We start from the raw sequence: 144,179 nt of genomic DNA on the forward strand, positions 1-144,179 counted from the left end.
TAAACACATGAGCTTTTGTTTATGCTTCAGGAGATAAGAGCAGCTTAGCAGAGAGCTGTGCTTAGGGCATTCTACCCTGCAGCCTCCACAGCCTTCCTTAATGGCATGCTATGAAAGGAATTGTGTCTGGGATATCACTCAGTTAGTCTGCTTGTTCATGCAAGCAGTACAGATTATAATCAACCTACATGTAAGGAGAAAGAGAGGAACACAAATGGGAAGTGAAACCCCCTAAATGTATCTTACAAGCGTGGATGACTGGGATGGCATCCATCAGGACACAGTTGTAGTCCGCTCAGCTATGTGTTGTGTTCTTAAGTGCCTGAGGATACTTTCTAAATCAACTATCCCCTTGACTCTCCAAGCTTTGATGCCATATAAAGACAATTTTATCAGGATACACAGGAGTTGGCATTGTCCTCATCAAAACATCAGTTCACTTTAAACCTCAACTCCTGTCACAAGACTAACAGCAGTGTGTCTCTCTTTCTCTCTAGCTCTGTTTCTAGTTTATTGATATAGTTCTGTTTGACAGCAATCTAAGGACTGACTCTGTGCTCCTTAGACAACATTGTGAGTGTGATATATGTCGGTTCATTGTGTTCTCTCAGTCCGACGCCTCTCTGTATCCCTGCAGAGAGCAGTGTCAAGGTGAGAGTGATGAGAAACTATAACAGCTCTATGGCAGCTCCTCATAGCCTGCAGCCACCAGAGGAAAATGGCCTTTTATTTTTAGCCCCTTGCCTTGTTAGGATTCAGATGCCGGGTCCACTAATGATGCTTAATATTCAACCGTGGATGCTTTCCTAATAGCACCATATTCCCTTTACAGTGCACTGCTTTTGACCAGAGCAGTGCACTATGAAGGAAATAGGGTGCATCAGGTGTCTGACGTTGTTATGCATGGGCAACTGACCACTCACATTCAAGAACTAGACGGTGGAAGAAAGGGTTTAAACTGGCGGTGGCATTATGTCAACAAAATGATTCATATGTGAACACTCTGTACACACTCATGAAACTAGTTTGCTTAGGAAAATATGTACTTTTTTATGTTTTGAAGTCATTAGTATAGGCAAGTAGTAATTCTGACACCAAAAGAATTGCAGAGGATCGAAAGCATTTCTTAGAGGTAATCTATTATTTTCCTGATGGTTGCACAACAGTGTTGTCAGTGCAATGCCATTCCCAAAGGTCAAATCACACTGAAGCTGACAACCGGGTGATTGAGTTTTTTTCCACAGCCGATATTCTGCTTGTTTTGAATCAATGCGTGCTATTCTGGGAGAGGAAGGAACTAGGGGAAATGAGATATCTGATGAACGAATGCAACCCATCTCAGTATTCTATACAAGGTTACAACATACTCCCTAAGCGATGCTGAAGGCAAAATATGGTGAAAAATAGTTTCCTCCTCTAGAGACTATCTTCATTCCTCTGACCCATTCAGACTCATAGTGTACATGCCAAATGGCACCCTGTTCTCTATATAGAGAATAGGATGCCATTTGGGACAAAAACCAAAAACATCATCATACATCCACATCCTGTTAGACCTGACTGGAGGTTAGCTACGACACAGCAGGTCCCAGCGAGGGACACTTAGTATTTATTCAGTATTTTAGTATTTATTAGGATCCCTATTAGCCTTGAGGTGATTGGCCTGATTGGCCCCGATTTGCCTGATTGGCACAGAGGGAAACAGGCCAACAGACAAATGACAATACAGCTAATCAATAAACACAACATATGATTACGTAAAGCATTTTGTGACAATTGCTGATTTAAAAAAAGTTTTATTGATTGAATTTGATTGATAATCAGCTGGGACTGAAAAGAGCAAGGATCAGTTCCAGCAACATCATCATGGAGAATGACAAAGGAAGGGTTCATTAATTCAGGACACCAATTTACATAAGTGGCTCATCAGAGTTGTCCCAAAATTGCCCAATTCTGGACTGCTTCAATGTGATTTCATTGTGGGATATCCATAACCTGGTATTCCAAATGTCAAACAAATTATTATTTGCTTATGGATGGGTCATTTATCTCATGTGAAAAGATGAGTTCTTAATGGTCTCTGTAATCTCTTGATTTGCCTGCGCTTACTGTATTTCCTGTACTGGAATTACGTTTATTATGTTGTATGAAATGTATTGTGACAAGTAACTTAATTTTCCTGATGTCTGCGGATGTCTATTTGTGTTGGATGAGTGTATGTGGGAAGAGAAGGGGGGTTATGGACGGGACATTACAGCCTTAAATCCATGGTCTCCTGGAATCCATTAGAAGGTTGCACCTCTTAGATCCCCATTGTAAATAATCCCTGTTGGTCTGACGACACAGATAGCCGGGAGTCCCACAAGCACATTGTGTGTTTGTTGATTATTTTTAATAGGGAAACAGCACATATTAAATTAAAGCATCGCTGTAGACCTTCAAGCATTTTCACTGCCACCACATTCCACTTAATATACTATCTTTCTCTCTCTCTCTCTCTCTCTCTCTCTCTCTCTCTCTCTCTCTCTCTCTCTCTCTCTCTGCTATCATTTAACACAGGGGAACAGAGTGACTTATGTGAAAAGAGGCATCAATAGTGACTGTTATTCTCCACCTGACCCCTTCCCCTCAGACAGAATACCATAACTACTGTACTGGTTATAGGGATAGACAATGGAGTAAGAGATGAAAGTGGTCTATGAATAAATGTTATATAGAATAGAATGTTACGAATGGATTCCAGAACACATCTAAGCGAGGCCAAAGGGCAAAGGATATGGTGTTCAGAGTACAAAGAGAATATGTTGTTTTGGGCCAGCATTACAATGACACATGACACTGTCTCTCTGTTCCAGCAACTGTTAGTAGAAGGCATCTTATGTGTGGAATAATTAATTTAGGCCAAATGTATTTAACAGTGCCCTATTTGTTAGGTAGGCATTCCTGTGAATAATATTGATGTGATGTTGACAGTACCTTCTCCAAGGAGAGAGATTGCTTTGATGCTTTGATGCAAATCATGTACACCTTTCATACAGATGTAGGATCTTAATTTGAGTTAGTTTGCTACAGCAGGAAAATAATCCTACAGCAACAGGAAATGTGAATGATTATGTGGATTATAATTCATGGATGTTTTTGTAGGGGTTGATACATTTTTCGTAAGGGTAAATCAAATCTGAAATGTAAAAGTTGAAATACACTAAAAGTAAAAAAAAAAATCCTGCTTTGCAGGAAAGTTCTCCTGCAACAGGATGATCAAATTAAGATCCTATGAGGTGGTAGAGTTACTGAAATGGTTTTGTTACTATGGTGCTGGAGGTTCCCACCCAGGACCTTTACCTTAACCAGATCTTACATGATTATTAATACAGGTTTAACAATTACAAAAATGGATTAAGAACAGACACAAACAATGGCTCCCTGACAATGGTGCTTTTGAAAGGTGCAGTTACAAATCGGGATGAATTCTTGGTCTATTTCACAGCTCACTATGAAGGTAGGGTAAAATGGTTTGTTTTCATACTATGAGAGCTACCATTAAGATGGTTGTTCACATAAATATCAGGTCTCTCGCACCTGGCATTCGATGTGACATCTAACCCAGAGGACTATTTCTCATGATCAGAAATGATGAACAGCAGCCCAGTGTTCTGGGGTAATGGTCATATGGAATACATGTTTACTGTTCTAAAGGTATTCAATGACAGATGAGGTGCCCTTTCTCTTTCTCATAGCGAGACAAAGAGGAATTTGCATGCTGTATGTAGAGAGCTACACCATAGCTGTAGCCTTAGATTTCCCCTGAGACCCTTGTTTAGGATAAAAGCAGAGCTGGGTTGTTGATGGGGACCTCTCTATGAATGCTAATATTAATGGGATATAAAATCATACATATAATTTTTTTGTTTTGCTTTCAAGGCCTTATTTGTATTGTGTTTGAGCGGAATATGCACAGTGGAAAATTTGTAAAACATTATGCCATAGAAGTAGAGTGTGAATGTGCCTTCCAAGTGTCTTCCATGTAAAATACGATCATGAAATCATTACATCTTTTATACACTGCTCAAAAAAATAAACACAATGTAACTCCAAGTCAATCACACTTCTGTGAAATCAAACTGTCCACTTAGGAAGCAACACTGATTGACAATACATTTCACATGCTGTTGTGCAAATGGAATAGACAACAGGTGGAAATTATAGGCAATTAGCAAGACACCCCCAATAAAGGAGTGGTTCTGCAGGTGGGGACCACAGACCACTTCTCAGTTCCTATGCTTCCTGGCTGATGTTTTGGTCACTTTTGAATGCTGGCGGTGCTTTCACTCTAGTGATAGCATGAGACGGAGTCTACAACCCACACAAGTGGCTCAGGTAGTGCAGCTCATCCAGGATGGCACATCAATGCGAGCTGTGGCAAGAAGGTTTGCTGTGTCTGTCAGCGTAGTGTCCAGAGCATGGAGGCACTACCAGGAGACAGGCCAGTACATCAGGAGACGTGGAGGAGGCCGTAGGAGGGCAACAACCCAGCAGCAGGACCGCTACCTCCGCCTTTGTGCAAGGAGGAGCAGGAGGAGCACTGCCAGAGCCCTGCAAAATGACCTCCAGCAGGCCACAAATGTGCATGTGTCTGCTCAAACAGTCAGAAACAGACTCCATGAGGGTGGTATGAGGGCCCGACGTCCACAGGTGGGGGTTGTGCTTACAGCCCAACACCGTGCAGGACGTTTGGCATTTGCCAGAGAACACCAAGATTGGCAAATTCGCCACTGGCGCCCTGTGCTCTTCACAGATGAAAGCAGGTTCACACTGAGCACATGTGACAGACGTGACAGTCTGGAGACGCCGTGGAGAACGTTCTGCTGCCTGCAACATCCTCCAGCATGACCGGTTTGGCGGTGGGTCAGTCATGGTGTGGGGTGGCATTTCTTTGGGGGCCGCACAGCCCTCCATGTGCTCGCCAGAGGTAGCCTGACTGCCATTAGGTACTGAGATGAGATCCTCAGACCCCTTGTGAGACCATATGTTGGTGCGGTTGGCCCTGGGTTCCTCCTAATGCAAGACAATGCTAGACCTCATGTGGCTGGAGTGTGTCAGCAGTTCCTGCAAGAGGAAGGCATTGATGCTATGGACTGGCCCGCCCGTTCCCCAGACCTGAATACAATTGAGCACATCTGGGACATCATGTCTAGCTCCATCCACCAACGCCACGTTGCACCACAGACTGTCCAGGAGTTGGCGGATGCTTTAGTCCAGGTTTGGGAGGAGATCCCTCAGGAGACCATCCGCCACCTCATCAGGAGCATGCCCAGGCGTTGTAGAGAGGTCATACAGGCACGTGGAGGCCACACACACTACTGAGCCTCATTTTGACTTGTTTTAAGGACATTACATCAAAGTTGGATCAGCCTGTAGTGTGGTTTTCCACTTTAATTTTGAGTGTGACTCCAAATCCAGACCTCCATGGGTTGATAAATTGGATTTCCATTGATTATTTTTGTGTGATTTTTGTTGTCAGCACATTCAACTATGTAAAGAAAAAAGTATTTAATAAGATTATTTCATTCATTCAGATCTAGGATGTGTTATTTTAGTGTTCCCTTTATTTTTTTGAGCAGTATATTTAAAAATAATATGTGTATTCTGGATTACTGAAATTTGTATATTGTCTTTCATTTTACATCGCAAGCAGCAGAACATTTTGCCAACACATCGCATGTCTACGAAAAGAAGAAAAAAAAAGAAAAGCAGTATTTACAGTGCATTCGGAAAGTATTCAGACCCCTTCACTTTATCCACATTTTGTTACGTTACAGCCTTATTCTAAAATGGATTAAATAAAAAAATGTCCTCAATCTATACTCAATATCCCATAATGACAAAGCAAAAACAGGTTTTTAGAAATGTTTGCAAATGCATAATTTTTTTCAAACAGAAATACATTATTTAAACAAGTATTCAGACCTTTGCGATGAGAATCGAAATTGAGCTCAGGTGCATCCTGTTTCCAACGATCATCCTTGAGATGTTTCCACCACCTGAATGGAGTCCACCTGTGGTAAATTCAATTGATTGGAGATGATTTGGAAAGGCACACACCTGTCTATATAAGTTCCCACAGTTAACAGCATATGGCAGAGCAAAAAACAAGCCATGAGATCGAAGGAATTGTCCCTAGAGCTCTGAGAGAGGATTGAGTTGAGGCACAGATCTGGGGAAGGGTACCAACAAATGTCTACAGCATTGAAGGTCCCCAAGAACACAGTGGCCTCCATCATTTTTAAATGGAAGAAGTTTGGAACCACCAAGACTCTTCCTAGAGCCTGCCTCCCGGCCAAACCGAGCAATCAGGGGGAGAAGGGCCTTGGTCATTGAGGTGACCAAGAACACGATGGTCACTCTGACAAAGCTCCGGAGAAGCTTCCAAAAGGACAACCATCTCTGCAGCACTCCACCAATCAGACATTTATGGAAGATTGGCCAGACGGAAGCCACTCCTCAGTAAAAGGCACATAACAGCCTGCTTGGAGTTTGCCAAAAGGCACCTAAAGGACTCTCAGACCATGAGAAACAAGATTCTCTGGACTGATGAAACCAAGATTGAACTCTTTGGCCTGAATGCCAAGCGTCACATCTGGAGGAAACCTGGCACCATCCCTACGGCGAATCGTGGTGGCAGCATCATGCTTTGGGGATGTTTTCCAGTGGCAGGGACTGGGAAACTAGTCAGGATCGAGGGAAAGATGAACCTGCTCCAGAGCGCTCAGGAGCTCAGACTGGGGCCAAGGTTCACCTTCCAACAGGACAATGACCCTAAGCACACAGCCAAGACATTGGAGGAGTGGCTTCGGGACAAGTCTCTGAATGTCCTTGAGTGGCCCAGCCAGAGCTCAGACTTGAACCCGATCGAACATCTCGGGAGAGACCTGAATATAGCTGTGCAGCGACGCTCCCCATCCAACCTGAAATAGCTTGAGAGGATCTGCAGAAAAGAATAGGAGAAACTCCCCAAATACAGGTGTGCCAAGTTTGTAGCGTCATACCCTAGAAGACTCGAGGCTGTAGTCCCATTATTGGTTACACAGATTTTTGGCCTTCCATCCTATTCTAACCACCTCTCACCGGCTTTGTATTCATGTTACCTGATGAAATTGCTGTACAATATGATCTTGTTGCCATCTGATGCACATTCAGATGCCATAAATCAGAGCTCTCCCTGTACTATGCCGTGCATTGATTGATTGATGATATCTGGAAATGTGCATGTACACCCTGGCCCATCTACAGTTGCTAGCCCCACTTCTAACTTGTGCTCTGATATCTGCTTCACTGATTTCTGCTCTCGTAAAAGCCTGGGTTTTCTGCACTTTAACACTAGAAGCTTATTACCTAAAATGTATCAATTTAAAGTGTGGGTTCACAGCTCCAAATCCAGATGTGTTGGTCATTACTGAGACATGGCTAAGAAAGAGTGTTTTGAATACTGATATTAACCTTTATGGTTATAACCTTTTTCGGCAAGACAGATCTGCCAAAGGTGGGGGAGTGGCAATCTTTACCAAGGATCACCTTCAGTGCTCAGTTGTCTCCACCAAGTCTGTCCCCAAACAATTTGATTTGCAGGTTTTAAGCATTAAACTTTCAAATAGCTCTTTGTTGACTGTTGCTGAGTGCTATCGTCCTCCATCAGCACCGGCCTGTACCCTACCAGCCCTAAGCACTCTCCTGGCCCCTTACACCAAGTCTGATTTTGTCCTGCTAGGTGACCTAAACTGGGACATGCTTAAACCACATGACCAAGTCCTAAAACAATGGGACTCCCTACATCTTTCTCAGATTATTACCAATCCCACAAGGTATGACTCTAAACACCCAGAAAAAGCTACTCTCCTTGATGTTATCCTCACAAATAATCCTGATAGTTATCAGTCTGGTGTTTTCTGTAATGACCTTAGTGATCACTGTTTTACAGCCTGTGTTCGTAATGGCTGCTCAGTGAAACGACCTGTCCTGATTTGTCATAGACGCTTGCTAAAAAACTTTAATGATCAAGCCTTCCTTCATGAACAGTAAAATGGTATGGAATCAGCTTGATCCCCTCTTTCGAAGACGCTTGGACCTTCTTTTTTTATATTTTCAGTGGTATTGTTAACAAACACGCCCCCATAAAGAAAATGACAATTAAGCACAGGTTCAGCCCCTGGTTTGACCGTGATCTTGCAGAGTTACTCCACCTCAAGAAATGCATTTGGCGAAAGGCTCGGCACACGCATACTCAGGCTGACTGGCTATCGTTCAGGCAAATGAGAAATAAGTGCACTCTGGCTATCCGGAAGGCCAAAGTTAGTTACTTTAAGGAGCAGTTCTCTCTCTGTGGGTCTAACCCCAAGAAGTTCTGGAAAACGGTTAAAGACCTGGAGAATAAACCCTCCTCCTCACAGCTGCCCATGTCCCTTAATGTTGATGATGTGGTTGTTACTGACAAGAAGCACATGGCTGAGCTCTTTAATCACCACTTTATTAAGTCAGGATTCCTATTTGACTATCTCCTCATCTCCCACCCTTTCTAATGTGACTATCCCCGATGCTTCTCCCTCTTTTCCCCTGCCCCGCTATAAAGTTCCTCCCTGCAGGCAGTTACTGAGTCCGGTGTGCTAAAGGAGCTCCTTAAACTTGACCCCCAAAAAACATCTGGGTCAGATGGTTTAGACCCTTTCTTCTCTAAGGTTGCTGCCCCTATCATCACCAAGCCTATCTCCAACTATTTTAACCTGTCTCTCCTTTCTGGGGGAGTTCCCATTGCTTGGAAGGCAGCCACAGTTCGTCCTTTATTTAAAGGGGTAGATCAAGATGATCCAAACTGTTATAGGCCTATTTCTATTTTGCCCTGCTTATCAAAAGTGTTTGAAAAACTTGTCAATAATCAACTGACTGGCTTTCTTGATGTCTATAGTATTCTCTCGGGTATGCAATCTGGTTTCCGCTCAGGTTATGGATGTGTCACTGCAACCTTAAAGGTCCTTAATGATGTCACCATTGCCCTTCTAAGTAATATTGTGCTGCTATTTTTATTTACTTGGCCAAAGCTTTTGATACGGTAGACCATTCCATTCTTGTGGGCCGGCTAAGGAGTATTGGTGTCTCTGAGGGGTCTTTGACATGGTTTGCTAACTACCTCTCTCAAAGAGTGCAGTGTATAAAGTCTGAAAATCTGCTGTCTCAGCCACTGCCTGTCACCAAAGGAGTACCCCAAGGCTCAATCCTAGGCCACACGCTCTTCTCAATTTACATCAACAACATAGCTCAGGCAGTAGGAAGCTCTCTCATCCATTTATACGCAGATGATAGTCTTATACTCATTTGCCCCTCCTCGGATTTTGTGTTAAATGCTCTACAACAAAGCTTTCTTAGTGTCAAACAAGCTTTCTCTACTCTTAATCTTGATCTGAACACCTCCAAAACAAAGGTCATCTGGTTTGGTAAGAAGAATGCCCCTCTTCCCACATATGTTATTACTACCTCTGAGGGTTTAGAGCTTGAGGTAGTCAGCTCATACAAGTACTTGGGAGTATGGCTAGATGGTGCTGTGTCCTTCTCTCAGCACATATCAAAGCTGCAGGCTAAAGTTAAATCTAGACTTGGCTTCCTCTATCGTAATCGCTCCTCTTTCACCCTAGCTGCCAAACTCACCCTGATTCAGATGACCATCCTACCCATGCTAGATTACAGAGACATAATTTATAGATCGGCAGGTAAGGGTGCTCTCGAGCGGCTAGATGTTCTTTACCATTCGGCCACTAGGTTTGCCACCAATGCTACTTATAGGACACATCACTGCACTCTATTCTCCTCTGTAAACTGGTCATCTCTGTATACCCGTCGCAAGACCCACTGGTTTATGCTTATTTATAAAAACCCTCTTAGGCCTCACTCCCCCCTATCTGAGATATCTACTGCAGCACTCATTCTCCACATACAACACCCGTTCTGCCAGTCACATTCTGTTAAAGGTCCCCAAAGCACACACATCCCTGGGTCGCTCCTCTTTTCAGTTCGCTGCAGTTAGAGACTGGAACGAGCTGCAACAAACACTCAAACTGGACAGTTTTATCTCAAACTCTTCATTCAAAGACTCAATCATGGACACTCTTACTGACAGTTGTGGCTGCTTTGTGTGATGTATTGTTGTCTATACCTTCTTGACCTTTGTGCTGTTGACTGTGCTCAATATTGTTTGCACCATATTCTGTGCTGCTACCATGTTGTGTTGCTACCATGTTGTTGTTATGTTGTGTTGCTACCATGTTGTGTTGTCATGTGTTGCTGCCTTGCTATGTTGTTGTTTTAGGTCTCCATCTTTATGTAGTGTTGTCTCTCTTGTTGTGATGTGTGTTTTGTCCTATATTTATATTGTATTTTTTATTTTTATCCCAGGCCGTCATTGTAAATGAGAATTTGTTCATAACTGTCACAACTTCCGCCGAAGTCGGTCCCTCTCCTTGTTCGGGCGGTGTTCGGCGGTCGACGTCAACGACCTTCTAGCCATCACTGATCCATTTTTCATTTTCCATTGGTTTTGTCTTGTCTTCCTTCACACCTGGTCCCAATCCCATCAATTACATGTTGTGTATTTAACCCTCTGTTTCCCCTCATGTCCTTGTCGGAGATTGTTTGATTGTATGTTTGTGTATTCTGTGTTGGTGCGCGACGGGTTTTGTACCCACTTTTTATTAATTTGTAATTTTGGTTTTGGAGTTTTGTGAAGCACTGATTAAACAACTCCGTTTATACCAAGTTCGATTCTCCTGCGCCTGACTTCCCTGCCACCAACACGCACCCATTACAGAATCTCCGACCACCTATGGAGTCAGCAGGAGAAGGTACCCCGGCCATGGAGGTGGAGGAGTGCGTCCAGGAGCATGCGGTTATGCTTCACCATCTGGGCGCCGACATGGATTGCGTTGTCCAGAATATGTACCGCTGGGAGAGACAGGGAGTTCTTCCTGCGCCTCCACCAGCACAACCGGGGTCTCTCCTGAGCGCCCCTTTCCCGCCTGAGCCCAGTGGGATCCGTCTCTCCTTGCCACAGGAGTACGACGGGAGTGCTGCCAACTGCCAGGGGTTCCTCCTTCAACTAAACCTCTATCTGGCCACGGTCCACCCAGCTCCATCGGACCATGAGAGGGTGTCCGCCATCATCTCGTGCCTCACCGGGAAAGCCCTGGAGTGGGCCAACGCCGTGTGGAGCGAGGGAGATGCGGCGTTGGACCATTTTAAGGAGTTCACCCGCCTCGACCACCCGCCCGAGGGCAGAGCGGCGGGTGAGCGCCTCTACCATCTGAGGCAGGAGACGAGGAGCGCCCAGGAGTTTGCCCTGGAGTTTAGAACCCTGGCTGCCGGCGCGGGATGGAACAACAGGGCCCTGATCGACCACTACCACTGTAGTCTGCACGAGGACGTCCGTCGGGAGCTGGCCTGCAGAGACACCACCCTCACTTTCGACCAGCTGGTGGACCTGTCCATCCGGCTGGACAACCTGCTGGCTACTCGCGGACATCCAGATCGGGGTCTGGTGGTTCCATCCTCCCGCACCCCCTCTCCGATACCCATGTAGCTGGGAGAGGCGGTGCGCAGGGAGACTGGAGGGGGTTTCCGCTTGTGCACCATCTGTGGCCGCAGAGGTCACACTGCTGGTCGGTGCTGGATTGGTTCCTCTGGGAATCGAGGCAGCAGGCAGGGCGCTCTGGCGTCACCCCAGGTGAGCTGGCACCATTCTCACCCAGAGTCCTCTGTTGCACATATGGTTGTGTCTGTCACTTTTCCTGAGTTTTCCCAGCATTCCCAGCATAAGACGCTCGTAGATTCAGGCGCGGCTGGGAATTTAATTGATAGAGCATTAGCTCATAGTTTAGAGACCCCCATTGTTCCCGTGGATGTGTCCTTCCCCATTCACGACTTAGATAGTCGACCATTAGGGTCAGGTTTAATTAGGGAGGTCACCGCTCCTTTGGGCATGGTGACGCGGGGGGTCACACAGAGAAAATGTGTCTTTTCCTTATTGACTCTCCTGTGTTTCCAGTGGTGCTGGGCCTACCCTGGTTAGCTTGTCATAACCCCACTGTTTCTTGGCGGGGTGGTCGCGAGAGTGCTCAGGTAGATGTTTAGGGGTTTCCGTTGGTGCTACTATGGTGGAGAGTCCAGATGAGGTCTACACCATGTGCATTCCCCCTGAATATGCCAATTTGGCTCTCGCCTTCTCTGAAAAGAAGGCGACACAATACCACCCCATCGACGGGGCGATTGTGCGATAGATCTCCTAATGGATTCTGCACTTCCCAGGAGTCACGTGTATCCCCTCTCACAGACGGAGACGGAGGCTATGGAAATATATGTCTCTGAATTCCTGCGTCAGGGGTACATTCGGTCCTCCACTTCACCCGTCTCCTCAAGTTTCTTTTTTGTGAAGAAGAAGGAGGGAGGTCTGCGTCCGTGTATTGACTACCGGGATTTAAATCAGATCACGGTGAGGTATAGTTACCCGCTACCGCTCATAACTACAGCGATAGAGTCAATGCACGGGGCGCGATTCTTCACCAAACTAGATCTCAGGAGAGCTTACAATCTGGTGTGTATCCGAGACGTAGACGAGTGGAAGACGGCTTTCAGTACCACCTCTGGGCACTATGAGTACCTCGTCATGCCGTACGGGTTGATGAATGCGCCATCAGTCTTCCAAGCTTTTGTAGAAGAGATTTTCAGGGACCTGCACGGGCAGGGTGTAGTGGTGTATATTGATGACATTTTGATATACTCCGCTACACGCGCCGAGCATGTGTTCCTGGTGCGCAAAGTGCTTGGTCGCCTATTGGAGCATGACCTGTACGTCAAGGCTGAAAAATGCCTGTTCTTCCAACAGTCTGTCTCCTTCCCAGGTTATTGCATTTCCACGTCAGGGGTGGAGATGGAGAGTGACCGCATTGCAGCCGTGCGTAATTGCCCGACTCCCACCACGGTAAAGGAGGTGCAGCAATTCTTAGGGTTTCCCAACTACTACCAGAGGTTTATCTGGGGTTTTGGTCAGGTAGCAGCTCCCATTACTTCACTGCTGAAGGGGGGCCCGGTGCGCTTGCAGTGAACAGCTGAGGAGGACAGGGCTTTCAGTCACCTGAGGGCTTTGTTTACCTCGGCTCCCGTGCTGGCTCATCCGGATCCCTCTTTGGTGTTCATAGTGGAGGTGGACGCGTCCGAGGCTGGGATAGGAGCTGTCTCTCACAGCGCTCGGGTACGCCACCGAAGCTCCGCCCTTGTGCCTTCTTCTCGAAGAAGCTCAGCCCGGCGGAGCGAAACTATGATTTTTCATTTTCCATTGGTTTTGTCTTGTCCTCCTTCGCACCTGGTTCCAATCCCATCAATTACATGTTGTGTATTTAACCCTCTGTTTCCCCTCATGTCCTTGTCGGAGATTGTTTGATTGTATGTTTGTGTATTATGTGTTGGTGCGCGACGGGTTTTGTACCCACTTTTTATTATTTTGTCATTTTGATTTTGGCTCCTGCCCAGAGACACCTGCCCAGAGGTAAGTTACAACCCTTACCCATTCCACAATGGCCGTGGTCGCACCTGTTGGTGGATTTCCTAACCGATCTTCCACCTTCACAGGGTAACACCACGATCCTGGTCGTTGTGGATCGTTTCTCTAAGTCCTGTCGTCTCCTCCCTTTGCCCGGTCTCCCTACGGCCCTACAAACTGCGGAGGCCCTGTTTACATACGTCTTCCGGCACTACGGGGTGCCTGAGGATATAGTGTCTGATCGGGGTCCCCAGTTCACGTCAAGGGTCTGGAAGGCGTTCATGGAACGTCTGGGGTTCTCGGTCAGCCTTACCTCGGGTTTTCACCCCGAGAGTAACGGGCAGGCGGAGAGAGTTAACCAGGATGTGGATAGGTTTCTGAGGTCTTATTGCCAGGACCGGCCGGGGGAGTGGGCGGCGTTCGTGCCCTGGCAGAGATGGCCCAGAACTCACTCCGCCACTCCTCCACTAACCTTTCTCCCTTCCAGTGTGTATTGGGGTATCAGCCGGTTCTGGCTCCTTGGCATCAGAGCCAGACCAAGGCTCCTGCGGTGAACAACTGGTTATTACAGGTTACAGCTTCCCCCCAGATTACCGCATTAACCCCTCGTTCCATGTGTCTCAGGCCGGTGGTGGCTGGCCCACTCCAGGAGTCTGAGGTGCGGGAGGTTCCTCCACCCCCTCTGGACATCGAGGGGGCCCCGGCGTACTCCGTTCGTTCTATACTGGATTCGAGACGTCGGGCGAGGGGCCTTCAGTACCTCGTGGACTGGGAGGGGTATGGTCCGGAGGAGAGATGCTGGGTTACGGTGGAGGACGTACTGGATCCTTCCATGCTGCGAGATTTCCACGGTCTCCATCCGGATCGCCCTGCGCCTCGCCCTCCGGGTCGTCCCCAAGGTCGGTGCCGACGCGCAGGGATGTACTTTCACGACTTCCGCCGAAGTCGGTCCCTCTCCTTGTTCAGGCTGTGTTCGGCGGTCGACATCACCGACCTTCTAGCCATCACTGATCCATTTTTCATTTTCCATTGGTTTTGTCTTGTCTTCCTTCACACCTGGTTCCAATCCCATCAATTACATGTTGTGTATTTAACCCTCTGTTTCCCCTCATGTCCTTGTCGGAGATTGTTTGATTGTATGTTTGTGTATTATGTGTTGGTGCACAACGGGTTTTGTACCCACTTTTTATTATTTTGTAATTTTGATTTTGGAGTTTTGTGAAGCACTGATTAAACAACTCTGTTTATACCAAGTTCGATTCTCCTGTGCCTGACTTCCCTGCCACCAACACGCACACATTACAATAACTGACTTGCCTAGTTAAATAAAAAATATATTTTAAAAATGCTGCCAAACGTGCTTCAACAAAGTACTGAGTAAAGGGTCTGAATACTTAAAAAAATAAAATAATTTGCAACCATTTCTAAAAACCTGTTTTTGCTTTGTCATTATTATTGTGTGTAGATTGATGACGGAAAGAATACGGCTGTAACATAACAAAATGTGGAAAAAGTGAAGGGGTCTGAATACTTTCCGAATGCACTGTATGACTCAACCTTTGGAAATCATGTGATCCAATGGAAATGCCATGAACTGTTGAACAAGTTTTCTTGTAAATCCCTGATTATATCATTGTGTTCTGGGTATGTGCCCCCTCGTGTATAATACAAATATATTATTCCACATGTGTGGATCTTGATTCATATCCTGTTGAACAATAAAAAGTTTGGTGTATATCTCCACAATTTCAGAACAAAGTACTGTAAAGAATAGCATAGAACACACCAATACACAGCATATGTTATGATTTCTCCTGTCCTGACCATTTGTATCCCAATTCTCAGGCTGGACATAGGAACAGACATAACCGTGAATGAATCAAGGGGGAAGTAATGGCCTCTGAACAATATGATCGATTGCATCAGACAAAAGAGTGAGCAGGAAAAATCTTTCCAACCCTGCCTTTCCACCAATCCCATTTTAGAGTGAACAGATTTCTAAACAATGGATTCTTTATCGTTTTCCTCTATGTATCGGAGGGGCAGACAAATTGTGGGTCACACACAATCAGCAGACTGACTGAATGCTTTGACTGCTGACTTATGAGGTACCACCTGACCATCCATGGGTGGGCCATTGGGGCCTGACCTCTGACCTGACCTGGCTCCTTATCTCTGGCTAGAGGGCCCTCTCCCAATGGCTCTATGGCCTCATCCATTAAGAAGAGGGGTTCTGGGAGAGGAGGACAGACACAGCCCTTTACTCCATTCTGGGTCTGCATCCCAAATGGAACTATTTCCTATATAGTGCACTACTTTGGTTAGGGCCCATAGGGCTCCGGTCAAAAGTAGTGCTCTATAGGGAATAGGGTGCAATTTGGGATGCACCTTGGGTCATCTCCTGTAAAGGTATTAAACTAACAGTATGACATTTCACAACCTCTTGCAGATCAACCCAGGTTTACAGTATGTGACCTGTGCTGTTGATGGACAAAACATTTACAGAATGAAAGCTTACCTTTGGCATATCAAACAAGCATGCACATAAACGCAAGACGCTGTCTGGTCCTTTTACTCCAGAGTCCCAGAGGCTTTTGACATACATTAGATGAGACAGAGGCATGACCCTGTCTGCTTCAGCATGAGTAATCTGACTGGGACTCAGTGGACAGGTCAAGGTCTTCCTGTATGTTAACCACAGTCTTCCCGGTCACCGCAGAGCTAGGTGATGTTAATGGGTGGTGACAGTACCAGGGGCCATAGTGCAGAGAGAAACCATCGTCCCCCTGCATACCCTTAGATGATGATGCTGCTGCTTGGAATGTGCACTGTCATGTCTGTTATGTCGTGTCAGCAGACTGACTGCTCCTTGTAGATGGGTGAACAAGTCGGTATAAAAGAAATAGCGACCGCACACTCATGAGCTCCACCACGTACCTCAGCCTGGTCTCATAGACTAGATGCAACATAGTAAATCCGGGATACTCAAATTAGTATGATATGTTATGTTTGGTATGGTTACATAAGACAGATGTTTACTTAACAAAAAACAAAAGTAGGGTGGTTGGTCGTGGTGGGTGGGTGGGTGTATAACACAAACTTCTAGCAACCCAAAGTTTGAGAGTTTGAATCTCATCATGGATAACTTTAGTATTTTAGCTAATTAGCAACTTTTCAACTACTTACTACTTTTTAGCTACTTTACGTTAGGCACCTAGCCACCTAGCTCGAATTTGTAACGTATCATGCATTTTGCAAATTCGTAACATATAGTACGTTTGCAAATTTGTAACAAATTGTATGTTTTGCAAATTTGTAACATATAATTCGTAGCATATCCTTAGCCACTGGAAGTAGGGGTGCTGAGGGTGCTGCAACACCCCCTGAAAAATCTGTATAAAAATATATATTAATAATAAATAAAAATGAAAAAAAAAAAATATTCACAAAAGTAGTGCACTGGCCTTTAACCTGTTGGGTCTAGGGGGCAGCATTTGCACGTCTGGATAAAAAAAATGTACCCGATTTAATCTGGTTACTAATCCTACCCAGTAACTAGAATATGCATATACTTATTATATATGGATAGAAAACACTCTAAAGTTTCCAAAACTGTTTGAATGGTGTCTGTGAGTATAACAGAACTCATTTGGCAGGCAAAACCCTGAGACATTTTCTGACAGGAAGTGGATACCTGATGTGTTGTATTGACTTTAAACCTATCCCATTGAAAAACACAGGGGTTTAGGAATATTTTGGCACTTCCTATTGCTTCCACTAGATGTCACCAGCCTTTACAAAGTGTTTTGAGTCTTCTGGAGGGAGATCTGACCGAACAAGAGCCATGGAACGGTGATGTCCCATTAGACACCTGGCGCGCTACTTCATGTTGGGTACCCTCGTTCCAATACGTTATAAAAGAGTATGCATTCGTCCACCTTGAATATTATTCATGTTCTGGTTAAAAAAGGCCCTAATGATTTATGCTATACAACGTTTGACATGTTTGAACGAACGGAAATATATTTTTTCCCCTCGTTCATGACGAGAAGTCCGGCTGGCTTACATCATGTGCTAACGAGACGGAGATTTTTGGACATAAATGATGAGCTTTTTTGAACAAAACTACATTCGTTATGGACCTGTGATACCTGGAAGTGACATCTGATGAAGAGAATCAAAGGTAATGGATTATTTACATAGTATTTTCGATTTTAGATCTCCCCAACATGACGTCTAGTCTGTATCGCAACGCGTATTTTTCTGGGCGCAGTGCTCAGATTATTGCAAAGTGTGATTTCCCAGTAAGGTTATTTTTAAATCTGGCAAGTTGATTGCGTTCAAGAGATGTAAATCTATAATTCTTTAAATGACAATATAATATTTTAACAATGTTTTCTAATTTTAATTATTTAATTTCTGACGCTGACTTGACTGCCGGTTATTGGAGGGAAACGATTTCCTCAACATCAATGCCATAGTAAAACGCTGTTTTTGGATATAAAAATGAACTTGATAGAACTAAAAATGCATGCATTGTCTAACATAATGTCCTAGGAGTGTCATCTGATGGAGATTGTAAAAGGTTAGTGCATCATTTTAGCTGGTTTTATGGTTTTGGTGACCCTGTCTTTGACTTGACAAAACATTACACACAACTCTTGTAAATGTACTGTCCTAACATACTCTAAATTTATGCTTTCGCCGTAAAACCTTTTTGAAATCGTAAAACGTGGTTAGATTAAGGAGATGTTTATCTTTCAAATGGTGTAACATAGTTGTATTTTTGAAAAATTTGAATTTTGACATTTATTTGGATTCAAATTTGCCGCTCTTGAAATGCACCTGCTGTTGATGGAGTGCACCACGGGTGGCACGCTAGCGTCCCACCTAGCCCCAAGAGGTTTTAATAGTCCTGTACTAGCGGCCCGATATAGCCGTCTGCAGTGCCCCCCTTGGTGACGAAAAAAATCACAACACCCCCAAACTACTTCCCGCTGCTATGAAGTTATCATACGAAATGGGTGATAGACATCCACAAATTAATATATACGAAACATAACATATCTTACTAAATGGAGTGTGTCGGATTTAAGTACAGAATAATTTTGAATTCTCTGAGACTAGATTGCGTACCTTTATCAATAAACAAACAGCATTACGATCCTACAAGGATTTTCCTTAGGTCATTTTACCGGAAGTTCACCACACCCACATTTATAAACACAAGACAACTACCAATTAGCGCGGTCTATACATAATTAAGTTGAAAGGGGCAAAGGGCGGTAAAGGATGGAAACTGTTTACCCGCAGTAGTGAGTTTCTGTCAGACGGATGGTTGTCAGGTCAGATTTGCCCCCCCCCCCAAAAAAAACGGACACCTTCCTTGACCATGTCCAAGAGGGCAATTACAGGTGCACACGTTGCACACAGTTTAATTTCACAAGCAGATGCCACACATTCAACCATCCTATGACAGGAAAACATTTTAAACTGAAGGTATTATAACATCCGCTACAAAGAATGTATTCTACCTACTGAAATTCCCTTGTAGGCTGGCCTATCTGGGCAAGACGCGCCGGGCACTCCAGACACGCATATCTGAACATAGAAGTAGCATCAGAAACCAAGACCTCAAATGTCTAGTCGCTATGCGCTTTGACTGCCAGACACAATGTTGCCTCATTAAAGTACATGGGTATCGAACATGTCAAAGTCCCGAGGCGAGGGGAGGACATCGATAGACTTCTATTGCAAAGAGAATCCTACTGGATATTCCAATTGGAAAATATGTATCCAAAAGAAATGAATGAGGATTTTCCCATTGGCCATTTCCTGTGAACGCCATCTGATTCATTCATTATTATGACAACCATATTTGAGTATTGGAGCATACGCTTTGTCTACCTGATATGAATGGTTATACAGTCATAATATTTGAGAAGTGCTGCCCATTTCATCTGAAATATGTATAGACTACCCTAATAGGTGCTTGTCTTATGTCTATAAATATGGGTGTGATACACTTCTAGTGAAATGACCTGAGGAAGATCCCTGTTTGATTCGAAACGTTATTTGAAAATTAAATCATCCTTAAGAGTCATTTGACGCACCTGTGCACACATCTGTGCGTCGGTCTAAGTAGCATAATAAAAAAATCCCCATAAAAATCGGTCAATTTAAACTAGAGATCTAAGGTTTTTTGCGTGGTCTGCGTCTCAATCTATCACATCTGGCTATGGCGGTGTTTGTCAGACCACGGGACATTCTGAAAATCGGTCTTCTCACGAAAACGTCTGTAGCGCCCAAACGGTTTGGCCTACAAATGAATATGACCACTCTAGGAAAAGGGCAGACTCACATGAACACGATGATGTTCACAGTAAAAAAAATAAGAGGTTAAATATGTGTCAAAAAAACCTTCAAAACCTTATTCCTTACAATTCATGTTTTGACTGTATTTTTTGCCATCTATGAATGTGTTTGTTATTCAATGCATTTCTATGGGCTATAGTAGTAAAGGCCAAACTCAATATTTTATAAAATAATTGTTTTATATTTTTGGGGATACCAAAAGGGGTCCGAAAATTCAAAATCAAATATCTAAATGATTCATGGTTTGACCATCTTAAAACAATTCCATATGTAAGTGTGCAGGCTCTATTTCTTTTATATCTACTTTGTTCAGCCCTGCACCCCACTAAATGATGTGCATTTGATCACACTTGACTACTGAACAATAACAAGTGCAATGTGTTGACTGTTGACGTGCTGTGAAGTGGAATTCTCTTTAAGCTCAATTTCATGGAAAACGTGTCATATTTCTAATAGAGAAGTGTGATTTTTGATGTCTAATCCAAGTGAAAATGTTTTGAGATATTTTTAGAGCATAGAATATTCATACTTTGCATTACTCAGCTCAGCTCTGATTAACAAACATGTTTGCTTACACAAGCTATTTGTTTTCATTTCCATGTATTGTGGATGACTCATGTGCATGGAGTGCCTGAGTTTCTGCTTACCTGGTCTTATTGGCTCAGGGGGTATTTCATTGGACTTATGTTCTGGTTCTGTGAGTGTCTGTGTCTGTTTTTCATTATGTGTGTGTGGGTGTGTGTGTGTGTGTGGGGGGGGGGAGTGGGTGCATGCTGGCCTTTAAAAGCCTGCTTAATGCTGTTTCTGTGCTATTGATTCCAATGTCGTCATTTGCAGTGGGAGACTGATCAAACTTTGATCAGCGAGAGTATTTTACACTCGAGGAAGATTTGTTTCTGAGCAGAGCATATGATAGCTCTAGCCACTAAGTTAAGAGATCCTTGTGTGTGCCGGTTAAGCATGCTGGTGGACTTGGATTTGAGAAGGCTGAGGCAAGGATTGTGTGGTGCTCTGTATAGGCTTCTTCAAATGAGATGAACAGCAGTGAAGGTATCAGCTCTATCCAATACATCCAATTTATAGTCAGGACCATATGGCTGAAATTGTAGTTATGGAGACAGATGAGAGTGGGTGAAAAATACTCAATTCAAGAGAAGTAAAAATGTGAACATTGTGGTTCAAGGCAGCAACACCCCTCAATATGTAAGTAGATGAAGAGAGAGAGAAAGATGGAGAGAGAGAAATAAATAAAGGAGAGGGAAAGAAAGAGGGAGAGAGAAAGAGAGTGAGAGCGAGCGAGAGACTTTCATTAGGCTAGTATGATTCTCAAGCCAACTGCTGTAAACTGTAGAGGTTCCATGTTGGAGAACTTAATCCTGTTTTCATGAAAACATAATTAGAGGTAGAATATTTTGGTGCATTGTTGTGACATTACATAGTAGAAGCTGATCTGTCATCTTGTCAAGGTGACCATGCTTTGACCCACCCCTGCCCCATATAAATAATTCAAGACGTGAACGTACATAAATAGCTCAAACTGTAGGATAAATGTACCATGATTCGTTTGACGTGCAGGGTGGCCTATATGGTTTATAATGTTTCATATATGGAATAGAAAACCGCGCAGTGTGGCACTGCGCCCTTGGTTGCGCGTCTTTTATGCTGTGTCTCTTTAAATACAGTAGGCAGTGCTGTCGGCCTGTGTGGAGCGCAGAGCGCAGTTACCACTGTGGTGTGCACGATCCGCAGGGCTGTTTGACAGGCACTCTGGACACGGAGAGACAAGTCGCCTCGCCGTGACACGCTGGCTGCATCATACCGACTTTGACCTAACAGCAGATTACGAGGTACGGAAATGATCGTCTCCTGCGTACCGTCATCAACATAATTGAGTTTGCTTCAAGGACCATATGCTATTCTGCCTTATTCTGTCCTTGTAAATAAGCGTGTGGCAGCATCCACAGAATGCTGTATTGAACTAGACAGAGATTGGTTTGTAACGGGATTGAGAATCGCAGTGACAGAGGACAGACGCACGGACGTTATGGTGAATACATAAATGAGATACCCTATCGCAACATTTAGACTACCACTGGATCTATACTCTTAATTTTGTGAGGAATTTTCACGGAGCACGGACCAAGATTGTGAATGAGAGCTGTATCAGACCGATTCTTATTTCAGAGTTCTGTCTTTCCATTAGGTTCAGCCAAATATTTCCGTATATGCGGTAACGGATTGTATTCGACTCTCCCTTGGATTACTCTCTTATGACTCCTATTTGAGGTAGGTTATGCACCTTATCATATTTTATATATTGAAATTAAAGTTGTCAAACAATTATTATTATTTGCCAGATATGAAATTGTAGGCTATTATGGGCGTTTTCTTTAAGCAGATGCACATTTACATGTAAATGTATTGTACGTTATAACATCTATCAGCAGATTTCTAATGTATAAAATCTGGTTCTATCAGCTGGTTTCTTCAGTATAATATCTGAGAAATGTGCCCCATCACAATTGTTGACTTTCAGACAGTGTAGTGTAATTTCAGCAAACCCCATGCAGTGTTACAACTTGTTCACTACTCATCATTGGTCCTCTTCTCTCCCCTGGGATCTTTATGTATGCTGCAGTGGGCTCTGACATAAATGTAAGTAATACAAACATCTGAATGTATTCTACAGCCTATAGCTTATTAAAAGTAGACCATTATTTTTGCAGCCTGCTGAAGGTTGTGGTGAGAGACCTACTTGTTGTGTTTACTGTATGTACTGACATGTACGTGTAACTGATAGATGCACACACACACACACACACACACACACACACACACACACACACACACACCTACACACCTACACACCTACACACCTACACACCTACACACACACACACACACACACACACACACACACACACTACATGTTAATGTATGTCAATTGTAAAGTATTTTGTGTGCAATGTCTTTTCCGTTACATGTCGGACCCCAGTATAACTAGCTGCCGCCATTGGCGTCAGCTAATGGGAAACAAAATCCAAATCAAAAACCAAAGGATCACTGGTAGCTAATGGTGGAAAGAGTCATTATCACTGAGCTGACATGGAAAACATAACAGATGGTGTCAAGATTTCCTTGAGGGCCTACCATTACCGGACCAGGATGCCTGCTTTATTTCTTCTAACAGACTCTAAAAGCAAGAATAGTTTTATTTAATTCATTTTCTTGCATATGTTCTACATATATTACAAAGAAAGAGGTCAGAAAAGAGGGTACAACAATAGTCTCATTAGCAAGTTATTTGATTTTGGACTGGGTATGTGATGCTATCTATATCTATCTGATTCACCTCAACCCCAAATAAGATCAATTTGTTTAATTTGTTACTGCCAGCACTGAACACAGTGTGGATCTCACAACAACACCTTGTGATACATGCAGGGTTTATTTGGATTAGTTAAGTGCTAATGGAAATGTGAGAGCGCCCTAGTTTCCACCAGTAGCCAACTCATCCCAGCGTGTGCCATCATGCCAAGTCAGTGGCTCAGCTAGGCTGCATGTCATTATTCCCCTGCCTGTTCTGGAGGGCTGGCTTTATGTAAATATCATGTGGCCTTGAATCAACACATCGCCACTCTCACTTTACCCAAAGTGTGAAGTAGCTGGACTTTCTTTAGAGCCCTCGTGCTAATGTTTAACTAGCATAATGATTTGCAGATCCACCTCAGAGAGCAGAGGAAACCTGCCTGTCTCTCTGCCTTCCTGACTTTCTGCTTTCACTTCCTTCACCCTCTGTTGTTCTGTTACTAGAGCTAATGACATGCTTCGATATATGTTAGGAGATGTATTCTCCTTTGTGGCAGCTCAGTAATGGGGCAATTGACTGAAGTGATATTCAGGGGTATTTATCATGAAACATCATCATCTGTCAGCAGATGCTCTCCAGAAGCATATTTATTCAGTAAGGACTGGAGGTAAGCAAACATTCCCACATGTAATAGCTTTCTTGGGTCAGAATAACAGAATAGCAATATCTTAAGTCTGTAAAATGACCACAAGGCCTTGAAATGCCCAGTTATTAATGCTAGGATTGTTGCCATTGTACAGTAGCCTTTGGGCAATTCCACGATAACAAAAATGTATGACAAACAAAAACCATTGATTTGAAAGTTTAACAAACCATACAACTCTATGCACAAGGACTACTTTTAACAATTACCACAGAAAAACATACAAAAACGAATTCAGTGGAAAAACTGTGCAGATGCAAACTTGGGTAATGGAATTACAGTAAAATCCCCCTTAGGTTTTTATGTAACCACGTTTTCCAAAAACTCTGCAGAAAGATAGGGGTGTCAGCTATGACATGGCACCTTGAGTTTGCTTATTGAACTACAGTAAGTGAGGTGAATTTACACCCGGTAACGGAATTACATCATGGGTCCCTGATCTGTACAACACATATGCATAATTATGGATATGAATGTCATTCTCTGTTTCACAAGTTTGGACATCACAGCTGACAATTGCAGGGCACAGTAGAATACACCACAGTACAATACAGCACAGCAATGCAGAGTAGAGTTTAGTACAGTGCAGTACAGTACAGTAAACTAGAGTATAGTTCAATACAGTATACAGTACAATATACTATACTATACTATACTATACTATACTTTTCTTTACTGTGCTGCATTGTACTGTACTCTACTGTACTCTACTCAATATACTGTATTGCACTGTACTCTACTCAATGTACTGTATTGTACTATCTAAACTTGGGAAACATATGTCTATGATAGGTTCAGATTTGGTCTAGTCCGGTCCGTCTGTGGACGTTAACATTAAGGCCAGGGTGGACTGACCAAATTTCAACAACTTTTCAACGTCTATGGATGTCCGGTGTCGGTCGGTGCTCAGTGGGTGAGGATGCTGGTTACAGTAAATGGAAAGAGAGGGGCTCATGGGTAGGTGTCAGTAAGAGCTGGGAGAGGTGAAATTAACTGGAGAGTGAGAGAGAAAGGCAGAGAAAGGCAGAGAGAGAGAGAGAGAGAGAGAGAGAGAGAGAGAGAGAGAGAGAGAGAGAGAGAGAGAGAGAGAGAGAGAGAGAGAGAGAGAGAGAGAGAGAGAGAGAGAGAGAGAGAGAGAGAGAGAGAGAGAGAGAGAGAGAGAGAGAGAGAGAGAGAGAGAGAGAGAGAGAGAGAGAGAGAGAGAGAGGTTGTCCAGACTGACTGTTTTACTCTTGGTTTCATCACCAGACAACAGAAAGACAAAGAAAACAGTTATCAGTTGAACATAACAGTATGCCAGTGGAAGGGAGGACAGTAGCCTGGGAACACAACTGTGGTTTGGACTTTTATGATATCCCATTGTAGCCAATTCAGTTGCAGTAATTCCATTACCAATTTGGATAATGGAATTACGAGTTTTAATCACTTAATAATTCATAAACAAAATTGGTAGGTCTATCTTTACATGTTGCTTCTGTGAACTTTCATTATCCTCCCTCATGACAAATTAGAAAATATCTTAAAGATATGTGGGGTTTTGGCAATATTTCTTAAACTTACAGAAGGTAAACAATATCTCCAAAACTCAATATAAGTGTTGGTATTAGTTGACAGGGGTGTTTACGTCAACATTATTGCATTTTGATGTATTTCTGATACCCTTTAAGACTTTTTATTGTTGATGTTTTTTAAGACCTCTTTTCCATCCATAAATCAAAGCCTTTACTTATGTATGTCTAATTTTTAAGATGGAAAATGGTTGAAAAATGTATCTATGCCTTCATTTCCCAAAAATATAGAGTCTTAGCTTTCATTTGACACCCAATTTGATATGCTCCTATGAACTTCACTGAACTTCACGTTGTTCCTCATGGGTCCTTTTCCATGGAAATACCCGTTGTCATCACGCTCTCGAGATAACGGGTATAAAACCGAATACCCACTATTAATGGCAGGTTGTATATATTATATAAGTGTCAACACCTTCTACTTTTAAATCAGATGGATTAATTATAAGTCACACATTTTGAGAAATTACATTTTGATTTGATTTATTAGCATCCCCATGAGTCGACGCCAATGACGACTGCTAGTTTTCCCGGGGTCCAACATATAACGAAACATACATTACAGACAAAATACTTTACACTTTACGTACATTTAAAAAAACATCATTATCATTACTGTAGCTGACAGAAGCTTTCCCGCACCCCAGCCATCTACTAGCCTGAGGCTGAAAATGGGGGGACAGGCTAGTTACATGAACGCTTAAGGGGGATTCAATTCTGAGTGAGGCTGTGCGAAGCAGAAACAGGATATCTAAATAATGTTCCTCTAGCCCCCTCACAGTTAGCTTGGAACAAGAAGCAGCCAGGTGCTCTCAATGACTGTTATTGGAATGTTAGCTAACCATGGTGATAACTGATGCATGGTACTGTATTTTGTAGTATTACCCATTCATTCTTACCAATTATACACCAGGGCAGCTGACACGTTCGTTGTGAGTGCTCATTCCTGTCAACCTTACAAGAATCTTTCAAAGAACAGTTTTTCAAAATATAGTATGAAAATAAAGGTAACTGCCAAAAAAAGGAAATACTTTAGTAAATGAGGGATACAAAGTATACTGAAAGCAGGTGCTTCCACAGAGGTGTGGTCCCTGAGTTAATTACGCATCATGCTTTGGGTCATGTATAAAAACACCCAGTTTCCCATTGTTTTGGCTACCATGGCTAGAAGAAGAGATCCCAGTGACTTTGAAAGAGGGCTCTCAAAGGAGCATAGGGTGCTTAAAGGGTGTGTGTGTCTCAGTCACCAGCTCTCAACCCAATTGAACACTTTTGGGAAATTCTGGAGCGGCGCCTGAGACAGTGTTTTCCACCACCATCAACAAAACACCAAATTATGGAATTTCTCATGGAAGAACGGTGTCGAATTCCTCCAATAGAGTTCCAGACACTTGTAGAATCTATGCCAAGGTGCATTGAAGCTGTTCAGGTGGCTCGTGGTGCCCAATGCCCTATTAAGACACTTTATGTCAGTGTTTCCTTTATTTTGACAGTTACCTGTAGTATTTAATTTTGAATTTTAGAGGGGTTTATTGCTAGGAGGCTTAGCACCCAGCCCAATGGAGCACTTTAAAGCCTCTCAGATATGCAGCCCTCTGTAGAGCCATGACCAGAGCAGCACAGTGTCCAGAATCACAGTGATGAAGGCTTTGAATTTCTTCAGCATTTATGTTGCTTCCGTATCTCTTTATCCTCTTGTTGACCTCTCAGTGGCTCCTCATGGATCGGAACCAGTGGCTCTGGTCTGTGAAGATAACCAGGGGAACTGACATGAAGGAGAACATCCATGTCTGAGCTTGTCATAGCATTTAAACCCTCTGAACCCTGCTGCTTTATGGGGAGGCACTGTACTTTACTGTATGTATGTTTGATGATGTGCTCTCTCTATCGATATTTCGCCATCATGAATGGATGCCAAGATTCTCATTAGAGTGTATACAGAAATAGCCTGGCTATAAAAAAACTGAGAATCAGTGTTGAGTGCTTAAGCTCTGGCATGTGGACAATGGCTCCTCACTGGTCCCTGGGTTTCGTCAGTGCAGTGTCTCAGTGAAGTGGTACATTAGACAGAGGGAGTTGATGGTTTTCTGTACTCATTGTCAAATGCTGTTTTGGAGCAGAATAAGGCTGAATGTTTCAGACAAGGAAGAATCATAGACAGACAGAACAGCAGATCTCTGACCTGTCAGTTCTAAGGAGTTGAATCAGGGGTTGAAGTGAAGAACAGTGAATAATACACGCCCATCATCTCAATGCAAACAGTATAACGCCTCCAAATTCAGACAGGTTAATTAGGCATTGTCTCATCTATGACCTCTATAAACAGTGAGACACAGGACTAGTGATGGCTATATATATATATATAGTGATGGCTCAGTCATATGTTTTTCTGAGGGAAATGACAGAAACATTCGTACACTTTCAGCTCTGTGATTGGCTATATATATATATATATATATAGTGATGGCTCAGTCATATGTTTTTCTGAGGGAAATGACAGAAACATTCGTACACTTTCAGCTCTGTGATTGTTTCTAGTATAAGTAAGTATGACTATATGTTTCATGTTCTCCTTTGTGGCACAGAGGAAAATGCTCTATTTTCCTGCTAATATTTCCTTAAAGGACAAGATGATTTTGGAGTGGGGATTATCTGCAAGACTCTTTGATCAGTTCCAGGGAAGGCCCGAGGAGGGTTGGCTTTGCTGTATTCATATCTCAGACAGATTTTTTGCTCAGACCGGGTTCATCTGTAACAGTGGAATTTTTCAATAAATAATACTCAAGTAATAACTGCCTGAAAATGGTAAATTAACATTGTGTGGAGAAAGGCCAGACTATGGGAAAACCCTCAAATATGATGTCCTAATGGGGTATAACATTGACATTGTGTGTGTGCACGCGTGTGGGTGTCTGTGTGCGTGTGTGCGTATGTCGCTGTTATGCATTCCATTCACTTCATCCTCATCGAACACTTTCATGTTTATGCTGATGTTGTTACTCTTGAGGAGTTTTAAGAGCCAGCCTGTGGACAGATGTTCCTCTCGGAAGGATGTGAACCCAGGCCTGTCCACTTAGAGTAATACTCCTCCGCTGGGCCTCCTCCAGTAGACAGCACATAGAGCAAAGCACCCTGTGTACAGTTTTAGGAAGGTGGTAGTGGGCTGGTACTGGTGTGTGTGGGTGGCTGGGGAGTCCAGCATGCTGGGATGCGGCTGTCAGTGAATCACCAGTGTGTTTCCCTGCGCGCTGTGGAGTCTGTCACTGTTAACATGTTGTTGTGGAAAATTCGGGCACCACAATCTCTAACGGTGTCTGCCTGGCCGTTAGCTGTGGGGTCTGCCCACCGAGGAGGAAGGATGATGGATCAGCTGTGTTAGAGGCGTCCCAATGGCGAAGGATGACTGAGGGACACCGTAGAAAGGGCAGGCCACTGTCAGCACCGTCACAGAAACAAGGAGTGGATTTGTCATCATTTGTCATCACTGTCATTAGCCAAGGTCATTACTGTAACACTGCTAGTCAGTGTGTGAATCCACTCTATAATGCCGGTTGTGTTTAGAGCTGGCTTGTTTATATACTGTAATGTGGTTATCAACAGCTGGCTCATACCCTCTGGTCCTTATTGTATCCTTGAACTTCAATTGGTGTTGTGTTTTGATGATTTAAATGTATTCAGTTGGCTTTGTCAGTCATTTATTTATTAGACATTGTATTGCAGAGGAAGTCATCAGAACAGGCCAGTACCTGTATGCTCATCATACCCAGCATTCACATCATCCATCAATCAACTGGTTTTGAAAGGTTGATACCAGGTCTTCTCAGTTGGCAGAGTTGAAGTAGATAATGCATATGCTATTAAGCTCTTCCCTGACAAACACATGCTTATTAACCCAAAATGGCTGATTAGGTATGATCGTCAGCCACTGTAGAAGAACCTTCCCAAGGCCTAATCACGTGATTCCCTCATCAATACTAACTCTAACACTACTCTACTCTCCCCTTGTGTGTGGGTGTGTGTGGGTGTGGGTGTGTGTGCATGTGACAGAGAGAAAGAGTGTGGACACTAGAGAATTAGAGAGTGAGGGGAAAAAGAGAGAAAGATTAGTCCATTATGTAGTCACTGGCTGACCTTGAGATACGGCCAGTCATAGGGATTAGAACATCAGCCAACTGTAATTGCTGACCTACAATAACAGACCCTCTTGTTCATTCTTGAACTTGGTTGCTGACACACAAACAACCCTTTGTCTGCATCAAACTACTGGATCATGTTTTCTCTTCCTGGTTTACCAAGAGGGCACTACCTGCCAACACCCATCCTCCTAAAACACAGACTTTAGTTCTCTGGTTCCACTTTCAGCGCGTCTTAAAGCAGGGAGATGTAGTTACTGGCGCCAGTGTGTAACTCAGAGAGCCATTTATCTTGGGTTAATCCTGAGCCTTAAACTAAAGTCCCATTGATATTTAACACACAACTTCCAAAGCCTGGAGATTTCCACGCTATTATGTTCCATTCTGCAAATGAATTCCCATATTAAAGTAATTAATGCCTCCTTAGGCTGATGAGCGTTGGAACATGTGGGAAGAAAGATAAACACAGCATTTATTTCATAATTTATCTTTTTGTTTTGAGCTACAGTTGCTGACTGATGAATTCAGGCTCTGTTTGGGTAACAAGTTGCAGATATTACCCAGATCTTCCCCTTGCTGGTAGAAGAATGCAACTATAGTATGGTCTGTAGTAAGTTACACATACCTCATCTTCACAATAATCTTCATGCACAATAACCTAGTTTACCAATTTAAGGCCTAGTTATGTAGAGAACCATGGTGAATCTGCACTGCATGGGACAGTAGGAAATAGGAAATGGACTGTGGATCCAAACCCATATTCAGAAAGATCTGTGAAGAATCAGACAAGCTTCACTTAAAAGAGGAAAGGGATGAGATATTTCATATTAATGCTCCCTTCCTCCCTCCAATGCAGCACCAGTTGTTAGTCTGATAAAGGATATGAGAAGAGAGATCCCCTGTGGGTCTGTCTGTCTGTCTACAGGGAGAGGCAGCAGCCTATCAGATCTCCTCTCCTCTCCCCTCTTCTTGGTGGGCCCTAATTGGGCTGTCACACCTGCCATGCAGATTTGTCATAATGCTGTGAAGTGAAGTTCCTCGCAAATTCACAGGGTGCATCCCACTGTTCCTGCTAGAAGTCTCTACATACAACAGGCCTGTTACTGCTGTGTAATTCAAATCAAATCCAATTGTATTTTTCACGTTTCTTAAACAAGAGGTGACTAACAGTGAAATTCTTACTTATGGGCCCTTCCCAACAGTGTAGAGAGAAAAAAAAGATAAATAGTAGAAAAGTAATAACACGAGGAAAAAAACTATTATCATGGAATAAGTGGTTAAACGAGCACTAATGAGGGGCCCACAGTTGGTCATGCACCGTTGGGAACAATTACATGAAGGATGAACCTTAAATGTTCTTACAATATGTTTTCTGCTCTTCATGACTATGATTTTGTAATGTAATGTAATGCAGTAGCCAAGCTCTGTTTTTTTACTATAAGACCTGCAATTGTTACCGTTCCACAATGTTTTCATACAAAGAGTTGGCTCCTGCACTACAAGCATCAAATAGGATGTCTTAAAGGCCCAGTGCAGTCAAAACATGATTTCCTGTGTTTTATATATATTTCCACACTAGGAGATTGGAATAATACTGTGAAATGATGATAATTCCCTTTTAGTGTAAGAGCTGTTTGAAAGGGCCGCCTGAAATGTCAGTCTGTTTTGGTGGGATGGAGTTTTAGCCTGCCCGGTGACATCACCAGGTGGTAAATTAGTTAATAGACCAATAAGAAAGAGAGCCAAACCTCTCTGCCAATAACAGCTAGTTTTAGGTTTTCTCCTGGCCACTCAGACCACTCTCAGACAGTCGTAGCAAAATTCTTGCTTGATAAATTGCTCTTTGCTAAGAAGCTATTTTTAAAAAATGTTTAAAACAATCACAGTAAGGTACTTAATTGTTACCCAGAAATGATTTGATATTGAGATAAAAACATCTGCATTGGACCTTTTAAATATTAGCCTGGCATTGTTTCTAGTCTGGTGATAAGCAGTAAGCACGCTCATTCATTCTCCATCTGTCAGTGAAGTCACATAGGTCTGGTGAGATATGTGGTGTCACATTATTACACAGTGCCTGGTCATCCACGTGGCAGGGCCCATGCCATGTTGGCTCCCATCATCTCCTGTGTCTACTCTGTGTTGACAGCATGTGTCAGTACCAGGTCTCTTATAGATGTGCCTGAGGATGACTCAGCTCACTCAGTCCCTCACTGACTCCCTGGTGGAAACATTTCCCCATGCAGCCACATGGACGTAAACAAGGTCTTGCTGAAAGGTTAGATTGAGGCCAGGGTTGGGAATGCTATATTGCTGCTACTACAGTATGTAGCTATGACTTATTCATGGGGAACATAACCTCAAGTGTTGCTGGTATGATTATACCTAGGCTGGGAAAAGGCTGTGTGACTTCTGTGGATGGATGATGCTTCAAATCCTAAGTGGATGTTATACTATTATTCTGTTGAATACAGCCCTCAACCCAGACGGAGGAAGCTGTGTATGAAATATGTGTGTTGGCATGCATGGTGTGTATTCAGGGGCAAAGTGCTTGCCCCTGAATACACTACTCTCCTCTCATCGTACCCATATTTAAAGCAATGTTTGAATTAAGATTTATTACTACTATTTTCCCTTAGCAACCTTCATGGCTCTGTGAAGAGCCTTATACAATTTCCTCCTTGCCTTCCTCTACCCCCCTCTTTTCTCTCTTCCTCTTCATCAGTTTTATTATCTTTTCCTCCAAGTCTCTACTACAACTCTGCATGGCCACTTCCCCTGAGAGGGAGAGAGAGAATGAGAGAGAATCTCTCTCTCTTTCCATTTCAGCTGGGACTTGAGTGCTTTGTACACTTCATATTTTATTCATCCTGTGAGTGAGAGGCTGCAGTACAGAGGCTTCCTCAGTCCTGTGAGCCCAGAGCACGTCTCGGCAGCTGTCATACTGTCTGCAGCCCAGCTGCACGTATTCTCCCTTCTGCGGCAGCAGCACACACTCATATCACACCACTCTCCACTGGACACACAACACATGCATATCTCCCCATAAAATACAAAAGCTGCAGTTCCTTGATTTCCTTTTCCTCAATCTCATGTCATGTGATATTCTGATTGCATGGACACAAAAAGGCAGTGCATTCTGAGACCTGAAAAGCAATGATACTGATTCTTAACAGAGTTGCACCTTTTCCTTTTGTTTAATCAGTTTACTAAGAATCTGGAAATTTGATCTCTAAAGGGCAGCACCTACACTAATTAGTGATGTGCAACAGGAATGCCCTTTTTTAAATTCTTAACTTCCACTGCCGGATAGGAGATTGAGGTTACAGTAGATTTCACCATGTTCCTCTTCATTATCCATCAACCCTTTAGGGCTACACACCTTCATTAGCTTCTTCCTTCCTGTCTGAGTGAAGAGGCAAAAAGAGCAACAACAATAACAACAACATCAGTCTTCCAGAAATAGAAACAGCAGTGAGCAACAGGGACTCCCTCTAACGATGGCCCCTCTTTAATTAATGTGGCTGTGATGATATCCGGCTGCCGGTGCTACTCAGCCTTTTCAGGCAGATTGGCGTGATGAGTAGGCCCATGGTTCATTGGCCGTTCCGCAAGAGGAGGCATGCTCACGGAACTCTCAACCCCAACCTTACCCCACACCACCCTCATCACCCTCTCTCTCCCCCAAAACAACTACATCCAGCCCTCTGGGTCCTGGCCACTGCCTGACATGACTGCTCACTGTTGCAGAGCTCTGATGAAAAGACAAAATGCCCTGGGCTTTTGGAGGCGATCCACTGCAGTGGTAAAGCAGTGTTCATCAGGGTGAGAGGCAGGTTCACATGCTTCTCTTCGCATCCTCATCATACCTTCTCTTGGTGTGCTAAGGTTCAGGCCAAGGCCTCTGGAGTCTGCTCAATCTCTATGGCTCAAAATAGTCATCAGGCTGTTCAGGTTTTCCTGAGGATAACTAGAAACAGAGTGTAGAGTCCATGGACATTGTGAGGACATTGAGCTTTCTGTACCTAGAAATGCTTTCTGAATAGAAAATAATGCCTTAAAAGCAGTCCACAATGAAGGACTATTTGGAAAGCTGAAATGTAGCTCAGTAAATCTCTGCTCTTGCTGATGATTCATGTACAGTAGTGGTCGACCGATTAATCGGAATGGCCGATTAATTAGGGACAATTTCAAGTTTTCATAACAATCAGTAATCTGCATTTATTTTTTGGGACACCGATAATGGCTGATTACATTGCACTCCATGAGGAGACTGTGTGGCAGGCTGACTACCTGTTATGCAAGTGCAGCAAGGAACCAAGGTAAGGTGCTAGCTAACGTTAAACGTATCTTATAAAAAACAATCAATCTTAACATTATCACTAGTTAACTACACATGGTTGATGATATTACTAGTTTATCTAGCTTGTCCTACATTGCATATAATCGATGCGGTGCCTGTTAATTTATCATTGAATCATAGCCTACTTTGCCAAACGGGTGATTTAACAAGCGCATTCGCGAAAAAAGCACTGTCGTTGCACCAATGTGTACCTAACCATAAACATCAACGCCTTTCTTAAAATCTATACACAAGTATATATTTTTAAACCTGCATATTTAGTTAATATTGCCTGCTAACATGAATTTCTTTTAACTAGGGAAATTGTGTCACTTCTCTTGCGTTCTGTGCCACAGAGTCAGAGTATTTGCAGCAGTTTGGGTCACCTGGCTCGTTGCGAACTGTGTGAAGACTATTTCTTCCTAACAAAGACAGCCAACTTCGCCAAACGGGGGATGATTTAACAAAAGCGCATTTGCGAAAAAATCACAATCGTTGCACAAATGTACCTAACCATGAACATCAATGCCTTTCTTAAAATCAATACAGAGAAGTATATTTTTTTAAACCTGCATATTTAGTTAAAAGAAATTCAGGTTAGCAGGCAATATTAAACTAGGGAAATTCTGTCACTTCTCTTGCATTCATTGCACGCAGAGTCAGGGTATATGCAGCAGTTTGGGCCTCCTGGCTCGTTGCGAACTAATTTGCCAGAATTTTACGTAATTATGACATAAGATTGAAGGTTGTGCAATGTAACAGCAATATTTAGACTTATGGATGCCACCCGTTAGATAAAATACAGAACTGTTCCGTATTTCACTGAAAGAATAACCGTTTTGTTTTCGAAATGATATTAGGCTGGCAATACTAAAGTACCTATTAGAACATCCAATAGTCAAAGGTATATGAAATACAAATGGTATAGAGAGAAATAGTCCTATAATAACTACAACCTAAAACTTCTTACCTGGGAATATTGAAGACTCATGTTAAAAGGAACCACCAGCTTTCATATGTTCTCGTGTTCTTAGAAAGGAACTTAAATGTTAGCTTTTTTACATGGCACATATTGCACTTTTACTTTCTTCTCCAACACTTTGTTTTTGTGTTATTTAAACCAAATTGAACATGTTTCATTATTTATTTGAGACTAAATTGATTTTATTGATGTATTATATTAAGTTAAAATACATGTTCATTGTTCATTCAGTATTGTTGTAATTTTCATTATTAGAAATATATATATAAAATCGGCCGATTAATCGGCAGCGGGGTTTTTTGGCCCAATAATCGGTATCGGTATCGGCGTTGAAAAATCATAATCGGTCGACCTCTAATGTACAGTACAGTATAATATGCAGTCATTTTCTGCTGCATAGTGAAATGTTCCAATTTGAATGTGCCTTTCAGTTTCATTAGACTCCCAGGCTGTTAAAACAAGAAACTATTTGTTCCTTGCGCCCCTCACGGTATAAGCACATCCTGGTCTAGAGTCAGACTGGCAGACAGACAACTTTCTGCTCCCCCCCTAATCATGTGTCATCCTATCTGAATTGGCCTTGAGACATTGTCACACAGCCAAGAGGAGGAGTATTGCATATTGAATGTTGAAAGGGGAGATATTAGACATGAATAGATATTAATAGACATAGACGTTAATGTTCAGTAGGAAGCTCCTAAAGGTTAACCTGTTGGGGCTAGGGGGCAGTATTTGCACGGCCGGATAAAAAACGTACCCGATTTAAACTGGTTACTACTCTTGCCCAGAAACGAGAATATGCATATAATTAGTAGATTTGGCTAGAACACACTCTAAAGTTTCTAAAACTGTTTGAATGGTGTCTGTGAGTATAACAGAACTCATATGGCAGGCCAAAACCTGAGAAGATTCCATAAAGGAAGTGCCCTGTCTGACAATTTGTTGTCCTTCTGTGGCATCTCTATCGAAAATACAGCATCTCTGCTGTAACGTGACATTTTCTAAGGCTTCCATTGGCTCTCAGAAGGCGCCAGAAAGTGGAATGACGTCTCTCCTGTCTCTGGGTGGAAAACAGCAGGAGATTTTGTGAGTGGTCAGGCTGAGAACAGTGACACTGGAGATGCGCGTTCAAGTGAATTCTCCATTTTTTTCTTTCAGCCTTTGAATGAATACAATGTCGCCCGGTTGGAATATTATCGTTATTTTACGAGAAAAATAGCATAAAAATTGATTTTAAACAGCGTTTGACATGCTTCGAAGTACGGTAATGGAATATTTTGAAATCTTTTGTCACGAAATGCACTCGCGCGTCACCCTTCGGATAGTGACCTGAACGCACAATCAAAACGGAGCTATTTGAATATAACTATGGATTATTTGGAACCAAAACAACATTTGTTGTTGAAGTAGAAGTCCTGGGAGTGCATTCTGACGAAGAACAGCAAAGGTAATCAAATTTTTCTTATAGTAAATCTGAGTTTGGTGAGTGCCAAACTTGGTGGGTGTCAAATTAGCTAGCCGTGATGGCCGGGCTATGTACTCAGAATATTGCAAAATGTGCTTTCCCCGAAAAGCTATTTTAAAATCTGACATAAAGAACTTCTGTATCTATGATTCTTAAAATAATTGTTATGTATTTTGTGAACGTTAATCGTGAGTAATTTAGTAAATTCACTGGAAGTTTGCGGTGGGTATGCTAGTTCTGAACATCACATGCTAATGTAAAAAGCTGTTTTTTGATATAAATATGAACTTGATTGAACAAAACATGCATCGAGGTGTCCGATTTTAAAATAGTTTTTCGGTGAAAGCACATTTTGCAATATTCTCAGTAGATAGCCCAGCCATCACGGCTAGCCATTTAGACACCCACCAAGTTTAGCCCTGACCAAACTCCAATTTACTATTACAAAAGTTTGATTCCCTTTGTTGTCTTCGTCAGAATGCACTCCCAGGACTGCTACTTCAATAACAAATGTTGGTTTGGTCCAAAATAATCCATCGTTATATCCAAATAGCGGCGTTTTGTTCGTGCGTTCCAGACACTATCCGAAGTGTAAATAATGGTCACGAGCATGGCGCAATTCGTGACAAAAAATGTCTAAATATTCCATTACCGTACTTTGAAGCATGTCAACAGCTGTTTAAAATCCATTTTTATGCCATTTTTCTCGTAAAAAAGCGATAATATTCCGACCGGGAATCTGCGTTTAGGTAAACAGAGGAAAGAAAACAAAGCATTCGGTCGACGCGGGCACGCGCCTGAGTCTCACAGTACTGTAACCAGCCACTATCCAAACGCGCTACTTTTTTTCAGCCAGAGCCTGCAAAGCCACGATTCTGCTTTTTGCCGCCTTCTGAGAGCCCATGGGAGCCGTAGGAAGTGTCACGTAACAGCAGAGATCCTTTGTTTTGGATAGAGATGGCAAAGAAGGCCAAGAAATGGTCAGACAGGGTACTTCCTGTACAGAATCTTCTCAGGTTTTGACCTGCCATTTGAGTTCTGTTATACTCACAGACACCATTCAAACAGTTTTAGAAACTTTGGAGTGTTTTCTATCCAAAGCCAATAATTATATGCATATTCTAGTTACTGGGCAGGAGTAGTAACCAGATTAAATCGGGTACGTTTTTTATCCAGCCGTGTCAATACTGCCCCCTAGCCCTAACAGGATAACATAATGTCCTAGGAGTGTCATCTGATGAAGATCATCAAAGGTTAGTGCTGTATTTAGCTGTGGTTTTGGTTTTTGTGACATATATGCTTGCTTTGAAAATGGCTGTGTGATTATTTTTGGCAGGGTACTCTCCTGACATAATCTACTGTTTTGCTTTAGCTGTAAAGCCTTTTTGAAATCGGGACAATGTGGTTAGATTAACAAGAGTCTTGTCTTTAAAATGGTGTAAAATAGTCATATGTTTGAGAAATTGAAGTTATAGCATTTTTGAGGTATTTGTATTTCGCGCCACGCGATTCCACTGGCTGTTGACTAGGTGGGACGCAAACGTCCCACTGGCCCAGAGAGGTTAATGCCATTAGATATCCTACTCTTGATAAGGCAAAGGTAAAGAATTATCATTTCATCATCATGCTGGTGCGGCAGCTCAGAGCGGCTGTTTTGTTCATGTGGAATCTCATTATGCTCCCTGTAGCTTAGGTGTTGATGCTAAAAGGAGGAGACGGCTTTGCCAAAAGGGGATGGTGGACGGGGGTGAGGGACGGGTGGGAGTGGGACCCTTACAGAAAAACCACATGATTTCACATGGAACACTTCACATGTTTCGTTTCATGTTATCAATCAATCAATCACTCACATTTATTTATAAAGCCCTTCTTACATCAGCTGATGTCACAAAGTGCTGTACAGAAATCCAGCCTAAAACCCCAAACAGCAAGCAATGCAGGTGTAGAAGCACGGTGGCTAGGAAAACTCCCTAGAAAGGCCAGAACCTAGAAAGAAACCTAGAGAGGAACCAGGCTATGAGGGGTGGCCAGTCCTCTTATGGCTGTGCCGGGTGGAGATTATAACGGAACATGGCCAAGATGTGCAAATGTTCATAGATGACCAGCAGGGTCAAATAATAATAATCACAGTGGTTGTCGAAGGTGCAACAGGTCAGCACCTCAGGAGTAAATGTCAGTTGGCTTTTCATAGCCGATCATTCAGAGTATCTCTACCGCTCCTGCTGTCTCTAGAGAGTTGAAAACAGCAGGTCTGGGACAGGTAGCACATCCGGTGAACAGGTCAGGGTTCCATAGCCGCAGGCAGAACAGTTGAAACTGGAGCAGCAGCATGGTCAGGTGGACTGGGGACAGCAAGGAGTCATCAGGCCAGGTAGTCCTGAGGCATGGTCCTAGGGCTCAGGTCCTCCTCCGAGAGAGAAAGAAATAAAGAGAGAAAGAGAGAAAGAAAGAGAGAAAAAGAGAGAGAGAATTCGAGAGAGCATAGTTAAATTCACACAGGACACCGGATAAGACAGGAGAAATACGCCAGATATAACAGACTGACCCTAGCCCTCCGACACATAAATGTTTTTTACACAAGGGGAAGCAGGATAACGCTTTACACAATTCAGATTCAACTGCCGTCCACCTGAAACCTGCTCATGCCACCGTCTTGACATTATCTGCACTGTGTGTGTGTGTGTGTGTGTGTGGTGTGTGTGTGTGTGTGTGTGTGTGTGTGTGTGTGTGTGTGTGTGTGTGTGTGTGTGTGTGTGTGTGTGTGTGTGTGTGTGTGTGTGTGTGTGTGTGTGTGTGTGTGTGTGTGTGTGTGTGTGTGCCAATGGACAGGACAGGATGGGGGGGTTTGGTGACTAATTCTGTCCAGAAATAAACAGCTATACTATACTATACTATATTTAGATAAATAGGAGTCAGAGGTCAGGTGAGCCCATACGTGAGCTGGTTGCGTGGCTCTTTTGCTGAGTCTGGGCTTTAGGGTATCCTTGGCTGCTGGTGAAGTCAGGTTTCAGTTTGTCATTCAGGTACAGGTAAAACCATAGATACAGGTAAAACCACAGGTACAGGTAAAACCACAGGTGCAGGTAAAACCACAGATACAGGTAAAACCACAGGTACAGGTAAAACCACAGGTACAGGTAAAACCACAGGTACAGGTAAAACCACAGGTACAGGTAAAACCATAGATACAGGTAAAACCACAGGTACAGGTAAAACCACAGGTACAGGTAAAACCACAGATACAGGTAAAACCACAGGTACAGGTAAAACCATAGATACAGGTCAAACCACAGGTACAGGTAAAACCACAGGTACAGGTAAAACCACAGGTAACAGGTAAAACCACAGGTACTGTACAACACAAGCTCTTTCAACTTACCATTACTTGACATGCATTGAGCACCTTCACGTTGGTTTGCTTGTAAATACACCAACATCGCTCTCTCTCTAGCCTTCCCTGTGGCTCAGTTGGTAGAGCATGGTGTTTGCAACGCCAGCATGGTGTGTGCAACGCCAGGGTTGTGGGTTCGATTCCCACGGGGGGCCAGTACACAAAAGAAATGCATGAAATTGTATGAAATGTATGCATTCACTACTGTAAGTCGCTCTGGATAAGAGCGTCTGCTAAATGACTAAAATGTAAAAAAATGTAAAATGTTCTCCCACTCAGTCAATAGCAGCAGGCTCTGATTGGATAAATGTGTTTGTTGCCGTCTGATTAGCTTGCTAAGTAGAGTGAAGGTAAGGCTGGGGTGAATGGTGGTGTGGAGTACTGACTGGCCAGGATGTTGGATTAGTAACCAATTTACAGCATTAGTTACAGGTTCTGTTCTCAGTGTATTTGGAATCTATGATCAGGCCACAAGTGATTTGGTTTTGGGTACAGTATGTACAAGGTTGTATCAGGGAGTATGGTTTTGGGTACAGTATGTACAAAGCTGTATCAGATAGTATGGTTTTGGGTACAGTATGTAAAAGCTGTATCAAATAGTATGGTTTTGGGTTCAGTATGTACAAAGCTGTATTAAATAGTAGGGTTTTGGGTTCAGTATGTACAAAGCTGTATCAGATAGTATGGTTTTGGGTACAGTATGTACAAAGCTGTATTAGATAGTATGGTTGTGGGTACAGTATGTACAAAGCTGTATTATATAGTAGGGTTTTGGGTACAGTATGTACAAAGCTGTATTAGATAGTATGGTTTTGGGTACAGTATGTACAAGGTTGTATCAGGGATATGGTTTTGGGTACAATATGTACAAAGCTGTATTAGATAGTATGGTTTTGGGTAGATTATGTACAAAGCTGTATTAGATAGTATGGTTTTGGGTAAAGTATGAACAAAGCTGTATTAAATAGTATGGTTTTGGGTACAGTATGTACAAAGCTGTATTAGATAGTAGGGTTTTGGGTAAAGTATGAACAAAGCTGTATCAGATAGTATGGTTTTGGGTACAGTATGTACAAAGCTGTATTAAATAGTAGGGTTTTGGGTACAGTATGTACAAAGCTGTATTAGATAGTATCATTTTGGGTACACTTTGTACAAAGCTGTATTAGATAGTATGGTTTTGGGTACAGTATGTACAAAGCTGTATAAGATAGTATGGTTTTGGGTACAGTATGTACAAGGTTGTATCAGGGAGTATGGTTTTGGGTACAGTATGTACAAGGTTGTATCAGGGAGTATGGTTTTGGGTACAGTATGTACAAAGCTGTATTAGATAGTAGGGTTTTGGGTACAGTATGTACAAAGCTGTATTAGATAGTATGGTTTTGGGTACAGTATGTACAAGGTTGTATCAGGGAGTATGGTTTTGGGTACAGTATGTACAAGGTTGTATCAGGGAGTATGGTTTTGGGTACAGTATGTACAAGGTTGTATCAGGGAGTATGGTTTTGGGTACAGTATGTACAAAGCTGTATTAGATAGTAGGGTTTTGGGTACAGTATGTACAAAGCTGTATTAGATAGTAGGGTTTTGGGTACAGTATGTACAAGGTTGTATCAGGGAGTATGGTTTTGGGCACAATATGTACAAAGCTATATTAGATAGTATGGTTTTGGGTACAGTATGTACAAAGCTGTATTAGATAGTATGGTTTTGGGTAGATTATGTACAAAGCTGTATTAGATAGTATGAACAAAGCTGTATTAAATAGTATGGTTTTGGGTACAGTATGTACAAAGCTGTATTAGATAGTATCATTTTGGGTACAGTATGTACAAGGTTGTATCAGGGAGTATGGTTTTGGGTACAGTATGTACAAAGCTGTATCAGATAGTATGGTTTTGGGTACAGTATGTACAAAGCTGTATCAGATAGTATGGTTTTGGGTACAGTATGTACACGGTTGTATCAGGGAGTATGGAACATGTTGAGTAATGAGGCTCTCACACTAAGTGAATTTGCTATCAAGGAAGTAATGGTAATTGAATATTTATTCCACAACAACAGGTCTCTCTCTCTCTCTCTCTCTCTCTCTCTGTCTGTCTGTCTGTCTGTCTGTCTGTCTGTCTGTCTGTCTGTCTGTCTGTCTGTCTGTCTGTCTGTCTGTCTGTCTGTCTGTCTGTCTGTCTGTCTGTCTGTCTGTCTGTCTGTCTGTCTGTCTGTCTGTCTGTCTGTCTGTCTGTCTGTCTGTCTGTCTGTCTGTCTGTCTGTCTGTCTGTCTGTCTGTCTTGCTGGTGAAAAGGAGCCAGTCTGCGGTGTCCTGTTTCAGGCATGCAGGCTTTACTTAGATGTTAATCTTTTCCTGGAATAGATTCAGATCTGAGTCAAGGGGCAGGAAGGCTGATGTGAGATATGGTGTAATGTAGGAGCTGGGAGAGAGTGGGAGCTGCCTCCCCCTCTCTGGCTAGGTTGAAAATATACAGGTTAAGACAATGTAATAATTCCATGCCGCAGGGTTAGAAAATAAACACATTGGACCAGCGCCGTTGATAACTACTAGCAGCGTTGCTAACTACTAGCCGCGTTACTAACTAGCATAGCCGGTCCCATTGTTGCAAAGAGTTAAAAGATATTAGAATCCTGTTGTCTTCATTTTTGTCATCTTCAACCTATCTCTCTGGCAGGCTCACTGATGTGGCTTCCTGTTCGGTCAATATGGAAAAAGTAGAGCCTTTGTGTTGATTTGTTAAGATGGGTCTCTACTATAACTACTGTAAAGTGTAAAGCCAGTCATTTGTTGGGAACCCTGCATTCGCCTTGTATACAGATATGTAATTAGATATTCAGACTGTTTTTAAAGGGCGTTTCAAATATATTTCTGAAGTGCTGCTGCAAATCGCTGCAATTGCCTTCATTTCCAAACACACATCCTCTCCTCCTCCTTGCCCTCTCTATATTTCCACAGACTAAACTCACTATGACCCAAAACAAACGTCTCTCCTTTCAATCACAGTGGACTGAATTTCATAGAATAACGTAGCTATAAGATTTATTTCGTAATTAAAGCCACGGGATGCTGCGAGTGGGAACGCTGGAACCAAGGAGAAGCGTTTCCACCGAGAGGAAAAATACAGATATTCTGTGGGCCCTGAATGATCGCTTTGTTCAGGCTGGTGAGTGGAAGACATCATTTCATCTCCCATTGACAGAGCTTCCCCATTCAGCAGTACTGCACATAATTACTTATTTTAGGGAGCCATCAGAGAGGGCCAATTCACTCAATTGTTTTTCAAATGTCTGTCTATGGCTACCGGACAGAGTGCTGGGTGGGCTGGGTGGAGAGACAGCGTGGGGGGCCAGAGGCTCAGAGGAGTTGAGGAATCTGAGGTATGGGTGACACATGGGTAAGGAGGACAGGATGACAGAACCTCCTCTGTTGGGCCCATCAATGGCTCCTTCTCTGGTTTTGGTTCCTCTCAAACTGTAAAGGTGAAGGGGCTGCTGCAATGTTTTATTCATTCTCACTGTCCCTCTCTCACTCACACTCGCTCCCTCTTTCTCTCTCTCTCACTCCTTTCTTCCTTCCCTCCCTCTCTCTCTAAAGCGGAAAGCTTCATGGATAGATTATGTTTTCACACAGCCTATTGTCCTGTGGAACAAAAAGAAAGCTGATTCAGCTTTTGTGGAAATGGTAGGTGGAACCTGTACAGTCCAATTTTGATTTGCTTAATTGCACCTCACTGCTCTTGGGCACTTTCCATAATCAAAGGAAAGCTATTATCCCTTTCCGCCCATTTCTTTGTACTCTGTAGTTTCCATGGCACCATATGCTCAGAAAATGGTTCTCATCACCAATGTAGTGACTCCATTACACCACACTCAGCTAAGGCTACTTTACAGGGCCAGTTGCTACAGTATAGGATTACATTATTTTTGGGTCTTTTATTTACCTCTTCTCTTTCACTGTAAAAAGGACACCAATGAGCTTAATGGTCCATTGAGTATTATAAGGATTACAATGAGCCTTTTCCCTGCCATCCATGAGCTTAATTTCTAAGCTTTATATGGCTGACCTAAAACACCATTATTGGGATCTGCCACTTCAATGCGTGACACTGTGTTAGAATTCACTTGTTTACAAATGTTCGAAATGTGATTTTGAATTATGCACCTCTTTATCTCCTGCTCTATACTGTACTGCCTTATTCACATCCTTCATTTTCCACCCGTCTTACATGTCTACTTTTGTTTTACTCCTTCCCTTGGTAGCAGTAAATAACATTTATTTGCTAACCTCACCAAGAAAGGTGTTGAATACTTTCACAGTCAGAACAGCACTGTATCTTCCACCCAATCTCTATAGGCAATATACTGTATCTCTCTCCCATAGACAGATGTTGACAATTATGGCTCATCTGAAGAGTTGTAGGTATTCAAACTATGACTGGTGTTAAATATATACACTGTCTGGCTGCTGTTCATTGTCTTGTGGTAATTGCAGCACTGCCTCCGGATAGTTTGTGAGACACAACGACAGCTAGTGTTAGACACTGTACCCTACTACAGCTAGTGTTAGACACTGTACCCTACTACAGCTAGTGTTAGACACTGTACCCTACTACAGCTAGTGTTAGACACTGTACCCTACTACAGCTAGTGTTAGACACTGTACCCTACTACAGCTAGTGTGAGATACTGTACCCTACTACAGCTAGTGTGAGATACTGTACCCTACTACAGCTAGTGTTAGACACTGTACCCTACTACAGCTAGTGTTAGACACTGTACCCTACTACAGCTAGTGTTAGACACTGTACCCTACTACAGCTAGTGTTAGACACTGTACCCTACTACAGCTAGTGTTAGACACTGTACCCTACTACAGCTAGTGTTAGACACTGTACCCTACTACAGCTAGTGTTAGACACTGTACCCTACTACAGCTAGTGTTAGACACTGTACCCTACTACAGCTAGTGTTAGCCACTGTACCCTACTACAGCTAGTGTTAGACACTGTACCCTACTACAGCTAGTGTTAGACACTGTACCCTACTACAGCTAGTGTGAGATACTGTACCCTACTACAGCTAGTGTTAGACACTGTACCCTACTACAGCTAGTGTTAGACACTGTACCCTACTACAGCTAGTGTTAGACACTGTACCCTACTACAGCTAGTGTTAGACACTGTACCCTACTACAGCTAGTGTTAGCCACTGTACCCTACTACAGCTAGTGTTAGACACTGTACCCTACTACAGCTAGTGTGAGACACTGTACCCTACTACAGCTAGTGTGAGATACTGTACCCTACTACAGCTAGTGTTAGACACTGTACCCTACTACAGCTAGTGTTAGACACTGTACCCTACTACAGCTAGTGTTAGACACTGTACCCTACTACAGCTAGTGTTAGACACTGTACCCTACTACAGCTAGTGTTAGACACTGTACCCTACTACAGCTAGTGTTAGACACTGTACCCTACTACAGCTAGTGTTAGACATTGTACCCTACTACAGCTAGTGTTAGACACTGTACCCTACTACTGCTAGTGTTAGACACTGTACCCTACTACAGCTAGTGTTAGACACTGTACCCTACTACAGCTAGTGTTAGCCACTGTACTCTACTACAGCTAGTGTTAGCCACTGTACCCTACTACAGCTACTGTTAGACACTGTACCCTACTACAGCTAGTGTTAGACACTGTACTCTACTACAGCTAGTGTTAGACACTGTACCCAACTACAGCTAGTGTGAGAACACTGTACCCTACTACAGCTAGTGTTAGACACTGTACCCTACTACTGCTAGTGTTAGACACTGTACCCTACTACAGCTAGTGTTAGACACTGTACCCTACTACAGCTAGTGTTAGCCACTGTACCCAAATACAACTGGTGTGCGACACATCTGTACAACTTCTGTCATGTCACTAACCTTAGTAAACAGTGTTTCATCAGTTGCCAGGGACAACATATTTCCTTGTGCTACTTTATGAGAGACTTATAGATAATAAAGGAGCACTAGTGATGTCAGCCTCTTTGTTAGCTTCAGAGGACCTTCAAACGACACAGGAAATGTCTGGGGATTGTCCCACACAGCCCCACTGATGAGCTTCCACAGCCTTTGAGTGGCTACCATTAATTAATTGTATTTGGAATTGAGCCAATCACTGAGGCCGGGCGGCACACTCTAGGATCAAACATGTGGTCTAATTAATGTGGTTGGCATGAAGATGTGAAACCCTCGCCACACGCTGTGTGGCTGGCTACCACTGCACCACTGCCGGAGACACAGAGCAAACAGAGCGGCTCCCATGCTCTGGCCCCACTGCCCCTCAATACTTATATTGCCGGGACATCCTGGGCACAGCCGTTCTCAAGGCTCCAGTAACACTGAAAAGGCACCATTTGTGGTAATATGTAGAAAGAGCTGTGTCACTGAAGAACTAATCCTGGAATGGGTCTTCATTTTCAAACCTCAGTTAAAGCATTGTCTTGGGATACTGTATCAACAGATTCACGAAGTGCTTGGTTTAGGTGTTTTATGTAATTTTTGATATATATATATATATATATATCTCAGCAAAAAAAGAAACATCCATTTTTCAGGACCCTGACTTTCAAAGATAATTCGTAAAAATCCAAATAACTTCACAGATCTTCATTATAAAGGGTTTAAACCCTGTTTCCCATGCTTGTTCAATGAACCATAAACAATTAATGAACATGCACCTGTGGAATGGTCGTTAAGACACTAACAGCTTACAGACAGTAGGCAATTAAGGTAACAGTTATGAAAACTTAGGACACTAAAGAGGCCTTTCTACTGACTCTGAAAAACACCAAAAGAAAGATGCCCACGGTCCCTGCTCATCTGCGTGAACGGGCCTTAGGCATGCCACAAGGATGCATGAGGACTGTAGATGTGGCCAGGGCAATAAATTGCAATGTCCGTACTGTGAGACGCCTAAGACAGCGCTACGGGGAGACAGGACGGACAGCTGATCATCCTCGCAGTGGCAGACCATATGTAACAACACCTGCACAGGATTGGTACATCCGAACATCACACCTGAGGGACAGGTACAGGATGGCAACAACAACTGCCCGAGTTACACCAGGAACACACAATCCCTCCATCAGTGCTCAGACTGTCCGCAATAGGCTGAGAGAGGTTGGACTGAGGGCTTGTAGGCCTGTTGTAAGGCAGGTCCTCACCAGACATCACCGGAAACATCGTCGCCTATGGGCACAAACCCACCGTCGCTGGACCAGACAGGACTGGCAAAAAGTGCTCTTCACTGACGAGTCGCGGTTTTATCTCACCAGGGGTGATGATCGGATTCACGTTTATCGTCGAAGGAATGAGCGTTACACCGAGGCCTGTACTCTGGAGCGGGATGGATTTGGAGGTGGAGGGTCCGTCATGGTCTGGGGCGGTGTGTCACAGCATCATCGGACTGAGCTTGTTGTCATTGCAGGCAATCTCAACGCTGTGCGTTACAGGGAAGACATCCTCCTCCCTCATGTGGTACCCTTCCTGCAGGCTCATCCTGACATGACCCTCCAGCATGACAATGCCACCAGCCATACTGCTCGTTCTGTGCGTGATTTCCTGCAAGACAGGAATGTCAGTGTTCTGCCATGGCCAGCGAAGAGCCCAGATCTCAATCCCATTGAGCACGTCTGGGACCTGTTGGATCGGAGGGTGAGGGCTAGGGCCATTCCCCCCAGAAATGTCCGGGAACTTACAGGTGCCTTGGTGGAAGAGTGGGGTAACATCTCACAGCAAGAACTGGCAAATCTGGTGCAGTCCATGAGGAGGAGATGCACTGCAGTACTTAATGCAGCTGGTGGCCACACCAGATACTGTAACTTTTTATTTTTACCCACCCCCCTTTGTTCAGGGACACGTTATTCAATTTCTGTTAGTTACAAGTCTGTGGAACTTGTTCAGTTTATGTCTCAGTTTTTGAATCTTGTTATGTTCATACAAATATTTACACATGTTTAGTTTGCTGAAGATAAACGCAGTTGACAGTGAGAGGACGTTTCTTTTTTTGCTGAGTGTGTATATATATAAGCGTTTACTCCTCCTTCGATGGTACTTTTACGATCTTCTGCTCACCAAATGACGATGCTTTAATGATCCCAAATGAAATCCAATGCATTGATCAAAAAATGGTAGCTTTAAAAAAAGGGTAGTTTTAACACTCAATCAGTGTAGTGCTCTTTAGAATATGGCTGATTTCCACAGGTGTCTGTGCTAGCATTACTATGAAGCAGCATCAGCCATGCACCCAAAGTGATTGAATGCACTATGAGAGTGGGAGGCAGGGGACGTGCAATCACTGCACTAGGTTCTAAAGTAAACATGGTCATTGTTATCACTGGGGGAGGGTTGAGGTCTTTAGTGTGATTTGGTTTGAGAGCCATGACTGATGCATACCGGCAGCTAGCAGGGTAAATATATCGGGAGAGGAGAGAGGAAAGAGGGGCCCCTGAGTAAAAGGGTTTGTCGTGCCTGTTTAACAGGAGATAATGCTTTTATCCAATTTAGTACCTGATGGACAATTATGGAATGTAGGGATAGATGGAGGTGGGCTTTATTCACATGCATATTTTCTTCACATGCACACAAACACACAGGCACACACGTATACACAGAGGCACTCACAAACAATTTCCTCTGTTGCATAGTGGTGCCAGAACACCTGACACCCTGTTGTTCTTGGCGATGGTAGTGCTGAATACTAGAGTGCTGTAGTAATCTGTCTGTGTCTATTCTCTATTATTGTTAATGACTGCTATCAGTTCTGCTAGCAGTCTCCTTGGACAATAAGGGGCCTTAAGGAGAGTTGGTCCCAAAATCCTCTCTATGGCCCCAGACAGTCCTCTCTATGGCCCCACACTAGCCCCTCTCCAGCCCCACACTGGCCCCTCGTCAGCCCCATACAGTCCTCTCGTCAGCCCCACACAGTTCTCTCGTCAGCCCCACACAGTCCTCTCGTCAGCCCCACACATTCCTCTCGTCAGCCCCACACATTCCTCTCGTCAGCCCCACACAGTTCTCTCGTCAGCCCCACACATTCCTCTCGTCAGCCCCACACACTCCTCTCGTCAGCCCCGCACAGTCCTCTCGTCAGCCCCGCACAGTCCTCTCGTCAGGCCCGCACAGTCCTCTCGTCAGGCCCGCACAGTCCTCTCGTCAGCCCCGCACAGTCCTCTCGTCAGGCCCGCACAGTCCTCTCGTCAGGCCCGCACAGTCCTCTCGTCAGCCCCGCACAGTCCTCTTGTCAGCCCCGCACAGTCCTCTCGTCAGCCCCGCACAGTCCTCTCGTCAGCCCCGCACAGTCCTCTCGTCAAGCCCCGCACAGTCCTCTCGTCAAGCCCACACAGTCCTCTCGTCAAGCCCACACAGTCCTCTCGTCAAGCCCACACAGTCCTCTCGTCAAGCCCACACAGTCCTCTCGTCAAGCCCACACAGTTCTCTCATCAGCCCCACACAGTTCTCTCATCAGCCCCTGCTCAGCCATGTTATTATGCTGTTATCTCTGCTGTAGACCACAATCTCATGAGAGAGGAAAGCAGTCACAGCCAAGCCCAACACAAACAAGGGAGAGGATCGATTAAAATAAATACAACTCAGCTGTTGCCAACTGTTTCCAAAAATGCACCCTATTCCCTCCCTACAGTATATTTTGCATTGCTTTTGACAAGGGCCCATAGGAGAGAGTTGCCTTTAGGGTACCATTTGAGATGCAGCCTTGGTCTAACTGTTTAAGAGCCTCTCCATGTTTCCCAAGAATTCAGGAGTGGAATAGGGTTCTTGGCAAAGAAAATACAAAATATCGGAAATTGGACACATATGTACTGTAAAGTCCAAGCCAAACCACATGTTTCATGTCGTAGTTGTTTGACCATGGGAGAATTTTATTTTCTGGGACTGATTTGTTTTATTTTATTGATGTACTGCACAACACAGTTCTCCAATTCCCTCTCATCAGAATGTCGTTCCTTACTAGGACATTTCCACATAATTTGTTTTCTTGGCATTGGAACATGATAATTTTGTAAAGACATTTATGGGAACAATGTGGGACTGTCCCTTCATGATGCATGAAATCATGAAAATAATATCTCGAGAAAGGTCTTTCTGTACGTGGTTTAAACGAAAGATAATCCAATAACCTTACATAGACAAATAAGGATAATGAATGAAAACAGATTTAATAAGTAGTTCCAATTGAATTATATTTAAGTGGTCTGTTTTATCCTCATCTGGGGCCAAATACATGGCATTTAAACAGGACTAACGCAGCCACCTCTCCAAAAGACAAACACTCTTCAGGCTGCTACTGCCTTTCTCCCTCGCCTTCTTTAACAGCTTTAACCACTCCACTCATCCACAAACAATGCTCACACTGCCACTCGAGCTACTATCTCTAAAACCCAATCCTGTCTCTAAAACCCAATACAATGTCTCTAAAACCCAATCCTGTCTCTTAAACCCAATACACTTTCTCTAAAACCTAGTGGAAGAAAACTGAATCCATCCAGTCATTCCAATCCATTTTGTATCTGCACAGTGGGGAAGCTATATGAGATTGGTAACTGAGTGTCATATGGGGAAGATATATAATAAGGTTGTGACAGAGCTGTCAGAAAGCCAGCAAAGTAGGACTGGGTAGGACTGGGTAGGACAGGGTAGGACAGACAGTAAGTGGTCAGGACAGGTAGTCCCAGTAGATTTGTTCCCTGAGTGAGGTTTCACAGAGGGAGGGGACTGCCGCCACGCTGCAGGATGGCTCTGTGCCTAGTGCTCAATGAGTCCCAGGGCAGATATCAAGTATATTTATGGAGTGTCCTGCAGCGCCATGGTCCACTGCACGTGCTGAGCTCAACGATTAACTCTGACATTTCTCCTCCAAGAATCCGCTCTGATTAAATATTTGCTGGCTCATTTAATATGAATGTGAATTAATGGCCAATCAGAGGGCTAGCGCCTGTCCTGTATGACTGATGGCTCAGCCATGACTTGGCTGACAGATTCGCCACTCTCACCACTAACCCCCTCCCCTCTCTCCTCCCCTAACCTCCTCAACTGCTCTCCACAAAAAGTCATGCTCCCATTTTTCTCAATCATTTCTGGATAATACTGGAGGAGGTTCAGAGTGCAGCAACAAGGGCCTCTTATAGCTCATATAAACATTGTAATTGTAAACAGAATGAGGACACCTGTCGCTCTCTGCCCCCTCCTATCTCTTCTGTCTCACTGGGCTCTACTTTCGGCTGGCGCTAAGGAGGCGCAAGTGTCAAACACACGTTTGCAATTTCGTCATGTAAAAACTGGCGCACTGGCATTTTCCAGCCCTAACGCCAGGCCCAGCAATTTATCTGTCTAACATCAGATCACTTGCGCTGAGGTGGGAGGGGTTGCAATATTTTTGGTGTGTCCTTAAAAACAAGTGCAAAAGTGACAATTTCATGCAGCGCTAATGAGAAGTTTTAATTCCCAGAAAAAGGTAACGCAGTTGATAATGGCATGGATTTTGAGAGGAGAAGCGCAGCCAGGGCGGGCTCTAGCCTTTAGCGGGCCCTAAACAATATTTGTTTGGGTTTTTTGCCCTCATGCTTTTTAAAATATATTTTATTTTATTTAACCTTTATTTAACTAGGCAAGTCAGTTAAGAACAAATTCTTATTTACAATGACGGCCTACCCCTACCAAACCCGGACGACGCTGGGCCAATTGTGCGCCACCCCATGGGACTCCCAATCACGGCCGGATGTGATACAGCCTGGATTTTTTCATTATTCCCATACCTTATACTTCATTTCGCTTGTTTCAGAGTAGGCTATCCATCACCATTTTCAAAGAGCGCCCCTCATCCAATTAATAAAAAAGTGTGTTCCTCCAAACTATCCCATCCTATAATGCCATATCAACAGCAGATACATTTTTTTATTTTTTTTATCCGCTTCGCACATAGTCAACGATACAATTGACAGGAGTCTAGTATTTTGTAGACATAAAGACATTGAGGCCTACAGTACATGTGCACACAGTACCATGGAACAAGAGAAGCGATTTATGCACAGGAGCTAATTGGGGAGGATGGCTTGTGATAATGGCTGGAGCGGAATTCATGGAAGAGTATCAAATACATCAAACATGTTTTGATGCCATTCCATTTACTCCATTCCAGACATTATTATGAGCCGTTCTCCCCTCAACAGCCTCCACTGGATTTATGATATAATGCTTCTGACCAAATTCTATTTAGAAATATTGTTGTTAGTAAAGCAGATTGGTTCTTTTTCATTTAATTTGATAAAAAAATCGAACTTATTAGAAAGACTCAACATCCATGGGTTTATGGTGAGAAAGTACATTGCTCGAATGCATTGCAATTTTGTCTGCTATTTTTGGAGAAGGGCAAATATGATTTGTAAGATGGTTCCATGATGTTTACATTTGTGAGCAGTATAATGGTGAGTGGACATTCCCCCTTTCTCTTTATAGTGGATCTTTATCCAGCAATTGTGGTGCCTGTAACTGTATTTAGACAGACTGCAATTTACAGGCCTAACCCCTATATCAGTGCGAATGTTATAGCCTACATTTAACCATGTATTTTCATATTGAAGCAATGCAATTAGAACAATGTGGACTGTAAAAATGTTCAACATATTTGGCAAATATGGGGCAGGCTATTTAACGAACTAGGCTATAATGGACTAACATTCTAATTAAAGTTGATGACAGTGCAATACATAAAAGGCCATAAATACACAAAACACATATTTAGCTATGGAGGACGTTCTGATTGGCCAGTGAGGGGCCATGCCTCTACACACCATAACATGTTTATTAATAAAAACCCATCCCTTTTGCACCACCACCAGCTACTGTGCCAATAATTACATTTCTGAAAATAGCAAATATATTTCTAACACACCCCCGAACATATAACACTACTGCCAGCACTAAGATTTAACATTGCGTTAGGTTGTTGAAATAGAGCCCACTTTCGAAGCCATCTGTTTCAATGTCTACTTTTGAAGTCAGTGACCACTCTTAATAAAATAATTTGACCTTGTAAATTTAGAAATGCTCTTATCAAGTAAAGTTTGAAGTTCAATTTCATTTTTTCCATTACATGCTTCTAAATAATGAATAGGGTGATTGTCTGTGTGTCTGTGTGTGCCATAAAGTACCCGACTACGGCACCTGGTGGAGGTGTGGAGCACCAGTACCCTTAAAGCCCCAGTGCGATCAAAAACATGATTTGTTATGTGTTTTATATAGACTGTACTTCCAAGAGGTTGGATTAATACTGTGAAATTGTGAAAATTATGATAATGCCCTTAAGTGTAAGAGCGGTTTGAAAAGACCCCCTGAAATTTCAGGCTGTTTTGGTGGGATGGAGTTTTGGACTGCCTGGTGACATCACAAGGCGATAAATTACTTAATAGACCAATACACTTCAAACAGACATACATACACCCCCAGACACGACCACTATGGGTTTCTTCATAGTACCCAAACCAAAAACAGATTTCATGCATTACTCAGTTATGTATAGAGCCATGTCATTGTGGAATGCTCTGCCACCAGAGGTTACTCAGGCAAAAAGCAAGTTTAGCTTTATAAAACTATTGTCTCACAGCATCTCTCCTCTTTCTAAAGATCTACTTTAACTGTACTGTATATAAGAATGAATATGTATATATGAATAGTGTGTAAATAGTATTTTTGTTGTCTTATTTTATTTAAATTTGTATTTATTTTATTAATGTCTATAACTGTTCTGTACTTTGTCATGTATTGTATGTTTTATGTGGACCCCGGGAAGAGTAGCTGCTGCATGTGCAGTAGCTAATGGGGATCCTAATATACTAAACTAAACTAAACTCAGACCACTCCCAGACAGTCCTAGCAAAATTATTGATTTGAGAAATTTCCCTTTGCTAAGAATTGATTTTTGTTTCTTTTGGACCATTTTAATAGAAAACAATCACAGTAAGGTAAAATGTAAAAGTTGTAGTGACCAGTTGGGAACCAGAGTAACCATGAAACACAAGGAGGCAAGATTTAATAAAAAAGTAGGTAGGTTGGAAAATGTATAAAAAATTCTGTAGGCCACCCATATAAAGGGGTTAGGGTGAAATCAATTCCACAAAAGGGAAAAATTGTTTGTCATGTTTTAAAGGGTGGGTGAAATCGGGCAGCCTGCAAAGTCCACACCAATCCTTCTTTTACTCCTGCTCCTTCTAGTAGATAGAGCCCAGATCCGGCTCTTTCAAATGGTCCTGAGGCACAAAAAAACAGGGAACAGTAAATATGTCTCAACCAGAGGAGGCTGGTGGGATGAGCTATAGGAAGATGGGCTCATTGCAATTGCTGGAATTGTATAAATGGAACGAAGTCAAACATATGTGTGTTTGATACCAATCCATTTATTTCATTCCAGCCATTACAATGAGCCCGGTGTGTATAGACAGTATGGAGAGTACATGAATAGAAAAGGTGTGTACAGCAGTAGTTATATAGGATGAGCCATGAGTCATGACTAAAATACAGTAAATACATATAAAGTGGGTAAAAAAAACAATATGTAAACATTGTTAAAGTGACCAGTGTTCAATGTCTCTGTATACATGAGGCAGATTACCGGGCGATAGCCGGCTAGTGATGGATGTTCAGTCTGATGGTCTGGAGATAGAAACAGTTGTTCAGTGTCTCGGTCCTGCCTTTGATACACCTGTACTGGCTCCGTCTGCTAGATTGTAGCAGGGTGAACAGGCCGTGACTCGGGTGGCTGAGGTCCTTGATGATCTTCTTGAACTTCCTATGACACCGGGTGCTGTAGATGTCCTGGAGGGCAGGCAGTGTGCCCTCAGTGATGAGTTGGGCTGACTGCACCACTCTCTGGAGAGTCATGTGGTTGCGGGCAGTGCAGTTGCCGTATCAGGCAGTGATGCAGCCCAACACAATGCTCTAAATTGTGCAAGTTTGTGAAAGTTGCGCCCCATGTTCAGCCAGGGGTAAACAACAGACTGCTGCAACCTGATTGGCTAAACGCGATACGCAACATCTGGGACTAGCATTCCTAGGCTTAAGCCACTCTAGCATGGTGCTGTAAAATGGTGTTTTAGAAAGTAAGTGTGCATATTTTCCCAATTTATTTTTTGTCTTTGCCATTCAATCGAGATAAGGAGGAAATAGATGCCTTTGCAATCTGAATAGAGAATGTATTAGTTACGAACCGGCATACTCTACACTGCCTTTAAACGGTAAGATGAAACGACTCAATACTGCAATGTTGCCGGCCTTTGGACTAGTATTCCCTCCATAGTAACACTCCAATGTTGACAGTGATGCTCCTGTGAGTAAACAGTAAAACTTATGGTGGAATGTGCAATATTATGGCCTCGTTCTCGTTCCGCCTTCGTCATTTCATGACAGGTGCTTTGCGCGTGTGACCTGTAACATTCTGCCTCAGATGTGTACCCTTTATCTTTCTACCCAACCACCCATCAACAGGAGTGTTCTGCCACAGGCAGACAGACAGACAGACAGACAGACAGACAGACAGACAGACAGACAGACAGACAGACAGACAGACAGACATTTTATTAAGGCCTGAGTCTGTAAGCTGCAGTGATGAAAAGCCAAAACCAGGCATGACAAAAGGTCCATTTATCTGAGCAGACGTGCTCCCAGTTTTAAGATAACCCCCCCCCGAAAACCTGCTCTGACCTCTACACCTTAATTCCACAAACCATCGGGTGTAACCACATGCCTTATAAGGACAATAGCATGACATAGGCTGCACTTCACTTCGACCATGTACTCACATTTCACTAACCTCATCACCCCAATGTTTCAGTCAAACACAACCAGGCCCTGCCTTGTCACTGAGGAACTATCATTCATACTGTGTGGACAGAGTTGGGACATGTGTGTGTCTAAACTTAATTTGACTTGAACTGATTCATGATTTATCTTGATACCAGAGCATAATATCTGAGTAAGTGATAGCGGTAAGCTAAATAAAGTCCATGTCAACAAACATATGCACTGTTCCTGGTTCCTCTCAGTCCTCATCAGCTTACAGAAAGACAGAGCTCAGAAGAGTCCCACTCATAATAACCCAGAGGTGCCTGGAGTGCGTCCCAAATAGCACCCTATTCCCTATAGTGCGCTACTTTTGAACCTAATGGGCCCTGGTCGAAGGTTGTGCAGTAAAAAGGTAATAGGGTGCCATTTTGGACACATTGCTGGTATTAATCTTGTGGTGTCTATCCACACCTGGATGTGATCCACTCCCCCAGGAGGGTCCTGGATCGTACCCAGACCACCACGGGGGTAATGCAGACAGGGAGATTGGGTTGTTCGGGGTTGCTGGGGGTTTCAGGTGACACAGGTGCTTTGTTAATTTGTCCTGAACCAGACAGCAAGGCACGGAGGCGAGTGTCACCATGGGGGTTCTGTAAAATTCCATGGGCCTCTGGACGGTGTTCTGTTACCAACTCGGTGTGAATCCCCTCCCAGCCAAGTGCCGCTGTGGCCCTGGACAGAACAGAACAGAGAGGCCTTTCACAGGGATAGAGAGGACCTGGGGAGTGGGCACTCAGCCGCTACAGCAGGGTTCCCCAACTGGCGGCCCGTGGGCCAAATTTGGCCCTCGCATGGTTTTATTTGGCCCCCCAAGTTTTCTGGGAAAAATAATAATAAATAAAATAAATAAATAAACACACCAGGAAATCAGCTCAAAGTTATTTTAATTTAAGACAAAGTATGTAGCCAGATCCTGATCTGAGAACACTGAAACAGAAAGAGAGACGAATGACAATCAAATATTTTCTCCAATTCAGCAACTCATACCATCCATAACGAAGAGGATGTTACGTATACTGCTAGACTCTATTGTTGGCCGTTTTTTATTACCTACTGAAACACCTTGATTAACAGAAATAGAACCAGTGGAGATGCTACAGGGTAGAACTCTTGTTTCCCCTCCCCATCCAATGTTCCCATTCCAGCTTCATTTAGCAGAGATAAAGAAGCCTGTAGAGCTCAGAGTTGGTTGGAACAGAGGACCACCCACATTGGGTTTATGAACTGAAGAAAACAACATCCACAGCCCAAGGATTTTCATCCACCCTAATGTGCTGTTTGCTACTGCTTCTGCCTTGATTGTGTTAAGCTTTAGTTTTTTTCTATACCTTCTGGTGCATGATGGTTGAGTGTTGCTGAGGAGGTGGGGAGGTGGTGTGTGTTGTAGGAGCCCACAGAGAGGATTAATGTGTCTTATTATACTTTCAGATGACGAGCCTCGACCTCCTTCACAGACCGTCACAGTGAATGGATGGACACACAAAGGCACAAGGATCTCAGCTCAGAGAATGAATTAAAGCCTCTTCCATCTGCACAGCGGGGGAAAGAGCCTCTGTGGAGCCGGGGAGGCACAAGCCAGAGGTCGATAGCGAGAGAAAAGTAATGCTGCTTCGGTGATTGTCTTTCTGTCTGAGCCACTCACCTTTCCTGCCATGGCCCTACCGTCAGCTCTCTGTCCTCCTGATGCTCTCTCAGTGGGAACGTAGAGAGACACACACTGGAGACACACTCTCCAGCTCCACACACACCCACTCACCTCCACGAGGAGTGTGGACAGACCTCATGCAGAGATCCCATACACACACACACTCAGGAGCACAACACACCTTTGTTGTATGTTTTAGCCTGATAGGTCATTATTTGTCCCTTCCCAGAATTGGATTGAGATTTTATATTGTGGCTCTCTCTCCTGTGTGATTGGACCTCTCAGTAGCTTTAGGGTTGTTGTCCTGCTGCTTTATGGTTGTGTCTCTCTGGGACGTTGTGACTGAGCGGCAGGTGGAGCCAGCATGGCTAGGCCTTTGCTGAAGATTCAGCGCTACTTCCGGAGGAAACCTGTGCGCTTCTTCTCCTTCATCCTCCTCTACCTGACAGCCGGGAGCCTGGTGTTCCTGCACTCTGGCTTCGTAGGGGACAACTCCACAGGGGCCAATGGGGGCCGGGACCCTCTGGTGGCGTCTGAGATGGGGAACAGGGTGGCCTCCTCAGACGGCCGGCGGGTAGGGATGATGGGAAGGGTGTTCAAGGAGAACCGCAGACCCACTCCGAGGAGGTATGGCCCTCCATGGATGAAAGGAGCTCCTGGGAAGGACAGCCATGACTGGAGGGCCCGGGGAGGAGACTACACAAGCAGCTGGAACCGCGCCCTCAAAGGACGCAACGCCAAAGATCTGGACGACGGACGGGGTGAGTTAACAGTTTATGTCGAGATGCACTAGTTGGATAGTACCTACATGGTTTGTACTGTTGGGACTCTTAACTTGATTTTACACATAACAATCAGTATCTCTTAAAAACACCACTGACTACAGTTAATTTTTGTTTATAGATAGCCTGAAGAAATAAACAGCCTGAAGAAATAAACTGTCAATTTGAGTGACTATCATACCTAAAGTTCACCTTGTGTATTCGCTGTTCATTATGGAATTATATTATATTCCATTATACACACAGACACATGTGGATAGGCACATACACATTCACACTCAGTTTTGCTCAAGGTTAAATTGCTTGGATATTGTGATTGTATATTTAAGAGGTAATTGGCACTTCAGGTGATGCCTCTCCAGAGCGATAAAGAGCCTGTGTGAACAGAGTGACTCCTCTCTCTCTCCCAGGGAGATCTAGAACCAGAGGCTTAGTTAGTTCAGTGGTCCCACCCACCCTGGTCCTCCTTAGCCACAGTCAGGCAATACCCACCAGCAGGCCATTAAGCATGGTTATTTGGGGGGATATTCAGAACGTACAGATTCATCTCACAGTGATAGCAGGTTTTCCCCAAATACGTTTACCCATATCATAGAGCTATCCCTAGCAACACCTTGTGTGACATTGTATATATTTACTAGGTACCCAGATGCCACAGACAAGTGACTTGGAACCAAACCACAAAATCAAAAAAAATATGTATAATAATAATTTGAGGATTGTCTCCATACCTGCCCACTAGGCTAATCCGGTCTGATGTTTGAAGGGCTCCAACTCCCAACAGAAGGTTTCTAAGTGTAGATCTTTGGTAAAATCCTACACCGCTTGTTTTCATTTGCCATATATAGCATGTCCATGGCAATTAACCTTTCCCAAAAAGAAAAAGAACTGCCTTGAGCTCTAGTAAAGTGATGGAGATTCATTTAGCCTGGGACTCTGCATGGCTGGCTGCTGTGAACAGCTGGCAGTGTCAGGAGTGCACAGCACAGCGCAGCACAGCACAGTGCCCTGATTCGCTCACATCTAATCATGTTATCCTCCACATTGATCTTTACACTTCCCATACTGGACAATAGAGTATATAGTAGAATTTATACCAGAGGACAGCAGTTAACTGTGTAATCATAGAAATATAATATTATCCTTCGTAGTACGAGGATAACTAGCTACTTATAGTAAGAATATGCATTAGAGAAATATGTATTACAAGCACAAGCACTTCCTGATTGGAATTGATTTGCACAGTGATTGTTTTTGTGAGATTCGAATGGGGAGAAGCACAAACATGCTTTATGTAATACATGTAATAGAGCTACAGATTAAAAGATCTCTACGTAGTATGTATAATAATAATAATAATAATAATAATAATAATAATTTGGTGGGTGCTTATATTTGTCCTATTTCACTCATGTACAAGTGTGTATTACATGCATGTGTGAATTGGAAATGTGCTTTTTTTCATATTGCAACTTCCCCTGAGACACACTCGGAGAGTGGGGTCACAAACAAGCTCAGCCATTATCAATGGCGACCCTGGAGCAATTAGGGTTAAATGCCTTGCTCAATGGCACATTGACAGATTGTTCACATTGGATTAGAACTAGCGGCCTTTCTGTTACTGGCACAACCCTCTAAGAGCTAGGCTACCTGCCGTCGTGATTAGTGCTTTCAAAGCAGTGCCGCTCCCTTTCATCCATGACTCTTCTGTCCCACAGTACCAGGCCCTTGTCATGTTCTCTTCAAGAGCAGCCACACCCAACCTGCTCCCCACTATAGACACACGCATGCACGCGCACACCTGCACACACACAGAGAAAACACACACACTGTCTGAAAAAAAACATGAAGCAAATACTGTCGTCCCCTGTATCCAACCTCCTCATCTACCCTGTTTTAAGGAATAATCCAGCAAGTGTATTGTTGTTATCCAGTACAGATTAATGCTATGTGTTGACATCCCTCATGAGGCCAGAGCATTACTGTACATATAACAAGATTATATGATCAGATAATAACATGATACGAGAGTGGAGACAGTAAGCTGATACTGTGGCGTCAAACTCAGAGAAGCAGATCATCCAAAGGACAGATTTCAGACCAAAGGACACATTTCCACTGGTCTAATGTCCATTGCTTGTGTTTCTTGGCCCAAGCAAGTCTTGTCTTCTTATTGGTGTCCGTTAGTAGTGGTTTCTTTGCAGCAAATCGACCATGAAGGCCTGATTCACGTAGTCTCCTCTGAACAGTTGATGTTGAGATGTGTCCTTTACTTGAACTCTGTGAAGCATTTATTTGGGCTGCAATTTCGGAGGTGCAGTTTACTCTAATGAACATATCCTCTGCAGCAGAGGTAACTTTGGGTTTTCCTTTCCTGTGGCGGTCCTCATGAGAGCAAGTTTCATCATAGCGCTTGATGGTTTTTGCGACTGCACTTGAAGAAACTTTCAAGGTTTTAGAAATGTTCCAAATTGATTGACCTTCATGTCTTAAAGTAACGATGGACTGTCATTTCTCTTTGCTTATTTGAGCTGGGTTTTTATTTTTTATTTTTTATTTAACCTTTATTTAACTAGACAATTTAGTTAAGAACACATTCTTATTTACAATGACGGCCTACCCCAGTCAAACCTGGATGACGCTGGGACAATTGTGCGCCGCCCTATGGGACTCTCAATCAAGGTTGGATGTTCTTGCCATAATATGGACTTGGTCTTTTACCAAATAGGTATACCACCCCTACATTCAGTATACCAGCCTACCTTGTCACAACACAACTGATTGGCTCAAACGCATTAAGAAGGAAAGAAATTCCATACATTTACTGGCCTTCTTTAGACTAGTTGAATATCTGGAATATCAGCATTCCTCTTTCTATTCTGGGTAGAGACAGTTTGCGCTGTTCTGTGAAGGGATTAGTACACAGCGTTGTACGAGATTTTCAGTTTCTTGGCAATTTTTCGCATGGAATAGCCTTCATTTCTCAGAACAAGAATAGACTGACGAGTTTCAGAAGAGAGTACTTTGTTTCTGGCCATTTTGAGCTTGTAATCGAACCCACAAATGCTGATGCTCCAGATACTCCACTAGTCCAAGATGGCGTAGCAGTGGGTTGTCTGTTTTGATTGTCTTGTCCCGTTCCTTGTAAATATCGTTTTTCTTCGTATATATTTTTATAATTTATCTCATTTTCTCATCAACGGACTGAACATACTCTCCTGCAACCGGCCTCATCCAATGTGGTATGGGTCTGCTATTTTTACACTTTTGAACCGGAACCCCCTTCAGTAGCTAGCCAGCTAACTAGCTACTAGCTAGTAGTTAGTTAGCCACTGCTAGCGGTCATCACCGTTAACTTGGACTGCCAGCCTCACCCCGGGCAACTCCTGGCAGCCTGCACAACGCGATATCTACCCAGATCATATCGGACTGCTTTTCTCTACCACATCTCCGGATTCCTACCGCAAGCTCTGAACCTTTTCAACTGGATCATTGCAGCTAGCTAGCTGCTATCCGAGTGGCTACTCCTGTCTAATGTCTCTGTCCCGACGCAAGCACCAGTTAGCCTGGAGCTAGCCTCGAACTAGGCCCATCTCCCGGCTAGCTGAAGAGATCCATCAAGCAATCCCTGGGCTTCAATTACCTCTTTTGCCAATTGTCCTGACCCTTTGCTGCCGACATGGAGCTCTGCCGATCCATCACGTCTGGTCTACCGACGTAACCGTCCGAGGGGGTTTCTGCCCTGAAGCAAGCACCAGTTAGCCTGGAGCTAGCCTGGAGCTAGGCCCTTCTCCCGGCTAGACTGAAGAAATCCATCAGATAATTACTGGGCTTCAATACCTCTTCTGCAAATTGGCCTGGACCCTTTGCTGCCGACATGGAGCCCCGCCGATCCATTACGACTGGTCTGCCGACATAACCGTCCGAGGGGGTTTCAACAGGCTCTCCCATTGCGACGTCCCCCTGAGGCCCATCTGCTAGCCTGCTGCTATCCCCGGCCTGCTAGCTCTCTGAATTGCCGTGCCTCCAGCTCGCCTAGCTACTCACTGGACCCTATGATCACTCGGCTACACATTCCTCTCCCTAATGTCAATATGCCTTGCCTAGTAATTTTTGTCTTCTTTCACTGTAGAGCCTCCAGCCCAGCTCAGTATGCCTTAGCTAGCCCTTATGTTCCACCCCCACATATGTGGTGACCGCACCTGGCTTAAATGGTGCCTCTAGAGACAAAACCTCTCTCATCACACTCAATGCCTAGGCTTACCTCCACTGTACTCACATCCCCTTGTTTGTACATTATGCCTTGAATCTATTCTTCCGCGCCCATAAACCTGCTCCTTTTACTCTCTGTCCCGAACACACTAGACGACCAGTTCTTTTAGCCTTTAACCGTACTCTTATCCTACTCCTCCTTTGCTCCTCTGGTGATGTAGAGATTAACCCAGGCCCTGCAGCCCCCAGCATCACTCCCATTCCCCAGGCGCTCTCATTTGTTGACTTCTGTAACCGTAAAAGCATTGGTTTCATGCATGTTAACATTAGAAGCCTCCTCCCTAAGTTTGTTTTATTCACTGATTTAGCACACTCCACTCTGAATCCTGGCTTAGGAAATTTCCATCCCTAACTATAACTTTTTCCGACAAGGTAGAACTGCCAAAGGGGGCGGAGTTGCAATCTACTGCAGAGATAGCCTGTAGAGTTTGGTCATACTATCCAGGTCTGCGCCCAAACAATTCTTGCTTGTACTTTTAAAAATCCACCTTTCCAGAAACAAGTCTCTCACCGTTGCCGCTTGTTATAGACCCCCCTCGGCCCCCGGTTGTGCCCTGGACACCATATGTGAATTGATCGCCCCCCATCTATCTTCAGAGCTCGTAATGTTAGGTGACCTAAACTGGGATATGCTTAACACCCCGGCCGTGCTACAATCTAAGCTGGATGCACTCAATCTCACACAAATCATCAAGGAACCTACCAGGTACAACCCTAAATACGTAACCATGGGTACCCTCTTAGATATCATCCTGACCAACCTGCCCTCTAAATACACATCTGTTTCAACCAGGATCTCAGCGATCACTGCCTCATTGCCTGCATGCGTACTGGGTCCGCGGTCAAACGACCACCCCTCATCACTGTCAAACGCTCCCTAAAACACTTCAGCGAGCAGGCCTTTCCACTCGACCTGGCCCGGGTATCCTGGAAGGATATTGACCTCATCCCGTCAGTAGAGGATGCCTGGATGCTCTTCAAAAGGGCTTTCCTCTCCATCTTAAATAAGCATGCCCATTCAAAAAAATGTAGAACTAAGAACAGATATAGCCCTTGGTTCACCCCAGACTTGACTGCCCTTGACCAGCACAAAAACATTCTGTGGCATTCTGCATTAGCATCGAATAGCCCCCACGATATGCAACTTTTCAGGGAAGTCAGGAACCAATATACTCAGTCAGTTAGGAAAGCTAAGGCTAGCTTTTTCAAACAGAAGTTTTCTTCCTGTAGCACTAATTCCAAAAAGTTTTGGGACACTGTAAAGTCCATGGAGAATAAGAGCATAGGAAACACAGTCACTACCGATAAATCTACGATAATCGATCATTTCAATAAGCATTTTTCCACGGCTGGCCATGCTTTCCATCTGGCTACCGCTACCCCGGCCAACATCTCAGCACCCCCTGCAACAACTTGCCCCCCCCCCCCCCTCCCCCTGATGTTCTGAAAGGACGGCAAAATCTGGATCCCTACAAATCAGCTGGGCTAGACAATCTGGACCCTCTCTTTCTAAAATTTTCCACCGAAATTGTTGCAACCCCTATTACTAGCCTATTCAACTTCTCTTTCGTATCATCTGAGATCTCTAAAGATTGGAAAGCTGCCGCGGTCATCCCCCTCTTCAAAGGGGGAGACAATCTAGACCCAAACTGTTATAGACCTATATCCATCCTGCCCTGCCTTTCTAAAATCTTCTAAAGCCAAGTTTATAAACAGATCACCAACCATTTCGAATCCCACAGTACCTTCTCCACTATGCAATCTGTTTTCCGAGCTGGTCATGGGTGCACCTCAGCCACGCTCAAGGTCCTAAACGATATCATAACCGCCATTGATAAAAGACAGTACTGTGCAGCCGTCTTCATTGACCTGGCCAAGGCTTTCAACACTGCATTCTTATCGGCAGACTCAATAGCCTTGGCTTCTCAAATGACTGCCTCGCCTGGTTCACCAACTACTTCTCAGATAGAGTTCAGTGTGTCAAATCGGAGGGCCTGTTATCAGACCAAAGAGCTCTCCAAGGATGTCAGGGACAAGATTGTAGACCTACACAAGGCTGGAATGGGCTACAAGACCATCGCCAAGCAGCTTGGTGAGAAGGTGACAACATTTGGTGCGATTATTCGCAAATGGAAGAAACACAAAAGAACTGTCAATATCCCTCGGCCTGTGGCTCCATGCAAGATCTCACCTCGTGGGGTTGCAATGATCATGAGAATGGTGAGGAATCAGCCCAGAACTACACGGGAGGATTTTGTCAATGATCTCAAGGCAGCTGGGACCATAGTCACCAAGAAAACAATTGGTAACACACTACGCCGTCAAAGACTGAAATCCTGCAGCACCCGCAAGGCCCCCCTGCTCAAGAATACATATACATGCCCGTCTGAAGTTTGCCAAAGAACATCTGAATGATTCAGAGGACAACTGGTGAAAGTGTTGTGGTCAGATGAGACCAAAATGGAGCTCTTTGGCATCAACTCAACTCGCCGTGTTTGGAGGAGGAGGAATGCTGCCTATGACCCCAAGAACACCATCTCCACCGTCAAACATGGAGGTGGAAACATTATGCTTTGGGGGTGTTTTTCTGCTAAGGGGACAGGACAACTTCACCGCATCAAAGGGACGATGGACGGGGCCATGTACCATCAAATCTTGGGTGAGAACATCCTTCCCTCAGCCAGGGCATTGAAAATGGGTCGTGGATGGGTATTCCAGCATGACAATGACCCAAAACACACGGCCAAGGCAACAAAGGAGTGGCTCAAGAAGAAGCACATTAAGGTCCTGGAGTGGCCTAGCCAGTCTCCAGACCTTAATCCCATAGAAAATCTGTGGAGGGAGCTGAAGGTTCGAGTTGCCAAACGTCAGCCTCGAAACCTTAATGACTTGGAGAAGATCTGCAAGGAGGAGTGGGACAAAATCCCTCCTGAGATGTGTGCAAACCTGTTGGCCAACTACAAGAAATGTCTGACCTCTGTGATTGCCAACAAGGGTTTTGCTACCAAGTACTAAGTCATGTTTTGCAGAGGGGTCAAATACTTATTTCCCTCATTAAAATGCAAATCAATGTATAACATTTTTGACATGCATTTTTCTGGATTTTTTGTTGTTATTCTGTCTCTCACTGTTCAAATAAACCTACCATAAAAATTATAGACTGATCATTTCTTTGTAAGTGGGCAAACGTAGAAAATCAGCAGAGGATCAAATACTTTTTTCCACCACTGTACTACCCACCACTGCGACCTGTAAACTCTCGTTGGCTGGCCCTCACTACATATCCGTCGCCAAACCCACTGGCTCCTGGTCATCTATAAGTCTAGGTAAAGCCCCGCCTTATCTCAGCTCACTGGTCACCATAGCAACTCCTACCCGTAGCATGCGCTCCAGCAGGTATATTGCACTGGTGATCCCCAAAGCCAACCTATGCTTTGGCCACCTTTCCTTCCAGTTCTCTGCTACCAATGACTGGAACGACTTGCAAAAATCTCTGAAGCTGAAGTCTTATATCTCCCTCTCTAACTTTAATCATCTGCTGTCTGAGCAGCTTACCGATCACTGTATCTGTACACAGGCAATCTGTAAATAGCATACCCGACTACTTCATCCCCATATTATTACTTACCCTCTTGCTCTTTTGCACCCCGGTATCTCTACTTGCACATTATCATCTGCACTTCTATCACTCCAGTATTAATGCTAAATTGCAATTATTTTCACCTCTAAGGCGTATTTATTGCCTACCTCCCTACTCTTCTACATTTGCACACACTGTACATAGATTTTTCTATTTTTCTTTTCTTTTGTGTTATTGACTGTACGTTTGTTTATGTGTAACTCTGTGTTGTTGTTTTGGTCGCACTGCTTTGCTTTATCTTGGCCAGGTCGCAGTTGTAAATGAGAACTTGTTCTCAACTGACCTACCTGGTTAAATAAAGGTGAAATAAAAATAAAATAAATAAAAATAGTCTAAAGAAGGCCAGTTTTATTGCTTCTTACATCAGAACAACAGTTTTCATCTGTGCTAACATAATTGCGAAAGGGTTTTCTAATGATCAATTAGCCTTTTAAAATGATCAACTTCGATTAGCTAACACAACGTGCCATTGGAACACAGGAGTGATGGTTGCTGATAATGGGCCTCTGAATGCCTATGTAGATGTTCCATAATGCCTATGTAGATGTTTCCAGCTACAGTAGTCATTTACAACATTAACAATATCTACACTGTATTTCTGATCAATTTGAAGTTATTTTAATGGACAAAAGATTTGCTTTTCTTTCAAAGACAAGGAAATTTCTAAGTGACCCCAAACTTTTGAATATTAGTGTAGGTAAGGGTAAAGTGACTATCCATAGATAATAAACAGCGAGTAGCAGCAGTGTAAAAACAATGTTGTTGAACGCTGTCAATGAACAGCAAGTGTTCCTTTTGTGCAAGTTTTTGGAGGTATGATATTTATGCCTTTGTAACTTTCTAACTCATTATTCACGATTCATTCATGATTATCCGTAATTATGGCAGCATCCACAGTAATGTAAACGTTTTCCGAAACATATTCTATTTTGATTTACTATAAAGGGGACTCCAAAATGACATAATATTTATCACTCATTTCTATTGGGCACAACATAATCCGAAACACAACCAAAACAAATTCCAAGTTTGTAGAGTCACAAGCTTGATGTAGTCATTGCGTGCTAGGAATATGGGACCAAATACTAAACTTTTGACTACTTTAATACACTGTTAGTGAATTTGTCCAAATACTTATGACACATTCAAATGGAGGGACTAGATACATAAAGTGCTTTAATTTCTAAACGGTAAAGCAGATATGAACTGTATGAAAATGCTTTCAAATTAAAGGTGACCTTTTGTACTGTTGCATTATATGAAACATTTTCTCATATGCAAAATGCTGGAGTATAGAGACAAATTAAAATGTTTAACTTCGCTGTCCAAATAAATACATAGGGGAGTGTATCTCTGCTTCCCTGAACAACTGGCTTCTGAGCTGATTATTTCATTTCATAAACTAAGCACAAAAAAGGAAGGCGGAAGGTCAGCCCCATTGAAGCGCAGTTCAGTTGAGCTAAATCACCGCTTCCCTTTGTCCTAAAGCAGATTAGTGATCATGCTCAGTCCGCTCCGTTACCATGTCTGGGAGGAAGATTACTGCCCAGGACCTACAGAGCACCACATGCTGCCGCTCAACCGCCTTTTATATCATTACAATTACGGTAATGTGGTGGGTTAGGATGTGCATTGTGCAACCCCCCCCCCCCCCAACATGCTACCTCACAGAAAATGGCTCCGACAGATATGGCAGCTCTGCTTCTAGCTCCTAAGCAACTTTGCAGTATTTAGTTTTTTTGTGTGTTATTTCTTACATTATTAACCCAGATTTTTTTGTGTTATTACATACAGCCGGAAAGAATTTTGGATATCAGAGCGGCGGTAACTCACCAGTAATACGACTTTCCCGAGTTGGAGAATCCTTTGTTCGTACCCCCCCAGAACAATTGAACTTATTCCAGAGGCTGCTCCAAAACATCGCTGGCAGAGAAGAGGTATTCGGAGTGGACTTCTAGTCTGACTCAGGATACGTGAACACCATCTACCGCTTCCAAGTATATCACTCGCTAATGTTCAGTCTATGGATAATAAAGTAGATGAGCTCAGGGCGAGGATCTCCTTCCAGAAAGACATCAGGGATTGTGTCATACTCTGTTTCACAGAAACATGGTTCTCTCGGGATATACTGTCCCCGTCGATACAGCCAGCTGGGTTCTCAGTACATCGCGCAGACAGGAATAAAGAACACTCCGGGGAGATAAAAGGCGGGGTGTATGTTTCATGCTTAACTACTCATGGTGTGATTGTGATCACATACAGAAACTCAAGTCCTTTTGTTCACCCAACCTATAATAGTCACAGACGTGAATATTCCCCCTCAAGCCGATACCACGCCGGCCCTCAAAGAACTACACTGGACTTTATGCAAACTGGAAACCACATATCCTGAGGCTGTATTTATTGTAGCTGTGGATTTTAACAAAGCATATTTGAAGAAAACGCTACTGAAGTTCTACCAACACATTGACTGTAGTACTTGCTTTGGAAAAACATTGGACCACTGCTACTCAACTTTTCGAAATGCCTACAAGGCCTTCCCCCGCCCTCCCTTTGGCAAATCTGTTCATGACTCCATTTTTCTCCTCCCTTCCTATAGGCAGAAACTAAAACAGAAGTATCGGTACGAAGGTCTATTCAACACTGGTCTGACCAATCGGAATCCATGCTTCAAGATTGTTTTGATCATGCAGACTGGAATATGTTCCGGGTAGCCTCTGAGAATAACATCAACAAATACACGGATATGGTGACTGAGTTCATCAGGAAGTGTAAAGGAGATGTTGTACACACTGTAACTATTAAAACCTATCCAAACCAGAATCCGTCGATAGATGGCAGCATTTGCGCAAAACTGAATGCGCGAACCACCGCATTTAAATAAAGGTTAAATAAAAATGTTTTAAATGTTTTTTAACCATTGTGACTGGGAATATGGCCGAATACAAACAGTGTAGTTATTCACTGCGTAAGGCAATCAAACAGGCAAAACATCAGTACAGAGACAAAGTGGAGTCGCAATTCAACGGCTCAGATATGAGACATATGTGGCAGGGTCTACAGACAAACGCGGACAACAAAGGGAAAACCAACCACGCCGAGGACACCGATGTGTCCGGACAAGCTAAACACCTTCTTCTATCACTTCTACCTTACCCTACACCCACTTCACTTTGCTTACCGCCCGGGTCTGAACCCCGCCCTGTGAAACTGGGTCCTGGACTTCCTGAGGGGCCGCACCCAGGTGGTGAAGGTAGGAAACAACACCTCCACTTCACTGATCCTCAACACAGGGGCCCCACAAGGGCATGTGCTCAGCACCCTCCTGTATTCCCTGTTCACCCATGACTGCGTGGCCATGCATGCCTCCAATTCAATCATCAAGTTTGCAGACGACACTACAGTGGTAGGCTTGATTACCAACAACAACGAGACAGCCTACAGGGAGGAGGTGAGGGGCCTAGAAGTGTAGTGCCAGGAAAATACCCTCTCACTCAACGTCAACAAAACAAAGGAGCTGAACGTGGACTTCAGGAAACAGCAGAGTGAGCACACCCCTATCCATATTGACTGGAAAAGGTGAAGGAGAAGGTGGAAAGCTTCAAGTTCCTCGGCGTACACATCACTGACGATCTGAAAGAGTCCCGTCCCCCCCCCACAGACAGAGTGGTGAAGAAGACGCAACAGCTCCTCTACATTTCTTCAACCTCTGGAGTCTGAAGAAATGTGTCTTAGCCCCTAAAACCCTCACAAACTTTTACAGATGCACAATTGAGAGCATCCTGTTGGGCTGTATTACTGCCTGGTATGGCAACTGTACCAAGGCAGAGCTCTCCAGAGGGTGGTGTGTTCTGCCCAACGCATCACCGGGGGAAAACTACCTGCCCTCCAGGACACCTACAGCATCCGATGTCACAGGAAGGCCAAAAAGATCAAGGACATCAACCACCCGAGCCATGGCCTGTTCACCCAGCTATCATCCAGAACACGAAGTCAATACAGGTGCATCAAACCTGGGACCGAGAGACTGAAAAACAGCTTCCATCTCAAGCCCATCAGATTGTTAAATAGCCATCACTAGCCGGCTACCACCCGGTTATTTAACCTTGCAACTTAGAGGCTGCTGCTCTATATACATAGACTTGGAATCACTAGTCACTTTAATAATGTTGACATACTGCTTTACTCATCTCATATGTATATTCTGTATTCTATTCTACTGTATTTCAGTCATTGCCACTCCGACATTGCTCGATCTAATATATATATATTTTTTAATTCCATTCTTTTACTTTTCGATTTGTGTGTATTGTTGTGAATTGTTAGATACTACTGCACTGTTGGATCTCGGAATGCAAGCATTTCCCTACACCCGCAATAACATGCTAAATTTGTGTATGTGGCCAATGAAATTGTATTGAGCAGGAAGGAAGGGTGAGGATCAGCCAGTCCCATTGCAGAAGGACTTACCAGAATTTCCTCCCTCCCCCCTCCTTACCTCCTCCCTATCTACTCACTTTGAATAAGTCAGGAAGTGCTTTGAGTGTCGTTGCAGTAATAGGCCACTAGAAGGGGTTGTGTGTCTATATAAATAAATAAATAAATAAATATGCCCGTCTGCTGTTGATTCCTTGAGCAGCAACGTTGCCCTCAATATGTCTGCATTGAACGGAGCAGATGGATGATGATGTTGGATTTGACTTTAAAGTTCTTTTACTAATATACAGAATGTCTCAACAGAATTTTTTTATACATTTTTTTTCTGTTAAATCTACAATTTACCATGACTATTGATAAGCAATTACCATTGAAAATGTACTATTGTAAATGTGCATGTTTTACTCACATAAGTTATGGAATAACTTGTTAAATTACAATTTTCTTTATGTTCTACCCAAAACTGTATTATTGCCTCTCCCCCTTATCTCCCATAATATTGCTCTGCTTAAATTGTGCATTTTTTATTTGTTATGAGAAATGTTTTGTTCTTCTCTCTTAAAGCGAATTACATCGGCTGCTATATAGACAACACGGCGAAAAGAGCACTCAGGGGAGTGTCCTTTTTTGACTACAAGAAAATGACGGTGTTCCGTTGCCAGGACAACTGTGCTGAAAGGTAGGCCTGGGAATATAAAAAGTCACAAACACAGGATGGGAGTGAGGAATAAAGGTTGTATACCAGAGTGTAGATGAACATGGGCCTTGTGCCAGCTGTCATACATAGTCTCACACCATCTCCCTCTCTCTCTCCTTCACATTAGCTCCATAGCTCTCGATATCTGTACTGTCCATACCTTTTCCACATTATTTCTCTCTTTCTTTTTTCTCTCTTGCTCTCTTTCCCTCGCTCTCTTTCTCTCTCTGTCTCTTTCCCTTGCTCTCTTTCTCTCTCTCTTTCACTCTCTCTCGCTCACTGTATCTCTTTCTCTCTCTCTCTCTCTCTTTCTGTCTCTCTCTTTGCCTGCCTCTTTCCTCCTCATACCATATTTTCTTCACATCATCTGTTTTTCCAGTTTCCCCTTGCCCCCTCCTCTCCCTCTCGCACCCTATGGATGGCTCAGGCCAATGGCTCAGCCCAACACTCACCACTGACTCACAGGAGAGGAGAGAAAGAGAGGAGGCGATATACTGTATATATATAAACAGTATATAAAGAGAGGAGAAGATATATATACGAGAGAGAGAGAGAGAGTGAGAAGTGCAGTAGAGAGCACATTTTCATCTTTCTCCTCTGCTCCTCTCTCTCTCTCTCTGTCCACACCCGTCCCAGAGCAGGCTGCTGATATATACTGCTCCAAAAAATAAAGGGAACACATAAACACAACACATCCTAGATCTGAATGAAAGAAATAATCTTATTAAATACTTTTTTCTTTACATAGTTGAATGTGCTGACAACAAAATCACACAAAAATAATCAATGGAAATCCAATTTATCAACCCATGGAGGTCTGGATTTGGAGTCACACTCAAAATTAAAGTGGAAAACCACACTACAGGCTGATCCAACTTTGATGTAATGTCATTAAAACAAGTCAAAATGAGGCTCAGTAGTGTGTGTGGCCTCCACGTGCCTGTATGACCTCCCTACAATACCTGGGCATGCTCCTGATGAGGTGGCGGATGGTCTCCTGAGGGATCTCCTCCCAGACCTGGACTAAAGCATCCGCCAACTCCTGGACAGTCTGTGGTGCAACGTGGCGTTGGTGGATGGAGCGAGACATGATGTCCCAGATGTGCTCAATTGGATTCAGGTCTGGGGAACGGGCGGGCCAGTCCATAGCATCAATGCCTTCCTCTTGCAGGAACTGCTGACACACTCCAGCCACATGAGGTCTAGCATTGTCTTGCATTAGGAGGAACCCAGGGCCAACCGCACCAGCATATGGTCTCACAAGGGGTCTGAGGATCTCATCTCGGTACCTAATGGCAGTCAGGCTACCTCTGGCGAGCACATGGAGGGCTGTGCGGCCCCCCAAAGAAATGCCACCCCACACCATGACTGACCCACCGCCAAACCGGTCATGCTGGAGGATGTTGCAGGCAGCAGAACGTTCTCCACGGCGTCTCCAGACTCTGTCACGTCTGTCACGTGCTCAGTGTGAACCTGCTTTCATCTGTGAAGAGCACAGGGCACCAGTGGCGAATTTGCCAATCTTGATGTTCTCTGGCAAATGCCAAACGTCCTGCACGGTGTTGGGCTGTAAGCACAACCCCCACCTGTGGATGTCGGGCCCTCATACCACCCTCATGGAGTCTGTTTCTGACCGTTTGAGCAGACACATGCACATTTGTGGCCTGCTGGAGGTCATTTTGCGGGGCTCTGGCAGTGCTTCTCCTGCTCCTCCTTGCACAAAGACGGAGGTAGCGGTCCTGCTGCTGGGTTGTTGCCCTCCTACGGCCTCCTCCACGTCTCCTGATGTACTGGCCTGTCTCCTGGTAGCGCCTCCATGCTCTGAACACTACGCTGACAGACACAGCAAACCTTCTTGCCACAGCTCGCATTGATGTGCCATCCTGGATGAGCTGCACTACCTGAGCCACTTGTGTGGGTTGTAGACTCCGTCTCATGCTACCACTAGAGTGAAAGCACCGGCAGCATTGAAAAGTGACCAAAACATCAGCCAGGAAGCATAGGAACTGAGAAGTGGTCTGTGGTCCCCACCTGCAGAACCACTCCTTTATTGGGGGTGTCTTGCTAATTGCCTATAATTTCCACCTGTTGTCTATTCCATTTGCACAACAGCATGTGACATTTATTGTCAATCAGTGTTGCTTCCTAAGTGGACAGTTTGATTTCACAGAAGTGTGATTGACTTGGAGTTACATTGTGTTGTTTAAGTGTTCCCTTTATTTTTTTGAGCAGTGTACAATGCCTTCAGGAAGTATCCACACCCCCTCAGGAGGTATCCACACCCCTTCAGGAAGTATCCACACCCCTTGACTTTTTCCACATTTTGTTGTGTTACAGCCTGAATTATTTATGGATTAAATTAAGATTTTGTGTCACTGGCCTACACACAATACCTCATGATGTCAAAGTGGAATTATCTTTTTAGAAATGTTTAATTAAAAATGGAATGCTGAAATGTCTTTAGTCAATAACTATTTAACCCCTTTGCTATGGCAAGCCAAAATAAGTTCAGCAGTAAGAATTTGCTTAACAATTTTTTTTACATTTTAGTCATTTAGTTGACGTTCTTATCCAGAGCGACTTACAGTAGTCAGTGCATACATTTTCGTACTGGTCCCCCTTGGGAATCAAACCCACAACCCTTGCGTTGCCTGCGCCATGCTCTACCAACTGATAATAAGCTGGATTGACTCACTCTTTGTGCAATAATAGTATTTAGCATTATTTTTTAATATCTACCTCATCTCTGTACCCCACACATACAATTATCTGTAAGGTCCCTCAGTCGAGCAGTGAATTTCAACCACATATTCAACCAAAAAGATCAGGGACGTTTTACAATGCCTCGCGAAGAAGGGCACCTATTGGTAGATGGGTAAAAAAAGACATTGAATTTCCGTTTGATCATGGTGAAGTTATTAATTACACTTTTTATGGTGTCTCAATACACCCAGTCACTACAAAGATACAGGCGTCCTTCCTAACTCAGAGGAAGGAAGCCGCTCGGGGATTTCATCATGAGGCCAATGGTGACTTTAAAACAATTACAGAGTTTAATGGCTGTGATAGGAGAAAACTGAGGATGGATCAACAACATTGTAGTTACTCAACAATACTAACCTAAATTATACAGTGAAAAGAAGGAAGCCTGTACAGAATAAAAATATTTGAAAATATGCATCCTGTTTGCAATAAGGCACTAAAGTAAAACTGCAAAAAATGTGGCAAAGAAATTAACTTTATGTCCTGAATACAAAGCATTATGTTTGGAGCAAATCCAACACAACACAACACATCACTGAGTACCACTCTTCATATTTTCAAGCATGGTGTTGACTGTGTCATGTTCTGTATTTAATTTTCAATAAATTAGCTAACATTTCTAAAAACATGCTTTCTCTTTGTCATTATGGGGTATTGTGTGTATATTTCATCCAATATATTTCATCCATTTTGAATTCAGGTTGTAACACATCAACATGTGGAATAAGTCAAGGGGTATGAGTAGTTTCTGAAGGCACTGTACAGACATCAATGAAGCAGAGAAGTGCACCATTGTGACTAGCTAGCTAGGGCTTTCCTTGATTGGCAGTCTGTGTGATTTCTTCAAGGTAAAGGATGTGTTATGCTGGCAATCTATTGGCACTATAAAGGCCTCTCAGAAGTCAAGTGTGCATCCCTCATGTGCCACTGTCAGGTTACTGTTCCCCAGGGAGTGTACAGGCCTTGTGTGTTTGATGGATAGAGCCTTCCAGTATACTGTACTGTGCATGGACTCATAATCAGCGTCACCCTAAAAAAAGCTCTGGTGTCTTGGTGCAGTATTAATGCATGCACTCTCTCTCTGATACTGACCTTGTCCACCCAGAGAGCTCTCTTCATCTTGGAGAGGGTGAGTGAGGTTACTGCTGGTTTCCCAACTGACTGTCTATGAGTCATTCAACCCTATTAGTGGACTGACTCTGTGGAGAGAGCTGCTGAGAGAGAGGGTCGTGGGCGTCTTGCAGTTGCATGAATAATCGAGTGCTAAAATACAAAACCACTTCCATCTGGTCAGACATTGTAGAGACAAGATGTTGGCAGGTTGTCAGGCAGTCAGGGCCAGGTATAGACTTTTGGAGGCTTGAAGCAAAATTTGGTTGGGGGGCCCCCACACCTCACTGCAAAATATTTTAGTGTCCCCTCTTTTGACAGTAGAGAGAAACATACATTTCCTGCAAATTCTACACATTTTGCCATGGGGCGGAGAGAGAACTTCTATTTTATAACAAATTTCATGCAATTCTATTCATTTTGCAATGGGATGGAGAGATATTTTATGCAGTTTTAAAGCTAGTTTCCTGCAATTCTACACATTTTGTAATAATTTATGCCATGTTAAGATGATATCGGAGTGAAAATGACTAACAAAATCACGTGACTTGCATGCCCAGTCGATATCTGACTTGGCTAATTGCGTGACTGTCATTGACTGACATAACAAGAGAAAACAGCTGATGCACAACCAAATTTAGAAATTGCAACTGGTGTATTCTTATATAGTTACTCTCAATAGTAAGTTCCAAAATAAATCTGTCTCTCTGTATATATATATATAAACTTTTGTCGCTTATGCCTGGAACCAGCCCTGTGGGCAGTAACCAGCACCCCCACCCCCCACTAGAAGCCCTGAGAGTCTCGCTGCATTAATTGCAACCAATGCTGAACATTTTTGTGCAAGCCTCTTTTATTAATGATGATATTAACATTACCCCCTCTATTTCCTTTTCACTAGGGGCTACCTGTATTCAGGCCTAGAGTTTGGGGCGGAGTGCTACTGTGGCCACAAGATCCAGGCCCCCAATGCATCCGAGAGTGAATGCAACATGGAGTGTAAGGGCGAGAAGGGCAACCTGTGTGGAGGGGCCAACCGCCTGTCAATCTACAGACTGGAGCTGAGCCAGGGGTCAGCGCGCCGCTGTGAGTCTCAACCACCCATCACCACAATGCACGCTGTTGTCTGTTTATTCATGTAACCCTCTGAGGGGAAATGGATATGTCGTGAGCTGCGTTGGGACGGGGCGTTGAGTGTGAAGGGATGTTCAGAGGCCACAGGGGAGGGTGCTCCTCCTCCCTCTCCACCCCTTCTTCGCCTCCCAAGATCATAGCCACCAGTGTGCAATCTTTGGCAGTATATCTATTGCTCAGGGAAGAGGCTCCAAGCTTGTTTATATTCAGTTACAATAACAACATTGTGATTGTTGTTATTTCTCTTTTTACCTGTCTGCTAAAGCAGATTGCAGATTGCTGAGCAATTCTCTTTTTCAATGTGTGTATGCATGCTCTGACACCTCCGACGTTGATTTCAGTACCTGCTGAATATTTCAAAATAGTAAATGAAAAGGAGGATGTTTTGCCCTCTGCTGTCCTCTGCACTGCAGACTGTTATCATCAGATTGACTGGGAAACAGTGCAGCCTCCCATTTTCCCCTCTGATCAAAACCAGAACGTATGTAGAATGCTAAAGAACCGGAGAGACATGAGTAAAAACTCCCACCTCTTTCCCCCTTTCCTTTCCACTTATCATGTTCTTTTCCCGAATCTCTATTTACAAAGAAATGACGAGGGGAAAAACTCCCTTTAACATGCATTGCTGGCTCAAAACCTAATACAGACGTGGCTATTGTGGAGGATGCCGATGTGGAAACTGTCCACCGGGAGGAAAAGAAATGACCCTGGCATAGGAGAGGGAACTGGAGATCATTAAAGGAGGCCTCACCTACGAGAAGGGGGATGCTCACACACCGGCTCCACATTGGGATGCAAAGTATCCTTGGACGGTAGATCCAGCCTCTCTCCCGAATAACAAAAGTGCAGTCCAGGCTTGTTTCTTAAGGATGGAAAAACAACTAAGCAGAGAGCCAGACTGGAAAGTCGCATATGCTACCCAAATCCATGAAATGGTCGAGCGAGGCGCAGCCATAAAACTCACCAACAAAATCATGGACGAGTGGAATGGACCAGTGTGGTACGTAAGCCACCTGGTGGCACCAAACCCTCATTCGGTAACAACACCGGTTCGTATTGTATGGAATAGTAGCCAGAAATACAAAGGCGTGAGTATGAATGATCTTCTTCTGAAGGGACCAGACGTTCTCAACCCTATAAGAGCTGTCTTGCTGAGGTTCAGAGAGGGGACGTATGCATCTCTAGGAGACATCAAAAAGATGTACAACTCTGTATGGCTGGAGGAGCGTGAGATGCATCTTCACAGGTTCCTCTGGAGGGACAGCCCAGTTGAAGAGATAAGTGAATATGCAATAACCAGAGTCAACATTGGGGACAAACCTGCTGGTTGCATTGCTCAGTTGTCTATGAGAGAAACAGCACGCCTGCCCAACTTTCTTCACTTGGAGGATGAGCGCAGAGTCATTGAAGAGGACAGTTATGTGGATGACCTCTTAACCTCCCAAAATGACCTGGATAAACTTGACAAGTCCTCCTCTTGTTCACCATCCAAAGGACACAGGGACAACTCAATTTTCCAACTCAATCTTTTTTATTTTTAGTTTACCTTCAGTTGATTGGTCTGTCCAGTAAATTAGCCAGTAAATTAGGTTGTAAACCTTTAAAGACAGAACAAAAAGTTACCATCTTAATTAAACATTTTAAGGAACTTAAATTAGTTTCAACATTTAAATAACATTCTAAATAACTAAGATGAATTAATCATTTAAGCCTTTTACCATTGGCGTCTTTGGACTGAACCTGTGAGTGAACTTGGAGTTTTCCCTCTGAAGTTTGTTCTTCTGAATGACTGACGCCCTCCATGCCTTCACAGGTGCTCCAAATAAGTGAAAATGATTGATCAGGTGACAAACAGCCGGTTTGCTGCTGCTGGTGCACTCTGGGAAGTGTAGTTCTTTGACTCACTTCTTCAAATAAGTCGGGATGTGCTCCACCCACTGTTTTCCCCAATGGACCCTCCCACGATTTTTACCCTCTGGGGAGCGAGTCTTCCCTCTCGGTGGCTAATGAGAAGTTCGACCTCTTCTGGCCTTTCCAATTCTGTAAGTTTGACTTCTGGGAAGAATTTTTTTCAACTTCTCAGGTTCAATTACTTGATGCACTCTGGCAATTTCATCCAAGCCGTAGCAGACCATTTCATGAGCTCTCTCTGTCCCTTTAGGTGTCTTGACTCTGACTTTGAGGAGATACCTTAGTGTGTTCACTTTCATGGTCATACCACCAACCCCATGAACAACTAAAGTTATCTTCTCATGTCTTAACCTCAGTCTTTCAGCAGCCTTATGGGTAATGTAGTTTGTGTCTGAAGCAAGGTCAATTAAAGTCCCAATCTTCTGCCCTGCGTTCGCCGTGACTTGCATCAACATCATGATGACAGGAAGTTCAGTGAGCCCATTTCTCTGCAGTAGCTCAGACTGGCCTGAAGCATCGAGTGTCACTGCGGTTTTGTTGGTGTTGGTGAAAGCCTTTCTGCATCGATCTGCCATTTCCTGGGAAAGTTCAGACAAGATCTTCTCTTGTTCCTCCGTTAGCTTGCTTTCACCTTTGCCGTCTCTTCCACTCTTTCTCTCTTCCCCTCTTTTGACTTCTCCTTTTGGGCAGAGGAAAAAATGGTGGTCTGGGGCACCACCTTCCCTTTTACAGTCTTTGTTTCTGCATAGGAAAGTGTCTCTGCAGTATCCATCTTCATGGCATCCGAGACATTTTCTGCATGCCCCCAGCTTTCTTAATACAGTTTTCCGGTAGCTTAAGTCTTTTGAACTTTCTACAGAAGAAGATCTTGTTTTTGTGCCCACTATCACCACATACCTCATCAAGCTCTTCTTTCCTTGTGGTTTTTGTTGAGGCAATCTTTCTGTCATACTTCTTGTCCAAACGATCTGATTTTTCCACCTTCTCCTCAGTTCTGAGCTGTTCGAGTCTCTCCAGTATTCCTTCTTGACTTTTCAGGAACTTCAAGAGCATGACAAAGTGGTTGTCTGATGTGACATCGTTTCTGGGTTCAACCATGAACATAACCCAGTCTCTTTTAATGAAGTCAGGCAACTTGCTTTCAATGGATCTAATTACCAGTGGGTTATTTATGGCTCCAGAGTTTCCTAACTCTGTGAGATCTGCTAGAGCCTTCCACTGACTGTATGAGATCAATGACCTTTCTTGGTTGGTTCCCTTTCACATGTGGCATCTTCTCCAGCTCTTCCAGGATTTCCACTATGATAGTTGACTTGTTGCCATACCTGTTCTCCAGGACTCTGAACATGTCATCCGCAGTGGTGTAGGTTGAAAGTCTGAGGTCTTTTGAGATTTTGTCATCCACACTCTCCAGGAGTTGAATCTTCTTAAGTTGATCCGGATGGCTCTCCCTGCTGTTGCAGGTTTTCCCAGTCTTTCCTCCATCTGTGATATTCTCTCCTGCTTCCATTGAAGATAGGTAGAGAGATTGGCTTGATTCTCACTATTGGTGTGGATGTTGCCGGTTGGTGTAGTAGTTTCACTCCTGTGCCTCGCTCATTGGTCGTCCGTGCAGTGGCAAATTCAGGTCTCCTTGACTCAAGCCTGTAGTAGAATGCTCTTACGTCCTTGACTCTTCCATCTAATTCGTCTTTTAATTCTACAGGGATCCATCGCTCCCATGATGACATTGCTGAGATGGCCTCTTTTATCCTCTTGTCCAAGAGAGCGAGGTGCACTTCATAGCCCTCTAAATTGGCACTTTCCACTGGTACATAAGCCGCTTTATCATTGGCTTTTTCTGCTTCCAGGATTGCCACAAGAAGTTCACTCCTTCCATACCTCGACCACAGGTTTGTTTGAACAATGTCTCTTATTTCCGCCAACTTTGTTTCACCTTCATTTACAGATCTATCAATGTCAGCCTCTTGCTGCTCAGACCTGGTTCTTCATCCTCAGTCATGTCAGCCTCCAGTCCAATCCTGTAGTCATCGTTGGCATCGAGCATCTTTCTGAAACAATCTGAAAGCTTAGCGAATTCCTCCTTTAACTCCACTTGAAGCATGCTGCTTGCTCCTCTTGAAATGAAGTTGGCTTGTCTGGTGAAGCTGCTTTTTGCAGTGGTACGCTCCTTTTTGAGCTGCTGGACCGACTTCCCCAGGACATCTTCCGCCATCTTGACTTCCTCTGCGTCAACAGCTTATTTCTGGATCTGAAGCCGTTTATCCTCAGGGCCAGGCCGCTCCGCGTGGTTTACAACTGTCAAGTCCTCCTCTTGTTCACCATCCAAAGGACACAGGTTTTTAGTTTACCTTCAGTTGATTGGTCTGTCCAGTAAATTAGCCAGTAAATTAGCCAGTCAATTAGGTTGTAAACCTTTAAAGACAGAACAAAAAGTTACCATCTTAATTAAACATTTTAAGGAACTTAAATTAGTTTCAACATTTAAATAACATTCTAAATAACTAAGATGAATTAATCATTTAAGCCTTTTACCATTGGCGTCTTTGGACTGAACCTGTGAGTGAACTTGGAGTTTTCCCTCTGAAGTTTGTTCTTCTGAATGACTGACGCCCTCCATGCCTTCACAGGTGCTCCAAATAAGTGAAAATGATTGATCAGGTGACAAACAGCCGGTTTGCTGCTGCTGGTGCACTCTGGGAAGTGTAGTTCTTTGACTCACTCCTGATATTCAGCTCAACAATACTTGCACTTCATGCAGCTAAATATTTGCATGTACATATCAGAAAGGTGCTCTGGTTCTCATGGCCTTGGGCTAATATATATACCTAACAAAAATATAAACACAGCATGCAACAACTTCAAAGTTTTGACTGAGTTGCAGTTCATATAAGGAAATCAATTTCCTTAGGCCCTAATATATGGATTTCACATGACTGGGAAAACAGATATGCGTCTGTTGGTCATAGATACCTTAAAAAAAAGCTAGGGGCGTGGATCAGAAAACCAGTCAGTATCTGGTGTGACCACCATTTGCCTCATGCATTCCAACACATCTCCTTTGCACGGAGTTGATCAGACTGTGCAAAGTTGCTGGATATTTTTTATTTTACTAGGCAAGTCAGTTAAGAACAAATTCTTATTCACAATGACGGCCTAGGAACAGTGGGTTAACTGCCTTGTTCAGGGGCAGAACAACAGGTTTTTACATTGTCAGCTCAGGGATTCGATCTAGCAACCTTTTGGTTACTGGCCCAATGCTCTAACTACTAGGCTACCTGCCACAGTTACATGTGGTATGAGCTTGTGAGGCTGGTTGGAGGTTCTGACAAATTCTCTAAAATTAAGTAATTCCCCGGCAACAGCTCTGGTGGACATTTCTGCAGTCAGCATGCCAATTGCACATTTCCTCAACAGTTGAGACATCTGTGGCATTGTGTTGTGTGACAAAACTGCACATTTTGGAGTGGCCTTTTATTGTTCCTAGCACAAGGTGCAACTGTGTAATGATCATGCTGTTTAATCAGATTCTTGATATGCCACACCTGTCAGGTGGATGGATTATCTTGGCAAAGGAGAAATGCTCACTAACAGGGATGTAAACAAATTTGTGAACAAAATGTAAGAGAAATAAACATTGTGTAGCATATGGAACATTTCTGGGATCTTTTATTTCAGCTCAGGAAACATGGGACCAACACCTTACATGTTGCGTTTATCTTTTTTTCCTCTATATACTGTAGTTCCGTGACAGACTAGCACAGGAAGCTCCAATGAAGCATTTCATTACCAAAGAAGGAAATGGTTTCTTATGTGAGTGATGGCAGGAGGAGGAGATAGAGGAAGACCTAAAGAAGGTGGGAGGAGGGAGTGAGAAACTGAGAGATGGGGGAGAGAGGGAGAAAGAGAGCGAGAGAGACAGAGAGAGAGATTGAAAGCATAAGACAAAAGATAAGAAGTGAGAGAATGTAAGAAAAAGAGTGGGTGCTGGGTTGTCTCTCCTCCCCTGTATGCAGCTGTGAGAGTTCTGGAGGCAGGATTCACATCTAAAATACATTTAGTCCCTCACACACTATGACTAACTCCTCCAGGTCTCCAACACACGGACCACCTGCCATGGAAAATATATTGGCTGTAGTGCCCTGCTGTCTGTACATACCAATGAGTGTTCTCGCCTCTCTTGGTGCATAACCTACACAGACTGCTCACTTCCCTGTTATTTGCTGTTCTACAGTATGGCTGGGCCTGTTTTTTGCTGTTCTACAGTATGGCTGGGCCTGTGTGCACTGTGGTTGCCCATAAGGACAGTCTGGGGAGGAAGGTTGTTGAGACAGCCAGTGCAGGAGAGCCAGGCAGTCCCTGGTGTGATGGTAACCGCTCAGGGCAGGCACGCTGCTGTGTCAGGGCAAGCACGCTGCTGTGTCAGGGCAGGCACGCTGCTGTGTCAGGGCAGGCACGCTGCTGGGTCAGGGCAGGCACGCTGCTGGGTCAGGGCAGGCACGCTGCTGGGTCAGGGCAGGCCGCTGCTGGGTCAGGTTAGGCACGCTGCTGTGTGAGGGCAGGCCGCTGCTGGGTCAGGGCCTCATGCTCTGTGTTAGGTTCCTAGCAAGGCCAAGGGAGGGGGTCGATGGATACTATAGGGGTCAAACTGAAAGCTTTGTTCAGTCAGAACACACATCAAAATGGGTTACTGATAAATACTAATCTAGTATGTTGTGTTTGTTGTGTTTCTCCTTGGTTCAGATGGGAGTGCCATCTTTAAGGGGTGCTTCCACAGACCTGACAACGTCACCCTGGCCTTGCCCATTAGCGCTGTCATCCAGAACATGTCAGTGGAGAAGTGTGTGGACTTTTGCACAGAGAAGGTGAGGGAAATGTACATGTTGGGATTTTGATGTCTGTTTGCTTGTTTGCTGAGAAAGAGAGAGAGATTAGCTGTGTTCGAATACCCATACTAACATACTGTATACTACATACTTAATGAGTATATACTACATAGTATATACTATTAGTTAATTTTATTATACTGTAAACAAACATTATCCTTTCAGATGAGCTACTAGGGATGCGTTTCAAACTCATAAGACACACCCTCCTCCACTTACCCTCACCTTTTGCCCTTGGGGGAATCCCCATGGCCATCTTTGTCCGTTGGTCCAAATGATAAGCCAAGCAAGGGAAGTTGGCAACGTAAGCCCCTCGGCCCTCGTTTTTGATTGAGTTTGCGAGTGTACAATTATGTTCACTCCGGGCCTGAAACGCCCCATAATTCAATTCGCGATGATTGTACATCCACTAAGAAAAGTCAGCCAAAACTTAAAACCAACATTAATATGGAGTCAACACACAAGTGTAAGTAAAAACAAATGCAAATAAGTTAGAAATTGTGCTAATGTACATGACGACTCAAACATGTAACATAAAAGTAATTATGTTTTTGTTAAGTTAGCTTTTGGAAACGTTAACTTGCGCATATAACTTTCCTTGACTTATACATTGTAATTTTCGATTTACCTGATATAGTAGGATGGCAAACATTCGATGTCTGCGAATGCATTGTCTATGAAATGCAATCATAATTCACTGTAGCGCAATAAGGCACACACACAACAGTTCCATGATGACTGAAAACACAACCGTGTTGTTATTCTGTCTCTCACTGTTCAAATAAACCTACCATTAAAATTATAGACTGATCATTTTTTTGTCAGTGGGCAAACGTACAAAATCAGCAGGGGATCAAATACTTTTTCCCTCACTGTAATATACTGGCAGGTTTGATTTATTAGTAGCCAACTCACATTAAGTAGCTAATTAACATACCAGTACATACTGCTGTAACGATATTCTATGTGGTTCATAAGGATAGCGTAGCTAACAAATTGTCAGCCAACATAACTTGTAAAGTAACTTATTTGAAAAGTCATTATTTTATTACATTGCTTAACATTAACAATTTGTATCCGCTCTCGTCGGACTTCGGCTGCATATTTTCCGCCATTTTCTTCAAATCTGAAAATGTATGAAGCCACTCCCATTTCCTGAAGAATTGCCTTATGGACCCTAAAAGGAAATAGTGTCCACTGCATGTATACTTCGTATTTTGGCAAATTTAGTATGTCATCCGGGAACTTTTGGCATACTAACTATATCCATACTATGACCAATAAGCATCCTAAATACACAATTTACGTCACAAATAGTATAGTATGGTTAGTGCGGTTAGTATGAGTATTCGAACACAGCTATAGTGTTGTGTGCATGTGTATCATATGCATATATCTTTCTCCCTCTGACGTCCCTCTCCTCCCTCCTTCCTGCCCTCAAGGAGCTGTCCCTAGCGGTCCTGGCTGGAGACAGGTGTCTCTGTGGGTTCCCCACCCCCCACTTCTCCCTCCATGAGATGGAGGATGAGGAAATGTGCCTGCACCGCTGCCATGGCGAAGAGTTTGAGAGCTGTGGGAATGACAAGTACTTTGTGGTGTACCAGACACAGGTCCAAGGTAAACGAGTCACTATGTGCCACTGACCTCATCATTCTAAGCCCTCTCTAGTTGTAATGACTGGATGCAACTACATCAATTACCATTACCAATGTCATTCATATAAAAGGATGGATTTCCATACATTTGTATTGATGCTCTTTGAGTAGAAGATATTGGCAGAGTGCTGAAAGTGGTACAGGAGTGGCGGTATTTCTGACCATGGGCCGGTGTTGGGAGGGTGTTCTTGTGAAACAGCTAGCTCACTTATTTCACACCATCATGTTTATCACACTTCTGCAGATGGCTGCTCAGATAGGCTGTGGGCAATGCAGCCTTAGTGCTGTAGCAACTCTAATTACATTCAGAAGCGGAAATAGAGGCTCAAATAAACCGTGTACAACAACATACTGGTCTGGACCAGTCATATTATAAGGATACCATTAAAAACAACAGTCAATGCAACTCAAAAAAGGAAGCCTACTGTGTAGTTGTTTAAAAAGCTATATATTTTATACTATTCACTGGCCATGTTTTATGTGACCTTTACTTTCTGCTCCAGTATGAGGAAGGCCTGTGCATTCCCAGCTGTCTCAGCACACATTACTGATGTACTGTAGCATCTCTTGCTTCTGTAGCCCTTTACACACATACCCGTTAACGGGTTGAAAATGGCAGGTTTAGGCTCTGTTAAGCACCTAAATTGGGCCCAGTGGCTGTAAGTAATATGCTATTAATAACATCAGAGCTCAGGCTCTGCGCTTCACAGTGCTGTATGGGTTTTTACATTTATTTTTTTACATTTTAGTCATTTAGCAGATGCTTTTATCCAGACTGACGTACAGTTACAGACTTACAGTTAAGATAGCTAAGTGGGACAACCACATATCACAGTGAGTACAAAGTCAAAGCTAGTGGTGAGAAGGGGTGCTGTGGGAATATTTAAAATACTCTTTGAAGAGGTAGGGTTTCAGATGTTTTCGGGAAAATAGGCAGGGACTTTGCTGTTCTAGCTTCAGGGGAAAGATTGTCCTGGCAGCCCAATGGTGGAACTGAGAAGAGCTTGGACTAGGTTGAGCAGCAGCTGCCCTCCTGCAGAGGTGGGAGGGCCAAAACACCAGAGTTTGTCAGAGCGGAGTGCTCAGGTTGGGGTGTAGGGTTTGAGCATAGCCTGAAGGTAGGGAGGGGCAGTACCTTTTGCTGCTCCGTAAGCAAGTACCATGGTCTTGAAGTGGACACGAGATTCAACTGGAAGCCAGTGGAATATGCGATGGAGCGGGGTGACATGGGAGAACTTGGGAAGGTTGAACACCAGGCGGGCTGGAGGGTTCCGGATAAGTTGCAGGAGTTTGATGGCACCAGTGGGGAGCTCAGCCAACAGCGAGTTGCAGTATACCAGACGGGATAAGGCAAGTGCCTGGATTAGGACCAGCGCCGGTTCCTGTGTGAGGTAGGGTCGTGTTGTCCAGGGTCACGTCAAGGTTATTTTCACTCTGGGAGGGTGGCACTGTGGAGTTGCCAACTGTGATGGAGGAAAAGCAGCTCTGTCTTGTCGAGGTTGAGCTTGAGGTGGTGGGCCGACATCCAAGCTGAGATATCTGCCACGCATGTAGAGATGCATGTCGCAGCCTGGGTGTCAGAAGTGGGGAAGGAGAAAAGTAGTTGTGTCATCCACATAGCAATGCTAGGAGAGACAATGTGAGGATATGACAGAGCCAAGTGACTTGGTGTATAGAGAGAAGAGGAGAGGGCCTAGCACCGAGCCCTGGGGGACACCAGTCTTGAGAGTACGTGGAGCAGACACAGATCCTCTTCACGACACCTGGTAGGAGCGGCATGCCAGGTAGGATGCAATCCAAGAGTGTGTAGAGCCTGAGATGCCCAGCCCCGAGAAGGTGGAGAAGAGGATCTTATGGTTTACTATGTCGAAGGTAGCGGATAGATCTAGGAGGATGAGAACAGAGGATAGAGATTTAGCTTTGGCAGTGCGGAGAGCCTCCATGACACAGAGAAGAGCAGTCTCCCTCCATGACACCGAGAAGAGCAGTCTCGGTTGAGTGACCCGTCTTGAAGCCTGACTGGTAAGGGTCAATAAGATTGTTCTGAGAGAGATAGCTGTGTTTTGGAAAGAAAATAAAAAAGTGATACTGGTCTGTAGTTTTTTACATCAGAGGAGTCGAGTTTGACTGACAGCCGTTCTGAACTTAAGCACCTCATGCAACAAGAAGTTGCTAATTGGGCAACTTTTGCACGTTTTGTTGTCTGAGTGAGGAAAATGATGTAAATTAGGATGACTAGATGTATTTTGAAAGATAAGAAGTTCAGGATTATAATAAATACAGCTTTGATGTCAAACAAGCAAGCCAAACACCCCTGAGTCCAAATGTGCACTTCACATTTCCATGTCATAAAACTCATGTCATATACAGTGTCAACATTTATGATCACTATCTTTGATGTACAGTTACAAGATGACATTGCTTCATACCCTGGGTTGTTCTGAACAGAATGAACCCATATTTGTCTATTGTGAAGAAAATTCATAGCGGAACACCCGCCTCACATGACCAATGTTCCCTCTAAATTGCGCGCGTGCACACCTCCTGCAGGACTGCCGCGCAGACGAAATACTAAACTGTGCAGAGATGCAAGAGATTGAACTTTACTGAGTTCGCACTATATAGATCACGTTTTTCCTGTGATCTAGTCAACATTATATCAGCCCCTGTTCAATGCAACAAACCATAACAAATCTAACTTTGCAAGCTTGAGTCTATCATTTTGTTGTTGGCAGAGCCAGAGCGCAATGGAGTAAAATTATATTGGCGGGGTAGCCCATGAGCGGTCTTTCAATCACCCGCAAGTGAATGCACTTTTCAGATCAAGAGTTCAGAGCCGCGCGTGTGAACATTGGGTGATATTCTTAACCCAGCTATAGATAAGTATAGGTCAGCAATGGGGAGTTACTGCTTCTTCCTACAAGAGCACAACACGTGTAGACTACATTTCAAGCTGTCTTTGAAAAGCCAGTCAGGTAAAAAAGCTTGTGTCTTAATTAAAGGGGCAGTGTTGTATTTTGAGACTGGCTTCAATATACGCCAATATGCAGAGGGATAGCCTACATTGTCTAATTATCTGTATGGTAGTAATAATTAATTGTAGTTTGTAAAGTGGTTTCTTGCACCATACAATGCAATTTACAGTCACCTACAGTATTTGGCCTATGGTGTTACAGACCAAGTAAAAAATCATTAATTAATGTCAAGCCCTTCATAATGTAAAAACCTTTTAAAAAGTCTCATGCAATGTAGGCCTGCATTGAACACCACATATAGGCTACTGTAGGCTATGTCATAGAAATCAAAATCTATTTCCATGTGAACATGTTATTGGATTTGCTCCATTGGTTTTGTTGGTAGGGCTACATTATACCGAAATAGCCACAATAGCCTATTGGCTACTGTCTAAAACTGTAAGGGTACAGCCTCAGTGTTCACTGTAAACCCGGCCTGGAAGTTGCACAAAATTCGCACAACTTCAAGTTTCCGCACACAAGACCAAAAATGCCCTCAGTGCCCGCCAAAATTAGAGAGAACATTGCTCATGACTCCTTTCTTCTAACACTGTAAGATCGTATTTTATAACCTAGTCATGTTGGCAAAAGAACAAGCTTTCAAATTATGCCCACCTGACCAAGATTGCATTTATAAGGGGCCATTTTTTTTATTGCGCAAACAACAACATAATTATTAATTCATTGGTTTTCCCTCATGTAAGCCTACTGATTGTTTGGTTGATTTCTGAATGTAATGTACAATTTAGACCTTTGCTTTTTACTGTGATTTTTAATGTTATTGCTTGCTTTTGCAGGTCCAATTGCTATTGATAGATATACAGGTTTGAGTTATTGATGGGTATAGGGACAATGACCAATGTAGCCAGTTGGTTGTGCCACTCAGGTGGTGGCGAAATTGGCAGTGCATCTAGTGTAATGCTTTCATCGCGTTGACTGGCTATGGTCCTAAATTGATGGTTACGGTTTGTGCTGTTTTAATGAGCACGTCTTGGCCTATCAGTCTTTGTGGTGCTTCTCTTCAACATACTGTAGCGTGATTTCTTGTGTGCAAAATGACAGTTGTTGTGTATATGGCTGCATTTCAGATATACAGTACCAGTCAAAAGTCTGGACACACCTACTCATTCAAGGGTTTTTCTTTATTTTTACTATTTTATAGATTGTAGAATAGTAGTGAAGACATGGGAACTATGAAATAACACATGGAATCATGTAGTAACCAAAAAAGTGAGAAACAAATCTAATTATATTTTAGATTTTAGATTCTTCAAAGTAGCCACCCTTTGCCTTGATGACAGCTTTGCACACTCTTGGCACTCCCTCAACCAGCTTCACCTGGAATGCTTTTCCAACAGTCTTGAAGAAGTTCCCACATATGCTGAGCACTTGTTGGCTGCTTTTCCTTCACTCTGCGGTCCAACTCATCCCAAACCATCTCAATTGGCTTGAGGTCGGGTGATTGTGGAGGCCAGGTCATCTGATGCAGCACCTCATCACTCTCCTTTTTGGTCAAATAGCCCTTACACAGCCTGGAGGTGTGTTGGGTCATTGTCCTGTTGAAAAACAAATGACAGTCCCACTAAGCGCAAACCAGATGTTATGGCATATCTCTGCAGAATGTTGTGGTAGCCATGCAGGTTAAGTGTGCCTTGAATTCTAAATAAATTACTGACAGTGTCACCAGCAATGCACCTCCACACCATCATACCTCCTCCATGCTTCATGGTGGGAACCACACATGCGGAGATCATCTGTTCACCTACTCTGCGTCTCACAAAGACACAGCGGTTGGAGCCAAAAATCTCAAATTTGGACTCATCAGACCAAAGGACAGATTTCCACTGGTCTAATGTCCATTGCTCGTGTTTCTTGGCCCAAGCAAGTCTCTTCTTTATATTGGTGTCCTTTAGTAGTGGATTCTTTGCAGCAATTAGACCATGAAGGCCTCCTCTGAACAGTTGATGTTGAGATGTGCCTGTTACTTGAACTCTGTGAAGCATTTATTTGAGCTGCAATCTGAGGTGCCGTTAACTTTAATGATCGTATCCTCTGCAGCAGAGGTAACTCTGGGTCTTCCTTTTCTCTGGCAGTCCTCATGAGAGACAGTTTCATCATAGTGCTTGATGGTTTTTGCGACTGCACTTGAAGAAACTTTCAAAGTTCTTGACATTTCCCGGATTGACTCACCTTCATGTCTTGGAGTAGTGATGGACTATCATTTCTCTTTACTTATTTGAGCTGTTCTTACCATAATATAGACTTGGTCTTTTACCAAATAGGGCTATCTTCTGTATACCACCCCTACCTTGTCACAACACAACTGATTGGCTCAAACACATTAAGAAGGAAAAAAATTCCTGTTAATTGAAATTGATTACAGGTGACTACCTCATGAAGCTGGTTGAGAGAAAGCCAAGAGTGCAAAGCTGTCATCAAGGCGAAGGGTGGCTGCTTTGAAGAATCTGAAATATAAAATATATTGATTTGTTTAACACTTTTTTTCGTTATGATTCCATATGTGTTATTTCATAGTTTTGATATCTTCACTATTATTCTACAATGTAGAAAATAGTAAAACTTAAGAAAAACCATGAAATGAGTAGGTGTCCAAACTTTTGACAGGTACTGTACAACAGGTGTAGACTTTACCATGAAATGCTTACTCAAGAGCCCTTTCCCAACAATGCAGAGTTAAAATGTAAGAAGGAAATAGTAACACAATAAAATAACTATATCGAGGCTATAAACAAGGAGTACCGGTACCAAGTCAATGTGCTGGGGGTAAGAGGTAGTTGAGGTCAAAATGAGTCAATACTGTAAAAGTGATACTATGAAAACGACACAGCCTACTTTTTCACCCCTTCCCTGCTCTCTTGCTATAGTGTGTGAGTGTTGCTCTCGGAATGGGCATTTACTCTTATTCACAGCAGATTTAAATTGGCTACTGTCAAGTAGGAGGGTTGTGTTCCAAACAAAACAACTAAAAGTGTGGTAAACAGCACAGCTGGGAGCGCTCAAAAATAACCTTATAGTTAAAGACTCTTCATTGCGTCATAAGAGTGCTTTGAAATGACTTAGGAACTGTGCACACTTTGGAGAGACGTGTGGCCATGTGGAGACACCAGTTTGTCCTCTCACTCAAACCTTTGTCATTTTTTTTGTCTATTTGTTGTACATACGCCACATTTTCCCAGGAATATTCTTATCATGTTACTGAATGTATCCAGAGTATTCTCCGATTTAGTTATCAAAACAGGCAGCGAAAAGTACAGTAAATGTAAAATGCACATAAAATCAACAGGGTAATGTTTGGATTCAGTCTTGTGTCAGGTGAACTGTTGTGTCCTCAACTTTGATCTTATAACTTTCCCATTGTTGGGTTCTGAGAATTTGAAATATGCTTATTCATGTCACCGAGGGAGAGAGGGTAATGTATAACGTTTACATTATATCAGGGATCCTATTGAAAGATTGAGTACTTAGGGTTAGAGGGTCTAGACCAGAAGTTAATGTTTATCTGTGGGAGGAAGGTATATAGTGTGTGTAATTAAGCTTGTAAGGTGCTGGGTGCAGGGAAGCGATCACATGTGGCAGGCATTGATAAGGGGAGAGAGTCATGGATTAGTGATGAAGGGGGTCGAGTTCAAGTCACGTTAAGGGAGAAAGAAAAGTTTATGGACGTATTACTTAGTTTCCTGCCTAGCAGTAAAGATACAATGTTTGTTCAGATGTGTAGGAGGAGACTCAGCCTAGGAGGAAGGGTTAAATATCAGTGCTTGTGTGAAAATGTTTTTGTCTGAATGCAGCTGTATTGACCCTCTGGGAAGAATTAACTTGGTTAAGCTATTATAGTGTCCGTTGAGTTTTTTACTCTGAGAATTAGAACCTAACACCATAATCTCCTAACTGTTCCCTTTCAATTGCTACCATGCAACATTTACATTTAGCCCTATCCATATAGGCCAATTCCCACCAGTGTAAAGGGTTAAACAGCCTCCAGAGTTACAACATCATAATCAACACAGAGCTCCACTCACACCAACCACATTACTCACAAAGCTTACACATCTACTGAGTCAGTCTCTAGGTCATGAGGGTCATTGTGTTGTATAGTGCAGGACATTTGAAGCAATGACTGGATTTCAATGGCGATATACATTACCTTTGCCCAGTTCTTTCTCTGTAGTAGAAGCACCTGTCTGCTCAAGGTCTAGGCACTTGTCATCTCCCATCTGGACAACTGCAACTTGCTGTTGGCCGGGCTCCCCGCTTATGCCATCAAACCCCTGCAACTTATCCAGAACGCTGCAGCCCGCCTGGTTTTCAAACTTCACAAGTTCTCCCATGTCAACCCGCTCCTCCGCACACTCCACTGGCTTCCAGTCGAAGCTCGCATCCACTACAAGACCATGGTGCTTGCCTACGAAGCAGCAAGAGGAACTACCCTCCCTACCTTCAGGCTATGATCAAACCCTACACACCAACCCGAGCACTCCGTTCTGCCACCTCTGGTCTATTTGCCCTCCCACCCCTTCAGAAAGGGAGGACAGCTCCTGCTCAGCTCAGCTCAGCCCACGCTCTTCTCTGTCCTGGCACCCCAATGGTAGAACCAGCTTCCCCCTGAAGCAAGACAGCAGAGTCCCTGTTCATCTTCCAAAAGCACCCGAAACCCTACCTCCTCAAAGAACATCTTAAATAATCCCCCTTCTCAAAAATGTGAAATGTAGGATGTATGACCCTGAAATAGCTTTCTATGTTCACCAGTCATTCAGGGGCTTACAGAGGCCCTTTGAGATTCCTAGTGTCATGCTAAAGTACATAGGCACTTTGACATTCTCACTCACTCTCCAGCTAGTATTGTATTTAAAGTTTGTGTCTGGTTCATAATACATTTTTTGGAAGGAACACAAATAATTCGGAGTATTTCATGTATTATCATGTATTATTGTGGATCACATGTGTGACCTGTGTTCTTTTCTGTGTCCCCTCAGATAACCGTTGTATGGACCGGCACTTCCTGCCCACGCGTTCCAAGCAGCTGATGGCCCTGGCCAGCTTCCCCGGGGCTGGCAACACCTGGGCCCGCCACCTCATAGAGCTGGCCACTGGCTTCTACACAGGCAGCTACTACTTTGATGGCTCCCTCTACAACAAAGGTACTGTAGGCCTAACCTGGAGGTAACAGGTGACATGGGTACTGGATAGTTATACATTGGGAAGTCATACAGTCACTTAAACAGCAAAAATTACACTTTTAAGCATGTTCACGTTTTGTCGTTGTTGTTTTTTCTTTTAAAAGGCTTCAAAGGTGAGCGAGACCATTGGCGGAGTGGTAGGAACGTCTGCATTAAAACACATGAGAGCGGCAAGAAGGAGATTGAAGCCTTTGACGCCAGCATCGTCATGATCCGCAACCCTTATAAAGCCCTCATGGCTGAGTTCAACCGCAAGTACGGCGGCCATATTGGATTTGCCTCACAGGCCCACTGGAGAGGGAAAGGTGAGACTTCAGCCAATGATACAGTGCCCTTATTGCTATGTAATTATTGCTGTAATTACAGTGTAACAACTATTGGCATTTCTCTTTATATCACTTTATTTATACTGTACTTAGGGTTGGGGTTGAGCCAGAATGTGGACAAGAGGCTAGGGTTAGGGCTAAAGTTAATAGGGTTACTGCTGTAAGTACAGTGTAAGTACAGTGTGTATTTACAATACTGTTACACAGTAATTACATGAGTATAGTTGCACAGTAATAAGGGTAATGTAAAGTTTTACCCAATTGTCTGCATTATTGATGAGTCATGACTAGGTGAACTCAACAGATATGAACAGGGTTGGTATAATGTAGATGTGCCCTTCCTCCATTATGCTACTGTGTGCCAATGTTCAGTGGCTCTCTCCTTATAAACTAATGTGGTAAACCACAGAGGATTTCAATTTACAGTACCAGAAAAAAGTTTGGACACGTCTACTCATTCAAGGGTTTTTCTTTATTTGTACTATTTTCTACATTTTAGAATAATAGTGAAGACATCAAGACTATGAAATAACACATATATTTTAGATTTTAGATTCTTCAAAGTAGCCACAATTTGCAAAGCTGTCATCAAGGCAAAGGGTGGCTACTTTGAACAATCTCAAATATAAAATATGTTTTGATTTGTTTAACACTTTTTTGGTTACTACATGATACCACATGTAAAAAGAAAGAAAAACCCTTGAATGAGTAGGTGTGTCCAAGCTTTTGACTGGTAATGTATGAATGATAGAATGGGGTTTTGGACTTCGCAGGATCAGAGATCTGCCTTCTGCATTAACACTAAGAGAGAACAGGAAATGATAAGTCAGATAAGACCTTACTCAGGACCTTGAGGAAGTGCCAGTATGTTGTCACTATGTAGTTTTGGGTTATGCTTTGTTTTGTGAGACCAGTACAGCAGATGTGCAATAGATGTGTGAGTGTACAGAACATTAAGGACACCTGCTCTTTCCATGACATAGACTGACCAGGTGAAAGCTATGATCCCTTATTGATGTCACTTGTTAAATCAATTTCAATCAGTGTAGATGAAGGGGAGGAGACAAATTATTTAACCTTTCAGTATACATGTTGAGAAATGAACAGTGGTATATGTTGGTAAGATAAGAGTAAGGGATAAGATAATAGGCTTAAGATAAGAGCCTTTCAGAGATAAGACTTCTCTTTGCATATTTGCTCCAAAATACAAGTTTGAGTGATCAGTTTCTCTGCACTCTTTCTAGACTCTACAATCCCTTTTTCAATTAGAATTGTCTTCGGATAAAAAAATAAAAACATAAACAGATTATCGTGTTATAAGAGTTTCTCAATTTCAGCTTCTCCAACAGGCAGATTTTTTTTTTATGTTGTGTTGTCGCATTATCTATTTTTCCCTCGACACACTCGAGTGGGTTGGTAACCATGGCAACCGGCTCCTATCTGACATCTCCAGTGAGATTTTCCTGGGAGAGAGATGAAGACTTGCAGACCCCAGCATTCGAAACCATCAGCAGATTCAGACTGCTGTCTGCCATGATTGTTTCTCTTTTATTTGTAGGTGTAGCGATGATGTAAGAGCGTTAGAGAGAGAAAAGGCTTTCTGATAGCTGCCAGTTGTGATCTGGAGGGAAGAAGAGTCACTGGCGTGCTCCAAATGACACCATAATACCTATAAAGTTCAATACTTTAGACCAGAGCCCATAGGGGTATTGCACTAAATAGGGAATAGGGTGCAGTTTGGGATGGAATATCTGAGTCAACAGGACATTGTGTAAGAACGTTAGAGTTACTGTTGCCTTTCAACGCACTGTAGCCTCATACAATTACCTTGTGGGCATAACTTATTTTGGCCAGAGTTTGAATGTTACACATGCATAAGTATCAGTAGGCTATGTGTCATATTCGGAAGTGGTCTCTGAATGATTATGTGGATGATTGAATTTGTCAAAAACATTATCCGACAATCTCTAAACCAACAATTGTCCCTTGGCTACATAATTCAGTTATTCACTCAGCTCCTTTCACTTTACTGTATTAGCTTTTTGGCCCCATGGGCCCCAACTACTTTCACATTTTCATATTGTCCTTAGAGGCTAACATTCTGTACTTCCTGATTTCCAGAGGAGCTCAACAACCTTGGTCCATGGCCAGAAATGAACTGCACATTCTGACTTCTAACTGAATCCCAACTAGCTGACAAGCAAACAAACGTCTATCCATTCACATGCTACATTCAAATGGTTGAATTGTACTTTCCTGCTCTGATTAGGACAGTCTACTGTAGTTATTTAACCAAACCTTCCTGGGCTTGGCATACAAAACATGAGGTTTGTTCAAGGGGGATTCAATAGCTGTGATGTTTTGGGCCTCTAGATTTTGTGTTGCTATCTGAGAAGAGAACTGTGGCAGACAGTTTCTCTGTTTCACTTTAACATGCAATGTCCTTCTGTAGTTCACTGTGGCAGTGTAGCTTCCACTCCCATATCATCGGAATCCCCAAACCTGCACTGCTAACTCAGCAGGGATTACACTTTAACAAGCATCCCTCTCCTCCTAGTAAAGATACAGTACATGCTAATGCAGCCCTGGCTTTGCCTGCCAATTCCTTTATGAACTGTAGATTATAAATGATTGGAAAGTTTCTCCAGTAAAGTATTCCAAAATGGTATGGTGAAGTGAACTGTCTTAACAGCCAATTGAACAACAGTGTAGACTGTGGGGTGCTGGTACACAACAGGAGATCTCTGTCCTAGCTGTTACCTGCTCAACAGTATGCTCTCCCGTGCAGCTCTCCATTGACCCTGGTGGTAATTCCTGAGCCTCTCAGACTGCAGCAGGTCTGTCTGTCTGCTAAAAGGACTAAAACTTGCTTTGTTCCATGTCATTAATTTAATCCCCTTAAGGAAGCCCGTGTCTCAGAGAATGCATTATTGCTGTGATTACACTAGCTGAATTGCACCAGACCTCTCAAATGAAATAACATCAGTGTTTGAAGATTATTCTGCAGGGAAAGGGGATGGGGGAAGGGGGTGGGTACCTTTCTTCCCAGCTTAATTTCCTGCTGAAAAAAAAGGATGTGCCTGCTAGAAGAGAGGCCTCCTCTGTTGAATTCACTACCCAGGAATCCCTGGGGATGTTTAGAGCTGCAGAAATGACCTGCTTCTCTCAAATTGTATTCTTTACTGCTGTTCATTCAGCCAATAGTGCCCCATTTATGGGTGTTTTCTTCAAATGTTTTATTAGAATCATTTACACTTTGATGTATCCGGGGCTCAATTGTGTACCCTTAAAAAAATAGAAATAAATCTGCTTCCTGTGTTATTTTGCAGAGTGGCCTGAGTTTGTGAAGAACTATGCTCCTTGGTGGGCATCCCACACACTGGACTGGCTGCGTTATGGGAGGAACGTCCACGTGGTCCACTTTGAAGAGCTGAAGAGGGAGCTGTTCTCCAAGCTCAAGGACATGGTCCTGTTTCTGGGCCTGGAGGTGGCCGAGGACCGCCTGCTCTGTGTAGAGGGACAGAAGGATGGCAACTTCAAGCGCTCTGGCCTGCGTAAGCTAGAGTATGACCCGTACACACCCGAGATGCGTGCTAGCATTGACAAACTGGTCATGACTGTAGACGCTGCCCTTAAGAAGAGGAACATGGCCGGGGTGCCCAAGGAGTACCGACCAACTTCGAGATGATATGATCTCCTTTCCCTCTCTCTCTCTCTCTCTTTCTTACTCTGTTCTTATATCCCTTCCCTTCGCACATACTGGGATTAATGGCATCCATGTCCAAAAAGTCACAGGAACTGAAAATCTATGTGTAGGAAATACATTTGTATTTAAAGTACTTCCCTATTCCCCTCTTTATTTGTCTCCTTATTTCGCACATCCCTTTTTCTTTATTAGTTAAACTGGCTGATTTTGACAACAACATCATAATGTATACTGCTTTAGAAATGACATTTACCTACTTGGCTGATGAACATGGATTTATTGGGGAACTCAAATAAGGACCAATGAGAATCACTTCCCCCTCAATGCACATGTATGTGTTGTGCACTATGACTTAACATTAAGGTACAGTAGCTGTGTTGGAAGCACATCCAAGTACATAATGGTTGGATTACTGTCAGCTGACCACAAGGAGCAAATTCCTGTTAATCTGAAAGTGATGATTAAAAAGAACTGTAAGAAGTCTATTTGTATGCATAATGTATGTTATTGAATAGGATCTGCTGCTATCACAGATTAGAATAACAAATACTATTTTATGAAATGGTTTAAAAATGGTCACAAAACCTTTTAATGGTCTGTCATTTTCAACTAAATGTTTTGTTTTGTTAGAGATGAAATATACTATATGTATACTTCCGTTTGCTGAATACTGTATATTTGAAAGCTACTGGACTTAAAATGAGGATGTGGTCCAAACTAGTGCCTTAGACGGCTGCGACACTCAGGATCTGATCCGTGACTTGGTTGGAGAAAGCAACCAACCAAGCTTGCGAAAGCAACCAAGGCGTAGATTGAATCAGATAAAGAGTTAACTGGCGATAGCAGACACCCAAATAGAGGATGATTTGGCAAATCAGAGGTGGAACTGCATTGGAGCCTTCAAATCGGTGAGCAGCTGCTCTTGCGATCATTGTCATGAAGCAACACCCGCCCCACTCAAGTTAGAAGTTCAGAACGAGAAAGTGTAGGCTATATAAGAAATAATTACATTCAAATGTAAAACTCTTTAAATTAAATAATGATGGTTTCTATCATCCTAATGGAGGTGTAGATTACATCTCACATTCCAGTGTTCTAATTTTTGAACAATGCTGCATGGGGTTTCTGATAATACGACTAATTGCGATCCAATGGCAATGTCTGTGTTAGGTATAATGCCAGGAGCCACTTGTGGCTGTGCTGGCTGAGTGGATTTGACAGCTCTAACCGCTATCGGATATTGGCTAAAGCGGATCTGATTGAATAGAGCCAAGTCCACCTAGAAGAGGCAATGAATGGGACTGAACACTCATCTCTCCATCCATCCCTGCAGACACACCATGAGGACAGGTCTCCCCACTCTTCTCCTCATTCTTCAGCAGTATTCCTATGAGGAGAGCCTGAGGTGATACAGCACTATCATACAGCATCTCTAGTTTTCTGGAGCAGTGGCCTCACATAAAACTGTGCTGTATCAGTCCTACTGATGTATTATGTCTGTACAGAAGTCCTTTTGGTTACTGACAACAGCTCTGGAACACTGAATAATAAACCCTCCATAGTTTGTTTTGACCAACAGGCTCAATGGAACATTCCTGCCTCTTGTCAAGACAGCCCTTTCAATAACTAGCCTCGATTCTACTAATCAACTCATTGACTGCTTGTTCATCTGTCTCGACAGAGGTGGTCAGCTAACCACACTGTGCACAATGAATTTATTGTGGATTCATTGAATGTCATTTTCTGTGAACAGCTCTATTTCGAATCTACCACTTCTGCTAAAAGACTCTGCAGAACCAGTAGTTTTTTCTCATAATGGTGGTTTGAAGTAAAATTATAATGCAGTGCCTTTCCTGTCAGTTGGCTGTTGGCTTTAAGTTGAAATGTAGGGGGGAAAATTAGTAGTAATATCAAATATTATTGGTAATGTGAATATATTGTTGATGATATTTGATATTATAAACTGGGTGGTTCGAGCCCTGAATGCTGATTGTCTGACAACTGTGGTATATTAGATGGGATACCGTGGGTATGGACAAAACATTTATTTGTATTGCTCTAATTACGTTGATAACCAGTTTATTACAGCAAAAATGCACCTTGGGAGTTTGTGGTATATGGCCAATATACCACGGCTAAAGGCTGTGTCCAGGCACTGCGCGTTGCGTTGTAAGAACAGTCCTTAGCCGTGGTATATTGGCCATATACCACACCTCCTCAGGGATTATTGCTTAATTAAACTGGCCACTTAACGCATCACCAGACGCATTAGTGTTGAGAGTGTTCTAACTTCTGAGAACAAAATACCAAGGTTCTAGTTATGCAATTAATGCAACTGCTGTGTCTGAAATGATAGAATGCTTGAGAACTCAAACAGATTTCCATTGGACTAATACAGTGCCTTCAGAAAGTATCAATACTTGTTCCACATTTTGTTGCGTTACAGCCTGAATTCAAAATTGATTACATGTATTTCTCACCCATCTGCACACAATACACCATAATGACAAAGTGAAAACATGCTTATAGAAATCTTTGCACATTTTATTGAAAATGAAATACAGAAATATCTCATTTACATAAGTATTCACACTTTGTAGATTGCACCTTTGGTGGCAATTACAGCTGGTTAAGTCTCTAAGAGCTTTCCACACCTGGATTGTGCAACATTTGCCCATTATTCTTTTTAAAATTCTTCAAGCTCTGTCAAATTGGTTGTAGATCATTGTTCGACAACCATTTTCAGGGCTTGCCATAGATTCTAAGTAGATTTAAATCAAAACTGTAACTCGGCCACTCAGGAACATTAACTATGTTCTTGGTAAAGCAACGCCATTGTAGATTTGGCCTTGAGTTTTAGGTTATTGTCCTGGTGAAAGGTGAGTTCATCTCCCATTGTCGGGTGGAAAGCAGACTGAACCAGGTTTTCCTCTAGGATTTTACATGTGCTCAGTTCCATTCCATTTCTTTTTATCCTGAAAATCTCCCCAGTCCTTAACAATTACAATCATACCCTTAACATGATGCAGCCACCACTATGCTTGAAGATATGGAGAGTGGTACTCAGTAATGTGTAGTATTGGATTTTCCACAATAATAACTCTTTGTATTCAGGACAAAAAGTTAATTGCTTTGCCAATTTTTTTTCAGTATTACTTTAGTGCCTTGTTACAAACATGATGGATGTTTTGGAATATTTGTATTCTGTACAGGCTTCTTTCTTTTCACTCTGTCAATCAGGTTAGTATTGTAGAGCAACTACAATGTTGTTGATCCATCCTCAGTTTTCTCCTATCACAGCCATTAAACTCTAACTGTTTTAAAGTCACCATTGGCCTCATGGTGAAATCCCTGAGCGGTTTCCTTCCTCTTCGGCGACTGAGTTAGGAAGGAGTCCTGTATCTTTGTAGAGACTGGGTGTATTGATGCACCATCCAAAGTGTAATTAATAACGTCACCATGCACAAACTTAGAAATATTGTTTGCTTTTTTGTACCCATCTACCAATAGGTGCCTTAGCGAGGCATTGGAACACCTCCCTGGTATTTGTGGTTGAATCTGTTTGAAATGCACTGCTCAACTAAGTTACAGATAATTGTATGTGTGGGGTACAGAGATGAGATAGTCATTCAAAAATCATGTTAAACCCTATTATTGCACACAGAGTGACTTGTTGACGTTACCCTAGGATAGGGGGCGCCACAGCGCATTTTGGAAAAAATTTGTGCCCATTTTCAACGGCCTACTAATCAGACTCAGAAGCTAGGATATGCATATAATTAATACCTGTGGATAGAAAACACCCTAAAGTTTCTAAAACTGTTTGAATGGTGTCTGTGACTATAACAGAACTCATATGGCAGTCAAAACCCCGAGACCGATTGAACCAGGAAGTGGAATTCTGAATTGTGGACTCAACTTCACGTCGTCGCCTATTATTAACACCGTGAGATATCGTTTATTATGCACTTCCTATTGCTTCCACAAGATGTCGCCAGTCTTTACAAAGTGTTTTGAGCCTTCTACTGTCGAAACTCAGTGAATGAGACGCCTTGGAAATTGGTCACAGCGGGAGGGCCATCACCATTATGACGCCGGCGGCCCTGTCTACCCCCACCTTTGGAAACGTTTTGAAACACATTGAAATCGTCCCCCTCGAATCTTATTGGCTCTCTTGTTGAAACAGGCCCTGAAGATTTATGTTATACAACGTTTGACATGTTTGAACGAACCTAAATAAGAAAAAAATGCATTTTGTTGACAGAGTAGCCCCGCGCACGTCGGAACTTTTGGTGCAGCCTTCAGAACGCGCTAACAACAACAAGCTAATGGAACATAAAGGATGAACTTTTTCGACCGAAAATACATCTGTTGTGGACCTGGGATTCCTGGAAGTGCTTTCTGATGAAGACAACTAAAGGTAAGGGATTATTGACAATATTATACAACATTAGATGTGAAATGCGATTGTTCCAAGATGGTGCCGAGCTGTATTTACTAGGTCATTTTCTGAGTATCGCATCCCCTTTTATCGCTAAGTGTGATTACCCAGTAAAGTTATTTTTAAATCTGGTATGACAGGTGCCTTCAAGAGATATTCATCTATAAATCCTAGAAGGACAATATTACATTTTAAACATGTTTTCGAATAGTAATTCAGTAAACTGTAGCACTGTTTCATCGGATGCTTTTGACGGGAAAATAGTTAGTCAACGTCAGACGCCGATGTAAAATGCTGTTTTCATATATAAATATGAACTTTATTGAACAAAAGAATGCATGCATTGTGTAACATGATGTCCTAGGTGTGTCATCTGATGAAGTTTGTAAAAGGTTAGTGCTGCATTTAGCTGTTTTTTGGTTATTTGTGATGCATGTGTTGGTCGTAAAATGGCTATGTTGCTGCTTTTTACGATGGACTCCTCTAACATAATCTAATGATTTGCTTTTCCTGTAAAACCTTTTTGAAATCGGACGACGTGGGTCGATTCAGGAGAGGTGTATCTATAAAACGATTTTTCAAATTATTAAATGTTGTTATGCTAATGGTGATATGATTTTTCGCTGGATTTTGATCCCGCTGACGGGATGAGACGCTGAAGAGGTTTTAAGCTAATTGTTACCCCTGAACTTATTTTGGCTTGCCATAACAAAGGAGTTTAATACTAACTCTAACCCTAACGCTTTTTGAAATAACTGTAGATTTCAATACAGGCTGGGGTTTACAATCAATGATAGTATGCCACATCACATTGTTGCCGAGGAATGTTATTCAACACCGTTGAGTTCTCAAGCATACCCACATAGTATACTGTAACTGTATTTTTTGATTTTGTGTCTGTATGATTGACTTCATAATGAAGAGATAATGTAGGTTGATTATTTAACTAAAAGTCTAAGGTGTTGGGGGGAGGGGTTCTACTAAGCTACTGTAACATATGGCATTGTTTTAAGATGGTCATACCATGGATGATTTAGCTATTGGTTTTAACATTTTAGGACCCTTTAGATAAACAAAAAATCTTACATTATTTGATAAAATATTGAATTTGGCCTTTACTACTATAGCCCATAGAAATGCATTGAATAACACATTCATGAACGGCAAAAAAGACAGTCAAAATTATTCTAAAAGGGAATAACGTTTTGAAGTATTTGTCCTATATCCAGTAGCGGTGTGTGGGTAAAATCACTGTGGAAGCCAGAAAAAACAGTCATATTACAACCAATATTATTTGATAATTGCATTGTTTGCTCTATAACCTGTTCATTAATTTGCCTTGACCGTGATACACTATATAGGCCTAAAGGCCGAGACAATAAGAAGACAGTGGCAGAATAAATTCAATCACACCTTTGTTTTATCACAAAACCGGATAGCAACCTCTGTCTGGTTTACTCAACAAAGCATATTGCATGTAACAAACAGTACATGACCTACAGCATGTTCAAGAAAGTTCATGTTTCCCCCATTTTCGGACCACTAAACAACTATTGATTTAGAACCACAGTGAGTTACCACAAGTTACAAAGAAAACAAGAACTGTCTCCATTATTCCAACTTCAGCATTTCAACATCAAATCACCTCCCCTTAGTCTAATACAGTGGCAACTAAAAGATACCAAAAACAATGAAGTCCAATCAACGTAAACTAAATATGATGTGGCTGTCCATGGTTCTGATTTCTGTGTGTGTGCACGTTCGTGCAAGTAGAGAAATATGTTGATGCCATCCCCCAGAGGTTTATCACTCTGTCATAAAGTACACGCTTTTATTTTTGTTGTCCAAGGCTACCTGGCTAAAATGCTTGCTAGCTAGCTGAACTTCCATTCAAGGATTGGTATACTCAGTTATCACCATCACCAGCTGGGTGTTCTGTGTGCAAGGAGTTTAATATTCATTAAAAAAAAATTTAAAAAATCTATATCGAGCTACATATTGAACTTCCATCCTATCAGGCCAGGGGCACAACAATGTATGAATTAATGGTTGGATCAGAATCGCCGTTATAATCATTGGCCAGTACGGAGAAATAAGTAAAACAAGTCAAAATCCCTATCTCCATCCATGACTAATTTAGGAAAGCGACAATTTTAGCTAGCTAGCCACCTAATGACAACACAATGAGATGTAACAATTCAAGTTGTTTCTGTCAATGACGAATGCTCTCAATGCGATTTGACAGGAGTTACTGTCATGGCTGTCAAAAGGAGAGGACCAAGGTGCAGCGTGTGTGTAGTTCCACATTTTATTTACTCTGTGAAACTATGCAATACATCAAATAACTGAATAGACAAAACAACAAACCGTGACGCAGAGGAGAAACAAACACTACTCAAAAATAATCACCCACAAAACCCAGGAAGAAAAACCTCTACTTAAGTATGATCTCCAATTAGAGACAACGAGGACCAGCTACCTCTAATTGGAGATTATCCCAAACAAACCAACATAGAAATACAAAAACTAGAACCTAAGAACAGAAATAGAACACATAGAATAAACCCCCCTGTCACGCCCTGACCTACTCTACCATAGAAAATAACAGCTTACCATAGTCAGGACGTGACAGTTACGCCAAAATCCAGGCTGGCTTCACTTGACACTTTTTTTTGGTGCGCCAGGACCTTTCACAGTTAAGCTCGCTCATTGGCAAATTTGTATACATTATCAAGGGAGGCCAAATGTTCGCTGGCTTCACTTTCATTCTATTCAATGCAACGGGCTGTATCAATGTCATACTCGTTTGGACCAGACAGCATCAGATAGATGGCCTACACATAGAGAGACAGAGGGGTGCTGTTTTGCTCACTCTGATGCTTTCTTCGGTGAGATGCATTCAGCCTCTTGCGAATTGAAGGAAAATTATGAAACACAGAGAGGTGAAAGCTACATTTTATATGTTTTTACAAAATGTTCTTGGTACATTTTTTTGGGAAGCCTGGCTTCCCTTGGCATCCATGAATACACGCAACTGCCTATATCTAGGAGATATTTTTATTTCACCTTTATTTCACCAGGTAGGCTAGTTGAGAACAAGTTCTCATTTACAACTGCGACCTGGCCAAGATAAAGCAAAGCAGTGTGACACAGACAACAACACAGAGTTACACATGGAGTAAACAATAAACAAGCCAATAACACAATAAACAAGTCAATGACACAGTAGAAAAAAGAAAGTCTATATACAGTGTGTGTAAAAGGCATGAGGAGGTAGGCAATAAATAGGCCATAGGATCGAATAATTACAATTTAGCAGATTAACACTGGAGTGATAAATGAGCATATGATGATGTGCAAGTAGAAATACTGGTGTGCAAAAGAGCAGAAAAGTAAATAAAATAAAAATAGTATGGGGATGAGGTAGGTAGATTGGGTGGGCAATTTACAGATGGACTATGTACAGCTGCAGCGATCGGTTAGCAGTTCAGGTAGATGATGTTTAAAGTTGGCGAGGGAAATAAAAGTCTCCAACTTCAGCGATTTTTGCAATTCGTTCCAGTCACTGGCAGCAGAGAACTGGAAGGAAAGGCGGCCAAATGAGGTGTTGGCTTTGGGGATGATCAGTGAGATATACCTGCTGGAACGTGTGCTACGGGTGGGTGTTGTTATCGTGACCAGTGAACTGAGATAAGGCGGAGCTTTACCTAGCATAGACTTATAGGTGACCTGGAGCCAGTGGGTCTGGCGACGAATATGTAGCGAGGGCTAGCCGACTAGAGCATACAGATCGCAGTGGTGGGTGGTATAAGGTGATTTGGTAACAAAACGGATGGCACTGTGATAGACTGCATCCAGTTTGCCGAGTAGAGTAATGGAAGCTATTTTGTAGATGACATCGCCGACGATGTCGAAAGCTCACAAAATATTTTGTTTTTTTTGGACACATATTTAACCCTTTATTTTTGGTTATGTTTCTTAGATTGGTTGCATCAATATACTCTTAAGGATTAAATATTTTTGTTCACTTATTTAATTTGAATATGACCCAAAAAGCCTTTCACCGTAAATTATATAACTGAAAGCTTACCACTCCAAAGGAGCAAAAGGCATTTTCTTCAAGATATAGATTCGTTTAGATTAGAGTTATGTACTATACTTAGTTTTTCTTGATATACAATCCTTGATTATTGTTATTGAAGGTGAGTAATACTGAAAGTGACACACCCCATTTTCTATTGTAGATTGCTTTGGTATCGAAGAACGAGCTATACAATAGTCCCACCCATACTGTAGGTACTGTGCAGCAAGAGCATAGAAAAACAAAAATAAATCAAAATAATCTGTAAGTGAAGCATTCTCTTTCAATTTTCTACACCCACCACTTTATGTTGACTGATGATCAATGTGCATATGTCTCTATTGAAGACATACTGTAGAGCAATGAAAGACAAGATTACTTGCTATATATATATATATATATATTCACACATACATATACACATATTTTTATAGTACGTGCAACAAAATAAAACAAGTATTATGGGACAGATGATCACTTCAATTTTTGGACACAGACTTTAAGTGGCTCTGACTTTGTCACGTTATGACCAGTAAAGGGGTTATTTGTTATTGTAGTTTGGTCAGAACGTGGCAGGGGGTGTTTGTTTTATGTGGTTCGGGATTTGTTGGGTTATGTTATTATGTAAGAGGGCTGTTTGTTTAGAGTGTTTCGGGGTTTGTTGGGCTATGTTCTATGTTAGTATATTTCTATGTTTATCTAGTATGTCTAGTTCTATGTTTAATTAATGGGGTTGACCTTCAATTGGAAGCAGCTGCTCCTAGTTGCTTCTAATTGAAGGTCTTATTTAAGAGGTGTTTTTCTGTGGGATTTTGTGGGTAGTTGTCTCCTGTTTAGTGTCTGAGCACCTGATAGGACTGTTAGTGTCGTTCGTTTGTTTTGTATACGTGATTTGTTTGTTTTTTCCTTCTTCACATTAAAAAGATGAGCATACACGTTCCCGCTGCGTTTTGGTCTGATCCTTACGACACTCGTTACAGACTTTCATTAACAGGCTGGCACTATCTGAAAGGGGGTGTCACATTTGAATGTGTTTTGTATGGAATTAATGTAATGTGATTATACCCCCAAAAAATAAGGTAATACAATGGAAGTAATGGACAGTGATTCCAAATAAACATCTGAAAAAAGATATAATATGACAGTAAAAGTACAAACTCGACAAGGACAAAGATTAACCCGACCCCCCCCCCCTTTCTTGATCAATGAATAACACATGATATTGTGTAACATTGACCTGAATATATGCCCAGGATATTCCTGGTATTAAATGTTTATTAATACTCCGATGAAGGATGACTGATGTTTGTTCTAATCCGTTACAGTGAGGGAGAAAAGTATTTGATCCCCTGCTGAGTTTGCCCACTGACAAAGAAATGATCAGTCTATAATTTTAATGGTAGGTTTATTTGAACAGTGAGAGACAGAATAACAACAAAATCCAGAAAAACGCATGTCGAAAATGTTATAAAATTATTTGCATTTTAATGAGGGAAGTAAGTATTTGACCCCCTCTCAATCAGAAAGATTTCTGGCTCCCAGGTGTCTTTTATACAGGTAATGAGCTGAGATTAGGAGCACACTCTTAAAGGGAGTGCTCCTAATCTCAGCTTGTTACCTGTATAAAAGACACCTGTCTACAGAAGCAATCAATCAGATTCCAAACTCTCCACCATGGCCAAGACCAAAGAGCTCTCCAAGGATGTCAGGGACAAGATTGTAGACCTACACAAGCTATTTTCAGGTCTATCCAGAGATGTTTGATCGGGTTCAAGTCCGGGCTCTGGGTGGGCCACTCAAGGACATTCAGAAACTTGTCCCGAAGCCACTCCTGCGTTGTCTTGGCTGTGTGCTTAGGGTCGTTGTTCTGGCTGTGTGCTTAGGGTCGTTGTCCTGTTGGAAGGTGAACCTTTGCCCCAGTCTGAGGTTCTGAGTGCTCTGGAGCAGGTTTTCATCAAGTATCTCTGTACTTTGCTCTGTTCATTTTTGCCTCGATCCTGACTAGTCTCCCAGTCCCTGCCGCTGAAAAACATCCCCACAGCATGATGCTGCCACCCCATGCTTCACCTTAGGAATGGTGCCAGGTTTCCTCCAGACGTGATACTTGGAATTCAGGCCAAAGAGTTCAATCTTGGTTTCGTCAGACCAGAGAAACTTGTTTCTCACTGTCTGACAGTCTTCAGGTGCCTTATGGCAAACTCCAAGCGGGCGGTCATGTGCCTTTTACTGAGGAGAGGCTTCTGTCTGGCCACTCTACCATAAAGGCCTGATTGGTGGAGTGCTGCAGATATGGTTGTCCTTCTGGAAGGTTCTCCCATCTCCACAGAGGAACTCTAGAGCTCTGTCAGAGTGACCATCGGGTTCTTGGTCACCTCCCTGACCAAGGCCCTTCTCCCTTGATTGCTCAGTTTGGCTGGGCGGCCAGCTCTAGGAAGAGTCTTGGTGGTTCCAAACTTCTTCCGTTTAAGAGTGATGGAGGCCACTGTGTTCTTGGTGATCTTTAATGCTGCAGACATTTTTTGGTATCCTTCCCCAGATCTGTGCCTCGACACAATCCTGTCTCGGAGCTCTACGGACAATTCCTTCGACCTCATGGCTTGTTCTTTGCTCTGACATGCACTGTCAACTGTGGGACCTTATATAGACAGGTGTGTGCCTTTTCAAATCATGTTCAGTCAATTGAATTTACCACAGGTGGACTCCAATTTGTAGAAACATCAAGGATAATCAATGGAAACAGGATGCACCTGAGCTCAATTTTGAGTCTCATAGCAAAAGGGTCTGAATACTTATGTATATATATATATATATATTTGCAAAAATGTCAATCTGTTTTCGCTTTGTTATTATCGGGTATTGTGTGTAGATTGTTTTTTTTTATTTAAACAATTTTAGAATAGGGCTGTAAGCTAACAAAATGTGGAAAAAGTCAAGGGTTCTGAATACTTTGTATATGTACAATGAACAAAAATATAAACTCAAAATGCTACAACTTCAAACGATTTTACTGAGTTATAGTGCATATAAGGAAATCAGTCAATTTAAATAAATTCATTAGGTCCGAATCTATGGATTTCACATGACTGGGATACAGATATGCATCTGTTGGTGACAGATATCTTTAAAAAAAAATGGGAGTCACAATGGGTCTCAGGATCTCGTCACGGTATCAAATTGCCATCGATAAAATGCAATTGTGTTCGTTTCCGTAGTTTATACCTGCACAACCCATAACCCCACCACCACCATGAGGCACTGTTCACAACATTGACATCAAACTGCTCGCCCACACAACGCCATACACATGGTCTGCAGTTGTGAGGCCGGTTGTACGTACTACTAAATTCTCTAAAACAACATTGGAGGTGGCGTATGGTAAAGAAATTAACATTAAAGTCTCTGGCAACCGCTCTTGTGGACATTCCTGCAGTCTCCATGCCAATTGCACGCTCCCTCAAAACTTTAGACATCTGTGGCATTGTTTTGGGTGACAAAACTGCACATTTTAGAGTAGCATTTTGTTGTCTCCAGCACAAGGTGCACCTGTGTAATGATCATGCTGTTTAATCAGCTAATGATATGCCACACCTGTCAGGTGGATGGATCATCTTGGCAAAGGAGAAATGCTCACTAACAGGGATGTAATCAAATGTGTACACAACACTTCAGATAAATAAGATTTTTGTACACATGTAACATTTTGGGGATCTTTTATTTCAGCTCATGACACCAACACTTTCCATGTTGCGTTTATATTTTTGTTCAGTGTATGCAGTATATACACTACCGGTCAAAAACAATTGAACACCTACTCATTCAAGGGTTTTTCTTTATTTTTACTATTTTCTACATTGTAGAGTAATAGTGAAGACATCAAAACTATAAAATAACAAATATGGAATCATGTAGTAACCAAAAAAGTTTTAAACAAATCAGAATATATTTTATATTTGTGATTCTTCAAAGTAGCCAACCTTTGCCTTGATGACAGCTTTGCACACTCTTGGCGTTCTCTCAACCATCTTCATGAGGTACTCACCTGAAATGCATTTCAATTAACAAGTGTGCCTTCATAAAAGTTAATTTGTGGAATTTATTTTCGTCTTAATGTGTTTGAGCAAATCAGTTGTGTTGTGACTTGGTAGGTGGGGTATACAGAAGATAGCACTATTTGGTAAAAGACCAAGTCCATAAGAACTGCTCAAATAAGAAAAGAGAAACAACAGCCCATCATTTCTTCAAGACATGAAGATCAGTCAATACAAAAAAATTTCAAGAACTTTGAATGTTTCTTCAAGTGCAGTCGCAAAAACCATCAAGCGCTATGATGAAACTGGCTCTCATGAGGATCGCCATAGGAATGGAAGACCCAGAGTTACCTCTGCTGCAGAGGATAAGTTCATTAGAGTTACCAGCCTCAGAAATTGCAGCCCAAATAAATGCTTCACGGAGTTCAATTAACAGACACATCTCAACATCAACTGTTCAGAAGAGACTGTGTGAATCAGGCCTTCATGGTTGATTTCCTGCAAAGAAACCACTGCTAAAGGACACCAATAAGAAGAAGAGACTTGCCTGGGCCAAGAAACACAAGCAATGGACATTAGACCAGTGGAAATGTGTCCTTTGGTCTGATGAGTCCAAATTGAGATTTTTGGTTACAACCACTGTGTCTTTGTGAGATGCGGTGCGGGTGAACAGATGATCTACACATGTGTATTTCCCACCTTGAAGCATGGAGGAGGCGGCCTTATGGTGCTTTGCTGGTGACACTGTCTGTGATTCATTAAGAATTCAAGGCACACTTAACCTGCATGGCTACCACAGCATTCTGGTTTGTCTTAGTGGGACTATCATTTGTTTTTCAACAGGACAATGGCCCTTACACACCTCCAGGCTGTGTAAGGGCTATTTGACCAAGAAGGAGAGTGATGGAGTGCTGCATAGATGACCTGGCCTACATAATCCCCCGACCTCAACCAAATTGAGATGGTTTGGGATGAGTCAGACTGCAGAGTTAAGGAAAAGCAGCCAACAAGTGCTCAGCATATGTTGGAACTCCTTCAAGACTGTTGGGAAAGCATTCCAGGTGAAGCTGGTTGAGAGAATGCCAAGAGTGTGCAAAGCTGTCATCAAGGCAAAGGGTGGCTACTTTGAATAATCACAAATATAAAATATATTTTGATTTGTTTAAAACTTTTTTGGTTACTACATGTGAAATTGCAAATGTGAATGTTTTTTACATGTAAACTTGCAATACATGGGAGGAGAAAACACGTTATTCTCCTCACATGTGAAAGGTGGTGTTAACTTGTAAACTCTAAATTTAATACATGTGAACATATGGATTCACATGAGAAAGTTTCAGCTTAACATGTGAAAAAAGCTATTTCACAATTTGTAAGAGATATTAGTACAGCATGAAGTTCCAAAGGCTTCACGTTCATCCAAAATAATTGTTGACCAACAGCGGTTTTGTGAAGTATAAACACAGGGCTCTTCAATTAGATTCTCAGCTCCTCTATAGGATATGTAATTACACTTGACCTTTCAGTGTCACAGCAGATGAGCTGACAGATGAATGTTGGCACGATGGGCTGAATTACATTTCATGGTACAAATCTGATTACACAAAAACCTGTCAACTAAAAGATTGGTGATGCATGGCAGGAAATGCAGACAACATACAGTACAATATTGTTGCTCATGTTACTTGAGTGGTGATGAAAATTACATTCAACTACATTTGAACAATACCGTTACAACAACTGTGTGGGTGTTACAGGAAACCACTTTAAATTAGTTATTTCCTCAGGGTTAAAACATTTGCATAGTTTGCATTACAGTTGGCTAAGACAGAGCAAATCTTATATTGTTACAACTATGGACCTTAATATGTGAACTTAATGGGTTATTGTATTGGCAATATATAAAATATACTTAAAAGGGGCATAAGTCTGCCCTGTTTTACAATATTTGTTGAAAGGCAATCAGACATTTGTATAAACTTTTGAATCAGCCTGGGAGAAAGAGGTCCCTCTACTCCTTGAAGAGCGTTCCTCCTCATCAAAAGCATTTTCAATCTTAGAAAGGAAAGAGTTACAGCATTTCTGCTTGAAGTCTTTGCCCATGAATGCATACAGAAATGGGTTCAGGCAACTGTTTGCACTAGCCAGAGTTGCAGATATATTTAGCCCTTCATGAATAACAGTTAGAGAAGTTTGATCGCGGGCTTTAAGTTCCAGAAGGATGAAGACATGATATGGAAGCCAGCTGATGAAAAATATGGCTATCAGTGCAGTCAGGACTCTGAAGGGTTTGGAGGACCTGGTCATCCTGTTGGTCCTCAGTCGCAGGATGAGGATAGAGTAGCAGAAGATGATGATGAGGAGCGGGAGCACAAAGCCACTGATAAATCGACTGACAGCTACAGTTATGTGACTGTTTGGGTGTGGGTAATAATTCAAGCACTTTATGCCATCTGTGGTTACTTGACGAAACACTGTGGAGGGAATGCTCAGTGCAACAGAGACGGCCCAGGCAAGAACCACAACTGCAGAGGCTTTCCTCACGGTTCGCTGGTTCTGGGCCCAAACTGGGAATACGACAAGTAGATAACGGTCAACACTGATGACGACCAGGAGGAAGATGCTACTGAACATGTTGAGGAACATCACAAAAGAGGTGAACTTGCACATGAAGTGCCCTAAGATCCACTCCTTTGTTACCATGTAGATTATGTTGAAGGGGAGACAGGCACAGAATATGAAGTCGGAGATGGCCAGGCTGAGGTACCAGGTGGTGTTGACCGTCTTTTTCATCTTGAGACCAGCTATCCAGATGACCACCCCATTCCCACAAACCCCCAGCAGTAAGATGACCACATTGACCACAAGGAGTATGACCCAGCCTCCTTGTGAACTGGCTGATGGATCCAGTGGTTGGCCAAATGAGGACTGAGTTGGGGGGGAGTTGCTATCATCATACAAATAATCATCATTCGTTGTAATTGTGTCTAATGTCCCTGCTGCCATGGCTCTCTCGTTCTGTCCAAACACAAGTATAAAAATCAGCTTTCTCAGAGAAAACAAACAGTAGGACCTTTGAATATAATTTCATTCAATACATTAATTTAAGATTTGAGGATTGAAATGTCAGTATTTTGAATGTTATTGAAAAGCTTTAGCTGTGTCAACTCAGAACATTTTCTTAAGTTAACTAAGTGATAAAATATTAGTTGCATTGTAATATATTCATACCATTTTATGTCCGTGGGGTAAAACAAATCAAAAAACACAATGCCTTGTCACGTCCTGACCAGCAAAGGGGTTATTTGTTATTGTAGTTTGGTCAGGACGTGGCAGGGGGGTGTTTGTTTTATGTGGTTTGGGGTTTGTTGGGATATGTGTTTATGTAGGGGGGTGTTTGTTTAGAGTATTCCGGGGTTTTTGGTTATGTTCTATGTTTGTATTTCTATGATCTGTCTATGTTGTGTATTTCTTTGTGTTGGCCTGGTATGGCTCTCAATCAGGAACAGCTGTACATCATTGTTGCTGTTTGGGAGTCATACTTAGGTAGCCCTGTTTTCACATGTCCCTTGTGGGAAGTTGTTTTTGCATAGCTGTGTGTGTGTGTGTGTGTGTGTGTGTGTGTGTGTGTGTGTGTGTGTGTGTGTGTGTGTGTGTGTGTGTGTGTGTGTGTGTGTGTGTGTGTGTGTGTGTGTGTGTGGCCTGCGATACTGAGCGTTTTCTTGTTTTGTTTTTGTTAGTGGTCTAATAAACGTTAAAATGAGCACTCAACCCGCTGCGCCTTGATCCATTACATACGACGACCGTGACAATGCCATTAAATGGCACACTACGTCATGAAAATCTCTTATTGACACAAATGCATGATTTACTTGAAGGTACAAGTTATCTGCACTTGGTTTTAAGCTATGCTTTTATAATGACCTATTTTAAGGGTTCCTTATTAATTTATTTAAATTCAGGAACTGAAATTGAACCTCAACTTGAATTGCAGCCTCCACCTAAACCTGGTCAGGCACAGCATCCAATACATAACACTGACTTTGGCCCTTTGGATATTACAGAGGCTGCAGGTGCATATATTCTGAATCTTGTTTTGTAACTCTTGATAAACTAATGTAATTACACTCACTTTTCAAATAAACTGTTCACCCTGGATTCACACAGCTTGAAATAATACTTTTTAAATGTTTGTTCATGTTTTGAAAATAACTTTTTAGTTATTAGATTTGATTATTTATTTATTTTTATTTTGGTGTGTCCAACACAAAGATGGTTGGACACAATTTGTTTCTGTCACAACTACAGGTATTTATGACTTTTAATTAGATAAAGGAATACAAAATGCATGAAACATAAACAATGTTGTAACCAAGTTAACATAATGCCTAATAAGTGTATATCAATTGACATTCCATCCCTCAAAACATTGGATTTAATCAGAAAAAGGCACTCACCACACACACAACAGAAACAGCCTGCTGCGAATCACAAATGCAGTTTAGTAGGGGACAGTACTTTTTCTGCTTGTCGTACTCATTTCCTTTTAACAAGCAACTTCTCTTTCTGTGGTTTACACCAAATATTTACATAAATAACCACAAACATGGTCCAATACAATACAAGATCATCGCTTAGTCAGCTTCTTCAGAGAAACAAATTAAACAGGTAGATTGAACAGAACAATGCTTGTGTTTTTACAAATACATGAACAATTCCAACTTCCAATGAGTTCACAGCGGTTGTATGAAATGTGTTTTCCATGTATTGTTCAACCTGAATATCAACACAGGAGTCTCCAATTATTTTCTCCATCCTGGTCTCAGAGCATATTGTATTATTCTGTATGTAAATCTGAGATACTCCATTTTGTATGAAATGTTACGTTTCGTATGGTATGTATTCATTTGTGGATGTCCATCACCCATTTCGTATGATATGTTACGAATTACAATTTCTATTATATGTTATGAATTTGCAAAATGTACAATATGTTAAGAATTCGCAAAACATATGATATGTTATGAATTTTAGCTAGGTGGCTAACGTTAGCTTGGCTAGGGGTTATGGTTAAGTTTAGGAGTTAGGTTAAATGGTTAAGGATAGAGTTAGGGTTAGAGTTAGCTAAAAGGGTTAGCTAACATTCTAAGTAGTTGCAAAGTAGCAAAAATAAGTAAGTAGTATAAAAGTTGCTAATTAGCTAAAATTGTCTGTGATGAGATTTGAACTCGCAACCTTTGGGTTGCTAGACGTTTGCATTAGGGGAAGGGTTAGCTAACATGCTAAGTAGTTGCAAAGTAGCTAATTAGCTAAAATGCAAAAGTTGTCTGTGATGAAATTTGAACTCGCAACCTTTGGTTTGCTAGACGTTTGCATTAGGGGAAGGATTAGCTAACATCCAAAGTAGCTGATCAAGTAGTAAGTAGTTGAAAAGTTGCTAATTTGCTAAAGATGTCTATGATGAGATTCGAGCTTGCAACATTTGGTTTGCTAGACGTTTTCCTTAAGTAACCGTCTGTCCTATGTAACCATACCAAATGTAACATATATCATACTAATTTGAGTGTACCGGATTCACGTTTAATATGTTATGTCTAGTCTATAAGACCAGGCTGAATTCTCAGATCCTCTATAGCAGGTATTCCCAAGGGGTACACGCAATACCGTCAGGGGTACGCCAAATAAAATGTGATTCACATTTTCAAACAGTACATTTGTATTTTCCAACGGGGCTATACATTTGGGTGAGGTTTTTTTCCCCCGCATGTGTAGTCTCGTTTCACTGCCAAAAATAAAATTAAACCATCTAGTGTTAAGCGAAATAACAACACAATGTCAAATACAGGTAGCCTAGTCAAATAATTAACATCCAATCACATTAACCGTTACTCTCTTGCGGGAAACCTTCACTCTTGTGCAGACATTTAGAAACGAAAAAATGACAATTTGAAAAATAAGCCACGGGAGTTTGAGCGAGAATAAAGAAGACTTTTGAGTAGTAAGACATGTATAAAAGCAACAGATACCATTAATAAGAAGGGTCTAGAAGCGTCTTATATGGTGAGCTACCGAGTGGCTAGGACAGGCAAGCCCCATACTATTGTGGAGGACTTAATTCTTCCTGCTGCAGCGGATATGGCTGGGACAATGCTGGGGTAAAAGGCCCAAAAAACTATACAGACAATGACTTCATCAAACAACACTGTTTCACAACGCATCAGTGACATGGCAGGAGATGTTTTGAAACAATTACTGCCAGTGAATTCTATGTGTTACAGCTGGATGAGTCAACAGACGTGGCGGGCCTGGCACAGCTCCTGGTATATGTCCGTTACGTTTATGAGGGGGTCAATTAAGGAAGACATCCTCTTCTGCAAACCACTGGAAACCAGGTCAACATGAGAGGATATTTTTAAAGTACTGGACAGCTTTGTGACATCAGATGGACTTTGGTGGTCAAGATGTGTTGGTATCTGTACTGATGGCGCGAAAACCATGACAGGGAGACACAGTGGAGTAATGCGAGTGCAAGCAGTTGCTCCCGACGCCACTTGGGTACACTGCAGCATCCACCGAGAGAGAGGCTCTTGCTGCCAAGGGAATGCCTGACAGCTTGAAAGACGTTTACGACACTACAGTGAAAATGGTTAACCTCTTGGGGCTAGGTGGGACGCTAGCGTGCCACCCGTGGTGCACTCCATCAACAGCAGGTGCATTTCAAGAGCGGCAAATTTGAATCCAAATAAATGTCAAAATTCAAATTTTTCAAAAATACAACTATGTTACACCATTTGAAAGATAAACATCTCCTTAATATAACCACGTTTTACGATTTCAAAAAGGTTTTACGGCGAAAGCATAAATTTAGAGTATGTTAGGACAGTACATTTACAAGAGTTGTGTGTAATGTTTTGTCAAGTCAAAGACAGGGTCACCAAAACCATAAAACCAGCTAAAATGATGCACTAACCTTTTACAATCTCCATCAGATGACACTCCTAGGACATTATGTTAGACAATGCATGCATTTTTAGTTCTATCAAGTTCATATTTATATCCAAAAACAGCGTTTTACTATGGCATTGATGTTGAGGAAATCGTTTCCCTCCAATAACCGGCAGTCAAGTCAGCGTAACAAATTAAATAATTAAAATTAGAAAACATTGGTAAAATATTATATTGTCATTTAAAGAATTATAGATTTACATCTCTTGAACGCAATCAACTTGCCAGATTTAAAAATAACCTTACTGGGAAATCACACTTTGCAATAATCTGAGCACTGCGCCCAGAAAAATACGCGTTGCGATACAGACTAGACGTCATGTTGGGGAGATCTAAAATCGAAAATACTATGTAAATAATCCATTACCTTTGATTCTCTTCATCAGATGTCACTTCCAGGTATCACAGGTCCATAACGAATGTAGTTTTGTTCAAAAAAGCTCATCATTTATGTCCAAAAATCTCCATCTCGTTAGCACATGATGTAAGCCAGCCGGACTTCTCGTCATGAACGAGGGGAAAAAATATATTTCCGTTCGTTCAAACATGTCAAACGTTGTATAGCATAAATCATTAGGGCCTTTTTTAACCAGAACATGAATAATATTCAAGGTGGACGAATGCATACTCTTTTATAACGTATTGGAACGAGGGTACCCAACATGAACTCGCGCGCCCGGTGTCTAATGGGACATCATCGTTCCATGGCTCTTGTTCGGTCAGATCTCCCTCCAGAAGACTCAAAACACTTTGTAAAGGCTGGTGACATCTAGTGGAAGCAATAGGAAGTGCCAAAATATTCCTAAACCCCTGTGTTTTTCAATGGGATAGGTTTAAAGTCAATACAACACATCAGGTATCCACTTCCTGTCAGAAAATGTCTCAGGGTTTTGCCTGCCAAATGAGTTCTGTTATACTCACAGACACCATGCAAACAGTTTTGGAAACTTTAGAGTGTTTTCTATCCATATATAATAAGTATATGCATATTCTAGTTACTGGGTAGGATTAGTAACCAGATTAAATCGGGTACATTTTTTTTATCCAGACATGCAAATGCTGCCCCCTAGACCCAACAGGTTAACTTTGTTAAAGCAAGGCCACTGAACTCTCGTGTATTTTCTGCATTATGCAATGATGTGGACAGCGACCATGTAACGCTTTTACAACATACAGAAGTGCGCTGGTTATCAAGGAGAAAAGTATTGACAAGTTTTTTTTAATAGAGATGTGCTTAAAGTTCTCTTCACTGACCATAATTTTCACTTGTCTGACCGCTTGCATGATGACGAGTTTCTCACACGACTGGCCTTTCTGGGTGATGTTTTTTCCTGGCCTGAATGATTTGAATCTAGGATTAAAGGGACTCTCCACAACTATATTCAATGTGCGGGACAAAATTGAGGCTATGATTAAGAAGTTGGAACTCTTTTCTGTCTGCATTAACAAGGACAACACACAGGTCTTTCCATCATTGTATGACGTGTGCAAATGAACTCAAGCTTACGAACAATGTCAAATGTGATATAGCAAAGCACCCGAGTGAGCTGGGTGAGCAATTATGCAGGTACTTTTCCGAATGGACAACACAAACTGGATTCGTTATCCCTTTCATGCCCTGTCTCCAGTTCACTTATCAATATCTGAACAAGAGAGCCTCATCGAAATTACAACAAGCGGTTCTGTGAAAATTTAATTTAAATCAGAAGCCACTGACAGATTTCTGGATAGGGCTACACTCAGAGATTCTTTCCTTGGCAAATCGCACTGTTAAGACATTGATGCCCTTTGCAATCACGTACCTATGTGGGAGTGGATTCTCGGCCCTCACTAGCATGAAAACTAAATACAGGCACAAACTGTGTGTGCAAAATGATTTAAGACAGACTCTCTCCAATACAACCCAACATTGCAGAGTTATGTGCATCCTTTCAAGCATACCCTTCTCATTAATCTATGGTGAGTTATTCACAATTTTTGATGAACAAATAAAGTTTTAGATGTAAGATGGCTAAATAAAGAGCAAAATTATTGATTATTATTATATTATTATTTGTGTCCTGGTCCTATAAGAGCTCTTTGTCACTTCCCACGAGCCGGGTTGTGAAAAAAACCTCCCTCATTCTTATTTTTAATAAATGTATCGTATAGTGTGTGTGGCAGGCTTACAATGATGGCAAAAAACAACATTTGAGAGTGCGCTGACCATGGTGCTAGAGGGGGTACGCAGCAGGAGGTTAAATGTTTGAACAGGTACGGGACTATAAAAAGTTTGGGAACAACTGCTTTATAGGATATAATTACACTTGACCTTTCAGTGTCACAGCACATGATCTGACAGATGAATGTTGGCACGGTGGGCTGAATTACATTTCATGGTACAAATCTGATTACACAAAAACCTGTCAAACATAAGATGGGTGATGTGTGGCAGGAAATACAAATACTACTGACTGTCAACATACAGACATTATTCAACATTTGTTACTCGTTTTTGGTGATGTGTCACGATAGTCGAAGGGATTAGACCAAGGCGCAGCGGGTTGCGTGCTCATCATTATTTTATTTATATGTGAACACAAAAAAAAACAAGAAACAAAGAAATGACAGTTTCGCAGGCTATCCAAAACAGCAATGCAAAAAACAATTACCCACAAAGGGACAGGTGAAAAACAAGCTCCCTAAGTATGACTCTCAATCAGAAACAACGATGTACAGCTGTTCCTGATTGAGAGCCACACCAGGCCAACAAAGAAATACACAACATAGAAACCCTAGAATACAAAACAAGAACATCAACCAAAAACCCCGGAACACATAAATCCAACACCCCTCTACATACACACACCCCGAACCATATAAAACAAATACCCCCTGCCACGTGACAGTACCCCCCCAAAGGTGCAGACCCCGGATGCACCTGACAACAACCCCAAAAATAAATCCCTAAACTAAAGGGAGGGAAGGGAGGGTGGCTGCCGTCACCGACGGCTCTCATGCAACACCCTCCCTCCCCAAACCTCCTTCCGTGGAGGTGGCTCAGGCTCAGGCCTAGGTCCCCTCCCTGACCAGTCCACCCCCACTGAATACCTTTGCCAGAGGCCAGTCCCTGAAGACCCTGGACTGTCCTCTGGGAGCTCCGGACTGTAGGCCAACTCTGGGAGCTCCGGACTGTAGGCCGACTCTGGGAGCTCCGGACTGTAGGCCGACTCACTCGGTTCCGGACTGTAGGCAGACTCACTCGGTTCCGGACTGTAGGCAGACTCCCTCGGTTCCGGACTGTAGGCAGTCTCCCTCGGTTCCGGACTGTAGGCCGTCTCCCTCGGTTCCGGACTGTAGGCCGTCTCCCTCGGTTCCGGACTGTAGGCCGTCTCACTCGGTTCCGGACTGTAGGCCGTCTCACTCGGTTCCGGACTGTAGGCCGTCTCACTCGGTTCCGGACTGCACACTGTTGCTGGATACTCTGGACGGGGTACTGTCGCCGGATACTCTGGACGGGGCACTGTCGCCGGACACTCTGGACGGGGCTCTGTCGTCGGACACTCTGGACGGGGCTCTGTGTACTGAAGAGTTCCCTTTAAAAAAGATCAAATACTGATATCTTTAAGTCTACTCGAAAATGTAACATTTGTTTTACAAGCATTGAAAACATCCCCACAGTACTTGAAAATAAATCAAGTATCTTAAGATCCTATCTAGGGGTTGGGGTGTAGGGTTTGAGTATAGCCTGAACGTAGGGAGGGGCAGTTCCTCTTGCTGCTCCATAGGCAAGCACTATGGTCTTGCAGCGAGCTTCGACTGGAAGCTAGTGGAGTGTGCGGAGGAGCGGGGTGACATGGGAGAACTCCGGGAGGTTGAAAACCAGGTGGGCTGCAGCATTCTGGATAAGTTGCAGGGGTTTGATGGAACAAGCAGGGAGCCCAGCCAACATCAGATGATCTGAAATAATGGTTCCAAATGGAAGGGAAAGACAATAGCCTACCTTACAGACCTTGTCAATACAGCTTTGACTCACTTGTGATATATCATACTAACACTACGTTTTTGAGCAATACAACAAACTTAATGTGCAGTTTCCCAAAGATGTCCAATCCCACCATTACTTTCATTACTCTATTTTGGCTTTCAAATAAAATAAAATGTATTCATCACATGCATCATAAACAGGTGTAGACTAACAGTGAAATGCTTACTTATGGGCCCCATCCCAACAATGCAGAGAGAAAGAAAATAGAGAAATAATATAAAAGTAATAATAAATCCACAATGAGTAACAGTAACTTGGCTATATAAATGGGGTACGAGTATCGAGTCGATGTGGTGGGGTACAATGTAATTGAGGTAGATATGTACAAATAACAAGGAATAAAGTGGCAGATTAACAGTAGCAGTAGCGTATTGCATGTCAAAGAAGTTAATGAAAAAAGGGCAAATGCAGATTGTCGCAATGTCCAGGTAGCTATTTGGTTAACTTTTTAAAATAACCATTTAGCAGTCTGGGGATAGAAGCTGTTCAGGGTCCTGTTGGTTCCAGACTTGGTGCATTGATACCGCTTGCCGTGCGATAGCAGAGAGAACAGTCTATAACTTGGGTGGCTGGGCCTTCCTCCAACACCGCCTGGTATAGAGATCCTGGATGGCAGGGAGCTCGACCCCAGTGATGTATGCACTGTCCTCTGTAGCGCCTTGCTATCGGATGCCAAGCAGTTGCTATACCACGCGGTAATGGTGACTTTAAAACAGTTACAGAATTGAATGGCTGTGATAGGAGAAAACTGAGTATGAATCAACAACATTGTCATTTACTTTAGTATTGTGGAGTAACTACAAAGTGAAAAGGAGTAAGTCTGTACAGAATAAAAATATTCCAATACATGCATCCTGTTTGCAATAAGGCATTAAAGTAAAACTGCCAAAAATGTGGCAAAGAAATTAACTTTATGTCCTGAATACAAAGCGTTAAATCCAACACATCACTGAGTACCACTTCATATTTTCAAGCACGGTGGTGGCTGCGTCATGTTATGGGTATGCTTGTCATTGGAAATGACTAGGGAGTTCTTTAGGAAAAAAAGAAACGGAATAGAGCTAAGCACATGCAAAATTCAAGAGGAAAACCTGGTTCAGTCTGCTTTCCAGCAGACACTGCGAGACAAATTCACCTTTCAGCAGGACAATAACGTAAAACACAATGGAGTTGCTTACTAAGATGTCATTGAATGTTCCTAAGTAGCCTAGTTACAGTTTTGACTTAACTTGGCTTGAAAATCTATGGCAATACTTGAAAATGTCTGTCTAGCAATGATTAACAACCAACTTGACAGCGCTTGAGGAATCTTTTTAATAATAATGTGCAAATATTGTACAATCAAGGTGTGGAAAGTTGCTGCCAAAGGTGATTCTAACATGTATTGACTCATGGGTGTGAATACTTATGTAAATGAGATATTTCTGTATTACATTTTTTTTAAACTTGCAAAAAAAAATGTAATTGACTTCTTCATTGTGGGTTATTGTGTGTGGATGGGTGAGGAAAAACATATTTAATCAATTTCTAATTCAGGCTATAACACAACAAAATGCGGATTGTCTATTGGTACGAATACTTTCTGAAGGCACTGTATTTGACTAGTTAAGCTAATTTTTACTCCTGAGCTTATTTAGGCTTGCCATAACAAAGGTGTTGAATACTTGACAATTCAGCTTTAAAAGTTTAGTACATTTTTAAACATAATTACACTTTGACATTATGGGGTATTGTGTGCAGGCCAGTGACAATATCAATTTAATATATTTTAAATTCAGACTAACACAGCAAAATGTGGAAAAAGTCAAAGGGTGTAAATACTTTAAAGGCACTTTACACAGCATTATCATAGGCACTACTTTATCTTGTTACTGTGGAACTTAGAGCATTGATACTAATTGAGTACTGCACCTATGCATGAATGCAGTGTGCTTGAATGATAAATCATGTCAACGTTATCTCTGTTTCAAGTATTATGTATTATTGTTTGTGTTGTAGTAAGAACAAAACCGAATTGGCAAGGCTTTTAAGGAATCCCTACCGTGTAATGGACACCAGAATCGGGGAGACAACGGACACAAAAAAATTGTCTATATTTGCTTGATATTAAGGATACCACGTTGTTAACATTAACCCATAATGGGCCTGCTGCTGGACAAATGCGGGGGTGTGTGAGTAAAAAAGGAATAAAGGAAAAAGTGATCAGATTGTCTCCCTTTCCTAGCTCAACTAAAACAAACAAAGCGAAAATGTTTGCATGTGTAGGACAAATGGACAACATCGATTGCACCATAGAGGATTGGGCTACATATGTGGAGAGACTTGAGCAGTATTGCTTTGCTAATGGGGTAGAAGATGAGGGAAGTGGCAGTACTTCTCAGTGTAATAGGAGCAAAAACATCTAACTTGCTACGTAGCCTTACAGCGCCAACAAAGCCAGCAGAGGAAACCTTCATAAAGATGTGTTAGACTCACCTAAATCCGAAGCCGCTGGTCATAGCCAAATGTTTCCGATTTCACAAACGGAATCAGCAAAAGACAGAGTCAACACTGGAGTACACTGCAGAGCTCCGTCGACTCTCGCAGCTCTCAGCTTGGAGTGGGATTGTATGAGAGACAGGCTTGTATGAGGGTTACACAATGAGAGCACACAGAAACAGCTCTTATCTGAAAGAGTTCTGACATTGGTGAGCGTACTTGAGATCGCCAAATCAATGGGAACTGACGCTAAAGACGCAGGCGGGTTACAGAGTAAAAAATGCAGTGGAATGCACAGTGAACAAGTTTCACACCTGACATCAAGAGAAATCACATGGATGCTTTCGGTGCGGTAAAAAGTCACGACTGCCCGAATGCTGGTAGGGTAGGTGGGACGGTAGTGTCCTTCCTGGCCAACATCCAGTGAAATTGCAGAGTGCGAAATTCAAAAATACTAAATTCAAATATTTAACATTCTTGAATATATATGTGTTATACATCAAAATAAAGCTTAACTTCTTGTTAATCCAGCCGCCGTGTCAGATTTCAAAAAGGCTTTACGGGGAAAGCAAACCATGCGATTATCTGAGGACAGCGACCCGCATACAAACACATAAAAATCATATTTCAACCAGGCAGGTACGACACAAAAGTCAGAAATAGCGATATAAAAATGCCTTACCTTTGATGATCTTCTTCTGTTGGCACTCCAAAAGGTCCCAGTTACATCACAAATGGTCCTTTTGATCGATAATGTCCTTCTTTATATCCATAAAAACTCAGTTTAGCTGGCGCTCTTCAGTCAATAATCCACCCATTTTCCCTCCATCAAAATGCATACAAAATGAATCCCAAACGTTACTAATAAACTTTTCCAAACAAGTCAAACAATGTTTATAATCAAACCTTAGGTATCCTAATACGCAAATAAATGATACAATTTAAGACGGAGAATCGTTATTGTCTTTACAGGAGAAAAATACCAAAGAACGCGCTTTCTTCCACGCACTTGGAAACACTACAGCCAAAATGGGAGCCACCTAGAAAAACTAACATTTCTGGGTCATTTTTCCAAAAACCAGCCTGAAACTCTTTCTAAAGACTGTTGACATCTAGTGGAAGCCCTATGAACTGCAATCTGGGAGGACTTGGCCTTATAATTAAAGTAATAGCCATTGAAAAAAGTGGTAAGCTGAAAATATTTTTTGGGGGGATAGTTTGTCCTCGGGGTTTTGCCTGCCATATCAGTTCTGTTATACTCACAGACATTATTGTAACAGTTTTAGAAACTTTAGAGTGTTGTCTATCCAAATCTACCAATTATATGCATATCCTAGCTTCTGGGCCTGAGTAACAGGCAGTTTACTTTGGGCACGCTTTTCATCCGGATGCCAAAATACTGCCCCCTACCCCAGAGAGGTTAAAGACAAAGACTGTAGACAATGTAATAAAAGAGGACACATACAGAAAATGTGCAAATCAAAGCAGAGTGATAAAGTCACAAAAAAGACAAAAATGTGCATCAGTTTACTGAAACTGATTCAAAATGACTGATGAAGAATACTTCTCTTTCTTTAAGAGACAGATCGCAAAATAATTTGGGTGACACCTGGGTGACACCTGAGGTAGAGGGGTGGCACTAAAAATGTGAAACTGAAACCTACCACAGTGAAGTTAAAAACACACAGGTTAGAACGTCGCTCCGATGGGAAAACTCAGTGAATGTGAGACAACAAAAGACCCACTTTGGAGTTATGTGTGCTACAAAAAGGAGGTGTACCTTTGTTTGTAATGGAATGGCTGAGGAGCATTTAGCTTATCTGGCAGTCAGTAAAGGTGATGCAAATCCCTTCAAAACAAAGCAGCCGCTCTACAGACAAAAGACGAACACAGCTACTGTCTCAGTCAGAACACAGGTGTTCCAAGACGGAGTAGGCACCCTGAAACACAAAGCACAGATTGTACTCAAGGATGACGCAAAGCCAAAGTTTCAAAAGGCTCGTCCCGTACCGTATGCCATCTGCCCCAAGATCGGGGGAAAATTCCAGTGTATGGAAGATGAAACCATTCTCTCCAAAGTCGACTGGTCTAACTGGGAAACAGCCATTGTGCCCATAATCAAAAAGACTGGTGCCGTATGCATCTGTGGTGATTTCAAGGTCACAGTAAATCCTGTACTGCATCCAGAACAGTACCCGCTGCCACGCATAGAGGATATCTTCACATCACTGACAAATTGATCTGGCTCAAGTGTAGCAGCAAATGGAAATGGAGGAGCCATCCCGAAAATATCTCACCATCAACACACACAAGGGCCTTTAGCACTACAACCGGCTGGTTTTTGGAGTCTCCAGTGCCCCAGCGATATGGCAACTCGATATGGACCAAGTCCTCCAGGGCATTCCCGGCACACAGTGCTATCTGGACGATATCATTGTGATGATGACGAACCTCTAGCGAACCTACAGGAGGTTCTCACTCGACTGGCAAAGTACGGCTTGAAAGCAAATATTAGTTCAAGGACTCCATCGAGTACTGTGGGCAATTGACAGACACGGCCTTCACAAATGTCAGGACAAGATTTACGCAGTTCTGAAAGCACCAAAGCGGGAAGATGAGCCAGCTCCGCTCATTCCTGGGCCTTGTCAATATTACTACCCAACCTCTCCACTGTGTTGCACCCTTTGCACTGTTGGCTGCAACTGGAAAGCAAATGGAAGTGGTCTGAACAAGCTCGAAGAGACCGCAAAAAAAGCTGATCTCTTCAGAAGAGGTGTTAACACACTATGACCCCAGCATTCCACTACGCCTAGCCTGCGATGCTTCTCTGTATGGCACCGGCGCTGTACTCTCCTACAAAATGGCTAACGGATCTGAGCAAACAATTGCTTTCGCCTCAAGGTCTCTGAACTCTGCTGAGCGCAACTATGCACAGATTGACAGAGAAATCGTGAGTCTGGGATAAGGGGTGAAGAAGTTAAATCAGTACTTGTATGGAAAACACTTCACCTTAATCACAGATCACCAACCCCTGGTCTCAATCTTCAACACGAGGAAGTGTGTTCCAGTTATGGCAGCTGCACGTTTACAGCGGTGGGCGTTGTTTCTAGGTGCTAACGACTACACCATTGAATTCAAGGGGACTAAGCAACATGGAAACGCGACAGACCCACACGCCTTCCACTGGAGTTTCTTCAAGCTGAGAAAGTTACAGACCCAGCTGGCGCCTTCCACCTGACTCAGATGATGCCTCAGTCTGTTTTTGGATTTGGGTGCTAGTGCAAACAGAAACATAACACTGGCTAAAGTCTACGAGCTGACTGAAAGGTTGGCCAGCTCAAGGTGATTAGCTGCATCCTGAGTTCTCCACCCGAGATGACCAATTATCAGTGTGTCATGGCTGTGTCATAGGAGGTACATGTATCATAGTGCCACCAAAGCTACATTCAAGAGTGCTTCAAGCGCTTCAAGAAGGACACTTGGGAGGGGTTAAGATGAAGTGCTTAGCCAGAAGCTATGTCTGGTGGCCTGGAATCGGCCATCAAATAGAGGACCTGGCCAAGACATGCAATGGATGTCAGACACAGTGACACCCACAGACCACACATGAGAGTAGCCTACTACTTACCTCCTGGCAACATGTTCACGTCGACTATGCTGGATCCTTCCTGGACAGGATGTTCCTCATTGTGGTCGATACTCATTCGAAATGGCCTCTTCACTGTTAAAAATGAAACATCAACCAAGACAGTGGACGTCCTTTGCACCCTGTTCTCTTGCACAGGCCTGCCTGCCTGAGCAGTTGGTTAGCGATAATGATGTCAGTTCACCTTGGAGTTTAAAAGTTGTCAGGAAGAACAGCATAAAGCACATCACCTCAGTGCTGTACCATCCTGCTGCAAATGGATTAGCTGAAAGCTGTGTCCAATCATTCAAACAGTTGAAAACAATGGGAAAAGAGGGAAAGTAACTTCAGCAGAAAGAAGCAAATTCCTATTGGCTTACTGAAACAAGGCTCACAGCACAACAGTTCAGACACCAGCAATGCTCTTCATGGAAAGAAGCCTTTGATCTCACTTGGACCTTCTGAAGTCAGACCTCCGCAGACACGTTAAAAATAAACAGCATTCCCAAAACAAAAATACAGGACGAAGCTGTTGGTGGCTTTTCCTCACCGGACTTAGACGAGTTCGCCCCTGCAACACCAGAGGTGTTACCTGCTACTGGTGACATTAAACCTCAAGAGACTGTTGAGCATACCAGCTCTCAGAGTCCCACAACTACTGACTGGTTCACAAGGTAAAACGATGCCCTGAGAGAAATTGTAGAGCACCTCAGAGAATGGACTTAATTGTCATTGACAACCAAAAAAAAAAGAAGCTAAAACCTAAAAAAATGTAATGTTGTCAAACAAAATTGTTACGTAGAATGTAAGTGGCTTCATTTTTTTTTTTACAGTTGAATTGACATGCATAGCTCGTTGATGTTGACAGAGTACAACATAGCTGGAAGGGAGGAGATGTTATGTATGATATGTGATAGAGCATTATACAGCATTTATCATAGGCACTATTTTATGTTATTAGTGGAACTTAGATCATTGTTACTAATTGAGTACTGCAAGTGTGCATGAATGTGCTTGAACTTGAGTTTCAATGATCATCATGTCAACATTCTCTGTTTCAAGTAGCATTTATTACTGTTTGTGTAGTAGTAACACAACAGCCAATCATGAATTAGCACGAGCATCAACACGGCAAGGTGATGGATACAGAGCCTAAACATGCACATGCTGCCATGAAGCAATATCAGCAGCCATACCATAAATCAATCCTGTGTGCCGATAATGAAGCAAAGAGTATCAGCTAACACCTGAATGTGAGAGCATTCACCACAGCATTAAGAGTTGCAGAAGCAAATACATGATAGAACTAGTAGCCTATGTAAGACATACATTTATTTGTTCTTCAGAATCCTAATGAGCAAAATATATTTTGCTTTATCTGGGATGCTAGACAAGATAAAGCGTTTATAATGATTATGAACTGGGTGGAGAGGATTAAATATAAAAGCGCTCAATCTCTAAAAAGCTTCACTTATATTAAAGTTTTACTTGAACCCAAAATGGTTCTCAAGTAGATTACTAAGAAAAGCTCATCCTTGTTTAAAAATTGCAAACAAGCAACGCAGAGCTGGTTACAAATCCAATTTCATCAAAAGAGAACAAATATTACAACACATATGATTGAACTCAAATGTCCTGGTTGATAAAATACCTGTATTTATGAAAATTATGTTTGAGAAAGATATTTTGTTTTTAAATGATATTGTAAATTGGAATGGTAGAGTTATAGCTCCACGAAAGACATCAGAATTGTATGGGAATGTCACGACTTCCACCAAAGTCGGCTCCTCTCCTTGTTCGGGCGGCGTTCGGCGATCGACGTCACCGGCTTTCTAGCCATCGCCGCTCCATTTCTCATATGTCCATTTGTTTTGTCTTGTTCCATACACACCTGGTTTTCATTCCATAATCACACTGCATGTATTTAGTCCTCTGTTCCCCTCCATGTCTTTGTGTATAACTGTTTCTTGTTATATGGGTATTGTCAGGCGCTATACTTTTGTTAAGTTCCGTGTTTTTGGCACACTTATGTTGTTATGTAATGTCATTTTTTGACCGGAATTAAAGTGTGCCTATTTACTACATTCTGATCTCCTGCACCTGACTTTGCCTCCGTACACACCCTTGACAGGGAAGGTCTGCGCAATCCAAGATTACAAGCAATTGATTACAGCACTGCCCCAAAAATGGAGTTAGGTGACATCGGGAGAAGGTAGGGAACTGGTCTGTCTGCCCAGTATAAAGGATCAGAACTGGTGGAGGAACAAAAATAGCATAAATATGAAAATATACAAGTTTTATTTGAGGACCTGGATGTTGACAGGTGTGCCATACAGATCGCAAAATAGCTGGGAAGAGATTTTTGATGTGGCACAAGCACCTTCACAGCAGGTAGATTGTATGTTTAAATTGCAACAAAAATGTAAATATACTATTTCAAAAATACAGACACTGTCTGCAGTTTTCGGTTTGGGTATTTGTTTCAAGTGTATTAGTCTATAAATAAATCTCTTTGCCAAAATCCGTCATCTCTCCCATTTCTTATTCGACTAGTAGTTGTTCTGAAATGTTTATTACTTCGCTACATTTTACTCCCTCCTCTGTTTAATATAAACACACATACATTCATTTCGGTTGCCTATCCTGACTTGAAGTTTGTTCTATAGAAAGTATTTGACTCCAGTGACAAAATTAAGGAAATTAGAAGCGGGAGGATTTCGGCAAGGTCATTTTCTTCCTTGCCGAAATCCCTCCCTTCTATCTTGGGACTGCAATGCCTGGCACACTTCATAATAATTTTGGTAGCTCATGTTGACCTGTAGTGTGTGCCACAGAAAGTATTTGACTCTATTAGAAGGGGAGGGGGGATTGGCTAATTTCCTTAATTTTGTCACTAGAGTCAAATATTTAGTATAGCACAAACTTCTCGTCGGGATTGGCAATCTGACTTTAGGGGGAAGCTTGTGCCACCATTGGGGTGCCAGGACAGAGAAGAGCTTTGACTTGGCTGAGAGTGAGCTGCCCTCCTGTAGGGGTGGAATTGCCTAGAGACCAGAGGTGGTGGAACGGAGTACAAGGGTTGGGATGTAGGGTTTGAGCATAGCATGATGGTAAGGAGGGGCAGTTCACCTTGCTGCTCCGTAGGCAAGCACCAGGGTTTCGAAGAGGATGCAAGCTTCGACTGGAAGCCAGTGGAGTGTGCGGAAGAGCGGGGTTGATATAGGAGAACTTAGGAAGGGCTGTGGCATTCTGGATAAGTTGCAGAGGTTTGATGGCACGAGCGGGAAGCCCAGCCAACAGAGAGTTGCAGTAGTCTAGATGGGAGATGACAAGTGCCTGGATTAAGACCTGCGCACTTCCTGTGCGAGAAAAGGTTGTACTTTCTACAGATGTTGTAGAGCATAAACCTGAAGTGACACTGCTTTGATGTTTGCAGAGAACAATAGGGTGTTGTCCAGGGTCATGTCAAGGTTCTTTGCACTCTGGGAGGGGGACACCGTGGGGTTGTCAACTGTGATGAAGAGGTCTTGAAGCAGGCAGACCTTCCCCAGGACGAAGAGCAGCTCCGTTTTGTTGAGCTTGACGTGATGGGCCGACATCCAAGCTGAGATGTTTGCCAGGCACGCATAGATGTGTCACCACCTGGGTGTCAGAAGGGGGAAGGAGAAGAGTAGTTGAGTGTCAATCGCATAGCAATGATAGGAGAGACCATGTGAGAATATGACAGAGCCAAGTGACTTGGTGTAAAGAGAAAAGGGGAGAGGGCCTAGAACCGTGCCCTGGGGGACAGACACAGATCCTCTCCACACCACCTGGTAGGAGCAACCTGCCAGGTGAGATGCAATTCAGGACCAACCGAGAGAGGAAGGTAGCAGATAGGATCTAGGAGGATGAGACTGGAGGAGAGAGAGTCAGCTTTGGCAGAGCGGAGAGCCTCAGTGACACAGAGGAGAGCAGTCTCAGTTGAGTGAGCCGCCTTGAAGCCTGACTGGTTAGGGTCAAGAAGATTGTTCTGAGAGAAATAGCAACAGAGTTAGTCAGAGACAGCAAAAGAAAAAAGGGATGCCGGTCTGTGGTTTCGGTCAGAGGGGTTGAGTATTGGTTTGTTGGATCTTCATATTCTGAACACATTCGCCATAGGCTACATTCCAGTGTTGTGCAGATGAAATCCAGATTATAGGTACACAGTTTAAAGAGAGGATGCATGACCTCACATGGAGTTGGGTATAACCTGTGTCCAAGGTGTAACCTTTGGTATAACCTGTGTCCACTTTTTGCCTTTTGAAGAGATAATCTAGTCTGATTTGTATTATGTGTATTTGCTAATCAAGGTGATTGAAGCCTAATATTTTCAACTGATTGATTCAGGTTTGAAGTCTATCTGTCAATATACACTAATAAATACAAAAGTATGTGGATACCCCTTCAAATTAATGGCTTTGGCTATTTCAGTCACATCCGTTGCTGACAAGTGTTTAAAAATCGAGCACACAGCCATACAATCTCCATATACAAACCTTGGCAGTAGAATGGCCTTACTGAAGAGTTCAGTGACTTTTAATGTGGCACCGTCATAGGATGCCACTTTTCCAACAAGTCAATTTGTCAAATTTCGTCCCTGCGAGACCTGCCCCGGTCAACTGTAAGTGCTGTTATTGTGAAATGGAAACATCTAGGAGCAGCAACGGCTCAGTAATAAAGTGGTAGACCCCACAAGCTCACAAAATGGGACCGCTGAGTGCTGAAAGATATAGTGCTTAAAAAACGTCTGTCCTCGGGTTGCAACACTCACTACCAAGTTCCAAACTGCCTCTGGAAGCAACATCAGCACAATAACTGTTCATCGGGAGTGTCATGAAATGGGTTTCCATGGCCGAGCTGCAGCACACAAGCCTAAGATCACCATGCGCAATGCCAAACGTCAGCTGGAGAAGTGTAAAGCTTTCTGCCATTGGACTCTGGAGCAGTGGAAACATGTTCTCTGGAGTGATGAATCAGTCTTCACCATCTGGCAGTCTGATGGACGAATCTGGTTTGGTGGATGCCAGGAGAACGTTACCTGCCCGAATGCATAGTGCCTACTGTAAAGTTTGGAGGAGGAGTAATAATGGTCTGTGGCTGTTATTCATGGTTCGGGCTAGGCCCCATAGTTCCAGTGAAGGGAAATCTTAACGCTACAGTATACAATGACATTCTACATGATTGTGTGCTTCCAACTTTGTGGCAACAGTTTGGGGAAGGCCCTTTCCTGTTTCAGCATGACAATGCCCCAGTGCACAAAGGGAGTACAATACAGAAATGGTATGTCAAGATCGGTGTGGAAGAAATTGACTGGACTGCACAGAGCCCTGACCTCAACCCCATCGAACACCTTTGAGATGAATTGGAATGCCAACTGCAAGCCAGGTCTAATTGCCCAACATCAGTGCCTGACCTCACTAATGCTCTTGTCTCTGAATGGAAACAAGTCCCCTAGTGGAAAGTGGAAAGCCTTTCCAGAAGAGTGGAGGCTGTTAAAGCAGCAAACAACGAAAACATTTTTAAACATTTGAAATATCTCATTTACATAAGTATTCAGACCCTTTACTCAGTACTTTGTTGAAGCACCTTTAGCAGCGATTACAGCCTTGAGTCTTCTTGGGTATAATGCTACAAGCTTGGCACACCTGTATTTGGGGAGTTTCTCCCATTCTTCTCTGCAGATCATCTCAAGCTCTGTCAGGTTGGATGGGGAGCATCGTTGCACAGCTATATTCAGGTCTCTCCAGAGGTGTTCGATCGGGTTCAAGTCCGGGCTCTGGCTGGGCCACTCAAGGACATTCAGAGACTTGTCCCGAAGCCACTCCTGCATTGTCTTGGCTGTGTGCCTAAGGTCGTTGTCCTGTTGGAAGGTCAACCTTCGCCCCAGTCTGAGGTCCTGAGCGCTCTGGAGCAGGTTTTCATCAAGGATCTCTCTGTACTTTGCTCCGTTCATCTTTCCCTCGATTCAGACTAGTCTCCCAGTCCCTGCCATCGAAAAACAACCCCACAGCATGATGCCACCACCACCATGCTTCACCGTGGGATGGTGCCAGGTTTCCTCCAGACGTAACGCTTGGTTTTCAGGCCAAAGAGTTCAATCTTGGTTTCATCAGACCAGTGAATCTTGTTTCTCATGATCTGAGAGTCCTTTTGGTGCCCTTTGGCAAACTCCAAGTGGGCTGTCATGTGCCTTTTGCTGAGGAGTGGCTTCCATCTGGCCACTCTATGTAAAAGCCTGATTGGTGGAGTGCTGCAGAGATGGTTGCCCTTCTGGAAGGTTCTCCCATTTCCCCAGACAAACTCTGGAGCTCTGTCAGAGTGACCATCTAGTTCTTGGTCACCTCCCTGACCAAGGCCTATCTCCCCTGAATGCTCAGTTTGGCCAGGTGGCCAGCTCTAGGAAGAGTCTTGGTCGTTCCAAACTTCTCCCATTTAAGAATGATGGGGGCCAATGTGTTCTTTGGGACCTTCAATGCTGCAGAAATGTTTTGGTACCCTTCCCCAGATCTATGCCTCGACACAATCCTGTCTCGGAGCTCTACGAACAATTCCTTCAACCTCATGGCTTGTTTTTTTTTACTCTGAGATGCACTGTCAACTGTGGGACCTTATATAGACAGGTGTGTGCCTTTCCAAATCATATCCAATCAATTTAATTTACCACAGGTGGACTCGAATCAAGTTGTAGATAACATTTGAAGGATGCTCAGTGGGAACAGGACGCACCTGAGCTCAATTTCGAGTCTCATAGCAAAGGGTTAGTATGGTGTATTGCATGTAGATTGAGGAGGATTTTTTTTTTATTTAATCAATTTTAGAATATAGCTGTAACGTAATAACATGTGGAAAAGGTAAGGGATCTAAAGACTTTCCGAATGCACTGTATATACATTGAGTATACAAAACATTAAGAACACTTGCTCTTTCCATGAGATAGACTGACCAGATGAATCCAGGTAAAAGCTATGATCCGTTATTGATGTCTCTTGTTAAATCCACTTCAATCAGTGTAGATGAATGGAAGGAGTCGGTTTAAGAAGGATTTTTAATGCTTGAGACAATTGAGACATGGATTGTGTATGTGTGCCATTCAGAGGCTGAATGGGTAAGACAAAAGGTTTAAGTGCCTTTAAACGGGGTATGGTAGTAGGTGCCAGGCTCACCGGTCTGTGTGAAGAACTGCAATGCTGCTGGGTTTTCATGCTCAACAGTTTCCCATGTGTATCAACAATGGTCCACCACCCAAAGGACATCCAGCCAAGGACACAACTGTGGGAAGCATTGGAGTGAACATGGGCCAGCATCCATGTGGAACGATTTCAACACCTTGCAAAGTCCATGCCCCAACGAATTGAGGCTGTTCTGTGGGCAAAAGTGGCCGGGGAGTAGGGTGTTGCAACTCAATATTAGGAAGGTGTTCCTAATGTTTGGAATACTCATTGTATATACAATCTCTCACACACACACTCCTAGAGTACATGCAGTATAAGCAAATGGCTCTCGCGACGACTAGTTCATCCCGCTACCATCTAGAAGGTGGAGACAGTACAGGTGCATCAAAGTTGGGACCGAGAGACAAAAAACGGCTTCTACTCCAGGCCATCAGACTGTTAAATAGTCACCACAAGCCAGCCTCTGCCCTGAACTTAGTCACTGTTACTAGCCAGCTACCACCCGGTACTCTACTCTGCACCTTAGAGACTGTTGACTTATGCATAATCACTGAACACTGGTCACTTTAATAATGTTTACATACTGTTTTACCCACTTCATATGTATATACTGTATTCTAGTCAAGTCTCATCCTATATAGCTACGGATGTATACATACCTTTTCTATTCATGTACTGTCTATACTGTCTATACACACCATATATATATATATATATATATATATATATATATATATATATTTATATTCCAGACACTGACATTTCTCGTTCTGATATTTATTAATTAATTTTTTGGATTTGTGTATATTGTTTTGTATTGTTAGGTATACTGCACTGTTGGAGATAGAAACATAAGCATTTTCCTGCACCTGCAACAACGTCTGTGAAATATGTGTACGTGACAAATACAATTTTATTTTATTTGAAATTTAATGGAGCCTGGAGAGGGAGTCATTTTACAGCATTTTTTTTCTCTTTCTCAGTCTTAAAAATGTTCAAATCTTAACAGTTGTCTGAAACAATATATATAAAAACAATATCTAAAAAGATCCACACACGTACCCACACACTCCTAGAGTATATTCTATAGCATAAGCAAATCCAAGTCAATGTGAGGCATGCTACAGCATTTTCCCACTTTCTCTCACTCTCTCACAAGCACACGTGTGTACACACACACACACACCACACACAATTTATAATCTTGTTTAGTCTGACGTCCTAACTGGTTTCTTTGATTGAATGTTTAGTTTTTGACCACACACTTTTTCATTTGAATGAAACCTTACATACATGTTTGCCCATGGTAGAAGTGGTCAGAAAGTGCTCAAAGATTGCCCATTTTGCATACCTCAACCTACCATGACACATCCCCACCCTACCATGACACATGTTTGTGCACACGTGTATTTGTAAGAGAGGGAGAGAAAGAGGGAGAATGTAGGGTATCTTTTGACCAATGGGTCAAATATGTTAATTGTGCTGACAATCCTATTAGAAAACCAATGGTCCAAACTTCATGTCTCTATCATAATCCATTCAAAGGTTATTGGAGTTTTTACATTTGTATATTGGCCAGAATTAGGGTGACTAAATCAAAAGTTTGCAAAAATCTGGAAAATTGCACGGCATTAGATAGGCTGGATTCTGTGAAACAATGAAGGCTACCTGGCAGGCTCACATTCCCATTGAACTTGTCATCTTTCTTCTCTAATCAGCAGGACATAAAACAATATAGAGGTAAGATGGATATTGATTTTGAGTCATGACATTAAGTATTTTCAAAATATTTTAGTATTGGTGGAATTCAAAGTATATGTACAGTCGTGGCCAAAAGTTTTGAGAATGACACAAATATACATTTTCAAAGTCTGCTGCCTCAGTTTGTATGATGGCCATTTGCATATACTCCAGAATGTTATGAAGAGTGATCACATGAATTGCAATTAATTGCTAAGTCCCTCTTTGCCATGCAAATGAATTGAATCCCCCAAAAACATTTCCACTGCATTTCAGCCCTGCCACAAAAGGACCAGCTGATATCATGTCAGTGATTCTCTCGTTAACACAGGTGTGAGTGTTGACGAGGACAAGGCTGGAGATCACTCTGTCATGCTGATTGAGTTCGATTAACAGACTGGAAGGTTCAAAAGGAGGGTGGTGCTTGGAATCATTGTTCTTCCTCTGTCAGCCATGGTTACCTGCAAGGAAACACGTGCCTTCATCGCTTTGCACAAAAAGGGCTTCACAGGCAAGGATATTGCTGCCAGTAAGATTGCACCTAAATCAACAGTTTATCGGATCATCAAGAACTTCAAGGAGAGCCGTTCAATTGTTGTGAAGAAGGCTTCAGGGCGCCCAAGAAAGTCCAGCAAGCGCCAGGACCGCCTCTTAAAGTTGATTCGGCTGTGGGATCGGGGCACCACCAGTACAGAACTTGCTCAGGAATGGCAGCAGGCAGGTGTGAGTGCATCTGCACACACAGTGAGGCGAAGACTTTGGAGGATGGCCTGGTGTAAAGAAGGGCAGCAAAGAAGCCACTTCTCTCCAGGAAAAACATCAGGGACAGACTGATATTCTGCAAAAGGTACAGGGATTGGACTGCTGAGGACTGGGGTAAAGTCATTTTTTCTGATGAATCCCCTTTCTCATAGTTTGGGGCATCTGGAAAAAATCTTGTCCGGAGAAGACAAGGTGAGTGTTACCATCAGTCCTGTGTCATGCCAAAAGTAAAGCATCCTGAGACCATTCATGTGTGGGGTTGCTTCTCAGCCAAGGGAGTGGGCTCACTCACAATTTTGCCTAAGAACACAGCCATGAATAAAGAATGGTACCAACACATCCTCCGAGAGCAACTTCTCCCAACCATCCAGGAAGAGTTTGGTGACGAACAATGCCTTTTCCAGCATGATGGAGCACCTTGCCATAAGGAAAAGTGATAACTAAGTGGCTCAGGGAACAAAACATTGATATTTTGGGTCCATGGCCAGGAAACTCCCCAGACCTTAATCCCATAGAGAACTTGCGGTCAATCCTCAAGAGGCAGATGGACAAACAAAAACCCACAAATTCTGACAAACTCCAAGCACTGATTATGCAAGAATGGGCTGCCCTCAGTCAGGATGTGGCCCGGAAGTTAATTGACAGCATGCCAGGGCGGAATGCAGAGGTCTTGAAAAAGAAGGGTCAACACTGCAAATATTGACTCTTTACATCAACTTCATGTAATTGTCAATAAAAGCCTTTGACACTTATGAAATGCTTGTAATTATACTTTAGTCTTCCATAGTAACATCTGACAAAAATATCTAAAGACACTGAAGCAGCAAACTTTGTGAAAATTAATATTTGTGTCATTCTCAATACTTTTGGCCACGACTGTACATATAAACTCAGCAAAAAAAGAAACGTCCCTTTTTCAGGACCCTGTCTTTCAAAGATAATTCGTAAAAATCCAAAAAACTTCTTTACAGTTCTTCATTGTAAAGCGTTTAAACACTGTTTCCCATGCTTGTTCAATGAACCGTAAGCAATTAATGTACATGCACCTGTGTAAAGGTCGTTAAGACACTAACAGCTTACAGACGGTAGGCAATTAAGGTCACAGTCATGAAAATTTAGGACACTAAAGAGGCCTTTCTACTGACTCTGAAAAACACAAAAAAAAAGATGACCAGGGTCCCTGCTCATCTGCGAGAACGTGCCTTAGGCATGCTGCAAGGAGGCAGCATGTTCTGCCTGCGGCTATGGAACCCTGACCTGTTCACCGGACGTGCTTGTTGCACCCTCGACAACTACTATGATTATTATTATTTGACCATGCTGGTCATTTATGAACATTTTAACATTTTAACATCTTGACCGTGTTCTGTTATAATATCCACCCTGCACAGCCAGAAGAGGACTGGCCACCCCTCATAGCCTGGTTCCTCTCTAGGTTTCTTCCTAGGTTTTTGGCCTTTCTAGGGAGTTTTTCCTAGGGAGTTTTTCCTAGCCACTGTGCTTCTTTCACATGCTTTGCTTGCTGTTTGGGGTTTTAGGCTGGGTTTCTGTACAGCACTTTGAGAATATCAGCTGATGTACGAAGGGCTATATAAAAATAAATTTGATTTGATTTGAATTTGATGAGGACTGCAGATGTGGCCAGGGCAATAAATTGCAATGTCCGTACAGCGCTACAGGGAGACAGGGCGGACAGCTGATCATCCTCGCAGTGGCAGACCACCTGCACAGGATCGGTACATCCGAACATCACACCTGCGGGACAGGTACATGATGGCAACAACTGCCCGAGTTACACCAGGAATGCAGGAATACACAAGACTTGTAGGACTTGTAGGGAGACTTGTAGAGAGACAAGACTTGTAGGGAGACAGGGCGGACAGCTGATCATCCTCGCAGTGGCAGACCACCTGCACAGGATCGGTACATCCGAACATCACACCTGCGGGACAGGTACATGATGGCAACAACTGCCCGAGTTACACCAGGAATGCAGGAATACACAAGACTTGTAGGAGGCTAGACTGAGGGCTTGTAGGTCTGCTGTAAGGCAGGTCCTCACCAGACATCACCGGCAACAACGTCGCCTATGGGCACAAACCCACCGTCGCTGGACCAGACAGGACTGGCAAAAACTGCTCTTCACTGGCGAGTCGTGATTTTGTCTCACCAGGGGTGATGGTCAGATTTGCGTTTATCGTCAAAGGAATGAGCATTACACCGAGGCCTGTACTCTGGAGCGGAATCGATTTGGAGGTGGAGGGTCCATCATGGTCTGGGGCGATGTGACACAGCATCATCTGACTGAGCTTGTTGTCATTGCAGGCAATCTCAATGCTGTGCATTACAGGGAAGACATCCTCCTCCCTCATGTGGTACCCTTCCTGCAGGCTCATCCTGGCATGACAATGCCACCAGCCATACTGCTCGTTCTGTGCGTGATTTCCTGCAAGACAGGAATGTCAGTGTTCTGCCATGGCCAGCAACGAGCCCAGATCTCAATCCCATTGAGCACGTCTGGGACCTGTTGGATCGGAGGGTGAGGGATACTTGCAGGTGCCTTGGTGGAAGAGTGGGGTAACATCTCACAGCAAGAACTGGCAAATCTGGTGCAGTCCGTGAGGAGGAGATGCACTGCAGTACTTAATGCAGCTGTTGGCCACACCAGATACTGACTGTTACTTTTGATTTTGACCCCCCCCCTTTGTTCAGGGACACATTATTCCATTTCTGCTTGTCACATGTCTGTGGAACTACTTCAGTTTATGTCTCGGTTGTGGAATCTTGTTATGTTCATACAAATATTTACACAATTTGCTGAAAATAAACGCAGCTGACAGTGAGAGGACATTTATTTGTTTGCTGAGTTTAGTTTGAGAAACAGACGCCTCACAAGTCCTCAACTGGCAGCTTAATTAAATAGGACCCACAAAACACCAGTCTCAATGTCATCAGTGAAGAGGCGACTCTGGGATACTGGCCTTCTATGCAGAGTTGCAAAGAAAAAGCCATATCTCAGACTGGCCAATAAAAATAAAATATTAAGTTGGGGAAAAGAACACAGACGCTGGACAGAGGAACGCTGCCTAGAAGGCCAGCATCCCAGAGTCGCCTCTTCACTGTTGATGTTGAGACTGGTATTATTCCCTGCAAACCATACCACCCCTCCCCCAATTGGAGTAAACTAATAAACAATAACACTTAGGCTTCTACTTCCAGCTTATACATACTATATACATTTTACCGACAATCTTTTTTACAATAGTCATATTTTCTTTGTTTTTAGTCCTGGCCTTCCTCTATTTCAGATGTCTTTCCAGTTTGATTTATATTGGCCATATATTTGAAACTTTGCTATTTAACAAAAGTTCTGAACCTGTATACATTTTACAGACCCCATATGTTTTACATTTGTGATCTTGTTGTTATTAGTCCCACCCTTCAGCTCCATTCAACCCCTCCCATCTATCTCGTAATGCCATCCATATTGGATTTCTATTTTCCATATATTTTTCAACTGTGCTGTGATTCTTCCCAAAAGTAATGAAGCTCTCTTTTCTCATAGTTTCTATGGATTGTAAATTAAAGTGAACATTTTTGCTAAAATAATTATTATATTATTGATCGATTGACTACGACTTTTCATCCAGTATTGCTATGTGCAGCGTTAGCTCTAGGTAAATTTTGCAATTCTTCAGCCATTCCTGGACCTGTGACCAAAAACAAGCTACATATGGACAGTACCAAAATAAATGATCTAATGACTCTGCCTCCTCGCAGAAAAATCTGTAGAGCTGGGGAGATTGTATCCCCCATATATACAGTTGAAGTTTGAAGTTTACATACACCTTAGCCAAATACATTTAAATTTAGTTTTTCACAATTCCTGACACTTAATCCTAGTAAAATTCCCTGTCTTAGGTCAGTTAGGATCACCACTTTATTTTAAGAATGTGAAATGTCAGAATAATAGTAGAGAGTAATTTATTTCAGCTGTTATTTCTTTCATCACATTCCAAGTGGGTCAGAAGTTTACATACACTCAATTAGTATTTGGTAGCATTGTCTTTAAGTTGTTTAATTTGGGTCAAACATTTTGGGTAGCCTTCCACAAGCTTCCCACAAAAAGTTGGGTGAATTTTGGCCCCTTCCTCCTGACAGAGCTGGTGTAACTGAGTCAGGTTTGTAGGCCTCCTTGCTCGCACACACTTTTTCAGTTCTGCCCACAAATTTTCTATAGGATTGAGGTCAGGGCTTTGTGATGGTCACTCCAATACCTTGACTTTGTTGTCCTTAAGCCATTTTACCACAGCTTTGGAAGTATGCTTGGGGTCATTGTCCATTTGGAAGACCCATTTGCGACCAAGCTTTAACTTCCTGACTGATGTCTTGAGATGTTGCTTCAATATATCCACATAATTTTCCTGCCTCATGATGCCATCTATTTTGTGAAGTGCACCAGTCCCTCCTGCAGCAAAGCACCCGCACAACATGATGCTTCCCCTCCCGTGCTTCACGGTTGAGATGGTGTTCTTTGGCTTGCAAGCCTCCCCCTTTATCCTCCAAACATAATGATGGTCATTATGGCCAAACAGCTCTATTTTTGTTTCATCAGACCAGAGGACATTTCTCCAAAAAGTACAATCTTTGTCCCCATGTGCAGTTGCAAACCGTAGTCTGGCTTTTTTATGGCGATTTTGGAGCAGTGGTTTTTTCCTTGCTGAGCGGCCTTTCAGGTTATGTCGATATAGGACTCGTTTTACTGTGGATATAGATACTTTTGTACCTGTTTCCTCCAGCATCTTCACAAGGTCCTTTGCTGCTGTTCTGGGATTGATTTGCACTTTTCACACCAAAGTACGTTAATCTCTAAAAGACAGAACACTTCTCCTTCCTGAGCGGTATGACGGCTTCGTGGTCCCATGGTGTTTATACTTGTGTACTATTGGTTGTACAGATGAACATGGTACCTTCAGGCATTTGGAAATTGCTCCCAAGGATGAACCAGACTTGTGGAGGTCTACAATGTTTTTCTGAGGTCTTTTGATTTTCCCATGATGTCAAGCAAAGAAGCACTGAGTTTGAAGGTAGGCCTTGAAATACATCCACAGGTACACCAATAATTGACTCAAATGATGTCAATTAGCCTATCAGAAGCTTCTAAAGCCATGACATCATTTTCTGGAATTTTCCAAGCTGTTTAAAGGAATTGTGATACAATGAATTATAAGTGAAATAATCTCTCTGTAAACAATTGTTCGAAAAATTACTTGTGTCATGTCCTAACCGACTTGCCAAAACTATAGTTTGTTAACAAGACATTTTTGGAGTGGTTGAAAAACGAGTTTTAATGACTTTAATGACCTATGTGTATGCACACTTGCGACTTCAACTGTATAACATTCTATTGGTTGCAATAATTTTTTATAATAATTTTAAATGTTAAATTTAAGTTTTGAATCCGGGGTCGTTTTGCGTGTCAATTCATAAACCATGCGCCATGGAAACATCGAAAATCTCTTCCCAACTATTTTGCAATTTATATGGCATTTATTTTTTACTCATTTTTCTCTCCAATTGGTAGTTACTGTCTTGTCCCATTGTTGCAACTCCTGTACATTTAGCCAAGCCACACTGCTTCTTGACATAATGCCCGCTTAACCCAGAAGCCAGCCACACTAATGTGTCGGAGGAAACACCGTGTGACCATGTCAGCATGCATTGCGCCCGGCCCGCCACAGGAGACGCTAGTGTGCGATGGGACAAATCAAATCAAATTTATTTATATAGCTCTTCATACATCAGCTGATATCTCAAAGTGCTGTACAGAAACCCAGCCTAAAACCCCAAACAGCAAGCAATGGAGGTGTAAGAAGCACGGTGGCTAGGAAAAACTCCCTAGAAAGGCCAAAACCTAGGAAGAAACCTAGAGAGGAACCAGGCTATGAGGGGTGGCCAGTCCTCTTCTGGCTGTGCTGGGTGGATATTATAACAGCACATGGCCTAGATGTTCAAATGTTCATAAATGACCAGCATTGTCAAATAATAATAATCATAGTAGTTGTCGAGGGTGCAACAAGTCAGTAACACAAGAGTAAGTGTCAGTTGGCTTTTTCATAGCCGATCTTTGAGAGTATCTCTACCACTCCTGCTGTCTCTAGAGAGTTGAAAACAGCAGGTCTGGGACAGGTAGCACGTCCGGTGAATAGGTCAGGGTTCCAGCAGGTCTGGGACAACAGGTCTGGGACAGGTAGCACGTCCGGTGAACAGGTCAGGGTTCCATAGCTGCAGGCAGAACAGTTGGAGCTGGAGCAGCAGCACGGCCAGGTGAACTGGGGACAGCAAGGAGTCATCAAGCCAGGTAGTCCTGAAGCATGGTCCTAGGGCTCAGGTCCTCCAAGAGAGAGAAAGAAAGAAAGAGAAAGAGAGAATTAGAGAGAGCATATTTAAATTCACACAGGACACCGGAAAAGCAAGAGAAATACTCCAGATGTGACAGACTGACCCTAGCCCCCCGACACATAAACTACTGCAGCATAAATACTGGAGGCTGAGACAGGAGGGGTCAGGAGACACTGTGGCCCCATCCGATGAAACCCCCAGACAGGGCCAAACAGGTAGGATATAACCCCACCCACTTTGCCAAGCACAGCCTCCACACCACTGGAGGGATATCTCCAACCACCTACATACCATCCCGTGACAAGGCCGAGTATAGCCCACAAATATCTCCGCCACGGCACAGCCCAAGGGGGGGTGCCAATCCAGACAGGAAGACCACGTCAGTGACTCAACCCACTCAAGTGACGCACCCCTCCCAGGGACGGCATGGAAGAACACCAGTAAGCCAGTGACTCAGCCCCCGTAATAGGGGTAGAGGCAGAGAATCCCAGTGGAAAGAGGGGAAACCGGCCAGGCAGAGACAGCAAGGGCAGTTCGTTGCTCCAGCCTTTCCATTCACCTTCACACCCTGCCGGCCAAACACTCCCCTAACCCGGACGACGCTGGGCCAATTGTGCACCGCCCCATGGGTCTCCTGGTCGCGGCTGGCTGCGACAGAGCCTGGACTCAAACCAGGATCTCTAGTCGCACAGCTAGCACTGCGATGCAGTGCCTTAGACCACTGTGCCACTCAGGACTCCAGCTCTTTCATTTTTGCTGTAATACTGCAAAAAGTTGGTTGTAATTTTGGGTAGAGCAGTCATTTCCATGTGTCTGTGTTAGCTGCATGTGCGACTTAACTCCTACAGTCCTATTTATCATATAATTTACAAAGATATACCTTTTTAAACATTTTATCGAAAAATATATATTTTTTCAACTAGTATATTTGAGTTTATCCACAATATTTGTTGTATTATTTGTTTTGTCTTTTCAGGTGGATTAAACTGAAATTGCAACCAACTTTCTATGGCTTGTTTAAAAAATACCAATATTTTGGAGATTTAGTTTTCAAATAACTGAAAGTGAGCGGTTGTAATCTGAATAAAGGGAAAAGGCCATTCTTGAACATGGGGTGAGACATACTTACAATTTTAATAGAGACCCAGTTCGGATTTAAGTGTACATTTTGAATGACTGGTGCATTTTGTAAGAGGTCTAATGCTTTAATATTTAATCATTTCTGCCTTTTGAATTCATATTCATTATATAAATACGCCCTTTTAATTTTGTCTGGCTTGCCATTCCAAATAAAAAGTCATATTTTTTGCTCATAGAAAACAGGTCGCTAGGTGTAGGCAAAACCATAAGCAAATTGGTAAACTGTGATATGACTAAAGAGTTAATCAGGGTGATTTTTCCACAAATAGACAGGGTATTTTCCTTTCCATGGTAGCAAGATCTTATCTATTTTTGCCGAGTAT

The 144,179-nt window shown here is 42.8% G+C and overlaps 2 protein-coding genes across 10 annotated transcripts; one reads left to right on the forward strand and one right to left on the reverse strand.

Annotated features, from left to right (window-relative positions):
• The first annotated feature begins 21,674 nt into the window (after window positions 1–21,674).
• On the forward strand, window positions 21,675–97,419 carry wscd2 (WSC domain containing 2). Of its 9 annotated transcripts, none has more exons than XM_014161198.2 (11): window positions 21,675–21,795; window positions 22,152–22,234; window positions 22,587–22,603; window positions 57,187–58,164; window positions 71,099–71,213; window positions 76,006–76,190; window positions 82,893–83,014; window positions 84,478–84,652; window positions 92,699–92,863; window positions 93,007–93,207; window positions 96,558–97,419. In XM_014161198.2, the coding sequence occupies exons 4-11, from the start codon at window positions 57,768–57,770 to the stop codon at window positions 96,914–96,916; spliced, it is 1,719 nt and encodes a 572-aa protein (XP_014016673.1). In that variant the 5' UTR covers window positions 21,675–21,795; window positions 22,152–22,234; window positions 22,587–22,603; window positions 57,187–57,767; the 3' UTR covers window positions 96,917–97,419. The 9 variants fall into 9 exon arrangements, with proteins under 9 accessions (XP_014016673.1, XP_045559121.1, XP_045559122.1 ...); XM_045703165.1 differs by having other exon boundaries at window positions 21,682–21,995; window positions 22,489–22,603; XM_045703166.1 differs by having other exon boundaries at window positions 21,682–21,995; window positions 22,494–22,603.
• A 13,039-nt stretch (window positions 97,420–110,458) lies between these two features.
• LOC106580391 (C3a anaphylatoxin chemotactic receptor) lies at window positions 110,459–114,122 on the reverse strand. The gene is made up of 2 exons (XM_014161397.2): window positions 113,942–114,122; window positions 110,459–112,502 (listed from the first exon to the last, which is right to left on the reverse strand). The coding sequence occupies exon 2, from the start codon at window positions 112,488–112,490 to the stop codon at window positions 111,447–111,449; it is 1,044 nt and encodes a 347-aa protein (XP_014016872.1). The 5' UTR covers window positions 112,491–112,502; window positions 113,942–114,122; the 3' UTR covers window positions 110,459–111,446.
• Window positions 114,123–144,179: the final 30,057 nt, after the last annotated feature.

The sequence above is a fragment of the Salmo salar genome, chromosome ssa20 (genome assembly GCF_905237065.1).
Source record: "Salmo salar chromosome ssa20, Ssal_v3.1, whole genome shotgun sequence".
In the NCBI taxonomy this organism is placed as follows: Eukaryota; Metazoa; Chordata; class Actinopteri; order Salmoniformes; family Salmonidae; genus Salmo; species Salmo salar.

Bases quoted from the DNA above. Each gene is read 5' to 3' on its own strand.
- wscd2 (XM_014161198.2), top strand. From the start codon at position 57,768: ATGGCTAGGCCTTTGCTGAAGATTCAGCGCTACTTCCGGAGGAAACCT. The intron at 71,214-76,005 runs GTAGGCCTGGGA...CCTTTTCACTAG, and splicing joins CAGGACAACTGTGCTGAAAG to GGGCTACCTGTATTCAGGCC. The intron at 76,191-82,892 runs GTGAGTCTCAAC...TCCTTGGTTCAG, and splicing joins CCAGGGGTCAGCGCGCCGCT to ATGGGAGTGCCATCTTTAAG.
- LOC106580391 (XM_014161397.2), bottom strand. From the start codon at position 112,490: ATGGCAGCAGGGACATTAGACACAATTACAACGAATGATGATTATTTG.